The following is a 144,179-nucleotide window of genomic DNA, read 5'->3' on the forward strand; positions in this document are numbered from 1 at the left end:
GAGTGGCCCGCCCTGGCTGGCTGTGGACCCCACATTGGCCTCAGGGGGTCGAACCAACGACCAACCACGGACTGGGATGCTGTCGCCCTATCTGTTGCCGGTAGTGTGACATACCCCGCCGTCCAGGAGAGCTGCTGCACTTGAAAAGAATCTCATTAGAAAACAACACCTATTTATACACGGCTTCATGGCTCTGTTTTGCTAACGCATCACTCTTAGTTACGTACGCCCCACACCCCAGTTGCGCCAGTGGGCCCCTTCTGCCTATAGCTTGCAACATGCCAAACACTGCATTTACTCTTTTCAGTGGTTTGATGGCCCCTGTGGCCTCCATTCCACTTAGCAACCACTAGTCAGTGTTATTTACTGCAATCCTGCCCGTACCTGGCTGTAACTTGTGCTCAGAATATCGCACAATACTAACTTTCCTTATCCTAAATGGTGGTGCCGCTACAATTGTACTGTATGAATTTTTTCATCGTTAATTACTAATTCCACAAACAATAGTAAAAGTAAATTCAATTATATACACTTAAAATACTAACAGATTAATCTTAACAACAGCATCAGTGATATTTATTAGTGATCCTGAATCAGTAAGTGGTGTATATATATAATTTTTATTAATAGAAATAAAATATCTAATAAATTTTCTATTAAACTGAGTCAATGGACCTTATCCACAATATGGTTACATATAATAATAAGCCATTATTAATGATTATTGACGAAAAATATAATCTATGGTCTTATGGAAATCGGGTTGCTGATGACTTTGGATATATTTGACCTAAGCAAGCAATTAAAGATCATGTATAGAATGAAGATAAGAAAAGTTTCAATGAATTTAAAAATATTTTGTATATAGACAAATATATTCAGAAACATACATCATTCATTAATAATGAAGATCTAATATCATTAGTTCTAAACACAATTACTTCAAAAAAAGAAGTAAAAAATTGTAACTGATTAAACACAATTACTTCAAAAAAAGAAGTAAAAAATTGTAACTGATGTTGATTTAAACTTAAATCTAGTTACAAGGACAAAGAAACAAGAACTTGTTGGTATCATAATCAAGTGTTTCGAAAATGAAAAATCTGATGCACAAATTTCTATTGGAAATGATAGGATTGTTTATATTTTACAGAATACAGAATTGAATGTGACGAGAATGGACATAATGATAGAAATTTAATTTAAGGGATTAAGACAGAAATTCATAAAAAAACAAAGTGTAAATGTATTCGATTCAATCCTGATGAGGAAAAATTTAATATTTGTCATAAACAGAATACGTAAAGATATTTTGAAATGAGTGAACATGAGTAAATAAAGTTCATCTATATTCAAGAAGAATTGATTAACAAAATCAGATTGAGATGATATTCTTTAAATAACTTTTCCAGACAATGGATACTAGATTTTTTTTCCTTTAACCATTCATCAGCACAATCTTTATGAAAAATAAGATTACAGTTTGTTTCTACATATTGATGATTTCGATAGAACGATCTTTATCTTCAGATTGTTCCAGTATTTCATAAGGTCTAAATATTTCTTCTAAGAAGGATTCTGATAGTTTTTGATACTAGGGTTATTCAGTAAAGAACGATCATAATTTTTTGATGACATACCTTTACTCATCTTCATAATTTTGATGGTCCTCCACAAAGTAGTCTCCCATGAATGCGATGCTATTGTCCCAGAGTTTCTACCAGTCTCCAAATACATGCTGGAAGCCATTTTTTGAGGAGTCCTTCAAAATCACCTCTGCAGCCTTCACCACTGCTTCTGATGATTGATAATGCCTCCTACGATGGCGTTTCTTCAAGTTAGGGAATAAAAGAGTCACATGGGGTTAAATCCTGATTATAGGGAGAATGAGGGATGCACTGCACGTTGATTTTTGCAAGATATTCAGCAACGCCTTTGGCAATATGGGGCCACATTATTGTGGTGCAGCTCCAACCTGCTTCTTGGAAATGACGTCTTCTGCGCCTGATATGAACTTGCAATATTTTCAGGACACACCTGTACTATTGTCCAGTTACTGATGTGTGTGCAGGTACAATATATTGAGAAACCGTTCCATGAATATCAGAGAATTAGATGATCAGAACTTTCCCAGAAGACACAACCACTTCTGCTTTTTTGGGGCTTGGTGATAGAGATATTCACACTGAGCTTAGATTAGATTAGTTTTTCGTTCCATAGATCCATGTTGAGGAGATTCTCGTGGATGTGGAACATGTCATATATTTTTTTTAAAGCTGAAATAACAATACTAATAGTATGAACATGTACTATACATCATTTGTTTCTATTAAGAAATTCGTCAATGGAATAGAAGGAGTTGGCCACTAGTAAGTCTTTCAGGCTCCTTTTAAACTGATCTTTATTTGTAACTAAATTTTTTATGTTTGCTGGCAAATTATTGAAGATGAGAGTTCCTGAGTAGTGGACCCCTTTTTGAACTAAAGTGCTTTTAAGTCCTTGTGCAGATCAGTTTTGTTCCTGGTATTGTATGTATGAACTGAGCTGTTTGATGGAAAAAGAGATATATTATTTACGACAAATTTCATTAAGGTGTAAATATACTGAGAGGCAGTAGTTAGTATACCCAGTTATTTGAAGAGGTTTCTACAGGACGTCCATGAATTTACTCCACAAATAATACGTATTACACGCTTTTGGAGCCCGAAAACTTTTGTTTGACTTGAAGAGTTACCCCAAAATATTAAACCATATGACATTATGGAATGAAAGTGGGCAAAGTATGCAAGCTTTTTCATTTTTATGTCACCTATGTCTGCTAACACTTGAATTGCAAATATAAATTTGTTAAGGTGTGTCTGCAGTTCTGTGGTGTGCTCCTCCCAACTGAATTTATTATAAAGTTGTAATCCCAGGAATTTCAGACTGTCAACCTCTTCTATCTGCTCTTCTTCATACTTTATGTATATGCTGGGTGGAAACCTCTTACAGGTTCTGAATTGCATATAATGAGTCTTTTCGAAGTTTAATGTCAGTGAGTTGGCTTTAAAGCATTTATTAATATCCATGAAAATATAAATAGCAAATCTTTCTAGAACTACACTCGACATACTATTTATTGCAATACTTGTGTCATCTGCAAACAAAACGAACTCTGCTTCTGGCAGTGTGACTGATGAGAGATCATTAATGTACACAAGAAAAAGCAATGGTCCTAAGATGGATCCTTGTGGGACACCACATGTAATTTCTTCCCATTCTGATGATGACTCATGACTTAATTCACTAGTCCCTTGCACTGACACCCTTTGTTTCCTGTTAGTGAGGTATGACTTGAACCATTTTGCAGCACTGCCCATGACACCATAGAATTCTAATTTATTTAAAAGGATGTTGTGGTTCACACTATCGAATGCCTTTGAAAAACCACAGAAAATACCTGCTGCTTGTAACTTGTTATTCCCCATTAACTTCATCTTAAATTCTATCGTGAAATCTTTGGATAAATTTTGGTCTTTTGATATTCTATCCCAATCTAATTTATTTTGAAGTTCTCTCATAAATCTTAGTGTAAATTCTGAAAGGCTGATAAAGGAAGACAGCTTAATTTGTCTTGAATTTCTCTCACAAATTCTTTAGATACTTTTTGACAATATGCTATTCCTTGCCAATCTACCGCTGATCTTGAAATTCTCACATAAAATCTTCAGGTGGTTTTCGTGCACATGATATTTTATTTCAGTTTAATTTATTTTGAAATTATCTTATGAACTCTTCAGATAATAATTGAAAACTTGTTATATACTGAAATTTTCTCACAAAATCTTTGGATAATTTTTGATGTTTTGGTATATTATTCCAATCGAATTGATCTTGAATTCTCTTATAAAATCTCCTGGTATTTCACGATTTCTTAGTATAATTATTTTGTCATAAAATTCTCTCAAATTTTTCGGATTATTATAATATCTTGCAATTAAATGATGTCATTAATTTTCTCAAAACGAATTTTTTATGGCCGCACGACGGAAATTATGACTTTGAACGCGGAATGGTGGTTGGAGCTGGGCGCGTGGGACATTCCAGTTCGGAAATCGTTAGGGAATTCAATTTTCCGAAATCCACAACGTCGAGAGAGTGCCGACAATACCAGATGTCAGGCATTACCTCTGACCACGAACAACGCAGATGGCCTTCACTTAACGCCCGAGAGTAGTTGTCAGTGCTAACAGCGAAGCAACACTGCGAGAAATAACCGCAGAGATCCATGTGGGACGTGCGACGTCCATTAGGACACTACGGCGAAAGTTGACGTTTAATGGGCTATGGCAGCAAGCGGCCGACGCGAGTGCCTTTGAAAGCAGGACGACATCGTTTGCAGCGTCTCTCGTCGGCTAGTGACCAAATTGGTTGGGTCCTAGACGACTGAAAAACCGTGGCCTGGTCAGATGAGTCACGATTTCAGTTGGTATGAGTTGATGGCAGGGAGCGACTATCGCTTAGGCACCACGAAACCATGAACTCAAGTTGTCAACGATGCACGGTGCAAGCTAGTGGTGGCTCCATAATGGTGTGAGATGTGTTCACATGGAATAGAATGGGTCCTCTGGTTGTGTTCGGCTACTAGGACACCGTTTTCAGCCATTCATGGACTGAATGATACCATGCAACGACGCAATTTTTATGGATGACAATGCTGCGCAATTGGTTTGAAGAAAATTCTGGAACATTCGAGCGATTGATTCCGCCACCCAGTACGCCCGACATGAATGTCATCGAACATTTATGGGATATAGTCTAGATGTCAGTTCGTGCACAAAATCTTGCAACGGCAAGACTTTCGCAGGTATGGACGGCTATAGGGGCAGCATTGCTCAGTATTCTGCAGGCGACTTCCAACGACTCGTTGAGTCCAACCAACGTGGAGTTGCTACATTACTCCGGGCAGAAGGAGATCCTAAACGATATTAGGAGGTGTCCCAAGACTTTTGTCATCTCATTGTAATTCGTAATTATGTTATTATTCCACCGATTTTTAGAAGACAAACACTTTAGTGTGCTGTGTTGAGTCTAGGTAAGTCTGAATGTACCATGAGTAACAAGGGAATGCAAAACACTGCTCTAAGGAATATGAGATGCAGTCACAAAACCCGAACACACTATAATTTATTGTCAAGAGCTGTGAAGGAAGCTGCAAGTCCATCACAGTGTAGTCACGTCGTGTAGACATCTAGTATTGACACTGAATCTGCAAGCCACCGTGCGAAGCTTGGCGTTGGTATACTGTACCAGTGCTAGTCTACATCTACATCTACATTTATACTCCGCAATTCACCCAACGGTGTGTGGCGGAGGGCACTTTACGTGCCACTGTCATTACCTCCCTTTTCTGTTCCAGTCGCGTATGGTTCGCGGGAAGAACGACTGTCTGAATGCCTCCGTGCTCGCTCGAATCTCTCTGATTTTACATTCGTGATCTCCTCGGGAGGTATAAGTAGGGGGAAGCAATATATTCGATACCTCATCCAGAAATCCCCCCTTCGAAACCTGGTGAGCAAGCTACACCGCGATGCAGAGCGCCTCACTTGCAGAGTCTGCCACTTGAGTCTGCTAAACATCTCCGTAACGCTATCACGGTTACCAAATAACCCTGTGACGAAACGCGCCGCTCTTCTTTGGATCTTCTCTCTCTCTTCCATCAACCCGATCTTGTACGGATCCCACACTGATGAGCAGTACTCAAGTATAGGTCGAACGAGTGTTTTGTAAGCCACCTCCTTTATTGATGGACTACATTTTCTAAGGACTCTCCCAATGAATCTCAACCTGGTACCCACCTTAGCAACAATTAATTTTATATGATCATTCCACTTCAAATCGTTCCGCACGCATACTCCCAGATATTTTGCAGAAGTAACTGCTACCAGTGTTTGTTCCGCTATCATATAATCATACAATAAAGGATCCTTCTTTCTATGTATTCGCAATACATTACATTTGTCTATGTTACGGGTCAGTTGCCACTCCCTGCACCAAGTGCCTATCCGCTGCAGATCTTCCTGCATTTCGCTACAATTTCCTAATGCTACAACTTCGCTGTATACTACAGCATCATCCGCGAAAAGCCGCATGGAACTTCCGACACTATCTACTAGGTCATTTATATATATTGTGAAAAGCAATGTACCCATAACACTCCCCTGTGGCACGCCAGAGGTTACTTTAACGTCTGTAGACGTCTCTCCATTGATAATAACATGCTGTGTTCTGTTTGCTAAAAACTCTTATATCCAGCCACACAGCTGGTCTGATATTCCTTTCCTGTTCCACGCGCAAACAGAACGAGAGAAAAAAGATAGGGATTCCCATTTGAGTTCCCGAAGCATTTTCGAAATTCTTGCGTGTTGTTACCTAGCCGTAACAAATCTAGCAACCCTCCTCCGAACTACTTCGATGTGTGCCTTTAATCCGACCTAGTGCGGACACCAACACTCGTGCACTACTGAATAATAGGTTGCACCAGCATCCTGTACCTACGTCGTATCGTCCTATTGTCACTCAGCAACCACACCTTTCCGGACTCCACGGTATCATCAGCAAACGACAGCACATTGCTGCCCTCGCTGTCCGCCAGATCATTTATGTACACGGAAAACAATAGCTGTCCTATCGCACTTAATTCCCTTGGACACTCCTGACGATACCCTCGTCTCTGATGAGACAAGGATAACATACTGTGTTCTTCTGCTGAAATCTTCGAACCACTCACATATCTGGAAACGTTTCCATTTATTTGTACTTTCGTGAACAGTCTGCAGTGGGTCTGCTATTCGGAAATCTATAAATATGGAATCTGCATTTTGCCCTTCATCCATAGTTCGCACTATATCTAGTGCGAAAAGGGCAAGCTGCGTCCTGTACGAGCGATGCTTTTTAAAACCATGCTGATTCATGGACGGAAGCTTCTCGATGCGCAGTCAGTTGTTCCTGTGCTCGTCGCTCGTCGCAGAAATATCAGTTGTGCTGGTATTTGTTAGTCACTACATGGAACCATTTATTTATGTTTATGAGAATTATTTATAGAGTATTTGCCATCTTCACTTTTATGTGTAAAGTACCGTGCCCCATCTCTTTAGGCAGCCATTTCACGCGGAAGAGACGTCTGTCAAGAGTGGTAGTAGGTCAATCGAGACATTCTTGACCACGTTTATGGTGTTACTGTCATAGACTACCGGTTCAGAAGAAATTCTCATTAATACTTTTTCGTTTTGCGTTTTTTGAATATGACAAAAATCCTCACTGGACACTATAAAGCATGGAAACAGTAAACTGTGCAAGGTTTGACTGCAGGGGCAGATCTAATGATGACGCTGGAATTTCGTGGAAAACAGACGTCAGATCTGAAGATGGTTCACAAACACCGAAAGCAGTTGTGTTTACACGAACCGACTTCCAGCAGTGACTTCGATGTGTTACCTTTCCTTGCTCCACAGTGTACAAACAGTGTTATTGTTTCTTACTCGTGTTGGATATTTTTTTAAGGATAACTGGCTTCTTGTATCCATGGAAGCTTGACCTGGTGTCAAGTAAAAACATAAATCTGCAAAAACTCATTACTGAAACATTTTTATTGCATTCTGTTGGTGAAATTGTGATGATAATGATTTCTGGTTTCGTTCAGTTTCAAACATCTTCACATGTATTGTAGTTGCAGAACAACCCGTCAGTTCTATGTGCTGTGGGCAGCTTCCGTAAGTCATTATCCTTCATGCTTTACAAAGGAATTATGTATAAGTGAGACATGGACACTAAGTGATCTCATTCATACAAAACTTACAGTACCCCAAAGACTAATGGAAAGATGAGGGTTGGGCTGCACATGGACAGACAGAAAGGATGGACTGATATCCGACGGACAAGAAAGGGCAGTGACATAATGGAAAGAGCGGCTTCCTCGAAATGGCAGCGGGCTGGTCATGTCGCTCGAAGAAAAGATGGCAGATGGTCCAAATAAGTACTCGACTGAAACCCATTTCACCAAAACAGACCAAGTGGAAGATCGGGCGGATGAGACAGAGGCTTAACAAAGACAGAAGAACTGAAATGTCAACGGGAAGCGCAAGATAGGCGGAAATGGAACAACGTGCAGAGGTTTTAAGTTGCACGCCGATTCAAAGAGGCCACATCGCCAAGTGATCGGACTGACAGATGACGTCGATGATCATGATGAAGCAACTGTGTTAGGAGATGTCGTCCTCTATATGTCGTACGTTCTAGAACGTCTTGATGACCCCCTTTTTGAACGGAATATTTATTATCCGCTAAGATCTGCAAAATCTCTATACATTATCCATCAGGTTCATTACTAGAGATTTTGGCGATCCACACGGATAATAAATATCTTGTTGTAATAAATAAACATTCTCTCTCACTTTTGTTGTGCTCCAGCTCTCCCTCTACAGACCCCCCCCCCCTTCAAACACTTACTTTCATTACCAAAATGATAAATATTTGATGCCTCAGGATATGTCCAGCCAACCGACCCCGTCTTATCTACCCATCTAATCTTCAGCATTCTTCTTTAGCACAGCTTTTCAAAGACTTCTACATTCTTCTTATCTGAATTGTCTTTCGTCCACAATTAAAATTCCATACAAGACTGCTCTTCAGAAATACACATTTAGAAAAGGTTTCCTAACACTTACGATTGTATTACATGTTAACAAACTCCACTTTTTAGAAAATCATTGCATGCTGTTACCAGTCTGCGTCTTATTTCATCCGTGCTGTTACATTGCTTCCCAAATAACAAGACTCGTATACTACTTTTAGTGTTCCAATTCATAATCTTATTCCGTCAGCAGCGCCTGATTACCTTCTTCTACATTCCAGTACCCTCGTGTTTCTTATGTTTATCTCATCATCTCTCTTCAACACAAAAAACAAATCGTTCAACTGCTGTTCCAAGTCTTGGCCACCTCTGAGGGAATTACAATGTCATCAGCAAACCGCGAAGCTCTTGTGTGTCCTTCCTGAACTTTAATCCCCTTTCAGAATTTCTCCTTGGTTTCCTTCACAGCTTTCTCGATGTTCAGATTGAATAACATGGTGGATAGGTTCCACCCCTGTTTCACTCCCTTCTCAACTACTGCCTCCCTTTCATTTCCTTCGAGTCCTCTACTTGGCAGTCTGTTTTCTGTAGAAGTTGTAAATAACCTCTCGGTCCTTGTATTTTATCCCTGCAGCGCGGGACTAGCCGAGCGGTCTGGGGCGCTGCAGTCGTGGACTGTGCGGCTGGTCTCGGCGGAGATTCGAGTCCTCCCTCGGGCATGGGTGTGTGTGTTTGTCCTTAGGATAATTTAGGTTAAGTAGTGTGTAAACTTAGGGACTGATGACCTTAGCAGTTAAGTCCCATAAGATTTCACACACATTTGAACATTTTATCCCTGTTACCTCTAAAATATCAAAGAATGTAGTTTAGTTCAGATTGTCAAAAGCTTTCTCTAAATCTACAAATGTTATAAACATAGATTTGGCTTACATCAGTCTATCTTCCATACATGTAGGATATGTCAAAGGGCCAATATTGCGTCGCGCGTTTCTACATTTCTCCAGAACCCAAACTGTTTTCTCCTAAGGTCAGCCTCTACCAGTTCTTCCATTGTCCTCTTAATAATTCGTTTCAGTATTTTGTAACTATGACTTATGGTAGTATTTACACCTGTCAACACCGGCCGTCTTTGGAATTCCTCCTGAAGTGTATTTAACCTTTGTCATATATCTTACATGCCAGATAGAACGGTTCTGTCTCTCACAAGAATCACTAATTCTGACCGAATGTCGTCAGCTCCAGAGGTCTGGTTTCCGCTTAGGTTTTTCAGCGCTTTTTCAGATTCTTCTCGCATTCTCATAGTTTCCTTTTTCTCTTCACCTACTTCCTCTTCCTGTTCTGGAATGTCTTCAAGTTACGTTTCCAGCGTTCGGTTGATACGTAATCGTGTTTCTTCCGTTTCCGTCTTTGCACCCTCTAGCAGCATACGTCCATACTTCTCGTTGGTCACTTATATCGGGTACACTACACGCTGGCAGCTTCGATAACACTTCGGCTTTCTGGTGGCCTGGCCTTCCTACTTCATGCATGGTCATGTTTCCGCCATGTGGTTTTTGTGACCTGTTGATTTTTTCGTCTTGTGAGTCTTTACATTTTTCCTTGCAAACGCAGGTTCATTCGATATAGTTTTCTTCCGGTGTCTGTTTCGTTTTGTAGTCATGCAATTTAAGCAGTTCTGACAATTCGATCGCCATCCAAACACTAGAAGACCATGTGATGTGAGTATTTGTTCCCCTTTAAGTGTCTTATTTTTTACCATTATTATATTTTATAATTCTCACTATTTTTTTCATGGATGTATATATCTGAGGATGAAATTAAACCATCACGAAGTCGTGTGTGTATGATCCTTTGATAAAGGACCTACACACATCAAAGTAATTTTTGCATCACCCCAGCTCCCAGAACTGCTGAAGATAAACGTTGACTGTGGATATTGCATCGTAGACACAGTCACTTTAACTGTTCAGAGATGTCACTAAACCCGCATAAAGATGTAAACAACCATGCATGAGCAGCGCCTATTAGACGGAGGGAGTCCGACAGCCGATTAGTTCCAGTCATTCCACCAGGACTCAGCTCATGTTGTCTGTAGTTCAACCATGCCTAGACGATCAATACTGCGGTTCGATCGCGTCCCGATTGTTACTTTGCGCCAGGAAGGGCTCTCAACAAGAGCAGTGTCCAGGCGTCTCGGAGTGAACCAAAGCGGAGTTGTTCGTACATAGAGGAGATACAGAGTGACAGGAACTGTCGATGACATGCTTCGCTCAGGCGGCGCAAGGGCTACTACTGCAGTGGATGACCGCTACCTACGGATTGTGGCTCGGAGGAATCCTGACAGCAACGCCACCATGTTGAATAATGCCTTTCTTGCGTCTACAGGACGTCGTGTTACGACTCAAACTGTGCGCAATAGGCTGCATGATGCGCAACATCACTCCCGACGTCCATGGCGAGGTCCATCTTTGCAACCACGACACCATATAGCGCGGTACAGATGGGCCCAACAACATGCTGAATGGACCGCTCAGCATTGGCATCACGTTCTCTTCACCGATGAGTGTCGCATATACCTTCAACCAGACAATCGTCGGAGACGTGTTTGGAGGCAAGCCGGCCTGGCTGAACGCCTTAGACGGACTGTCCACCGAGTGCAGCAAGGTGGAGGTTCCCTGCCGTTTTGGGGTGGCATTATGTGGGGCCGACGTGCGCCGCTGGTAGTCATGAATCGCGCGGTAACAGCTGTACGATACGTGAATGCCATCCTCCAACCGATAGTGCAACCATATCGGCAACATGCTGGTGAGGCACTGGTCTCCATGGACGACAGTTTGCACCCCCATCGTGTACATCTTATGAATGACTTCTTTCATGATAACGACATGGCTCGATTACAGTGGCCAGCATGTTCTCCAGAAATGAACCCAATCTAAGATGTCTGGGTAGACTGAAAAGGGCTGTTTATGGACGACGTGACCCACCAATCACTCTGAGGGATCTGCGCCGAATCGCCGTTGAGGAGTCAGACAATCTGGATGAACGGTGCCTTGATGAACTTGTGGACAGTATGCCACGACGAATACAGGCATGCAGCAATGCAAGAGGACGTGCTACTGGGTATTATAGTAACTGGTGTGTACAGCAACCTGGACCACCACCTCTGAAGGTCTCGCTGTATGATGGTACAACATGCAATGTGTGTTTTTTATGAGCAATAGAAATGGCGGAAATGATGTTTGTGATGATGTCTATTCCAATTTTCTGTACAGGTTCCGGAACTCTCGGAACCGAGGTGATGCAAAACTTTTTTGATTTGTGTATTAACAACTAACGCAGTTACAAGGAGTTTTTTAAAGAAATTAAGTTTTTTAAAATTTTTAAAAGAAATTTCGGTCAGAATCCAAATCCCTGGAAATATGTGGCAGTTTAAAATCTGGTTACGAAATCTCTCTTACCATTACGTAGTCAATCTGAGTCCTTCTAGTGATTCTAGGTCTCTTCCAGGTATGGAGCCTCCTTACATGAGTCTTAAACCAAGTATTGTCTATGATTCAATTACTCTCTGTGCAAAATTATACCAGGCGGCTTGGTCTTTTATTCCTTCCCACCACTCCATGTTCTCTCACTATTTTTCCATCTCTTCTACTGAATGCCGGTTGCCCTCGAGAGTTAAATTTTCATCTGCCTTAATTATCTGGATAATTGCCATTATCTCATTCTCTCGCTACATTTTGTCGGTCTCTTCATCTTTGGAGCTGGTAGGCATGTAAACTTGTACCACTGTTGTGGTTGTTGGCTTTGTGTTCGTCTTGTTTACGATAATTTATTCAGATGCTTTTCATAGTAGTTCACCTGCACTTATTTTCTCTTATTTATTGTTAGACTTCTTTTGCTTTACGCCTATCTGACTTTGTGTTGTTGACCTTGTACTGACTTGACGAAATGTCGCGTTCTTTTTCGTGGTACTGCACTTCACTAATCTCCGCTTTAATTGACTTCAACCCGTCCATTTCCCCTTTTAAATTCTCTAACAAACCTCTGCGATTAAGAGATCGACCACTCGCTTCTCTGAGCCGGAGTATTTCAGTTTTGTTTTCGGTGATAACGACATTCACCTTAGTAGTCCTTACCAAGAGATGCTAATTAGGGACTATTTTACTTCCAGAAAACTTTATCAGAGAGGATATCATGATGATTTACCCACAGAGTACAGCAGTATGACTCCGGAGGAAAACGTCATGGCTTTAGCTTTCAGCTGTTTGCAGTGCCATCACACCTAGGCCATGTTGCCTACTGTTACAAAGCCACATCAGTCAGTCAAACAAATTGTTGTTGCCCTGCAATTGTTGAAGACGCTGCTGCCCGCCTTCAGGAACAACGGCATAGCCTACTCTCTTCATAGGTACTTCTTCATTGTGGCTACGGCTATCTTATCATTTCAACTATGAAGCTCATTTGAATAATATTTTTCAGTGATTCTTGATTTTATTAAGCTTATCTTAAAAATTTCAAAATTTCATTAATACATATAGAAAAAATTGTGGAAAAGTAGTTTTTCGGGAGAGGGAGGGCAGCCGTGGGAGATCTGCAAAGGGACGCAGGACTACCCAGGTACGGCTCTGAGCCGTACTGAAGTTTAAGTAGACTGTGTGATGGTTGATTTAACGTTTCATAGATAGCTGTGTCACGTGGGTGGAACTGACGAGAAATCCATGAGTTCATAACGACAACGTGCTTCTAGGTTAGAGACCTTTAGAGAAAAGTGACGCCACTCTCGCTGAAATCCTCGGTTATTCCTGTTTCGCTTTGTAGTAAATTATTTTTGCGACGTTAAACTGTCCGAACGTGTGAGGCTAAAGGATGCCGAAAATGCTTGCTACGAAGTCAGACGGCTGTGTACCGTGCTGTCCTCTTTAATACGACTCAGAGAATAAGGCGACGAGTGCTGGAATTCCGAGTCGTACTGTTACAAAGGACGGGGAAGGCGGCGCGCGCAATATCAGTCCATTCCACAGGGGCAGACGTCATGACGCGTTGAGCAGGAACTCGGGCAGACGTCTTATTCTTGTAACAGTTTTCATCTCCGCGCTCTACTTTTGACGCAGGGTCCACTACGGACGTTTCTGATGCTCACAGCCTGGTGGAGAGTAAATGGATTTGGAAAGCTGTGGAAAGTAAAGCTGTGAGCGCGGATTGTGGGTCGTGCCTAGATAGCTCGACCGGCAAGAGTATTGTCCATAATAGAAAAGGTGCCGGGCTCGGGTTTCAGGCCGGCAAATAGTTTTAATGTACCAGGAAGTTTCTGTAGGGAATATGTTGTCCGGTACAGGAATGATACATTGGTTTATGAATACATCCTTCCATACTGATGAATGTAAATGGCTCGTTGCTATCAGGGATTGAGGTTAATCTGACTATAAAAGACAACTTACTTGAAGCAAAGACGTACAAGCCCTTGCGAAGTGTGTGCACCACATTTAGTGTGCTTCTGTGACCAACGAAAGTAATAAATTGACTCACAATGCAGTGCTTCAGCAGCGACGAGCATTAGAAGGAAAAGGTTACCTACAACTAGTTCAACCACAATGCAGTCGAAAGAGTCGAAGGACATGAAAGAGAAGCAGTACATGAGAAAAGTGAAGGATAGGATTATAGCTTTTTCCAGATATTATTCAATCTGCACATTAAGCAAGCAGTAAAGGAAACGAAGGAGAAATTTGGAAGAGGAAAAAAAGTAAAACACTTTGATACTCACCAGTGACGTTGTTATTCTTTCGAAGACAGCAAATGACATTGAAAATTAGTCGAACGGAAGGATACCACCTTGAAAAGAGGTTATAAGATGATTATCAATGAATGTAAAATGGTAAAGGAACGTAGTCTAATAGAATCAGGTGATGCTAAGGGAATTAGATTAGTAAGCGACAGACTTAAAGTAGTCGAAAGTCAACTACTATTTTGCTATTTGGGCTGCAAAGTAACAATATACAGCCGTAGTAGGGAGAACATAAAATATGGACTGACAATAGGAGAGAATGCTTTTCACAATAAGAAAATTTTAATGACAGAGTATAAACGTATCAGAAGTGTTTTCTGTATGTTTTTGTCTGAAGTATACCGTTGTACGAATGTAATGTAACACGGACCAATGTTAAAGATTAAATAGATAGCTTAGATAACAAATAAAGAAGTTGTAATGTGGGCATATCGTTTTTAATTTTTGTAGGTTATCGATGTGCACGTCAGAGACAGCGCAAGTTATGTTACTGTTAAACAATCTCTGGTCTTGCTGTGGCACAGTCCTTGCCTCTGCGCAGTCCGATACCTTCTTACTTGAAGTGTGGTAGGTGATGGACGTATTCCGTTGTGCTGTGTGTACTTGTGACTGTATATGTTGGACGAAGAAAGATTTACTGTGAAAGATAGCAAGGATTGATATGATTATATATTGGAGGGCGAAAAGAATACAAATTTTGAATAACTTTAGTATTTTTGAAGAGAAGAAGTTTGAGGTAAGACTGCAGCACTGCGCAGCTAATTTTGTTAGAATAATTATTGTCAGCTAGCTAACGTGATCAGAGCTGAAAAGACACCACACTTCCCTGAATCATGCATTATGGTATCAACTGATTAAGCAGTTTGGTTTTTATAGAAATTCTCTGTTGACACTGCATCCTTTTCAAATCATTGTTCACTTTGTTATGCATACTATTGTTCAGATCACAGTTACGTGCGAAGTTCACGCGAAGCTTCACTCTGTCTTTATGAATACGTAATTCATTCCAAAATCGTTGTCTTGAAGTACCATTTCATAGGAATAGTTGCTCTCCCCATCCCACTGTTTAAAGCCGGCTATCATTACGCATTACCGCATTGTACCATACGGTTTGCAACAGTTTCAATACTATATGGAAATTTTATTTGATAAACAGAAATCTAACTTAGCCGATGCCTGCTTGCTGTTGCTGTTGCGCTTTAGAGAAATCTACAAAAATGTTTTCAAGATGTGAGGTAAGTGGAAATTTTGATTAGGGCCATATAACTGTTTTATTTCAATTGCGCGTTTAATGTAAAGACAAGTTGTATTCAGACAAGTTACAATTCTATTAAAATTAGATTCTGTTTATTTAAAGGTTAGCACACGAGTTTCAGTTGGATAAAGGTTTGTGGGTAAATAGTTCTGATAACATGTAGGCTTTTTATGGAGTGGTAGATAAGGTTGGGGCAAATTCTATACAGAAACATGTAGTGGGGAGTTTACAAAGTATTGAACCTAAATGGTAAGAAAAGAATTTCAGGCGACATTTTAAGTAAGAGTTCACTTGATAGGTCACATTTAACAGTAAATGAAGACCATAACAAAAACAACAAGGGATGAGAATTTAAACATTGCAAAGCTGTCCGCCCAACATGGGTTCAAATGCGATTAGTAGCAAAAAATATAATATGGCCTACGTTTGGCTTATGCGCCTATGGAACTGTGTTGTCGTTGTCTGCATGTGCCCCAGCACGATCCACTTCATGTAAGACAACATTGAAGCAATTACCACGTACATGATGTTGTCAAATAATCAATAATTTTTTATTTTAATAAATTTATTCTTGTATTTAGAAAAGTCTTTCTGCATTGTAAGTGATAAAATCTTTTGTTCTCAATAATAAAGCTTGTCGCCCTGTAACAGTGTTTGTGAAGCTTACTATTGGTTAAAATGTAAATGACGATAGACTGTTACATACAATTGTTATTACGTTTGTTTAATTATCGATGCATAAATTTCTGAAGTGTGTTTATCTTTTTTGTGAACTGTATGTCAGTGGTTTTGCCACAATATTTCAAATATATTGGTCATATCATTTTTGTTGTTTGCATGGGTCAGAATTCTGTTGTAAATACACAGTAAAAAGAACTGGAACAGAACAGAATCAGGCATTTGAGATGTGGTGCTGTAGAAGAATGTTGAAAATTAGGTGGATTGCTAAGACAAGGAATGGAGAGATTCTACGCTGAATCTGCGAAGAAAGCAACATATGGAACACACTGACAAGTATAGGGGACAGGACGATAGGAAGACATCACGGAATAACCTCTGTGTACTAAGGGCAGCTTACAGAGGACAAAAACTGTAGAGAAAGGCAGACATTGGAACAGATCCAGCAAATAATTGAGGACGTAAGAGGGAAGTGGTAGTCTGAGAATGGGGCAGGAGAGGAATTCGTCGCGGGCCGCATCAGACCAGCCACATTGTAATAACTTTTTCATGGCTGTGGTCAGGAAGACCTCCCACGCAATCTCACGGTGAAACAAGTTCTTATTTCCACTGTCATTATTCTCTTATAACCTGCAATTCTCGTTGTGAGGCTCTCAGGGCAACCGAGCTCCATGTAAGAGTTCCTCAAATTTTTTAATTGTATGTACACAGCTGTTTAATTATCTTCTATTACTAGTTTCGGCTTACAGCATTATCTCGATACAAAAGAGTAAATACGAATCGTATGTCATAGCATACCATATTAATACGGCAACCCATTGTATTACTGCCTCATATGAACTTTTAAACATCTACAGTACTAAACAGATATCTTTGCAGAAGAGGTGGTGTGTTGACATTGGACACACCACCTCTTGTCCAAAAATATGTTTGGTTCTGTAGTGTTTAGGAGTTTAAATTGGAAAGTAACTATATTGGTTGCCATATTGACATGATATGTCTGTGACATGTGATTAATATTTGATCATTTATCTGATGATGATGGTGTGAGCTAAAACCGGTAATTATAATAAGACAACTACACCGCTGTCTTAAAAAAAAATGTACACTTTCCCCAAAGCCAGGCAGATTCAATTCAGTTTAATTTAAGAGTCTGCTTCGCTCTGATAGGGTAGTCCCATTGGAAGATTGACTGACACCAGAGCACTGTTAAGCCCCAAACACCTCGCAACAGTTGACCAAAAACAGACATTCCTGTTAGAAATTAATGTGTTTGTTGTTGGGTTCAAAAATGGTTCAAATGGCTTTGAGCACTATGGGACTTAACATCTGGGGTCATCAGTCCCCTAGAACTTATAACTACTTAAACCTAACTAACCTAAGGACATCACACACATCCATGGCCGAGGCAGGATTCGAACCTGCGACCGTAGCGGTAGAGCGGTTCCAGACTGAAGCACCTAGAACCGCTTGGCCACATCGGCCTTTGTTGGGTCATAGCCTTCTTGACAACTTAGGAATTCAAACACTTGACGTAATTCCTGAATATGTCCTCTACTAAATGCCATGTGCAGTCCGCTGGAGTGGTGGGAGGCGGGGTGGGGGGGTCATCAATGCTGAGAAGTACCGCAACAAAGGGCCAGCGAGGGAATAGCACCGAATTTCACAAGCTGCACGCCAGCCACCACCAAGGGACTTCTCGACGCACTTGGCCGAACATTTTATCAAATGGTTCAAATGGCTCTGAGCACTATGGGACTTAACTGCTTAGGTCATCAGTCCCATAGAACTTAGAACTACTTAAACCTAACTAACCTAACCACATCACACACATCCATGCCCGAGGCAGGATTCGAACCTGCGACCGTATGATGTGTCAACCTTTCATTGGGTGAGACTGCAAACTGAGCACACCAATGGCAAAGAAATACAATGGGAAATTCAGCACACGCAAGATAAGTAGGACGTGAAAGACCAGAGAAGGAGAAGATGGAGAAAGATGGGTTAGTGAATATAATGATCCAACGATAAGTGAGTTGGATGGCTAAGAGATGCCTCAGAAGAAATACTTTTCGTGCTGACGCACACGAAGTGTTCTGACGTTGCCTTCCGGGACGTGTCAGCCTATTTTAGATTCATTTTTCAGATTAAGAGTCGGATCTTGTCATTAATTCCGATGTCCGTCCTCTGTGACATTCTCATTGTTCTTTCCATGTCGAATGGATTTGTCCGGCGCTTCTGTCTTTAAGTATCTGACTGTGTATCCCTCGACTGCACGCGGAAAACGCCCATCAGACACCATATTAGCACCGGACAGCGCTCTACCCGGATACTGATTACGCTGTGAATGCGGAGTTAAGCCGCCCAAACTGACACCTCAGAGCCGCAGGGCAGAGGAGATGATAGCTACCAGCTGCCTGTCAAAGCCATACGTCATGAGTTGGGATCAACAAGCTACGCCAGTGAATAAAGCTAACTCCGTCGATTAATGAGATGAAGCGGTTTATTCTCCCATTGCTTGCCCAATTACAGAGACGCGTCTGCGAGTTAAATGAGCCTTTAAATTACTGTTGTGCTGTTGATCTGTGAATGACAGTAATCACGAAGAAAATTGTTTCCATGTGGCTGCCATAACTGGCCGGCCGATGTGGCCGAGCGGTTCTAGACGCTTCAGTCTGGAAGCGCGCGACCGCTACGGTCACAGGTTCGAATCCTGCCTCGGGCATGGTTGTGGGTGATGTCCTTAAGTTAGGTTTAAGTAGTTCTAAGTTCTAGGGAACTGATGACCTCAGATGTTACGTCCCATAGTGCTCAGAGCCATTTGAACCATTTGAGCTACCATAACTGACCTCATTTCATGTCATTTTGTGGCTCTCAACATGGAATCATTTGCATACCAATCACGCAACCAATTTCATTATGTGCATATCAGTCCTATGAAACGAATTCATTTACTACATTTTGGCACCCTGTGTGGGGCCACTTACGTATCGCTCCCTCAATCAGTTTTCGCCTCAACATAAACTTTTCTCTACCTTACCAGTTTCTGATCTTTTTTTTTGTTCTAAAATCGCTCATTTCATATTAGTATAATTCCTGTCTTCACATCATTCAGTTGGCTGGGGGAGTTGCAAGTCGCCGAAGCGGTGCCCAAGAGTTTCACACGTCGTTGAACCTTACGACATTATTATTACTATTATTATTTATAATCTTGTAATCAATTATCTTTCCTGCTTCTTCGTGATAACCTTGACGCTTTTCCGAACGCAGCCTAACTCTTCTCTTGCTTGTCATATTACTCTAATTTTTCCCTATCTTGATACAAATGTAACACGATGGAAAATATGTTTTGTTTCCAGTTTAATGGAATGAAATCACATTTACGAGTGGGACATTTAATTTTTTACCATAGTACGGTACAGAACTGTTTGCTTTATAAAACACTGGTGAATATCTTCGGTGTAGATGTAAAGATCAGGCATCGTACAGTGAATGCACTACAGTAATTCTACAACAACTTCTGGAACAGTGTTACTGAAAAATTTATCAAGATTCGAGTAAGGATATCACTGATCAACCGTAATGGCAGCTACATCCTTAGTAAGGCCTGGAAACCCGCGCTTTGATTAAGAAGAGACATCCCACGACGAAGAGGCGTTGGGGGGCAAGTGGAACAACAGCAGATGTCCCTCCAGCTCAAGTCCCTGGGCGCGAACCAAGGACAGAGAGTGTGTAGGCGGTTTGAGGGGGTGGGGAGGGGGTGCTGGATGCGGACAGTGAATACGTGTGGTGGGAGGGTGGGAGGGAGGAAGAAGAGATAAAGGCGCTGCGCCGATCACTAAGCACTCAGTTCATAGCGCTGTTGATGATGCCAGCGTGGTCGCTTGCCGAAATATTGTGCCCGTTGGATAGTGAAATCCTGTTGTTCACGATTGAACATTTAGATACGAATTTCATCAGCATAAGTTGAAGAAGCAGGGAGAAGATAGTCTAATTTCTTACGAGACGCTGTGAAGAACGTATGGTGTTGAAATTCACCAAGGTAATACATCTCATCGACTCAGTGATAGCCAGAGGAATTAGAAATCTTGCCAGTCTAGCCATGGTATGGGAAAGAAGCACATTTTACTCGTTGGCGCCTGGACTCAGCTAACAGAGGACTATTGAAATTGCATCTATAGTTAGCCAACCAGTTCAGTTCCTGAACGTGGGAATGCACTGAGGGTGCCACATACGCCACAGTGGACTGTGCACAAAGGCAGGCAACCGGACGGAAAATACCAAAATTCGAGCGTGTATCAGAGACACACTTCTGATGCTCCATGCAAGACTATTATCAATCACACAGCCAAGCAAGGGTGAGTCGTCATCAGAGAAGTGAAACAGGCAGCTTCACGATGTCTACAAGAAGGAGCTGAAGAAGCACACCATGGAACCTGTTGGCTGCCACACGAACAAAATTAATAAAAATCGAACACTTCTAGTAGGGAAGGGCAGTCACACAGTAACTAAAAGAAGATCCAGATGCCGGCCGCTGAGGTCGATTGGTTCTAGGCGCTTCAGTCCGGAACCACGCGGCTGCTACTGTCGCAGGTTCGAATCCTGCCTCAGGCATGGATGTGTGTGACGTCCTTAGGTTAGTTAGGTTTAAGTAGTTCTCAGTCTAGGGGACTGCTGACCTCAGATGTTAAGTACCATAGTACTTAGAGCCATTTTTTTTGAAGATCCAGATATTGTGGTCTTACCAGACGACAAAGTCAACGAAACTGTGATTCTATATCACAAGGGCTATACTGAGAAAATGTCGAACCTGCTAAAAGACAGTACATCCCGGAAGCTCGCCACTGATCCAGCCAAGAGTTTGAACTGAAATACTATGGCGCTTCGCAAATAATCTGATTTACGAGGCGCAATTGTTAAATAGCTATGACAGAGAGCACCAGTTACACCGAGACTTCGTGGACTTCCGAAGGTTCACTAAAGATGGGGTGCCATTATGACCCACTATTACTAACATTGATACCATGGCGTACTCAGTCGCAAAATATCTTAAGGTTTAGCCTACCGGTGACGCGGGAGATGTTCATATGATACCTGCAACTGCACTGATTTTCTTGGACGCTTTAATAACTTGAACTGTACAGGCGTTCCTGTGAGCCTCTACTTTCTCTTTTCAGTTGAGTGACTTTATAAGAGTTGTTAGGGCTTACTGGCCAGAGACTTGACGCGGGAACTATCAGCCTTTTGAGGCGTGTTGGTGTCAACGTATTTTCTTTGCGATAGTGTCTACTACGAGAAGACGGAAGGAATGTGCGACGTTACTCATCTTTAATTCGAAGTCTCTCCACGGTGCACCTCCTCGTGGTCACCTTGAAGCTGAAAGTGTGCTTAAGTATGGTCTGGTTGCTTTCAGAAATGTGAACAAATCAATTGTTTAGTCGATGTTAACACACACTTCATTACCTATGGAGTTCACTCATTTACTCTGATGCCAAGATTTTACATTAGAAAAAGAAATTAGCGCAAGTATACAGATCGTCGCATTGACAAGTAATTTTTTCTGTTGTCGCACGAGATTAACAGTTCACATTTTTCCAAAATCAACACAGTGCGAATTTAGCCCATACCTTTAGCAAGTCATCAATTACAGTTACTTTTCTGGGATTGATTTAGATAAGTCGATCACACGAATTACTGAATACAACAATGGTTAGTTTCGATGACAATTTCGTTATACGCCCCTGAAAATCACAACAGTTCACTCACGATGTTCGTTAATTAGAGGTACAGTAATCACTCAAGTTTTTTCACGTTAGTGTTCATGAGTTTCAAGGTGAATGGATTGCTCATTCTCGCAAGCAGACTACACATAATGGAAACAAATCAAAAAACAAGAGCGCGTCCGTCATAACGTTAGCTATTCACTTTCAAACCGCGGACTGACCCTGACACGGCTCCCACTACCACTTTTAATAAGTTTACCAAAATCAAAATTAAACTTGTATGTTGTTCTTGTTCGATGTTTACAAATTATGATTAACTTTTAACTTTCTAGTTGAACAGCGAATGGAGACTCTATAGGGAAGCAGCATATTCACGCCTTATAAAATTCACATCAGTCTTTCCATTGTGTGCCAGCCAGTCTGCTGTAACTAGCTCTGACGTCATAAATATTGCGCAATACTTTAAAATGAAGTAAATAACGTGAAACGTTTCCAGCATGTCAGGAGTAATTCAAAATCAATATGTGTTGGATATCAGTTCAATAACTTTAACCATTTTCGAAATTTGGATGTTTTTCTGTAAAAATCATTAGCGCAACAGAAAAGAGCTAGAAACTTAAAAAATTATATTTAGATTTCTTTTGCATAATAATTTAGTAGAAACAGTATTCTGCATGTCACAAATTAAAATTTTAGTTGAAATTCATGATTTTATGGTTTCTGTCTTAGAAATTAAGGAAGCAAGATAGATTAAGTAGGCGAATAAATAAAGCTAGGATGTTTAAATTTAAGTAGATGGGAGATCCGCTATAATCATAAAAATGTGAGAAGTTTCAACAGAATAACTATAAAACTATAGCTATAGTGTATCTCCAAAGAGCAAGTTCAAAGCTCGTCTACTGCATGTAGTGTAATTAAATTAATTCTCTCGCCCAAAATATTTGACTTAGCCATGTCAGACTTTCATTATGATTACTTACTTGTGTGCTGATTGCACAATTAAATTGAAAGCTTCATCGGCCATCAGCAAAGGAAGCAATGATTTATTCGATAACCTAAAGTGGTGCATTACTAGCCCAGCGACTAGTCGGGAGAGCAGATTTGATCAGGCGTTCCCTTAGCCGTCCGCACCGCGGCTTTATATGTAAGAACGCTGCGCGAAAAAAAGAGGAAGGCCCCAGTTCTCTCCAGACGCTGATTAGCGCACCACCTGTGCCGGGAGTCGCGTCGCGTCGGTATCGTTGATATAAACAGCCTCGGATGCAGTAGTAAGTTACTCGGGATACGCGTAACCATGAAATCGTTTTCGAGTGAAGTGTTAATTTTGGGATGAGATTAATGATCTATCTTCAGTTTGCATATGTCATATTTTCACGTGCTACAGCAGGACAGATATTCTACCATTATTAGTGTGGCGTTTGATGAACATTATCATCAAATTATGGCGAGCATTCACTTAAACATTTAATTTGAACAGTTATAGTTGCATCAGCGCATTAGACTCTGAACTGCTCTGGTAGTTGGATTGTGTGGATTCTTTTTGGTCTATGACTTTCAGAATATAATGAACATTTTAGAGAGAATGGTTTTTGATTATGAATCCCAGACAATCTCCTAATTCCTCAGAGCTATAAGCTGTAGCTATAAATGTATTTCTCAGATGATGTGGGCACTAGGAATTCTAATTACAGGCTTCACGTTTTGCTAATCACTTTCTGGTTGCCAATATTGTAGTTAGAGAGCCAGTGTTGAGAACGGCAAACAACAGCATTAAATAAATAATAGGAACATTTACAATTATTCCACCCGCCGCCCCACGTATGGTGCATCGGCCCGGGAAAGAAACTGAGTAAAAGTGAAAGTGAATAGAACAGTGATAGTGTTACGTGTGCATGTGGACGACGCAATTGGATTTACAACGCATGTGGATTGACGGAGCTGGCACTGAGTCTAGCGGCGCTGCCGGCATCGCGAGAAGCCAGTTTCGCCTCACCGCAGTCGTCTGCCGGAGCAACCGGAGCCGCGCCTGCAGTTGCGGGCCACACAAACACACAGCAGCCGTCGAAGTGCCGACTGCAGTTCAACGCGCCGCGTCGCATCAATAATCCTGGTATGCCAAGCCGGCAACGCCATACGTCGTGCAGAAGGAACTAAATTAAGTCAAAAGCTGCTAAAACTTTTACTAACCTGCACTAAAAGACTGTTGGCGATGGAACCGCAAAAAGAAACAGAAGTTAAATCTAAATCAGGTCCTATGTCTGTTGAAGGAACTGTAACTCCAGACAACGGTTCAAGTGTAAATATGCATGAAAATAGTAATGTTAAAGTGAAATATGAAGTATTGTCTCCTGACAGTAGTGTGAAAAGGGGCAATGATTCAATAATAGAGACCCCTATAGTAAATCAGAAATCAGAATTTGTTAATTTATTGGATGATAGTTTATCTGATGAGTTAAAAACGAAACAGCCATCAGAGGTGGTAGAGTTTAAAAAGGATAAGTTAGATATGACTGATCAATCAGATGTTTCATTTCGTTTTGATGATTCTGATATTGGAGCTAGTTTTTCGTCACCTGAGTGTGATAAAAAACCATCTAGTGAGCAACCCAAAGATACTGGGGCTATTGATTTAAATGTTGTATTACAAGCAATAGCTACCCATAATGCTAAAATGACAGCTGAATTAAAGTCTGAAATAACAGAGGTCAAAAGCAGTAATGCTGAATTAAAGTATGAGATTGTGGCCAGCCAAACTAATTTTAGTAAACGATTGGAGGTAATGGACAATACCTTCAAGGCTGGCTGCAATAAGTTTAAAGAGGATCTGGAGAGCTTGAATTATAAAATTGATTACAATCATGAGGATATTAAGAAAAAGGTTGCTCAACAATTTTCTGAAATGTATAAAACAGTAAAATCCGAAGTTGCTGAGGTTCGCAAAGACTTCCAAATGGAAGATGCGAAGCTGAAGCACAAGTTAACAGAAAGGATCGAGGCGGAATCTGAACTGTGCTCAGATAGGTTTAACGATGTTAATATAAAAGTAAACATATGTCAAGCAGAAGTAGATGCAATCAAAACTGATATTACTCATATTGTGCAAAGAGTAGATAATATTGAAATGAGAGTAGAAAATATTAGTACTAACATTGCTAACATTGAGAGTAAAGTAGCTTCAATAACTTCTGGTAATGGTAGTATACAACAAGTTGGAGCTGCAAACGCCGCATTTATCGGATGTCGGCAGTTCTTGCGGCTCGATCCAGTTAAAAATATCCACCCGCTAGATTTCTGGAACGATTTTGAAGATGTGATTCCACCAACTTGGTCGGAACGAGAGAAAATCTCATTTATTACAAGCCATTTAGCAGGTGACGCCATGCGTTGGTCAGCTGATGTTATATTGAAGTGTAAAACATTAGCGGAATTTAAAACAGCTTTCATTAATGAGTATTGATCTAGTAATAAGCAAAATGAAGTGTTGAGAGAATTTTGGAGTGGAAAACGCTTCAATGCAGGCAAGGAATCTATTAAAGGGTTTGCCAGGTCATGGATCTCACGTTTGTCACATTTGGCATGGTATTGGCAAACTAGAATTATATCTGCCCCTAGAGACAATCTGGATCGTTTCATTGAATATTTGGAACGTGTAGAGCGTGTGGCTGCCAATGAGGAGCAAGCACGTAATAACAGAAATGCTAATAACACTAGTAGTAATTTTAAGAACGAGCAGAATGGCAATGTAAACATCAGAACAGTAGGTGTTCGCCATCCTAAGAGATGTAGGAATTGGAGAAATAATTATCAGAACCAACAATGGCATCCAAATGATAGTAATTTTGTTCCGAACAAAATTATGCAGGTAAACAACAGTGCGGAAAGCAGTGCTGTGCCAGATAACTATAATGGAAATAAAGGAAACAGTAGTAGGCCGAGGCAGGAAAACTAGTTCCCGTCTATGAGGACACTGGCGCTCACCAGGCGGTTACTTTTCCTAAGCCAGTAATGACAGTAATTGGTAAGACAGATCAGAATACTCAGACTGAACATGTGGATGAGGGGTCGGTAGCATCTAAGGATACAGCAGAAATATTAGATCACTCACAGTATTTAATAGATACCATGTTAGAGACGTTTTCTAAGTGGAAAGAGAAAGAGAAGGCGCAGCAGTGTAACGGTAGGGAAGAGCTACAAAATACTGAATTGTCAGGTGAAGAAGCAGAAGAAATTCATGCTTATATTTACGATAAGGATGATGTGCTCTTATCTAAAGTGCCCGTGCAGGATGTTGATACTGTACTAATAGATTTAGGACAGGAGGTAAGTGAGAATGTACAGCCTGTTGGGGGTCGATGAACCCAGTAGCTGTGACCAGTTTTCACTGGAGAAGGAACCCGACGATAATAGTGAAAGTGGTTTAGCTGTAACTGGTGTGCCGGCCGCGGTGGCCGTGCGGTTCTAGGCACTCCAATCCGGAGCCGCGCTGCTACTACGGTCGCAGGTTCGAATCCTGCCTCGGGCATGGGTGTGTGTGATGTCCTTAGGTTAGTTAGGTTTAAGTAGTTCTAAGTTCTAAGGGACTGATGACCACAGCAGTTGAGTCCCATAGTGCTCAGAGCCATTTGAACCATTTTTGTAACTGGTGTTATGCCCGGTCTGGAGGCGAAGAATCGCTCAGATTACAGTAATTTGGGTCATGTTCGGCAAACTAAATGTAATGAAGTCGAGCGGTGTTTCGATTTGAAATTAATAGACCGACTGGAAAAATCAGCTGAAAATGTAATTCAGGAAACCCCTACACACTTTGACCTAAATGTAATGAAGACAGATGTCGATCACTTTAGTTGGAGACAAATCCAAAAGGAACTATTGGATGAGTTTGAGGAACCACCTGTACAACCTAGAACAAGCCACTCTATAATAATAGTGAATATGTTGGGTATCAATGTACGTTGTCTCTTAGACAGTGGAAATGAGGTGAGTGCGATATCTCAGTCCTTCTTTGATGCATTAACTAGTAAAGACAAGCTTACCGTAATAAGGGTATCAGGACTAAGAATAATTGGTTCTACTGGCAAGGTGTCAAAAACGGTAAAACAAGAAACTTTGCTGCCCTTTAACATTAATGGTAATTTAATTAATCATCCATGCTTAATTGTAAATAATCTCAGTATTGACGTTTTAATTGGCATAGATTTCTTGTCAAAATATCAGAGTGTTGTTGATTTTGAAAGAAGCCAGTTAAAATGGTCTTGTGATAACCGGAGTAACTACAGTACCTTTTATTGATAAACACGTAGTAACTAATGATGAAACTTCGGAGCTGCCTATACGATTTCTGAAAAATAGGAGATATTGGGAAGAAGGTGTTATCTTAGTAAAAGTAATATAAACACAGAAAAAGAAGAAGAAGCAATTATTTTGGACAGGATAGAAGCTAAATTGCAGGAAATCGATAAAATTTCAGCTAATCAGAAGGAAGAACTGAGACAGGTTTTAAAACGGCATCATAAGGTATTTTCAAATCGACCTGGCGTGGTCAAAGGTTATGAATGTCAAAGGTGAAACCTGGCCAAGTGTTTTTCAGGAAGCCATACCAAATACATGTAGCTAGGAAGGAGGCGGTTCGAAAGGAGATACAGAGAATGCTAGAGTGGGGTGTGATTGAAAAAGCGGTCAGTGAGTACAATAATCCTCTTGTCGTTGTACCAAAAAGAGACGGGAGTGTCAGATTGGTCTTGGACGCTCGTTGGTTGAATGAAATAGTGGTTATGGAAAGTGATAGACCGCAGAACATGGACGAGTTATTGCAAAAGTTCCGGGGAGTAAAATTCTTAACTTCTATGGACATCACGTGTGGATATTGGAATTTGCCACTGGCGGAAAGTTCAAGAAAGTACACAGCTTTCTTGTACGAAGGAGTTTGTTACCAATACCGTGTGGTACCTTTCGGACTTAATATCTCTGTTTGTGTCTTCGTATGTGTGATGTGCCATGTTTTAGGACCAGCCTTAATTAATAAAATCACAGGCTACGTAGATGATCTGTTAATAGCAACTCCTACCTGGGAAAAACACATAGTTTTATTAGAGGAAGTGTTAGAGGCTATTGAGAGAGGTGGCATGAAACTAAAGATTGAAAAGAGAGAGTGCGTTAAAAGAGGAAATAGGTTTCTTGGGATATATGATAAGTGGAAAAGGTATTCAGCCTGACCCAGGCAAGCTAGCAGTCATTGACAAATTTGAGGCTCCCAGAAACAAGAAGCAGTTGAGATCGATGTTCGGTCTTTTCGGCTTTTTGTTAGTGATCAGGATGCCTGTCTTCACCTCCTGCTGAAAAAGAATACCCCTTGGGTTTGGACAGCAGAATGCCAAAAGGCGTTCGAGGTGCTTAAACAATCTTTAATTAATAGTCCTATTTCACATCATCCTGATTTTGAAAAACCATTCTTTATGTCTGTTGATGCTAGTGGCTTGGTATAGCTGTGGAGATATTCCAAGTAGAAATAGAGAACGAACAAGAAGTGCACAAGTCTATAGCTTTCGCGAGTCGATCTTTACAGGCAGCAGAGAGAAATTATGGCATCTCAGAACTGGAAGCATTGGCAATTGTATTTGGGGTACAGAAATTTGAGCAGTATCTATTAGGTCACAAGATAATTGTTTACAGTGACCATAAGGCGTTGACCTTTTTAAAGACCTGTAAGTTGAGGAATGCTCGTTTGGTAAGATGGTCATTGTATCTCCAGCAGTTTGACCTTGAGGTTAGATATATTCAAGGGAAAGATAATTTGGTAGCTGATGGGTTATCTAGAAGTGCGGAGCTCTGTGATGACGCGGGAATTACAGCAACAGACCTAAGTGAAGTACGAATGTTTGCGTTGCACAAAGTAAAGGAAGAAAGTGCATTAAAGAGGGTGATTAAGAACTTGAGACGTGAGCAGAATGCAGATGACCAGCTGAAATTAGTAAAGAGCTATTTGGGAGATGCGAACTATCATAAAGGTTTCGCAATACTACTGTCTGCATAAAGGTATTCTGTTTAGGAGGAAAATGGTAGGTGTTTCTGAGTGAAAGCTGTGCTCTCCCTCACAACATGTAGACTTACTAATCGACTATGTACACCTGTGGTATGGGCTCTATGGTGCAAAGAAGTGCATTGCAAAATTAAAAGAGGAAGTTGTGTTTGACAACATGTAACGCCGTGTTGCCAAGCGTCTAGCATCTTGTGTAGTGTGCCAGAAAGTCCGTGCTGCTAACACCAGAATACAAGGGGATATGCATTCAGTAAAGCCAACTGAAACCTTAGAATTACTGGCTTGTGATTTGTTTGGCCCTCTTCCTGCTACGAGATGTGGGTGCACCCATGTTTTTGTTGTTGTGGATGGATTTAGTAAATATGTTAAGCCATACCCAATTAAAAGGGCAAATGCAAAAACGTTGGTAGAAAAGTTGGAAAAAGATTTCTTCGTGAACGTTGGCATTCCGAAGAACTTGCTCTCAGACAATTAGCCTCAATTTCCTTGTGATAGATTTAAAGAATGTCTGGATAAGGCCTGAGTGAAACATTTGAAAGTATCTGCGTATTTCCCCCAAGGAAATATGAGTGAAGGTATTATGAGAGAATTGAATAGGCTTTGCAGGACTTATTGTGCTCGGAAACACTCAAGTTGGGCAGAGAACATGAAGTATTTTGAGAATGTAATTAACAACTTAAGGCATGATGCAACTGGTTTTTCGCCTTGCGAATTGATGTTTGGCCAAGAACCACACAATGTGATTGCAGATATGGTAGAATTCCCTATTCTAACGCAAATATCCACAGACGAAAAGAAGTTAAGGGCTAGGGAAAATATAAGGAAAAGAACATTGGAATGAAAGAAGCGTCATGATGCAAAAGCTGTACCCACCAGTTTCGAAATAGGTCAGTTAGTCCTGGTCAAAACCAAGGAAAAATCAAAGAAAATAAATGCAGAAACAAAGAAATTCATGTTCGTATACCAAGGACCTTTCAGGATCATAGAAAAACGACATGCCAATGCATATAGGCAAGAGTACCGTAAGAGTAAAAAGCTATTCGGTCTCAGGAACGTGATCGACCTAAAGAAGTTCATAGGTAGTGAATGAATTCTGTAGGGAGGAGGTTGTTCTGTAACCTCTACACAGTGTGGCAGCTGTGCAGTCCCAGCTGTGTGAGATCTTCTTTCCTTTTCTGGTCTCACTCATTCTTCATCTTTCCTATCTACCAAAGTTTCGACTCCTTCTTTGCAATACTAAAATTTTCTGTCATGGCTATCAAGCCATGAGTTCTGTAACCATTCTATCCACCGATTAGTGAAGAAAATACCTAATGTGACAAACCTAACAGTGACATAAACAATAGAGAAGTATGACGTAATTAAGATACAAATGTATTTGAGTAACAAGTATGTATAGAACCCTGGTAATATTGTAAGTACAAAGTGTTGTTTTATTGGAAATGGTCCCACAATAATATTTAAAAAAGATATACAAGTTCGTTTATAAGCAGGATCTGAAGTGGCAATGAGACCTAGTGTATGCATTAGAGCTAACTAATAAATAGTAAGAGAGAGTGCTTAGTGTTATGAAAAATAGACAAATAAGTTGTAAGAATGAACTCACCTTGGGTAGCAAGAAATGGCAGTGTAATAGAATTGAACAGTGTTTGTGGTTGAGACGTGAAGGACACGTCCTTGAAATATTTATAAGGTTGGAACTGGCCGTTATTTGATGTAGTGTGTGACAGGACACACCTACACGTATTGAGGTTAGGAGTTGGAGGCGTGAATGCGACCATAGGTACCCTTATGTTAGATGAGACAGAGCAGCTCATGGTGTCCTATGGGTTTAAGGAATTTAGCATTACGCTCGGCCATAATTACTTAATGCACTTTAGTGGTAGGTCGAGAGAGACTACCTGTGGTTTCAGCATCCAATCAAGTGGAAATGGATTGCAACGTGAACAAACTGATTTGCTGCAATACACTATAGATATGAAATAAATGTGCTATTCTATGCGTTAAATGTTAATAGAGTGAGTGTTAAATAAGTACATACACTAGCAACCTAATTGAGTAACATAATGGCAGACGTGAAACATTATTTATAGCTCAGCATAAATACACTTCGATGAAGTAAGTACATAATTGCAGATGTGGAACTGACACAGCAGCAGAGGACCAATAACTGGATTTAGTAGTCAACTAAACGTAGTGTGTTTTGAACACTCAGAACTGTACTATTACCACAAGTTACTCACATGTACAAAGAAGCTGAGAAGACAACTACTGATCAAATATACTCATACTATCTCTAAGAATAAGGTAATTGAAGATGAGTCAGCTAAGTAAATAAAATACAGATGTATCAGGAATGTACCGAGCATTGGTTCAGTGTTCCGGCCCAGAAATAATAAATTGAGATTAAATAGGATTCATGATTGTATGCCTTAAGCATAAATTTTCTCTAGTACGTGACTAACGGCGTTTTGAGCCATTTGTTTACCGTTTTTATGACAGTTAAGTAACTGCAAGAGTAAAATTGAAAAAGTTCTGTTAACTTTGTTCCAGGAACATATTGAAAGATAAAATGTATATATATCCCCATTTCATTGTGACCCACCCTTGGATTATAAATGAACAGAGTCTGAGGCACTCTTTTTGTTTGTTCTACAGGACAAACCAGATAATGGCAGCCTGGTAGCTGCGTGAAAGCGTGGAGTGACTTGGTCACAACTCACAGTGACCCCTCAACTTTCCCCATGTAATTTACAGTGAACGTGAAGGACGCACACCATAGCAACTTCCCTCCTCTATCCTTGTGAATGGAAGTGTAGAACGCCAGCCAAAGCGGCTACAACCACATGTGTAAGAATGAAATTGTCATAATTTGTGAAATTTTCTTTCAGGTTTAGAAAAGACTGCTAAGATATAATTATCTGTCTATGTATCATGAATAACTGTGTTATTTCCTTTGAATTTGTGTATGTAAAAATATTTACAGACACTTTAATGGATTTAAGATTTTCATAATTTTACATATTTTTATGTGTTTGTCTGTCTAAGGCAATATGTATGCCAAAGTGTTTAATTGATTTTGCTTAAATTTTGAGTGATAATGTTGCTTAAGAGGCAGTGAACATGCTAGCAATTTAAATAATTGAAGTAGGTAATAAGTTTTCTTTTAATATTTCTATATGTTTACATTTCAATCTTAATTTTTCATAGGGAGTTAAGCTGTACTCTTGCTTCCCTTTTTGTAGTTAATTTTTTCATTTACATTCAAATAATTAAGTAGAGGGTGATGTAGGGAAGCAGCATACTCACGCCTTATAAAATTCACGTCAGTCTTTCCATTGTGTGCCAGCCAGTCTGCTGTAACTAGCTCTGACGTCATAAATATTGCGCAATACTTTAAAATGAAGTAAATAACCTGAAACGTTTCTAGCACGTCAGGAGTAATACAAAATCAATATGTGTTGGATATCAGTTCAATAACTTTAACCATTTTCGAAATTTGGATGTTTTTCTGTAAAAATCATTGGCGCAACAGAAAAGAGCTAGAAACTTAAAAAATTATATTTAGATTTCTTTTGCATAATAATTTAGTAGAAACAGTATTCTAGATGTCACAAATTAAAATTTTAGTTGAAATTCATGATTTTATGGTTTTTGTCTTAGAAATTAAGGAAGCAAGATAGATTAAGTAGGCGAATAAATAAAGCTAGGATGTTTAAATTTAAGTAGATGGGAGATCCGCTATAATCATAAAAATGTGAGAAGTTTCAACAGAATAACTATAAAACTATACCTATAGCGTATCTCCAAAGAGCAAGTTCAAAGCTCGTCTACTGCGTGTAGTGTAATTAAATTAATTCTCTCGCCCAAAATATTTGACTTAGCCACGTCAGATTTTTATTATGATTACTTACTTGTGTGCTGATTGCACAACTAAATTGAAAGCTTCATCGACCATCAGCAAAGGAAGCAATGATTTATTTGATAACTTAAAGTGGTGCATTACTAGCCCAGCGGCTAGTCGGGAGAGCAGATTTCATCAGGCGTTCCCTTAGCCGTCCGCACCGCGGCTTTATATGTAAGAACGCTGCGGGAAAGAAAGAGGAAGGCCCCAGTTCTTTCCAGACGCTGATTAGAGCACCACCTGTGCTGGGAGTCACGTCGCGTCAGTATCGTTGATATAAACAGCCTTGGATGCAGTAATAAGTTACTCGGGATACGCGTAACCATGAAATCGTTTTCGAGTGAAGTGTTAATTTTGGGATGACATCTCCTCCGAGATGTGGAGGAGGCCCTACCGGCGGCGATAGAGAGCACTGGGTGCACCCGACTGCAAATTGTTGCTCATGTCGGCACCAATGACTCCTGCCGTCTGGGTTCAGAGGTCATCCTCAGTTCGTACAGGCGGTTGGCGGAATTGGTGAAGGCGGAAAGCCTCGCTCGCGGGGTGGAATCAGAGCTAACTATTTGTAGTATCGTTCCCAGAACCGATCGCGGTCCTCTGGTTTGGAGCCGAGTGGAAGGCTTAAACCAGAGGCTCAGACGATTCTGCGGAGATCTGGGGTGCAAATTTCTCGACCTCCGCTATCGGGTGGAGAAATGTAGGGTCCCCCTGAATAGGTCAGGCGTGCACTACACGCCGGAAGCGGCTACAAGGGTAGCGGAGTACGTGTGGAGTGCACATGGGTTTTTTTTAGGTTAGAGAATCCCCTCCCTAGGCCCGACAAGACGCCTCCTGAGACGCGGCAAGATAGGAGTAGGCAAAATGCAACAGGGAATAACAATATTAATGTGTTAATAGTAAACTGCAGGAGCGTCTATAGAAAGGTCCCAGAACTGCTCTCATTAATAAACGATCACAACGCCCATATAGTACTAGGGACAGAAAGTTGGCTGAAACCAGACGTAAACAGTAACGAAATCCTAAACTCAGATTGGAATGTATACCGCAGAGACAGGCTGAACAGTGAAGGGGGAGGCGTGTTTATAGCGGTAAGAAGTGCAATAGTATCGAAGGAAATTGACGGAGATCCGAAATGTGAAATGATTTGGGTGAAGGTCGCGGTTAAAACAGGCTCAGACATGGTAATTGGATGTCTCTATAGGCCCCCTGGCTCAGCAGCTGTTGTGGCTGAGGACCTGAAGGATAATTTGGAAAATATTTCGAGTAGATTTCCCCACCATGTTATAGTTCTGGGTGGAGATTTTAATTTGCCGGATATAGACTGGGAGACTCAGACGTTCATAACGGGTGGCAGGGACAAAGAATCCAGTGAAATTTTTTTAAGTGCTTTATCTGAAAACTACCTTGAGCAGTTAAACAGAGAACCGACTCGTGGCGATAACATATTAGACCTTCTGGTGACAAACAGACCCGAACTATTTGGAAAAGTTAACGCAGAACAGGGAATCAGCGATCATAAAGCGGTTACGGCATCGATGAATTCAGCCGTAAATAGGAATATTAAAAAGGGTAGGAAGTTTTTTCTGTTTAGAAAAAGTGACAAAAAGCAGATTTCAGAGTACCTGTTGGCTCAACACAAAAGTTTTGTCTCAAGTACTGATAGTGTTGAGGATCAGTGGACAAAGTTCAAAACCATCGTACAATACGCGTTAGATGAGTATGTGCCAAGCAAGATCGTAAGAGATGGAAAAGAGCCACCGTGGTTCAACAACCGAGTTAGAAAACTGCTGCGGAAGCAAAGGGAACTTCACAGCAAACATAAACATAGCCAAAGCCTTGCAGACAAACAAAAATTACGCGAAGCGAAATGTAGTTTGAAGAGAGCTATGCGAGAGGCGTTCAATGAATTCGAAAGTAAAGTTCTATGTACTGACTTGGCAGAAAATCATAAGAAATTTTGGTCTTATGTCAAAGCGGTAGGTGGATCAAAACAAAATGTCCAGACACTCTGTGACCAAAATGGTACTGAAACAGAGGATGACAGACTAAAGGCCGAAATACTAAATGTCTTTTTCCAAAGTTGTTTCACAGAGGAAGATTGCACTGTAGTTCCTTCTCTAGATTGTCGCACAGATGACAAAATGGTAGATATCGAAATAGACGACAGAGGGATAGAGAAACAATTAAAATCGCTCAAAAGAGGAAAGGCCTCTGGACCTGATGGGATACCAGTTCAATTTTACACAGAGTACGCGAAGGAACTTGCCCCCCTTCTTGCAGCGGTGTACCGTAGGTCTCTAGAAGAGCGTAGCGTTCCAAAGGATTGGAAAAGGGCACAGGTCATCCCCGTTTTCAAGAAGGGACGTCGAACAGATGTGCAGAACTATAGACCTATATCTCTAACGTCGATCAGTTGTAGAATTTTGGAACACGTATTGTGTTCGAGTATAATGACTTTTCTGGAGACTAGAAATCTACTCTGTAGGAATCAGCATGGGTTTCGAAAAAGACGGTCATGTGAAACCCAGCTCGCGCTATTCGTCCACGAGACTCAGAGGGCCATAGACACGGGTTCACAGGTAGATGCCGTGTTTCTTGACTTCCGCAAGGCGTTCGATACAGTTCCCCGCAGTCGTTTATTGAACAAAGTAAGAGCATATGGACTATCAGACCAATTGTGTGATTGGATTGAGGAGTTCCTAGATAACAGGACGCAGCATGTTATTCTCAATGGAGAGAAGTCTTCCGAAGTAAGAGTAATTTCAGGTGTGCCGCAGGGGAGTGTCATAGGACCGTTGCTATTCACAATATACATAAATGACCTGGTGGATGACATCGGAAGTTCACTGAGGCTTTTTGCAGATGATGCTGTGGTGTATCGAGAGGTTGTAACAATGGAAAATTGTACTGAAATGCAGGAGGATCTGCAGCGAATTGACGCATGGTGCAGGGAATGGCAACTGAATCTCAATGTAGACAAGTGTAATGTGCTGCGAATACACAGAAAGATAGATCCTTTATCATTTAGCTACAAAATAGCAGGTCAGCAACTGGAAGCAGTTAATACCATAAATTATCTGGGAGTACGCATTAGGAGTGATTTAAAATGGAATGATCATATAATGTTGATTGTCGGTAAAGCAGATGCCAGACTGAGATTCATTGGAAGAATCCTAAGGAAATGCAATCCGAAAACAAAGGAAGTAGGTTACAGTACGCTTGTTCGCCCACTGCTTGAATACTGCTCAGCAGTGTGGGATCCGTACCAGATGGGGTTGATACAAGACATAGAGAGGATCCAACGGAGAGCAGCGCACTTCGTTACAGGATCATTTAGTAATCGCGAAAGCGTTACGGAGATGATAGATAAACTCCAGTGGAAGACTCTGCAGGAGAGACGCTCAGTAGCTCGGTACGGGCTTTTGTCAAAGTTTCGAGAACATACCTTCACCGAAGAGTCAAGCAGTATATTGCTCCCTCCTACGTATATCTCGCGAAGAGACCATGAGGATAAAATCAGAGAGATTAGAGCCCACACAGAGACATACCGACAATCCTTCTTTCCACGAACAATACGAGACTGGAATAGAAGGGAGAACCGATAGAGGTACTGAAGGTAACCTCCGCCACACACCGTCAGGTGGCTTGCGGAGTATGGATGTAGATGTAGATGTAGATGAATGATCTATCTTTAGTTTGCATATGTCATATTTTCACGTGCCACAGCAGGACAGATATTCTACCATTATTAGTGTGGCGTTTGATGAACATTATCATCAAATTATGGCGAGCATTCACTTAAACATTTAATGTGAACAGTTATACTTGCATCAGCGCATTAGACTCTGAACTGCTCTGGTAGTTGGATTGTGTGGATTCTTTTTGGTCTGTGTCTTTCAGAATATAGTGAACATTTTAGAGAGAATGGTTTTTGATTATGAATCCCAGACAATCTCCTAATTCCTCAGATGATGTGGGCACTAGGAATTCTAATTACAGGCTTCACGTTTTGCTAATCACTTTCTGGTTGCCAATATTGTAGTTAGAGAGCCAGTGTTGAGAACGGCAAACAACAGAATTAAATAAATAATAGGAACATTAACAATTATTCCACCCGCCGCCCCACAACTTAAGTACCCCTAGTAACCAAAAGAGTGTAATGGACGATAAAATTGAGTTAGCCATGGGTCAATATTTGAGATTTCTAAGTAAATGCTGTATGTCACTTGTTTTGGAAACGAGACGAAATTTAGCGAAAAAATTTGGTTATTTTTTGTGTAGAAAACAAAACAGTTGGAAAAAATCCATCTGCTTTTTCACGAGTGGCCGTGGAGAGTTCACTTTCATAATTTTTGGCAACATGTATATGGAACATTTCTAAGAGGAACTCGTGTAATTAGCTGTGTGGAATCCTACCTGTTTTTCCGGAAAAGTACACAACACATTCCTCATGTGGGCACTTGGAAGAGACAAGGTGAGTGACTTTTCCAGTCACCTCAGTTTCAAACACCAGAACACTGATTTTACTATGGAAGTCGAAGCGGAAGGCGTACTCCCCTGTCTAAATGTTCTGGTAAAAGAAGAGTGTGTAACACGCCCGGGTGGTCAGATAGCTAGGGTGGGTACTTTTAAACTGGTTGTCGTTACGTGACGTGCGCCCTGTCCACACCACGTACCTGATAATCCCGCGGCGGTCGTATTGTCCTGCTCCACACTGCTGTTGGCTTGCCTCAAATTATCTGTCGAAATATGCAAGCGGATTTAGGGGAGCCACTCAACGTTAAAACACAACACTGTTCGACGTCTGGTATAAACAACTATATTCTGAGACGATCAAAGTAAATCGCAGGTTGCACTGTTTACATTCTAATTCGTAAGTGTTTATCTCAATTAATGTATGATTAACAGTCCACAATATCATTCGGACGAGCGTACGCGTAACCGACACGACGCGGGTGATTGTTGATAATGCGGAAGCCGAATGATCGCACGAAAGTTCTTAGCTCGTCACGCATACACAGTTATTTGGTACCAGTCCTCCTTGACACTAGTAATGATATAACACTGTTTGTAAAGTTAATTCAGTCTCGGTTATCAGTTGTACGACCGTCGCGTAACCGTCGCGGCGCGGCTGATTGTTGATAATGCGGAACGCGATGACCGAACGCACGTCCTCACGCTCGCAACAAGACACTGGCACTTGACTGCACTCTTTTGTAGTAACTAATTTTTGCTGATTCACATTACTTCAGTCTGAGAGACCGAACACGGCGTGGATGATTGATATTGTACCGTACGACACGCAACGAGAGGATACACAAATACGTTATCTGCGGTGTGCTCATTTTTAAATTACTTCTTGACGCACTTTCCTCTGAATCATTTGCATATTTTATAACTTTACTGTAATAGCACTTGTAGCATAACTTCAACTTCCATACTAACAATGCCTCTCACATGCATAACTGCCCACAACACAACATGACAGTTCCGTGTCCCGCGCTCGACTCTGCAGACGCGGCTGCCCGCAAAGATACTCCACAACACAGCCAGCGATAAGACAGTACGCTTGCAAGTAGACTGAAAGTTTGGCCACAGCACGTATTGGAAGAAGATGTACACCAACTTATATCTACTGCAGACAGCTGCCGCCACCTGGCGCGGAGGAATAGAGTGCTCAAATCTTTGGTACATAGCGCTCGCTCTCTGACAATAAAATTCTCAACCAAGAACTTGAACATATGACGACAGTGTTGGGAAGAACGGGTATACGATCCTACACGCACTGTAGAACTGGTGGAAATCGAAGAGAAATTTCAGGAGGATGCGGCCACAACGTTTATTTCATTTTGTGGCGCTTTATCCAACAAAAAAGGACGAATTCTCTGAGAAGGCAGTCATTCGCCCACCAGCTAAAACGGGGGTCCTGCTTTTTAGTGAAAGGATGACAGAGTACGGAAAGGCTTGTAAGGGAGTTGTAAGGTAGTTCATGCTAAGAAATAAGTGTCAACGAAATAATTCGATAGGTATCGACGATTCCGAATTAAGTGTCGACGAAGTTCACAAATTAGGCATCTGCACGCAGATTCAAGGAGCCCCCCAGACGCAATTAATTTCAGTCGTTCCCATAGCGTAGATGATAGCACATGACACTGCTGTCACTTTGGCTCGGGTTCGATCCTTCCTACCGCCCCATGCCCAAGTTTTGTTTAGCTTTGCTGGTCTTTTCTAGGAAACCCGGCGAAGAACGCGTTTGGCTACACAGTCTCCGGCGGACCGCTTGAATTTGAGTGCGCAACGGCCTGACTGGCTAACTTCAATGCTAATTAACTCGGAAACGGCGTAATGCATCTATTTCTTATCAATTATTTCTCAGCACAATGTGCCCTGCAAGACTCTTACAAGCTCAAACTTTTTCTGACCATCCTGAATATGGGATATCGAATTTCAATGCTGAGAGTACCAACGGCACACCAGACTGCAGCAGCCTTACGAGTCGGCAGTCACGGAAAGTAGCCTATGGGGATCACAGCTAGTGGATGACAGCTATAGATTCTGATGCGGACGTCTAAATTCTCGGAATTTGCCATTAAAGAATGTAGATTAGAATAAGGGGATCATTGCTCAGTCGTGATAGCAGCTACAACCTGAGTAAGGCCTTGAAAGCAGAATAGTAGGGTAATGTGGCACTGTGTCACTTTTGATATCAAATTCATATGCAAATTAGTTACATTGTGACAGTTGATTGATTTATGACGTTAAACTATTGTTCTGCTGCTGAGAAAGTCCAGCAATATTCCCCCTACCTCTCCCCCTTTACCACCTTGACACCTCTGGTAAACCCAGTCACCAATACAAGCATACGTTTAATATCAAATTAATAGACTAATTAATTAAATCAATAAATTAATTACCCCCTCCACCTCCTGCGAAATCCCTCAGCCCTCCCCTCCTATCCCCCACTTCCCTCTCCTCTCCCCCATCTGGAAATTGGCGGGAAAAGAACTCAGTCTGTGCTGGAGAGGAAGGAATTCAAGACAGGAAATTCAAATCAATGTCAGTTACATAGCGAAGGATATACTGTTTGTTTAGCTCATTATTCTCTGCCGTTTGAGATGATGCAGGTCTTGTAAAATACATAGAAAAGAAGTCATTAAATAGATCGCTTTTTTCGATCGTGCAAGGAATCGACATCAGTATAAGTCACTGCACGTAATTATATTGTTAAAAACCTTTTCATGCATCTTCGCACTGACCGCAGGGCAGACGTGCTGGCTGGGACATTGCGCGGCCCACGCGCCGAGTGCTTCGCTAGACAGCACTGGTGTCCAAGAGGCGCTTACAACTGCGCACACTATGAAACTGTTGTCGGCTGCTGCACTGCCAGCTGTCTCATGGTATTGGCACGTCCCAAGTGACCACTGCCTATCATGTACCATTGCCTGGGAAAATTAATCTACATCTACATCTACATTTATACTCTGCAAGCCACCCAACGGTGTGTGGCGGAGGGCACTTTACGTGCCACTGTCATTACCTCCCTTTTCTGTTCCAGTCGCGTATGGTTCGCGGGAAGAACGACTGTCTGAAAGCCTCCGTGCGCGCTCGAATCTCTCTAATTTTACATTCGTGATATCTTCGGGAGGTATAAGTAGGGGGAAGCAATATATTCGATACCTCATCCAGAAACGCACCCTCTCGAAACCTGGCGAGCAAGCTACACCGCGATGCAGAGCGCCTCTCTTGCAGACTCTGCCACTTGAGTTTGCTAAACATCTCCGTAACGCTATCACGGTTACCAAATAACCCTGTGACGAAACGCGCCGCTCTTCTTTGGATCTTCCCTATCTCCTCCGTCATCCCGATCTGGTACGGATCCCACACTGATGAGCAATACTCAAGTATAGGTCGAACGAGTGTTTTGTAAGCCACCTCCTTTGTTGATGGACTACATTTTCTAAGAACTCTCTCAATGAATCTCAACCTGGTACCCGCCTTACCAACAATTAATTTTATATGATCATTCCACTTCAAATCGTTTCGCACGCATACACCCAGATATTTTACAGAAGTAACTGCTACCAGCGGAACACGCTATCATATAATCATACAATAAAGGATCCTTCTTTCTATGTATTCGCAATACATTACATTTGTCTATGTTAAGGGTCAGTTCCCACTCCCTGCACCAATCTTTCCAAACCAGCACACTATAGTGTTTTGTGACACCCGGGCAGCCAGGTCACCTCCAGAACTGCAGCGCTCTTTTTTTGTGGCAGTGTCGTTTGCCACCTCAATTGTCTAATTCTGGTTGTAGGAACTGCACAAACTGCTCCCACACACACACACACACACACACACACACCTCCCATACCAAGTCAGTGGAAATAGCTGCTTTTTGTGCTCGCACTGCTGTGGAGGTACCCAGTTAGTTCACAAAACCGGAAACAGAGGACGCTGGGAGAAGCAACCCCCCACCACTTCTCCCTGCAGTCCCCTCCTCCCCTCAATCTCACCCGCTCACCCATCTAGTTACCTCCAGTCTCACAAAGCATAACGTTTTGGCAACTCTTTTATACAGGTGGCGGCAACTCATTAATATTGATACCTGGGAAATTCCTCTCGAAACATATGCTCTCTCCCTCTCCCTCTTCCTCTCCCTCTCCCTCATTCTCTCTCTCTCTCTCTCTCACTCTCTCTCTCTCTCTCTCTCTCTCAGGTGGTTACTTCCCACCCAGCAATCATGTCACTGTGCCACACTAGCCACTCCTTTGTTCCGTGCAAAGTGATGGATACCTGGTAAATACGCAGTTGCGGATGTCTTGGAAATATTCCCTCATTCTATTAGGTTTATTGTCTAATTAATTAATTAATTAATTAATTAATTAATTAATTAATTAATTCGATCCCCTTTATGTGTGAGCAGTTTTTCCTTGCATCCTACTGGTGGATACTAGGACTGGTACATATGTCGAGATGCGACCCCACCACTGCCCAGTTTCCAAATTCTTCTTGACTTTTTTTCCCTGTGCCTCCTGTTGGTGGATAATAGCACAGTTAGTTCATTTTGCAGGGAGTGTTTTACGTTGGGAGTAGCTGAGAACTACAAATTCCAGCTCAATTACATGCTACTGAAAAGATTGCTCTCAGGAAACAATAAAATTTACTAATCGTGGATTTGATATCTCGACTGGAAGTGGTGCTGTATAAAATGATAGTTGGAATTTCAAATTTATACCCCCACAGTTCTGGAATTCCCGACCACTACATGTCTGCTAGGTGTATTTTTAAAGCACTACAGAGTTCCTACGTTTGTTATCTCACCTACACCAGGACGAAGAAATCTTCTTAATCTTATGTTATATCAGCTCAACACTCTCAAATGTATCAGGCTTTTATCTATTACATATCAATAAGGAGTGCTAAACTCCTCAGTGGGCAAGCATCTAGAGAGATCAAGTGTAATTGGGTAGGTGATGCGAGTTAGGTTGTTACTGAACAATGTTTACAGAAAGGAAGTTACAATAGTTGAACGAGAAAATCGGTCTGCATCACTAGCGCCGGTCAGAACAAGTTTTTAACAGGAGTTGTACCCTTTGTGAAATAAAAATACTGAAGTGTATTGCATACGTGTAACTCAGCTCATTCCGTTCCTTCACGAGAGATTGAATGCAGTAGGTATAGTACCCTACTATCACTGGTCAGGTTAGAATTAAATCGGAGACAGTGTCGCAGGGGGTTGGTTAAAGACAGAGAAAGAGTTGCTAGATGCCTAGAGAGAGGCCATATGGAGTTTTGCTCAGCGTCCTCAGCCTATAGGTTCGACGAAGGGGTGCCGCATTTCAAAATAGAGGGTTGAGTGTTAGAATCTCTGACTTTATCCCACAAATGCGGGAATACTTTCTGACTCCATTCACATAGGGGGTAGGTGGCAAATCGTAATAAAATCTTACTGAATTTGTAAAGTGTTCTGGTTGAGCAATGTAGGTTTTGCACCTACTCTCTGGTGATAGCTATTTCCTACACTAAGAAACAGTATTTGTGTCATGTGATGTAGGTTTTGTATCAGGGTTTTGCAATATGTCCACATGTTTTTGATCCTCGCAAAGTTACGGAGGGAGTGGTTTAGCGATGACACAGAAACTGGGAGCCATGCTGCAATGTCATTGGCTGATAGCATCATGAGATCTTCGACACGAGACATTTTCTTGACATGGCAACTCGTCGAGAGTGGTCGTTTAGTCATCGAGTAATTGAGTGAAATGCGTTGAAGCTATGGAAAACGTGATAAAATTAGAATATTGATGGGAAGTACATACAATGTGTGAAATTATGAGAAAAAATGCGGGGTATGAGGGTATTTACATGCTCTCCTAGGTGTCACTCCTTTCCTCCACTACTGGAATTGACAAGTGTTGTTGCATATTTTCCGTGCTGTATGGGTTTAAGTCAGGCACAATACCACGTTGTTCCACATGTATTTATACTCTGTAAGTCATAAAAATAAATGACACAGTGTGCAAAGATTAGATCAGGATGACTGTCACCAAGGACACCGAAACACCGAACGTATACCTAGGCAGAATATGCACCGTCGGTACGAGGCTCTGTTTGAAAAATGGAACACCGAGACATCATATCATTTCGAGATATGAGAGTGTCACAAATATTCACCATTGGTTGTAACCATCATAAGACATATCCACAGAATTCAACGCAAAAATGTGATTGAATGGAGAGACTTGATTCCAAATCTCAGACAGAGTTTCTACCAGAAAGCGTAAGAGAATAGATCTGAAAAGCTGGTGTATTTCACGTAGGACTTCGTACTCATCTTGTGACTTCAATTAAGTGTTACGTTTTTTAAGTGAATGAATGAATGAATGTGTGTGAAATCTTATGGGACTTAACTGCTAAGGTCATCAGTCTCTAAGCTCACACACTACTTAAAATAAATTATCCTAAGGACAAACACACACACCCATGCCCAAGGGAGGACTCGAACCTCCGTCGGGACCAGCCGCACAGTACATGACTGCAGCGCCTAAGACCGCTCGGCTAATCCCACGCGGCGTTTTTTAAGTGATTCTTCACATAGCACACCATCTAGTGCATGTGATAATTCACAATCAACGATCATCCTCACTGGCCTATAACCCCCTAGATGTATCGCAGAACTTCTGTTACACTGTGTCCGTGGCACAGAGGTAAAAACCGTTATACACTCCTGGAAATGGAAAAAAGAACACACTGACACCGGTGTGTCAGACCCACCATACTTGCTCCGGACACTGCGAGAGGGCTGTACAAGCAATGATCACACGCACGGCACAGCGGACACACCAGGAACCGCGGTATTGGCCGTCGAATGGCGCTAGCTGCGCAGCATTTGTGCACCGCCGCCGTCAGTGTCAGCCAGTTTGCCGTGGCATACGAAGCTCCATCGCAGTCTTTAACACTGGTAGCATGCCGCGACAGCGTGGACGTGAACCGTATGTGCAGTTGACGGACTTTGAGCGAGGGCGTATAGTGGGCATGCGGGAGGCCGGGTGGACGTACCGCCGAATTGCTCAACACGTGGGGCGTGAGGTCTCCACAGTACATCGATGTTGTCGCCAGTGGTCGGCGGAAGGTGCACGTGCCCGTCGACCTGGGACCGGACCGCAGCGACGCACGTATGCACGCTAAGACCGTAGGATCCTACGCAGTGCCGTAGGGGACCGCACCGCCACTTCCCAGCAAATTAGGGACACTGTTGCTCCTGGGGTATCGGCGAGGACCATTCGCAACCGTCTCCATGAAGCTGGGCTACGGTCCCGCACACCGTTAGGCCGTCTTCCGCTCACGCCCCAACATCGTGCAGCCCGCCTCCAGTGGTGTCGCGACAGGCGTGAATGGAGGGACGAATGGAGACGTGTCGTCTTCAGCGATGAGAGTCGCTTCTGCCTTGGTGCCAATGATGGTCGTATGCGTGTTTGGCGCCGTGCAGGTGAGCGCCACAATCAGGACTGCATACGACCGAGGCACACAGGGCCAACACCCGGCATCATGGTGTGGGGAGCGATCTCCTACACTGGCCGTACACCACTGGTGATCGTCGAGGGGACACTGAATAGTGCACGGTACATCCAAACCGTCATCGAACCCATCGTTCTACCATTCCTAGACCGGCAAGGGAACTGGCTGTTCCAACAGGACAATACACGTCCGCATGTATCCCGTGCCACCCAACGTGCTCTAGAAGGTGTAAGTCAACTACCCTGGCCAGCAAGATCTCCTGATCTGGCCCCCATTGTGCATGTTTTTGACTGGATGAAGCGTCGTCTCACGCAGTCTGCACGTCCAGCACGAACGCTGGTCCAACTGAGGCGCCAGGTGGAAATGACATGGCAAGCCGTTCCACAGGGCTACATCCAGTATCTCTACGATCGTCTCCATGGGAGAATAGCAGCCTGCATTGCTGCGAAAGGTGGATATACACTGTACTAGTGCCGACATTGTGCATGCTCTGTTGCCTGTGTCTATGTGCCTGTGGTTCTGTCAGTGTGATCATGTGATGTATCTGACCCCAGGAATGTGTCAATAAAGTTTCCCCTTCCTGGGACAATGAATTCACGGTGTTCTTATTTCAATTTCCAGGAGTGTTAATACTGTTTATTAGTGTGTGAAATACCTGGCAACGGCATGACGCAGTTGCAATTGTCGGCCTAATACCACTTTCTTTAGCCGAATCGCTTTCTAAATTCGGCGAGAATGGCGATTTTATTACGAGCTTACGCCTCTGGCGACGTTGGGTTGGGTTGTTCGGGGGTGGAGACCTGACAGCGAGGTCATCGGTCTCATCGGTTTGGGGAAGGATGGGGAAGGAAGTCGGCCGTGCCCTTTCAAAGGAACCATCCAGGCATTTGCTGGAGCGATTTAGGGAAATCACGGAAAACCTACATCAGGATGGCCGGACGCGGGATTGAACCGTTGTCCTCCCGAATGAGAGTCCAGTGTGCTAACCACTGCGCCACCTCGCTCGGTCTGGCGACGTGCACCGGCACTTACGGTCTGTTAATTCACACCCCCACGGTCACCATCTGTATTCAATGTTGCGATATTTATGTGAATGACCACTTCATGCGGTAGCAATACCATACCTCATTTTATAAAGCATATATAGTTTTTAACTTGGGTATCGTTAGTGATACTTGTGTACGCCTGTAGAACCAAGTCCGGTTTTTATGCAGGGTGATAGTAACAGAGTCGTGACAATCGTGTTTTTAATATCTGGTTGCTTGTAAGACGATTATGTCTCCCTTCCTAACACACTGGTAACACTCACAAGAAAAACAAATGAGGCATGTTGCATGGGGGCTTAATTATTTAAAATGAAAATACTTTTTAGTAGCTGTACGTCCGGTTACGAAGTCTCGTAACCGGTTGGCCCTGAATAATATTAGTACGCAGTCTGACTGCATAGAATAACAACAAAGAATGAAAGTAAATTTCCGTTAACACAATTAATTAATTAAGCCCCCAGCAACTATAAAAGCTACGAAACAACAAAGCACAAGTGTAACTGTTCTGTGTGTGGAAATGTGATTCAACGTACACATCTGGCACGGTTCTTCCTCAATACGACACGATATTTTAAACACCATTAACAATGAAGTAATTAAAAAACCAGAAATACTATACTTGCACATAGAAACCAGAATTACAGTCTAATACATGAACACAAGCCAGATGCTTTGTTGACTGAACCTGTGACCAAGAATGCCTTATTTAGGAAATTTGAAATAAAATTTTTTTTGTTACCTTCATATACACTCCTGGAAATTGAAATAAGAACACCATGAATTCATTGGCCCAGGAAAGGGAAACTTTATTGACACATTCCTGGGGTCAGATACATCACATGATCACACTGACAGAACCACAGGCACATAGACACAGGCAACAGAGCATGCACAATGTCGGCACTACTACAGAGTATATCCACCTTTCGCAGCAATGCAGGCTGCTATTCTCCCATGGAGACGATCGTAGAGATGCTGGATGTAGTCCTGTGGAACGGCTTGCCATGCCATTTCCACCTGGCGCCTCAGTTGGACCAGCGTTCGTGCTGGACGTGCAGACCGCGTGAGACGACGCTTCATCCAGTCCCAAACATGCTCAATGGGGGACAGATCCGGAGATCTTGCTGGCCAGGGTAGTTGACTTACACCTTCTAGAGCACGTTGGGTGGCACGGGATACATGCGGACGTGCATTGTCCTGTTGGAACAGCAAGTTCCCTTGCCGGTCTAGGAATGGTAGAACGATGGGTTCGATGACGGTTTGGATGTACCGTGCACTATTCAGTGTCCCCTCGACGATCATCAGTGGTGTACGGCCAGTGTAGGAGATCGCTCCCCACACCATGATGCCGGGTGTTGGCCCTGTGTGCCTCGGTCGTATGCAGTTCTGATTGTGGCGCTCACCTGCACGGCGCCAAACACGCATACGACCATCATTGGCACCAAGGCAGAAGCGACTCTCATCGCTGAAGACGACACGTCTCCATTCGTCCCTCCATTCACGCCTGTCGCGACACCACTGGAGGCGGGCTGCACGATGTTGGGGCGTGAGCGGAAGACGGCCTAACGGTGTGCGGGACCGTAGCCCAGCTTCATGGAGACGGTTGCGAATGGTCCTCGCCGATACCCCAGGAGCAACAGTGTCCCTAATTTGCTGGGAAGTGGCGGTGCGGTCCCCTACGGCACTGCGTAGGATCCTACGGTCTTGGCGCATCCGTGCGTCGCTGCGGTCCGGTCCCAGGTCGACGGGCACGTGCACCTTCCGCCGACCACTGGCGACAACATCGATGTACTGTGGAGACCTCACGCCCCACGTGTTGAGCAATTCGGCGGTACGTCCACCCGGCCTCCCGCATGCCCACTATACGCCCTCGCTCAAAGTCCGTCAACTGCACATACGGTTCACGTCCACGCTGTCGCGGCATGCTACCAGTGTTAAAGACTGCGATGGAGCTCCGTATGCCACTGCAAACTGGCTGACACTGACGGCGGCGGTGCACAAATGCTGCGCAGCTAGCGCCATTCGACGGCCAACACCGCGGTTCCTGGTGTGTCCGCTGTGCCGTGCGTGTGATCATTGCTTGTACAGCCCTCTCGCAGTGTCCGGAGCAAGTATGGTGGGTCTGACACACCGGTGTCAATGTGTTCTTTTTTCCATTTCCAGGAGTGTATATTGACGAAAAATACACTGTGACCATTATAACATCCCCAATCGAACAGCATCTGCTGTCTCGCTCAACAGAACAACTGCACACAACATGCCCTCAAATAGTACTGCTATCGACATCCTCTCAACAAGCACTGCCCACGGCAACCTCTGAACTACTACTGATCCAGTGGAGTCGGCGGAAAAACACTCTTAGGCGCAATCTCTGGCGCTGTGACTCAGTGTAGCCACCTTTCAATGTCTATTCGTGGTGGATTTTTGCTTAATATTGATTAATGCCACCATAATTTAGTTATTGGAGAAGTATTATACTTAGTCGGGGAAGTGTGATAGATTTGCTGTGATCGGCAGGCTTATAAAGTATGTGTTGAAATGTAAAGTTACTGTGGTCAGTGTTCCGACATGTACAAAGAAAATGAGTATGTACGATCATAAGTGAGATATGGATTTTATGTGGAAAATTGTGATGTCAGGCATCGATAGCCGTAATGGGGATGAAATATTTTATGTGGAAAATCATTTCCAGTCATAAGGAGGATGTAGATATTGATATGTCAATGTGAGATTCGTGCCAGAGCCACAGATGTCAGGAGGAGGTGTTTCTAATACTTCGCTCATTGTCGAATGTTATCAGATTGGGGATGCAATCGTAATATTTAATTGTAATTGCAGTAATAAATACACTCCTGGAAATGGAAAAAAGAACACATTGACACCGGTGTGTCAGACCCACCATACTTGCTCCGGACACTGCGAGAGGGCTGTACAAGCAATGATCACACGCACGGCACAGCGGACACACCAGGAACCGCGGTGTTGGCCGTCGAATGGCGCTAGCTGCGCAGCATTTGTGCACCGCCGCCGTCAGTGTCAGCCAGTTTGCCGTGGCATACGGAGCTCCATCGCAGTCTTTAACACTGGTAGCATACCGCGACAGCGTAGACGTGAACCGTATGTGCAGTTGACGGACTTTGAGCGAGGGCGTATAGTGGGCATGCGGGAGGCCGGGTGGACGTACCGCCGAATTGCTCAACACGTGGGGCGTGAGGTCTCCACAGTACAGCGATGTTGTCGACAGTGGTCGGCGGAAGGTGCACGTGCCCGTCGACCTGGGACCGGACCGCAGCGACGCACGGATGCACGCCAAGACCGTAGGATCCTACGCAGTGCCGTAGGGGACCGCACCGCCACTTCCCAGCAAATTAGGGACACTGTTGCTCCTGGGGTATCGGCGAGGACCATTCGCAACCGTCTCCATGAAGCTGGGCTACGGTCCCGCACACCGTTAGGCCGTCTTCCGCTCACGCCCCAACATCGTGCAGCCCGCCTCCAGTGGTGTCGCGACAGGCGTGAATGGAGGGACGAATGGAGACGTGTCGTCTTCAGCGATGAGAGTCGCTTCTGCCTTGGTGCCAATGATGGTCGTATGCGTGTTTGGCGCCGTGCAGGTGAGCGCCACAATCAGGACTGCATACGACCGAGGCACACAGGGCCAACACCCGGCATCATGGTGTGGGGAGCGATCTCCTACACTTGCCGTACACCACTGGTGATCGTCGAGGGGACACTGAATAGTGCACGGTACATCCAAACCGTCATCGAACCCATCGTTCTACCATTCCTAGACCGGCAAGGGAACTTGCTGTTCCAACAGGACAATGCACGTCCGCATGTATCCCGTGCCACCCAAAGTGCTCTAGAAGGTGTAAGTCAACTACCCTGGCCAGCAAGATCTCCGGATCTGTCCCCCATTGAGCATGTTTGGGACTGGATGAAGCGTCGTCTCACGCGGTCTGCACGTCCAGCACGAACGCTGGTCCAACTGAGGCGCCAGGTGGAAATGGCATGGCAAGCCGTTCCACAGGACTACATCCAGCATCTCTACGGTCGTCTCCATGGGAGAATAGCAGCCTGCATTGCTGCGAAAGGTGGATATACACTGTACTAGTGCCGACATTGTGCATGCTCTGTTGCCTGTGTCTATGTGCCTGTGGTTCTGTCAGTGTGATCATGTGATGTATCTGACCCCAGGAATGTGTCAATAAAGTTTCCCCTTCCTGGGACAATGAATTCACGGTGTTCTTATTTCAATTTCCAGGAGTGTATATGGATGGTTTCTTAGGACGACTCTGCCAGCTGCTCAGGTGTATGCCAGAGGTAGCCAATGACCGGAACATATTGACATTTCTGGCTTAAGGCTGCCGTGAGTGGCAGCTACAAAGAAAAGTTCTGGCCAGGTGGCTAGTCGGTTCTTGCCTGCAGGTGCGGGTATAAGTCCCAGTGGCGGCCATCGTGGCGCTCTCTGGGTAGCTGAATAGTGAACTAATGCGTTGGGCTGTCTCTGTGATTGTGTGTGTTGCACGTATTCTCCATGGAAAATCGAGCGATTCATTATTTATCGTTGTGAAGTGTTGGTGCTGGAAGTATTGATAAATCTGAATTCCTACCACCCCAATCATCCTCTCATGCTCTGCATGGCCATGGTGGCGCAATCTGTCATGCACACACATTCACAATTGTGGCTGCGGTCACAGCGGCAGTTTTATCTGATCTCTGAGCATTTTCACTTATGGTGTATGGGGGGATGAGCGCACTGAGTATGGATACCTGGGTGGGGGGGGGGGGCTGTATGTATACGTGTTTTAGTGATCTTGGGCATCTAGCCTTGACAACTTCTATAATTGCGGTTTAGTGCTTTTCAATACATTGCTGTGCACTCTGTCTCGTATTGGTGTTTGTTGTTGTTACTGTTCTTTCACACGGTAGACACCTATCCTCCTCCTTCTTCTTCATCCTGGTGCAGCTGGGAGAACAAACTTAGGAATTCTGTAGTTCTTTATGGAACACACTCAGTAGACTTGTGGCCGTCAGGAATTTCACAACTGTTATGATAAAAATCCACGCCGAAATGTGAATTTCCAATTTTTTTTCCAGTATTGGTACTGAAAGCCCAAACATCAATCCAACCCCTCCACAGATTCTTTGAAGATATCATGCAGTTGAGCTGAAATATGAAGGTCATAGTTATTTCCAACGGAATGGGCGTCGCGCCAAATGATATAACTGTGCTATTGTTCGCCAAAAGGTATGCAAAGGGAAAGAAAAATCAGGAAGGGTTTTGGAAACAGGGCAGTTGCAGGATCAAATCCCATCACATATAGCAGTCCTAGTATCCACCAATGGAATGCAGGGAAAATTGTCTGCTTGCAGTGGGTACCGATTTACTTAATTAATAAGTCATCAGTCGCATAGAATGAGGGAATATTTCCAAGATATCCATTGCTGAGGGCTCACCAGGTATTCAATGCATTGTTCAGGACAAAGAAGTGATTAGTGTAGTACATGACAGACACTCGCTGGGAAAAAATTAGCCACCTGAGAGAGAGAGAGAGAGAGAGCATATGTTTTGAGACGAATTTACCAGGTATCAGTATTCAAGAGTAGTGCTGCCACCTGATATTTTGTCCTTCTGGAAGTAACTGGAGAGGTGAGAGGGAGGAGAGGAGGGAATTGGAAGGAGGAAGGTTTGAGGAGTTGCTTCTTCCAGCGTCCTATTTTGGTGGTATTGTGAACTAACTCAATCAGTATCAGCAAAGCAAGGTGGGAATATAGAACAGTTGCTTGCACTGACCTGGTAAGGAAGTTGTGTGTTAGGGAGCAGATTGTGTAGGTGCTGCAACTAGAAGTAGCTACTTGAGGTGGTAAAGGACGCTGCTATGAACAAAGGATAGGGCAGTTGTGAGGATGACCTGGCTGCTGGATGGTCACAAGAAAATGAGTACTGTGTTCTGAGACATTATGGTCTGCTGGTTTAGGAAGGCTGCTCTGAATTTTCCCAAACAGTGGCATACAACAGGTAGTAGCCACTTAATGTTTGCTAACAGCGTAAGACTGTGTGGCACCCAAAAGCAGACTCGGAGCTGAGCGGGCGTAGTGCTGCCTCTCAGACACTGGTGCATGGTGTAACCTGGCCAGGCAGTAACCCAATGAAGCAGTTTGCTAATGGGCATGCAATGTTCCAGCTGGCAATTCTGCCCTGCGATAAGTGTGATGATGCAATCAAATAATTTTTAACTATGTATTTACTTGGGGGTGAGTAACGTTGATGTTGATAACGTGAAGATATTCCTTGTGCGATTGGGAAAAAAAGCTATCAAATGACTTATTTTCAGTTCTATTTAAAAGACCTGCATCTTCCCTGACAGCAGAGAATGGTTTTTCCACTAAATAAAAGAGAGATCCAACCCATGACAAGTGAATTTTATAAGTAATTGCTATGTAATTGACGTTGATCTGAATTTCCTGTCGTGAGATCCTTTCTCTCCAGCGCAGTACTAGACTTTTGCCACCAATTTCCAATTGGGGGAGTGGAAGGGGAGTGGGTGGATGGGAGGGGAGGGCTGAGAGATTTCCCAGAAAGAGGAGCAGTGATTAATTTATTGATTTAATTAATTAGTCAATTTATTCGATATCAAAGGTGTGCTTGTATCGGCGAGGGGGCTTCCACAGGTGTCAGTGTGGTGGAGGGAGAGAGGGAGGGCTTGGGGGGGAGGGCCCTTTCTCAGAAGGACAGATTATCCCCAGGGTGTCGTCAATCAATCCAAAGGGTGTCATAAAGTACTTATCAGAACAATAGGTTAAGGTCATAAACCAATCAGCTGTCACAATGTAATTAATTTGCATATCAATTTGATATCAGTGGTACTGCAGTCCCCCATTACCCTACTATTAACTAGCACTTTGTCTGATTAAGAAGAGGAGGGCGATATTCCATAATGAACTCACTTCGTGGGCAGGCGGAGCAGCAGCACAGGTATCAGAGTGCAAACTGGAAAAGGAGAAAACTGTTGGCGTGAGGAAGAGGGAAGGAGATGCTGTTGGCCACCGGCGAACGGAGTGGTAGGTCGGAGGGAGGGTAACAGATTAAAGTGCAGCGCCGACTCCTCAGTAGCGGTGATTAAACTGTCAAGGAGTCTATGTGGTTTAGATAATATTAGCAGTCCAAACAGTCCTAACTGTGGAAATATTGTAGGAGGTCAGACATTGCAAGATTATCCAACTGTAGCTGCTGATACTGAGAACGTAAAAATTAAGACTGAATGTGTAAGATATGAATTAAAAACTACTTTGTGAATGTAAAATCTAGTATGGGTGGTCTTGAAATCTGATTTCAGAAGCATAAAAGCTGAGACTGGGAAAGGTAGATCTCATACTGCGGAAATGATAGAGCAGAAGTTGGGAAATTTAAAATTAGAAATAGGAAAGGTTTCGAAAGAAACGGGGTATGTCAGCGACTGTGTCGATACACTAGAGAAGTTGCTGGGAGATAAAATCTTTGAGGTACAGAACAAACTCAGTAACAGTTCAAGAGGCTATTAGCAAATTATGCTCGAAGAGGAATCGGGAAAGGTAATAGATTTACTGGTAAAAATTAACGGATGCCGGGATGAAACTGTAAAAGTAGAAAGAACTTTGAACCGGAAATCATTGGCGAAGCATTGCAGCGAAAACACCAAATTAAGTCTGTGCGCACTGAATTAAATTCTTTGGAAACTTGTTAGTGTGCTACCGCAGTTGGAATACCGTGTTTTTGTGCATCAAGTGTGAAGAGTTCGCAAACGGCAGGAGATACCATCTAGTTAATTTTCTCGCTGTTTGCAGAACTGTATTTGTGCCAAGCATGTTAGACGAATCGAAAATAAAGTTCGTAAAACGGCATTTAGAAGGAAAAGCTCAGTCCTGGGAAAACCTTATAAAAGATTCGTTTACTGGTTACGAAGTATTGGAAATTTATTTTCTAAGTAATTCTGGGGAGTGGCGAAGCAAACATGGCTTCAAAACGAATTTTTAAACAGAGGCAGCTACAGAAATTATGGTCTGTCAATGAGAGAATTTTGTGTGTGAAAACTGGGGAAATAGATGCACGTAAATTGACCGTTCGGTTAGTTGACTAAGATTATAATGCTGAAACGACTATTACCAGATCATTTACAATTGGGTCTCGTGCATAGTCTAACAAACTTGATGGACAAACTTTTAGATTTTATAGAGAAACTGGAACAGGCACTATGATGTAAGCCACAGAATTTTCATAACATCCTGGAGAATGTCAATCGAAATACGCATCAAAATGATTACCAAAGTCGCAACCATAATAGTAATAATTTTCAGCGCAATTATAATCTATTCATTTTCTATGGCGTCATAGTAATAACCATTTTCAAATAGTGCTCATTATCGAAATAGAAGATTTGTGGGACCAGCAATTCACTGACCGCAAAATCGAAATAGGACGTCACAAAACCAGGACGCACCGCATATGAGGTCTGATGATGGAAGGATCAAACAGCGATAAAACTGAGAGAGAGGATGGAAGAACTGCTAAGGGCACAAGCATTCTATGGAGAAGGCACAAGTATGTGAAATGGATGCTATTTTATCTTATTATGAACTTTGAAGTTGATGGAAGGGGCGCAGCAACAGAGAGAATGCACTGAAGATAACGAAATGCGATTTTAATTTAGATAATGAGACTAAGAGCCTGGACTTTTTATTCATTTTGGGGAAAGGAAATGATGTCAAGGATTTATGTTGATTGGTTGTAAAATTCCGATAGAGATCAAGTGTATAGAGAATTCCAATGGCGTACGATGCAGTAGCAATAACATTAGTAACGCAGTTGAAAGTAGATTGGTGGGGGACGGCGGCGAAAGTAACATTTAATGGAACCATTAGCGGGAGATAAATCTTACGTAGTATCGGCGAAGATAAGTGAATTATTGACTGGCGCAGATGGGGATGGTGATTTAGTTGATGAGGTTATGTGTGAGGATGTTGAACTACCGAGATAGATATTTCGGAGAAGGGAATCGGTGGATTTATTTCTGTAGGGATAGGTGAGTCGGTGGCTCTTGACAAAGACAATATTGACTGGATGCTGAAAGATGCATGTGAATATAGTGTGATAGACTGCAGGTTATGCTCTTTGATGCACACGTTATTTATTCCTTTTGGTGGGAGTATAATAAAGTGGCAAGGGAACTTAAGTGAAGAAATGATGAAACTAGGGTGAAAGAAGATTTTGATGAATTATATAGTGGAGACATTGATGCTGAAGGTTTTCTGCATTTGAAGTGTGTACTATGGAGGGGAAGGGAAAGGAAGGGAAACTGAAAATGATTTAGTAAGTAAAAAATGTTTGGAAATGTAAGTACCTGAAAATGTACAGCCTATGATGAGAAAGCGTAGGCACTCCTTGATACAGGAAGTAAAGTTTCGGTGGTCTCTGAGAATTTTGTACTAAGGAATAAATATCAGAGACAAGTAATTTTTCCAGTCACTCGAACAAAAATGAAAACTGCTACAGGTTGACTAAGCCTATACGGAATTAGATGTTACTAGGATTTAAATGTGGTGGATATTATTTTAGTATGAGTTGTTTCATTGTCTGTGAGTTAGTGAAGGACGTTGTATTAGGTACCGATTCTCTTGGAAAATGTTAGACAGCACTGAATTTTGAGAAAAATGCCTCAAATTCAAGCAAGAAGGAAAGAAACGGAAATTAAAATTTAATGCCAGTTATACAAAGTACTATTACTGCAGTGCTATGGCGGGAGGAACTTTTTTAGTATTCATATTTCACCAATACGTGTTTCAATAAATTGATGTAATCTGGCCGGAAGTATGTAAGATTTCTTGTGATGTAAATGCTTTTACTATCGTAGAATTACATACTAAAGTTGACCAATAACATACTGCATTGTGTAATAACAAACTAATAGCAAAGGAGACGCATTTTGTTGCGTGGAGTTCGAAGATCCAAGACACAAATTCTTTGTGTGGAGGTCGGAAGATGATGGTATGTTTTTATGATAGAGAAGTTTAAATAATTGCAGTGTAAAAAAAATTTTGCGAATTATTTTATAATTATTTCGTTGAGACATTGGGATTAGGTTTTATTATGCGTTTTTTTGAACAGACTTATGTGTGTATGCATATTGTTCGCTAAGAAAATTAGTTAATTTTTAACGTGGTAGTTCTGCAGTGTTTTAATCACAAGGGTCACATTTACTGCATGGGGTAGAAATAGCTGCTATTACTGGAGTACATTTAAGAACATTTTTGTTGTTTGGACACCTCAGCCTTGAGTGGACTTGGTGGGCAGAGTGTTATGTGGAGCTCTCAATTTAAATTTATGACCATAAGCAGCGACAGTGAAATTTATTCGCACTCGATACTTGCTGAGTTTTATGTGGATTCGGTTAGCAGGAAGGTCATTTTTTTCTAGTGGAAGTGGGAGTGAAATGGAAGGAGAAAATCTGATTTCATTTCGAGTGTGTTTCGTCAAATCTTAACGTCATTTGCTTGTTATTTATCTCGCACCTTTTACCGATTTCTCTGGGTACGGTGGTCAGTACTGGAACTATGGGGATCCGCTACTTTGAGCTGGTATGGTAAGCTACACAAAGTCGTGTTTTGACAGCAAAAATCCACCCCTCCTGACGGTGAGTTGGGAATCTGCATATATGTAGGCAAACGGGTCGGCTGGCGGAGCCATAAACTCGACGTGAGTGTCTGGACGACGAGCAGTGCTGCAGCCAACTTCAAAACGCAGCTACAGTGAAGTGAAAGCCTGTGCGTGTGATACACAACGACGTTTAAACTGTTAAGAATTTTTTAACACACCGGTCTCGAGAATTTTAAAGCTACATGTGTACGTTATTGCAGACAAAAGAACTAATAATCGAAACAAAACAGAAGCAAGTATTTAAAAACGTTTAATGGCACGCAACAAAAGCTGAAATAATTTGTAAAATTGAATACTTTGTTTTTATATTTGTATTCGTTGTTTTACTCCCTGATTTGTTTCATTTCATGACTTTTATGTCATGACTGTGTTCTGGCACAAATAGAAGATACCGTATGACATCCTCTTCAGTCCCTAGCACATAATAAAAGTACAAGTTGGCTACTGTTGTGTTAATGGATTTGTGCTAATGCTAGTTAACAAAGAATGACCCTCAAAACAAATTTGCAACAGTAGTGAATTTTTTTGTAGATAATACCATATATAATACTTCAGGACTTAAGCAAGAGATTTATGCACACAACTTTGCGGTTACATGATGCTTTATTACAAGAAAAAAGTCGTATACATTACACATATTCCTCATATTTACTGAGGATTTCAAGATAGTTCAAAATAAACACGTGACATGAAAACTTACAACAATTTTAAATAAACAATTCAAAATACTTCAACAAAATTACCACGGAAAAATTTTTCAAAGCATTTTTGCTTTTCCTGGTATTACCAGACGGATCACTTCTGGGCTAACATTACTTGTCCAAACTTAATTTTATTTTTTGTGGAATGTGTGAAGAACTTCCTGTCAGTAATGAAGCAAAGGCACACTTTCCACTGCTCACACGATACAAAGCTAAGACCTCTGAAGCCTTCTACTAGACATTTTGAGCTGTTCTAACATGGCAGTGAAGCATTCTAATCAAGCTAAAAAAAGAAACAAAAAAAAAAACACTTAATCTGACGTAAACGAAGTTGGTATTGAGTCCTCAGCTGTCATAAACACACATAAAAAAAAAAGTTTTCCATCACCCCAGTTCCCAGAACTCCTGCAGACGGACTTTGAATCTGGTATTGTATCGCAGACACAATCCCTCTGACTGTTCAGGGTTGTCGCAAAACCCGGCCCAAAGATGTAAACAAGCATGCATGATCAGCGCCTATTAGGCGGAGGGGGGTCCGACAGTCGATCTGTTCCAGTCATTCCACCAGGAAGGAGCTACACGGCTCGTGTTGTCTGTAGTTCAATCATGCCTAGACGGTCAATACCGCGTTTCGATCGCGTCCGCATTGTTACTTTGTGTCAGGAAGGGGTCTCAACAAGGGAAGTGTCCAAGCGTCTCGGGGTAAACCATTGCGATGTTGTTCGGACATGGAGAAGATACAGAGAGACAGGAACGGTCGATGACAGGCCTCGCTCAGGCCACCCAAGGGCTGCTACTGCAGTGGAAGACCGCTACCTAAGGATTATGGCCCGGAGGAACCCTGACAGTAACGCCACCATGTTGGATAATGCTTTCTGTGCAGCCACAGGACGTCGTGTTACGACTCAAACTGTGCGCATTAGGCTGCGTGATGCGCAACTTCACTCCCGACGTCCATGGCGAGGTCCACCTTTGTAACCACGACACCGTGTAGCGCGGTACAGATGGGCCCAACAACATGCCGAATGGACCGCTCAGGATCGGCATCACATTCTCTTCACCGATGAGTGTCGCATATGCCTTCAACCAGACAATCGTCGGATACGTGTTTGGAGGCAACCCGGTCAGGCTGAAAGCCTTAGACACACTGTCCAGCGAGTGCAGCAAGGAAGAGGTTCCTGCTATTTTGGGGTGGCATTATGTGGGGCCGACGTACGCCGCTGGTGATCATGGAAGGCGCCGTAACGGCTGTACAGTACCTGAATGTCATCCTTCGACCGATAATGCAACCAAATCGGCAGCTTATTGGAGAGGCATTCGTCTTCATGGACGACAATTCGCGCCCACATCGTGTGCATCTTGTGAATGACTTCCTTCAAGATAACGATATCGCTCGACTAGAGTGGCCGGCATGTTCTCCAGATATGAACCCTATCTAAAATGCCTGGGATAGACTGAAAATGGCTGTTTATGGACGACGTGACCTACCAAAAACGCTGAGGTATCTACGCCGAATCGCCGTTGGGGAGTGGGACAATCTGGACCAACAATACCTTGATAAACTTGTGGATAATATGCCACGACGAATAGAGGTATGCATCAATGCAAGAGGACGTGCTACTTGGTATTAGAGGTACCGCTGTGTGCATCAATCTGGACCACCACCTTTGAAGGTCTCGCTGTATGGTGGTACAACGTACAATGTGTGGTTTCGATGAGCAGTAGGAAGGGCGGAAATGATGTTTATGTTGATCTCTATTCTAATTTTCTGTAGAGGTTCCGGAACTCCTGGAACCGAAGTTATGCAAAACTTTTTTTATGTGTGCATGATTCCCAAATTTTATAGTAATAAAATTAATTTATTGTTAGCTATAACTGAGAAACGTTTATACAGTTTTAGTTATTAAGCATGTGAAAACACTTCTAATAAAAAAACGAGACATGTTGTGTAGTTGCAGAATTCGAAGTTTGCAATCAGTGCCACCACCTCGAGTGCTCGGTAGAAGGACGAGCAAGTGAGCTACGGGAGCGTGATATGTATAGTACAAGACAGCACAGGCAGAAAAGCTTCAAGTGAATAAGTTCCAGAGAAAAAATTAAATCTTGGAGGTATAAGTCTATGATACCTGGGGATTGAACAGAATAAATAATAAAATAATGTAAGATTTTTGTGCTGCTTTAGACACTGAATAGTCAAAGACTCGGGTACACCTGGCTAATATCGTGTAGGTCCCCCGCGAGCACGCAGAAGTGCCGCAACCTGACGTGGCATGGACTCGACTGATAACCGAAGTACTGATGGAGGGAACTGACACCATGAATCCTGCAGGGCTGTCCGTCAATCCGTAAGAGAGCGAAGAGCTGGAGATCTCTTCTGAACAGCGTGTTACAAGGCATTCCAGATATTCTCAATAATGTTCATGTCTGGGGAGTTTGGTGACCAGCGGAAGCGTTTAAACGCAGAAGAGTGTTTCTGGAGTCACTCTGTAGCAATTCTGGACGTGTGGGGTGTTGCACTGTCCTGCTGGAATTGCCCAAGTCCGTCGGGATGCACAATGGATATAATGGATGCGTGAGATCAGACAGGATGCTTACGTACGTATCTGTCAGCGTCGTATAAAGACGTATCAGGGGTCCCGTATCACTCGAACTGCACACGCCCCATATCATTACAGAGCCTCCACCAGCTTGAACAGTCCCCTGCTGACATGCAAGGTCCATGGATTCACGAGGTTGTTTCCATACCCGTAGACGTCCATCTGTTCGATACAATTTGAAACGAGGCTTGTCCGACCAGGCAATGTGTTTCCAGTCATCAACAGTCCAATGTCAGCGTTGATGGGCCCACATGGGGCGTAAGGATTCGTGTCGTGCGGTCATCAAGGGTACACGAGTGGGTGTTCGGCTCCGAAAGCCCATATTGATGATGTTTCATTGAATGATTCGCACGCTGACAATTGTTGATGTCGCAGTGTTGAAATCTACATCAATTTGTGGAAAGCTTGCATTTCTATCACGTTGAACGATTCTCATCAGTCGTTGTTGGTCCCGTTCTTGCAGGATATTTATCCGGCCGAAGCGATGACGGAGATTTTATGTTTTACCAGATTCCTGATATTCACGGTACATTCGTGAAATGATCGTACTGGAAAACCACCGCTTCATCGCTACCTCGGAGGTGCTGTGTCCATCGCTTGTGCACCGACTATAATACCACTCACTCAAATTATTGTTAACATGCCGTTGTAGCAGCAGTAATCGATCTAACAACTGCGCCAGACACTTGCGTTATATAGGCGTTGCCGAGCGCAGAACCATCTTCTGCCTGTTTACATATCTGGGTATTTGAATACGCATGCCTACACGATTTTCTTCGGCGCTTCAGTGTTTGTCAGTTAGCATAGTAAGTGCAATATAAAGTGGAGGTGTGTAACGTAACGTCCCCTTTGGCGAGATGTCAGAATTGCTAGCATATCAACACAAGTGCTGGCCCGGCTGGGGGAGGTCAAAGGCAGCGCGTTGAATGAAAGGAAGGGATCTGTTTGAATGGTTTACCCAGTGTACTGGAAGTAGGGTGAAACAGTCAGTGCTGGCACAAAAGAGTGGAGACTTCAAAGTTGGCAGACAATAGCTACCTCAGAATATCATCTTTTATAGTAAGTAACTGAAAGACCATATCAAAAATCAAGTTTATCATGATCATCACGGCGCAGAGGAGCGTGTATTGCGATTAAATAATAATTATATAGTATAAATTACAGAAGTAACACCAGCAAAACATAAGAACAATGTTACTTAATTAAACATTAACATAGCATAAACGCTTTCAGCTGTACAGGGTGTTTTATAAATGAATATCGGTGTTTTAACACTTTATAATATTTCTTACATTAAACTTACATTTATAAATGATATGTCAAATGAAAGAGCAACTCGAACAGTTGTGTTTGGCTCCAGTGTGCATGCGCAGCGCGCAATGTTTCTGGTGCAGTCCGCTAGACAGCGGTAGTAGCGAAGATGGCGGCTAGTGAACAGAAAGCGTATTGTGTTTTGCAGTTTGCAAAGACTGAATCTGTAGTTATTTGTGCAACGTGCGTTCCAGATGAAGTTCGGTTGTGATCGTCCAAGTGATAACAACATTCGTAGATGGTATCATCAATTTGCAGATACTGGCTGCCTTTGTAAAGGGAAGAGTACAGGACGACCAAGAGTTAGTGAAGAGACTGTCGAGCAAGTGAGAGAGTCGTTCACTCTTAGCCCAAATAAATCAGTCCGGAAATCTAGTCGTGAATTACAAGTTCCCATGTCCACTGTTTGGAAAGTTTTAAGAAAACGCATACAACTTTGTCCTTACCGTTTACAGTTATTACATGCTCTAAAGCCGGCAGACCATGGATTATGTGCCAACTCTGCAAACGAAATGTTGTTTCATGACGATGAAGATTTTCTGGATCATGTTGTCTTCAGTGATGAATCGACCTTTCACCTTAGTGGACATGTTAACACAATATGCGCATCTTAGGCTCAGAAAATCCTCACGAGGTAGTACAAATGCAACGATATTCCCCTAAAGTGATTGTTTTTTGTGCCGTATCCCAGCAGAAAGTTTATGGGCATTCCTTTTTTGGTGCACCTACTGTAAATGGCACTTCTTACCTTCATACACTAGAGCAATGGCTCTTCCCTCAGTTGGAAGAAGATGAGCCAGAGAACTTCATTTTCCAGGAAGATGGTGCGCCACCTCACTGGCATAGCGAAGTACACGATTGGTTGAACTTCATTGTACCCAAGCGCTGGATAGGCTGCAAGGGGTCCAATGACAGGGCTTGCTTTGCATGGCCTCCGCGTTTACCTGACCTAACGCCATACGATTTTTTCCTTTGGGGCTTCATCAAGGATCGTGTGTACGTGCCTCAGCTACCAGCAGACCTCTCTGGATTAAGAAAGCGGATTAAAGCAGCTGTTGCTACAATCACTGAAGACACACTTATCAACGTTTGGGAAGAACTCGGCTATAGACTTGATGTGCACTGAGTGACAAATGTTAAATGGTGCTCACATTGAACATTTATAAGGTTCTTGGTAAAACTGATTGAGTTGCTCTTTCATTTGGCTTATCATTTATAGCTGTAAGTTTAATATAATAAATATTATAAAGCGTTAAAACCCCGATATTCATTCATAAACAGCCCATATTTACAATCAAAATGTTAGACAATAGGTAAAACCAACTATCATCACTGGAGGTCACATTTTGCTATTATACATAATACTTCAATTACTGCTGGTCAGCTCCCCTTAGGCTGTTAACACCTGGAAGAGGAGCTCGTTCGTTCGTTCAGTGTGAAGTTTTAAAATATGTTAGAACTATGGTTCCTGTACACATACACACCGAATGAACGCTAAATGTTGTAAACTGAATCATTCGCTATTTTTCACTGTGGTGTATGTATAATTTTTAGATTTATTTTCTGGTTAGTTAATTAAATTTTCATTTGACCACTAATCAAGACTGAAGCCACACATAAGTGTTGCTACTTATGTAAATGCTGACATCAATATTGAAAAGAGTTCAGAAAGAATCTTGTTAAAAGCAGTATGTTATTGTTAAATGTTTATTTGTGATGTTTTCTTGTTGTAAATATTGAGCATGTATGCTTATAATACGTATTTAAATTATTTATAACTAATATTTTACGCTTAGAATATTAGTGTGGTCTGAGAAGCAGTGGCGGGGAGAGGCGCTCCTCTTAACGTGTATACACTTTAGTGACGAAAGTCATGGGATACGTCCTAATGTGAATCGGACCTCCATTTTGCCGGCGTAGTACAGCAAATCAGCGTGGGGTGGATTCTAGTCGCTGGAAATCCCGTGCAGGAATACTGAGCTACGGTGTCTCCATAGCCGTCCATAACTCCCGAAAGTGTGGCCGGTACAAAATGAAAACGAGTTAACCAAGCCCGCAGCAGTGCCATCACGTGTGGGTCGGTTGGGATGTGACTGTTCCTTCTCCTCCGCTCTGAGATCATTTAACTCTGTCTGTAATTTATCTACCTTGTTCTTAAGTTGCCCAGTAACCTCAGCTGCTGAAAGTTCCTTCGCTATAACTCCAATTCAATCAAGAGAAAAGTACGTCTAAACAATATAAAAATGGTCAAGGCAAAAGGCAGGAAAAGGGACAACATAACAGACTCGGAATCAAAATAACTAAAATCGGCATTTACTTCCTCTTTTGCGTGGCAAACCATCGCTGTATGTGCTCCATGTTGCTGACTTTTCGCTCCACGAGGTCCAGCCTCCACGGTGCCTCAGAAGTCTTATTGACACCTGTGTAAACAGGCAGGGGACTGTACTGCTCGTTATCAGATTCGAACATGGGTTCTCCGCTGGGCCTGAGGATGAAGATGGTGTGAGTGTGTCCAGAGATGGCTCTTAACGATAGAATAACAAGATTAATTGATCAGCTGTAATACATTGGTTGTCGGCCATATGGGAGAGGTTTGCTTCCACTCGTAACAGTCTCAGCGGCGACGAATGTGGCCGGCAGAAGCTCATACGTGCGCCTGCTGCTGCAACCGTAGCTGAGCTGTTGTAACTGTTACCCGCTGCCTCGGCAGCAGCGCTGCGGCCTTGCTGGGTCGTACCGCAGCGACTGGAACGGTGAGCCGCTGGTCTCTGTTGTAATCGCGGTTGGGGGGCGTGGCGGTGGCGGTGGCAGTGGTGGGACAGGTCAGTGGCCTGTCTCAGCGACCATCCCCAGAGGCAGCTGCCTGGCGTCAGCGGGCCAGGGTCCCCGGCTGTGTCCCCTGCCGCAGTGTTTGTGGAGGCAGAGCACCAGGACGTTGGCGATAGTGCGTTACCACAGTGCACCTCAGGTGATGACTCCCATTACAGGCGGCTCCCTGCTGACGGCGTCTGATAATAGTGATGATGATGATTACAGCGGCGGCGTCACTCTGGCGCTCCCTAGGAGACGACGTGCACTACGTCGATGGCTAAGTGACGACTCCAACGACTGAAGACAGTCAATGATGGCAAGCTGGTTGCCGGTCCTTAAATACGGCTTTCTGCCGCTGATGTTTGCGGTTCTTCCTACCCAGTAGGTCGGTGGAATACTTTGGTGTTGCTCGATTAATGTAACTGACCCGATTACCTCCCTCGATGTTGTCACTCTGGCATGTAGCGAGCTGCTACTGGTCGATAACACAGTGTTCTCCTCCGTGTTGTTTAATTCGGTGCTCCGCTAACCCACTTGCGTCACGGTACCATATCACAGAGCTGCACAACAAAAGTAACACACATACGACTTCTGGCTCCCAATATTCCTTCACATTTTAACTAACTCCATTAGTGTCGAACTCCCACCTTCAACTAACTTAATCGCTCTAATCATTCGACACATTACACCATCATCAAGTCGGCTCTTTCACGAGACCGGATTAGCCGTGCTTAATGTGCCGTAGTGTCAGCGGTAGCCTGGCCAGAGGCATACGTGATCTTAGTCTTGCTGCAAACAGACGGTTCTCAGTGGTCCTTGGTAACACAGCACTTGAATATGTGCCCATATGTCTTCTCTAGATGTTGTTCGGTCGGCCATTACTGCTCGCACAATGCGTTGATCTTGACGTGCGTCTGTACTATGCGGGTGTCCAGAATCTGATCTAAAGGTGTGGGAATGTTTCAGAGACGAGTGCCGGAAGCAGGGACATACTAGTGGTACAATGTATGCAACTTGTGTAGCAATCCGTCAATACGTCCATCCAGCTTCCTTCTGGCCCACAGTGCAACCCCATGCAATGGTCAAAGTTTTCTAGAGTCCAAAATCATCAGGGGGCCATGGTTGTACCCTAGAATGAATGATGCATACACTGTTTACCTATAAACTCAGCACAGTTTCTGCATGGGGAATGAAAACAGTGAGTACTCAGACAGGCCTAGCAAGAACCATCTAACAGCTGTGACAAATCAGTCACTAACTGTACAACCTTTCAGCTCCCACATGTTAAAACATGGTGGTGCTGGACATATTCATTCTGGGTGCTGCAATTTTTTTCCGGCTGTGTGTTATCTGTATATTATGTCTACACTGAGGTGACGTAAGACATCGGATACCTCCTAATATCGTGTCGGACCTCGTTTTTCCTGGGCCAGTGCAACAGCTCGACGTGGCGTGAACTCAATAAGTCTCTGGAAGTCTCCTGCAGAGATACTGAAACATGATACCGTTGTAGCCATCCATGACTGCGAAGCTGGCCGGGGTGGCCGTGCGGTTCTAGGCGCTACAATCTGGATCCGAGCGACCGCTACGGTCGCAGGTTCGAATCCTGCCTCGGGCATGGATGTGTGTGATGTCCTTAGGTTAGTTGGATTTAATTAGTTCTAAGTTCTAGGCGACTGATGACCTCAGAAGCTAAGTCGCATAGTGCTCAGAGCCATTTGAACCATTTTGAACCATGATTGCGAAAATGTTGCCGGTGTAGGATTTTGTGCAACAACTGACCTCTCGATTATGTTCCATAAATGTTCGGTGGGATTCACGTCGGATGATCTGCGTGGACAAATTATTCGCTCGAATTGTCCAGAATGTTCTTCAAATCAGTCGCCAGCAGTTGCGGCCCAGTGACATTGCAAATGATTATCCATAACATGAAGTCCCTGAGTGGCTGCTAATGGTCTCCATATAGCCGAACATAACCATTTCCTGTTAGTGATAGGTTCAGCTGGGCCAGAGGACCCCGTCTATTTCATGTAAACACAGTCTACACCACTATGGAGCCAAAAGCCAGCTTTCACGGTACCTAGTTGACAACTTGGATCCATGGCTCCGTGTGGACTGTACCAAACTCGAACCCCTCCATCAGCTCTTAACAACTGAAATAGAGACTCATCGGCCGGCCGCTGTGACCGAGCGGTTCTAGGCGCTTCAGTCTGGAACCGCGCTGCTGCTACGGTCGCAGGTTCGAATCCTGCCTCGGGCATATATATGTGTGATATCCTTATTTTAGCTAGGTTTAAGTAGTTCTAAGTCTAGGGGTCTTATGACCTCAGATGTAAGGTCCCATAGTGCTTAGAGCAATTTGAACCATAGACACTCATCTGACCAAGGTAAATTATGGATCACGAGAAATAAAACTTAATGATTTTATAACGGAGACTTTAGTTCTTCTTCATGTCACCCCAACACACTGTTTTCCAGTAGTCTACAGTCCAATCGATATGATCACGAGCCCAGGAGAAGTTCTGCAGGCGATGTCGTGCTGTTAGCAAAGAGAAGTCGGTCGTCTGCTGCCGTAGCACATTAATGCCAAATTTTATCAAGCTGCACTAATGAATATGTTCGTCGTTCGTCCCACATTATTTTCTGCGATTATTTCACGCAGTGATGCTTGTCTGTTAGCATAATCAACTATATGCAAACGCCGCTGCTTTCGGTTGTTAAGTGTAGGCCATAGGCCGCAGCGTTCTCCACTGTAAGTGGTAATGTCCGAAATTTGATATTCGCGGCACACTCTTGACACTTTGGACCTCGGAATATTGAATTCCCTAACGATTTTCGAAATGGAATGTTCCATGCGTCTAGATCCAACTACCATTCCGCTTTCAAAGTCTTAATTCCCGTCCTGAGGCCATAATCATGTCGAAGTTTTCACGTGAAGCACCTGAGTACAAATTACATAGCTCCGCCAACGTAGTGCCCTTTTATACCCTGTGTACCCGATACTACCACCATCTGTAATTGTTTATATCGCTATCCCATGACTTTTGTCACCTCAGCGTATTTTAAATGTTGGTCCAGTTTGTTCGTTTCATGTATTTTGTCGTGCTAACAAAGTCATGCAACTGGGTGTGGATGGCCGCTTATGGTCCAGTTTGTTCGTTTCATGTATTTTGTCGTGCTAACAAAGTCATGCAACTGGGTGTGGATGGCCGCTTATGGTCATTGTCGTTCAAAGCCACCGAGGAGGTAAGGTCTCTTGGGGTTGGTTTTAAAGCGTAAAGTGACAGATTTTCAACGACAAGTGGTCGCGCAATATTTTAGCGGGCATTTAGCAAAATTCGCTACTGAGCTGAACTAAGAATTTGGCAGCCACTCCCTGCTCTAACTTTTGCAAGTATCTGCCGATGTTCAGCATGATACCTAGAATTATTTCAGCTACTTTTGAGATTTGCTACGGGTTAGCCCTAGAAACTATATGAATAGTTGCGGAAATTTTGTGATGTATATCGCACTACTGACCATTTAGATATGTGAGTTAGCAGTTGATTTACGGACAGTTGAATATGTGTATTTGAGATTATTAGTGTAACTACGGGAATCTATCGGTGTTTATTCCGCAGTTACACAACCTTAACTGCGTTTATTCTTTATTGTTATTTATTTTTTGCTTTATTTGCATTGCCACCATTGTATTTTCTTGTGTATTGATTACATAAATAAACCATCAATTCGTTAAATTCAAACATTTGGTGTAACCTATCATTATTTACCCGAAAAAATTCATCGTGTAATTTATTTATTAGGTAATCAATTTTTGTCTTATGTTTAATTTACAGTATGTGGCTACCTTAGACAGCATTCAGTGCAGGATCAGTTGTAAAACCATTGTACGTCAGCGAGTTTAGCTACAGCGCATAAAACAAACGGTGTGTCACAAGACCCTACAATATTTAGCAGGCTAATTTTTGCGATGGTGCACTGCGAGTATTTAAAATCTTTTTTAAAGTTACTCAGTTTTGCTCTACGAAGAACCGCTTATAACAGCGGTTTGTGCAGCTCTTACTGCCTAGCTCGCGGTCCGGCGAATAAACAGACACAATTGAGACAAGAGAACGTGATGCCGTGTCGCAATTGAACCATGCCAAAAATGTCTCAAATCACTACATTTTTGAATAACTTGCAGTTCATATCGACAGTTAAACTGCTGCAGATGTAATTGTTACACAAGCGGCTGGCAGAGGAAAGAAAATCAAGGCAGTATATGATTTTACGTTGGAGACGACTTCAATCAATAAGAACTTTAATTTCTTGACATGAAATATTTTACAAAAATTCCTGTAGCACAGTCGTATGATAATTTATGAATGTTGTAATTTTACGAAGAATGTAATAGTTCCTTTTTTATTTCCTGTAGTCCCCACAAAAATGCGATGTGTGTACTGGATGACGAAATCATGTATTTTCCTTACACAAGGTACAAATGACAAAAGAAAAATTAATGCTGTCAGGCGTTTCACAGCAATTACTTGTTTTATTCAGACAGAATTGGGATGGAGTAAGAAATGCTCATCGCCGTTGATTTTCAGATTGTGCTGTGAACCAGGCATACTTGATCAAATTTGTAAAACGCGGGGACGTGAACTGATAATGCGCAAATGACTGAAGCTTAACAATACTGTTATCCTCATGAAACAGAAATGACAAAGTGCTATCGGAAATTATACTGTCGACAATTTTTTGAAAATGCTTTATAATGTCGAAAAACTTCTTTATTCAGGGGCTCAATCACACTATCAGTTGCAAGTGGAATCAGAATTATAATAACAGCCCTTTCGTCGTCGTCGTCCTCCTCCTTCTCAAGGCAGAAGTGTCGTTATGTCAAGGCACTGAGTTATTTTCTACAGCTGGTACAGGATTTTGGCAACCAAGTAGTCCTTTTTTAATTTTTAGTCCTAATTTTCTTGGAGGTTCCTGGGGCAGATATTGAGCTGCGGAAACCATAATTCACTGCTACTCATCATTGGTACTGTTGTATACGAATGTTTCATAGCATTCGTAGATTGCAGAAGAGGCTCTATCTTCTTTTCACTTGAAGTGATAAAGTGCGGTTTACACGCAGTTGTTGCAGGAAGAATAACTGCCTGATTTATACACAGTATTTTACGGGATAACAAGAAGATACGAATTTGTCTATAGTATTGCCAATTAGTGACGTCTCTCCTACATATTTATTTGAAGTAAATTTCGTAATTTGGCGACTTCCTTTTCCATATCATTTTCTCAATCTGTTTACCCAGGTCTGAGAAGCCTGGAAATAAGTAATGTTCATCTCATTAGCAATGCAGAGGGCCTAGCCTCGCAGATTTCCCTCGGTAACGGTGCACTGATTGAAAAGAGCAGTTCTAAATGTTTCGAATAGTTTTTCTCTCACACTGTCGCAAGTTTCATTTTTGCGTATATTTCTTACTGCGTCTAAATCTCTCTTACGTTTTTACAACTCACACTGAGATGTTACGATACGAAACCAGCTTTGCAGGCAGCTTAACATTAAAGTTTTCCCCCTTCCTTCGTTTACGAAAACACTTAAAGCCTTTTCATTGTCACTGAATTCTTTTATTCTCCATGTTTTCTTTGGGCTAGGTAAGTGTTGTATTTTTACTCTGGACTTTAACTAACGCAACACTCATAGTTGGAACCAAAGTTCACCCGATCGTCAGAGTTACTTCCTCTTTCTTCTAACTGAGCCATGACGCAGTCAGTCTTGCTCCAGCTTCGATCGAGGTTCAGTATCTCGCATTAAATCGCAGCTCGGATAACAGAGAAACTTTAGCGCAGCTACTCTTAAAAAGAGCGCGCACGACGGCGCCAGAGAGATGAGAGATGTAGGAAGAATATAGGGACAGGCAGTGAGAGAGAGGTAGATAGGAAGATAGAGAGAGAGAGGTAGATAGAGTATGTGTGTGTGTGTGTGTGTGTGTGAGAGAGAGAGAGGGAGAGAGAGAGAGAGAGAGAGAGAGAGAGAGAAGGACCGCGGATTGAGTGCTTCCTCGCGTACGTTAGAGCTGGACCCGTAGTGCTACTAGCCGCACGGAGAGCCTCTGTGTGTGTGGTGTCTTGTGTGGTCGGGCGGTTGTCTGTGCCGGTTGGGTCCTGCCCAGCTGAGTGGAGTATATGGTGTCGCAGTGCCTCCAAGCGGCGCGTGTTGACTTGGCTCAGATACAGGTGGATCGCACTTTCAGAAAAGCGGTTGCTGTTTACTTTCCATTGAAGGCACCGTTCCAGAGATACTTTATCGAAAAAGTTATCGGTCCTAGCACGTGTAACGCACACATCTTTATATGGGCCTTGTAGTGTGGCCAATGTATATGAGAACGGTAGTCCAGCTCTAGCGCAGTGATAGTCTTACATTTACTAACAACTCATTCTTCTCTAAAAATCTGTACTGAAACAAGCCTCTGTGAAGTTCACCAACAGGACGGAAAGACCTTATAACGATATGTTTACGTAATCTGTATACATAAAAATACAGTTATAAATGTCCCCGTTCGTAGTCGCTAATTATAACAATATGTTTACTTTGTGCTGTAACATATAGCTATAATCAGCGGTGGAAACATATTTGCGAACGCCGACCGTGTGCGGCTGTTTCTTGTTTGATCGTCTAATCAGTCGGAAGTTACATTGCAGAGGAGAGAAAATGCCTATTCAAAATATAATTATTTTGGGATAGCTCAACATGAATTTCCTAAGGGACCGTAGTTTATCATGCATTTACCAGTAGAATATGGAGCGGAGAAAATATTTCGCCGCATGCAACTTCCGTCCGAACTCGACGAAAGAATTCGTGACTGTGAACTCTCTATTTGGCAGAAACATAAAGAAAATTAAATAACTTCATGAAGGAGTGAGACATAGATTCTATATTAAATAAATAGTCCATACACCAGTTCCATTTAACTCTGAATTTATGGCAATTAATAGACGAACTTACACTGCAATGAAGGATTTAACATGGATGCCGTTTTGACTGGCACTTCTTGTAATGAAAATAATTCCTTTGACGTTTTCACATACACGTCGCACAATAAATCTACTGCTATGCAGTATTGCACTTTTAGTATTGCACTTCTACTTTACACTAAAATAATATTATTTTTAACGATAATAATACGGCGGCAAGACATGCGCGTCCGACAAAAGTTACAAGAGACAAGAGAAGAATGAGTAACTGTTCATCGAGAATATCTCGTACATTAAAAAAAGAAATGTTTAAAAGTGTTCTTCTTCTGTCCGTTTTTCGCGCCGCGGTTTTCAAAGTCAATAACTCACTGCATCTCTGACGGCGCTTCAACAATAAACAAGTTACGTCACAGGTCGTTCACCTTTTACATTCTCGCAACATTATTTGCTAACTGTAGCTGTTGCCGAGCGACTGCTCGATTAGTGAATGATTTAAAATGATAAGGCAATCACATAATGTTACAACCTCCTTAAATTTAAAGAGTGTAGTGCACCAAGCGAGTGAGATGCTGTCCATTCGCATTTAAATTTGTCTGTTGAGTTTGGCGAGCTTCTTTCCTTGTTGCAGTTTAAATCTCTTCCTGTACATTGCACAAACTTGTTGAGGTGTTGTGTTTGATTTAATAATTAAATTTGCCAGTTGGTTTGGCAGTTACCTTATCTAGGTCTTATTCCAGTTAAGTAACATTTTTTTGTAAATTAAAACCCTTGTCTTTAAATCAACCAACTACGACAAGCTCTGTTGTTACTAAGGGCCAAGATATTTTATTCACATTGCTTGATTATCTTGCAGAAGCTGTCAACACTACATGTGGAAACTGTGTTGACGTAAGGCCAAACTAACGACTAGTAGAGGAGCCCTGTATGGTTGGTACCAGACGACCGCACAATCTAAATTCGCCGTATAAACGGAGTTCTAATGGAAACGGGGCGCTTGATGTTCATTTATTATAAAAGGGTTTAGCTTACTTGCCAGTGCCTTGCTTGTCTTTAAAGTGATTTCATTCCTTGATAATTGTGAATATTTGTTATTCTTAAACGTTATTGTAAAGCTTACCTAAAAAACTTTAAAATTGATAATATCTTTTGGGGGTCTGAATGCTGATGCTTTAATCACTTGTAAAGTAATTTAAATTCTTTGAGATTTAGTTTTATTGCAAGGTCTTTCCTAAATATTAATTGAAACTGTCATGGTTTTGGAAGTAGAAGAAAGCTTTACCTAGACTCTAATAGATATTAGTGATTGTCATTTGAAATTACAAGACACTGCGTATCTAGTAAAATAAATAAGTTCTTTTAAATAGTGTTTAACATTTCTTGTCCCAGCAACTCTTCTACTCCACAGGCTTGGAACTACCCGTTAGGTCCAAAATTAATTAGTATATTTTTGATTAAAACTGTGTGGAATAATTAAAATTAAAATATTTTCTAAAATATGAGACTACTAATGTTCCAACAATTTCCGACCAAATGTAGACATCACTCGAAAGATGGTCCAAGAAATTAACTAGTAAATAAAACATATGTAGATCTTCTGGAGAAGTAGGCTAACAGCAAGCATATACAAAGAAAACACAAATAAAATTAATTTAGTTTTACCTCCATTGTTAACACTTAGTGATACTGCAAAAGCAGCTGCTAATTTATGAACATTAAATGAGCTGCAAATTCGAGCAACAGTAACGGTGGACAACTCTGTCCGTGAAAATAGCAACTGACATTCGCTTTACAAATTATGATGATGTCGTGGGGTGTTATCTGTTTACTGATGTGGGTCAATGAAAGACATCTGGCTGCCGTGTTGGGCATTTGCTGTCTTCCACAGCTATGGTAAGAATTATATTATTCCAGCTATCTGGCGGGTTACGCATTTGGCAATTTTCAACATTAAAAAAAAAAAAAAAAAGGATAGTGACAGTATGTCTTAGGAACTAAATTTTTGCCATCATGTTTCTTTCGATGTATTATTTCTGTATAAAAAATTTCAAGGCAGTTTTCGAAATGTCGAATTGGACTGTTCCCTTGTAAGTATTCCGACACGAAGGAAGCGAGCTCATAATACCATTTCCCTTCTCGGATGCATTGTGTCGTAGCAGCTCCTTTCACGACAAAGTCTATCTAGATTTCATGTACCAGCGTATAATGAGCATGCTGTAAGACAACGTCCGGAGAAGGAGAACTACTAGTATGAGTGATTGGTCACTAGAAGATCGCTAAAGGAATCCCTCTGAAATTTACATTATACATCCAGAAGGTAAGCTTACCTAGGGTGATGATATTCTAGATAAAAGAACAAAAATAATTTACATAGTTTCTACCACTAACAATACAAGTAGCATACAAGTTATGTGACACGCATATCCTGTGCTGTGACATGATTGTTGATATTGGTGTTGATAAATAATTGTATGACACATACTTATTGTCGAGGGAGATTTATGTCTGGCTATAGATAGGTGATGGGGGAGTAATACGCCCTTGTTTTGGTGAAGAATGGCTGAAAGCATGTGTTTCACCGAAAAAAGTATTCTTACACGACGTTCATAACGTAATTATCGGGATTACTGAAGAATGGGTTACAAGCCGTCGGCTTTGACCAAATGATGATGTATTGCATAGATTTACCAGCATATACAACTGTTGAGAATCAAAAGAATGCAGGACGGAGAGAAAGATGGTAGACATATATCACATACATTCATATTTCGAACATAAAATGTTAAGTATATCGCTACTTTGAGTCCTAGTATACCATTCTTCAGTTGACCTATATATGTAGCTCAATTGAAGAATGTGGATACTAGCGCAAAAAAGAAAGGAAAAAGGGACAGAAGTAACGTTAGGATGGTGTTCCTCAGTTGACTACCAGATCTGCGTGATTTTACTGATTTTGTAGTGGCACTGACTTTCAAATATACTAAGGTCCAACATATAAAAACGAAATGAATTAAAAAGTTTGCTTCTACTTTGACATACCATTTTAACTTCGCAAAATCTCGCGAATGCCTCCCCATGCCGTGACGGTCAACATTTTAACTAAGTGGTTCCTTACCAATACCCCAGTATGTCTTCTTTAATAGTGATAAGAAGGCAGTGGAATTTGAGCAAATATTCACTCGGCAGCGGAATGTGCACTAATACGAAACTGTCTAGTAGATTAAAGCTGTGTGTCGTCCAGGAATCAACCTGGGACATTTGCTTTCCACGAGCAAGTGCTCTACCAACTGAGCTACGTCAGGACGACTCACGACCCGTTCTCACAGCTACACATCCGGCAGTACCTCATCTCCTACCTTCCAAGCCTTCTCGCCGCAGTATCCTTTGTTACAGTTTCACAGGAGAACTTCTGTGGAGTTGGAAGGTAGGAAATGAGGTAATGGCGGAAGTAAAGACGTGAGGACGGGTTCTGATGATGGCTCACAACGGTCGAAACCTATGTACTATCATAAATCAAACAAACTTGATCAAGACATTTGTGTTTAAAAATATTTTGAAAATGTAAGATCAAAAGAAATTTCCAAAAATACTACTCATAGCCAACAATACAAAGAAACAACAAAAAATCCTGTTGGAAGAATATCCGCAACTGAGCATTATACCAGCGGTTGAAAATACCGCTACAGTTATTATCACAGTGTGATAATAAAAGAACTTTACAGTTCATAATAATAAAAGAAATTTAAAGTTCTTTTATTACCACAGTGTGATAATAAAAGAACTTTACACCTGTAGCGGTATTTTCAACCTCTGGGATACAGAAACAAATTATGGGAACAACAATATCTTAAATGTTTGGCGTAATTCCCACTCTATCGACAAAGAAGGAGCAGCGTGTTTACTAGCTTTAGTTAGTTGTCAGCTGAGTGTGGGTTGTTGTTTTCTTTCCTTCAGCTTGAGTTATGCGTTGATTGTCAAGCTATTAATTGAGCGCTCTGCACTTTGTCTCTCTTACATCTACATCTACGTCTAACCAATGAGAAGTACATGGCCAATGGTATTTCCATTTGTGTCAGTTATTAGAGATTCTTCCTTTTCCGCTTATGTACGGAGGGCGGAAAAGTGATTGCTTAAACGTCCCTACGTGCTCTGTAATTAGTATACTCTTGTCTTTGCGATTCCTATGGATGTGTTACATAGGGGATTCTAGTATATTCCTAGATTCGTCACTTGAAGGTGGCTTTTGAAACTTTGCAACTAGGCTTTTAAACGATAGTTTGCTTCTGTGTTTAAGAGTCTCCCTGTTCAGTATTTTTCAGCATCGAGGTTTCCCAATGGCTCAAACGAGCCTATGCCATTTGTGCTAGATTTTTCATAGTTCATTATCCTCTGTTAGTCCTGTTTGGTACGAGATCCATACACTGGCGATATATTCTGGAATATTTATTTTATTTATTTACTTAACGTGATCTGATTAGGACCATTAGGTCCTCTCTTACATCGGGCCAGGGTTTTGCACATGTAGTACCTTTTTTACACCATAGTTACGTAGGAAATAATAATTGTGATATGTCAAATAATATTAAACTGATTATCTATAGTGAAATGTGACTAAAATAAACTGACTATGAATTAATAAAGTTAATAGTACTACTGCTGCTGCTGCTGCAACTAATTTTCATAATGATAATGATAATAATAATAATGACAATAATAAGAATAATGATAGTGGCAGATACGTTGAGAATTTATGAGTGTACAAGATGTTTTCGGGTATGGAGAGTTCTGGACAAAAGATATTTAAGGAAAGTGCTCCAGCTTAGTGGAAAATGAAGACTCGGTTGGAAAGAAGGACGTACAGGGGTAACGGATACGTACAGGGACGATAGTAATCCTCATTGTTGCTTAAGCAGGTATGTCATTAACTGTCTTCTCAAGCTAGAGATGTTACTCAGATGTCTAATATGATGCACAAGTTTATTCCAGACTTAGATTCCTGCTACTGATAAGGATTTCGAGAAAATTGCTGATCGATGGAGTATGACAGCAATGATTTTGCTTTGGTGGGAACTGGTGATTCTTCCATATTCAGACAAGAGCGTAGATACGTCATTAACTATCTTCTGAAGCTGGAGATGTTTTTTAGTTCTCTAATATAACGCCCAAGGTTATTCCAGAGTCGGGTTCCTGCTGCTGATACGGACTTAGAGAAAGTGGCATAAAGCTGGAGCGTGACAGACGATTTTGCTCCGATAGGGAACTGGTGTTCCTGCCACTTGTTCAGAAAAGAATGTTAAGGTCGAAGAGAGATATGAGAGACAGTAGAGATGACAGAGGGTGTGGAAATATCTGCACTTGTCTGCATGCCAGAATAGCTGTGCATATTTAAGCTTCCCTTAGGAAGACCTCGCAGAATAACATCAATAACTGAGAGTGTTAGTGTTTCTGCAAGATTTTTTTCAGATCAAGAGGGATGAGTTTTCTATATTTTTTTAGGCCAAGGAGAGATGCTGATGCCTCTTTGTACATTGCATTTATGCGCTCATGTCCCATGTAGGGTTAAAGATGGCAGGATGCACGAGTGTTTTGCAATCAAGCTTGCTTAACTTTCGAACATCGCCATTTCCCTCTTTATCATACTGTCTGAGGCAACATTGTAATGATATACTTGTCATGTTCTTAAATACACATCGTTGGGTGGTGTGCATAATGAGAAACTTTATTTGCTAGGCCATGATCAGATAGTTGTTGTTGGAAAAATGAATGATCATGCTCTTCTCTATTACTTACGAAGTAGAATTTTATTGGTTGGTGTTGGGAAAATGATTGATCATGCTCTTCTCTATTACTTATCAAGTAAAATTTTAGTGGTGGATCTGTAGCCGATAGAGTATCTACTTTGCAGACAAACGTTGCAGGTACACTGTTTGTATTTTATGTGTACGCGGAGGAGAATCAGCGTAGGTGCTACATTCATTCGGTCAGACAAACGGATCTGAAATCTTGCGAGTCTAGGCGGAAGCATCAGGCTAAACCTGTTATGAGTCCATAGTCACTTAGGGTTTTGTGGCAATGAACAAGCTGATATATTGGGCAGGACAGGTGCGACGGCTCCTTTTGTTGGCTCGGAACCTGTACTAGCTGTTACTAATGTGATGGTAAAGTCAAAATCACATGTGGCTGGATCAGGGGGCAGTACGCATGAACGGCCTACAGACGATCTGATTTAGTCTCTTTCCCTACAGTGCAATTTATTTTTCTTCCTTGAGCATATGATTCATCTCGACTTCAGAATAACGGTCGAATCCGCCCTTTTGTCATTTTCTCTTTTTATGTACGACTACGCTGATATTACTTTCAGGATAGGAAGCAACAATATTTTGGTTAATCTCTAAGGATTTCATTATTAATATCATAAAAATTAATGCCCTTATCGCCACAGAATTTGGTCTCATCTCCTTGCATACGCCTGCAATGCAACATAATATTTGCGCTGGCTGACTATCTCGCAGTGTAAATGGATTGGGCGTCCTTCCAGTTAATCTGGAAGTCAAATTGCCTGGCTGGGTGCGCTATTTTTGCTCGTGAACTACTTCGAAGTAAGTTGGTGTCAGGTGGCAGCTCCTGAGCTTGCAACACAAAAACCTATTTTTTCTGCGATTGCAAAGAGAATTCAGTGTATCGATATGAATCTGAAGCAAATTTCTGTCGAAATAAAGTAGATCATTCATTAAACAACGTAACGGATTCCGCAATGAGCAAACAGAGAAATGCGTAGATTGAGCAGGGACAACACTAGTCGATATAAAAAATGAATGTCATAAAAATTGTAGAGCCGTCCCAAGTCGCACTAAAAAGTTGCATGCGACTTGTGGCGGCTTCACAGTTTTAATTTCTAACGGTCGCTGTTCCCCTGCAGGCAAATGCCTGCGCTCACTAAAAGTGGATGTAGTGGTTTTAATCTCTCCGTCGTTGTGGCCTGTAGCATCTCGGAGGCACATAGGCCCAATGCATCTTCTTACGTGAAAGATTACAGACTTTTTCAGGTGGCTCTTAATTGATGTTGATTTTTCATACAAAGTACATAATCAGCTTCTGAATATTGGTTCCATCATTAGATGTATCTCGGAAACCAGTCTGATCTATATCGATTCAATGAAGTACATTCATGGCACATCACTTAATCACGTAGGAAAAACCACGCAAATTTATGCGATTTTTTTGTTAATACAATTCATACGAAACCCAAACTGAACGTGAAGCGTACCAACTACAATTGATCGAAATGAATATGATAATTAAAACATCAGAGTAGTGTGAGCAAAAATGGGGGTATTACTTAACCTAGCTTATAATGATGAAAAAAAATTGACTTCTTGAGCTTATAGTCTGCTTGAAACAACTCAAGCCAATGGGTGAAAACACTAGTTTTTCAGTTTGCTATTTGTTATTCAGTACTGATAGTGTTCTTTAACTAGTAATGCAATTAATGAAAGAAAATTTTAGAAGAATACGAGTGTGGTGAGAACAGATACTAATGTCGAAGTTTGCAGACGACGTAAGCTCTTCCCGCTAAAAGATTTACACGAAATCTGTTCGGTAAGTTCAATGTTATGTTAGTCTAAATGTGAATAAGGAAATTATAGATATCAAATTTAGCTCATGATATAGTAAAACTGAAAGAATAGTCAATGCGGAAAGTTAGTTTGCTTGAGATGCCCAAATCTCTGAGGACTTCTGAAGTAGAAAAACTCTATATTCATCAACAGAAGTATACCTGAGACAAGGACTGATGTTGATACGATCGCACATTTCGAACATATTACTGTACAGTACTGTGTAAGGCTTGTGAAGAAGAAAATGGTGTCCTTGAAATATGTTAAAAGTATGGCGGATTCACAAAATCTAAATGGAGAATTATTAGAATGAACAGTTATGGAACGGGTTTGTGACACACGCAGGAAAAATGGTCTGGAAATCCTAGATAGTTAACTGACAGTGTTGAAGTGAAAATCACCATCGTTACAGAAAGTGGACTGCGTGAAAGTGATATTTAACTGAATGTGAATTAATCGTAAAACAGGTCCGCCCTTGAGATTCCGTGCAGAATTTAAGGTACGCAACGCATTTAATAACGCTATCATTTACTGAGGGAGTATCAGTGAAACTGAAAGTGTGGGAACTAACATAATATTTATCATTGGGACTGAATGTGATAAAATCTCAAAATTTAAGTTTACCATATGTTTTGTTACAAAAGAGTTACTATTAAGCATTAAAATAGTCATGTGAATTTGAACTTTACGCTGATGTACTTTACGACGAGAGCTGCAAACGAAATCTCTGGGTTGTCAAATTTACAAAACGAGATGGAGTTGCTTAATAATTTTGATTCTGACGTAGTGAACTGATTTGCAACCTTACTATAACGATCACAGCGACTGTCTGTCTGCAAAACGAACCCAGGAATTCTAAAGATATGACGAAGCACTGAAGGATATCATACAGTGAAACCTATCTTGAATTTGAACTATAATACTCTCGCTTGGCCTAATATGTCAAAGCTGTGAGCGACGTTTACTGTCATCTTCAATTTAATGTGAGCAGAGTGGAGACATCACAGGTCTCTGGTATGAAGTTCAGCACTGCGACTGGGCAGCTAAGTACTAGAACATTGGACCCCAAACGGCTCCGACACTTCAGAGTGCAGCTGCAACTCTTGCCACTGTCTCCTGTCCACGACTTGTCTGCATCTCATATTTTCTCAGTATCCAAAAATAAGATTTCTCCTTTCTTCCCGCCAGCTAAACACGTCCACCAGTTCTCTCAAAAGTTACTACAGCCTCCCAACTGCGTAATTGTTTCTTTGCCAAAATATGGCGCCAAGAAATGGTGAAACGTCGAGAAGTCAATGAACTGAATTTCTTCTCCCTTTTTTTTTTTTAATCTTTCCGTTAAGTGTTGCGTCCACCTGACGACACTCTTATACATCCAGCGGTGCTCATTATTTAGCCACCAGCTAGTCTCACTTAGAAAAAGTTACAAAACTGTCCATAAGGCTAGTTGCTGACTTCGCTGCAACTTCTGAACATTAAGTAAGTCAGAGCTGTTCATGTTTTTCGGAAAGCTAGGAGAGGCTTATCTGCTCAAGCATTTCTTTTAACAATTTCCTATTCTCTACCATCCACTTTCGGAGTTCTGGAGCAAAGGGTTTTTAACTTGTCCGTCCCACAGACTATGTTATACACCTGACAATTGCCTCTCCGCCAGCTCACTGTTCAGCAAAGTGACTTTCACCCACTCCCCTCCCCCCCCCCCCCAACATGACAATGACGTTATACCTGTACTTCTTCTCCATGTTTCTGTGATGACTGGCATGACTATAGCTCCCCGTGGCTCGTTTCGCTGGGCCTCACTACAAGTCACCTGTCTCATATTTACAGCACTCCTCACTTCCAAAGCTCATCCATAAGGCAAACTGATATACCCGGTAGCGTGTTAGATTACAGAAGATTAAGAAGAGAAGTGAAATCACCTCATACGCTGTGGTACTATGACTCCCATTAAAGTAATTCATCTCCTCTCCAGTTGCTTAATTAAAGATGAAGAAAAGAAAAGAGGCTAGCCAAAGGGATTGTGCACAGACGTTTTCAAATACTCTGCCTGACAAAAAATTTGAAAATCCTTGAAGACGTGGATGAATGTTAATGAAACTTCATATATGTACACACCATTGGAGAGTATGAAAATGATTAGAGAAGAATTTCTGTGACAGAATGGCTAGCTTAATGCATTAGTGTTGTTACCGGACATAGTAAGCTATATAAAGGGCGTGAACAGCATCAGATATCGAGTGACCGCTGTGAAGGTGACAGAGATGTCAAATAATCGTATGAGACAGTGTTGTCAGTAGCTGTCAGACTTTGAAATTGGCCTCATTTGGGTGTCCATTTCGCCAGTTGGTCAAATCGCTCAATATTTAGATTAGTGGGGCATTCGTATGTGAGAGCAACCTGATGCTAGATTGCATGGGGACGAGAGGCCAGACATACTCGTCGTCAAGGTTCCAGTCGACCACATATGGTCATCAAAAGAGAGTATTGCTGTACTGTGCAGCAAGGACATTCGTAACTTTCACTGCTGCATCTGCCAACAGAGAACAGGTAATCGGCTCCCTGAAACATTCTGCAACATCCAGTATGGTGGGAGACCAGCAGCAGCTGGACTAAGACATGCGTAGGCTGCCATTAACACCACAATACAAGTGGCTGTCTTTGGAATGATGCTGTAGCTGGGCAGCATGGAATGCCGACGAACGGCAGTGCACTGAGAATGAATTGTACTTCCTCAATACCCCAGATGACCATCATTAGCGAGAATGGGGAGAGACCATTTTCATTCCATACAGTCTTTTGGAGAGACGTCAGTGTTATTCCTGGTGTCCTGGTGTGGGTAGCCACCGAATATGACGTCAGTGAACGGCTGGTAGTGACTGAGAAATCGTCTCATGGGCCAGTGGTTTGTCATGGACACCCTGCGTCTTCTCATGCGACAGGATTGTGATGCCTTTTCTCAGCCTGACATTTCTCATGTACATATTGCATCTATCTCTAAGAACTGGCTCCATGATGCTGAGGTACTCCAGTGGTCAGTAAGCTCACCAGACCTGTTCCTGATAGTAAAAGTGTGGGATCATCTCCGTGGTCAACTCCACCTCAGTGCCAATATCAGGAACGGATAAAACAGCTTTATAACAACCATCAAAATCGAAATCAGTGCATGAATACAGATCAGAGGAGGTACAACGTTGGTCATGATCGTATGTGGGCTTATACTGTCAAATTATTTGCAAATTTGCCTCGATTTTATAATCACGGAAGTAACATCTCCTACACTCCCAACACCAAAAAAAGTTTTGCATCACCTAGGTTCTGAGATTTCCGGAACCAGTTCAGGAAATTGGAATAGAGATCATCACGAACATCATTTCCGCCCTTTTTATTGCTCATGAAAACGACCCATTGCATGTTGTACCTCCATATAGCGACCCCTTCAGTGGTGGTGGTCCAGATTGCTGTACACACCACTACCTCTAATACCCAGTAGCACGTCCTCGTGCATTGATGACTACCTGTATTTGTCGTCACATACCATTCACAAGTTCATCGAAGCACTGTTGGTCCAGATTGTCTCACTCCTCAATGACGATTCCCCGTAAATCCGTGAGAGTGGTTGGTGGATTACGTCGTCCATCAACAGTCCTTTTCAATCTATCCCAGGCGTGTTCGATAGGGTTCATGTCTGGAGAACACGCTGAGCACTCTAGTCGTGCGACGTCGTTATCCCGAAGGAAATCATTCACAAGATGTGCACGGTGAGGGCGGGTATTGTCGTCCATAAAGTCGAATTCCTCGCCAATATGCTGCCGATATGGTTGCACTAACGGTCGGAGGATGGCATTCACGTATTGTATAGCCGTTGCAGCGCCTTCCATGACCACCAGCGGCGTACGTCGACCCCACATAATGCCACCCCAATACATCAGGGAACCTCCACCTTGCTGCATTCGCTGGACAGTGTGTCTGTTTTCAGCCTGACCGGGTTGCCTCGAAAACGACTCCGACGATTGTCTGGTTGAAGGCATATGCGAAACTCATCGGTGAAGAAAACGTGATACCAATCCTGAGTGGTCCATTCAGTATGTTGTTGGACCCATCTGCGCGGCGCTGTATGATGTCGTGGTTGCAAAGATGGACCTCGCCATGGACGTCGGGAGTGAAGTTGCGCATCATACAGCCTATTGCGCACTGTTTGAGTGGTAACACGACATCCTGTGGCTGCATGAAAAGCACTATTCAACACGGTGGCGTTGCTGTCAGGGTTACTCCGAGCAATAATCCGTAGGTAACGGTCATCCACTGCAGTAGTAGCCTTTGGGCGTCCTGTGCGTAGCATGTCATCGACAGTTCCTGTCTCTCTCTGTATCTCCTCCATGTCCGAACAACGCCGTTTTGGTTCACTACGAGACACCTCGACACTTCCCTTGTTGAGAGCCCTTCCTGGCACAAAGTAGGAATGTGGACGCGATCGAACCGCTGTATTGACCGTCTAGGCATTGTTGAACTACAGTCAATACAAGCCATGTACCTCCTTTCTGGTGGAATGACTGGAACTCTTCGGATGTCGGACCCCCTCCGTCTAATACGGTCTGCTCATGTATTATTGTTTACATCTTTGGGCAGGTTTAGTGACATCTCTGAACAGCCAAAGGGACTGTGTCTGTGACACAATATCCAGAGTTAACGACTGTCTTCAGGAGTTCTGGGAACTGGGGTGATGCAAAACTTGTTTTTATGTATGTATAAAGTTTCTTTTTCTCTTTCCTTCCTGAGTGATTGATTTTTTTTTCAGGCAGTGTATACAGTCAGTACAATCTTCTCAGAACCCTTGGGCAGAGTCAGATATTGCATATTGTCTGAGGGAGAGTGCAATGTGAGTATGCGAAAACTTGGAAATTCATAGGCTTTGTGTAATTATATACTATCTTCCCTTCAAACGAAATTGATGCGTTTCACTATTACAAGCGAATCACAGTTTTAAACAGAAGGTAGCTAAACACACAGGTCCCATAGTATTTACGTTGCATTACTTATTCTATGTTTCACGTTAGACTTTCAATGCACATGGATCATCTCTCAGTCCAAGATGGAGGAGTACTTATTGTTGACTACTGTAAGCTACTTTATGGACTTAGATCCTTGTAGATCCATGTGAAGCGGTAGGGAAAGTATTGAAGCGGAGGAGAGGGAAATCATTCTGGGTATGGTAAAGGTACGGGCCAGAAATTGGGAAATCCGTTGATGTAAGCAACTCTGCTAAAAGGCAGGTTGTTAAGGCCCAGCGCCTGGGAAAATCTTCTCGGAAACGGCGAAACTGGTCAGCTATTCGCCTGTATCTACCCTGTGCATCCATGGAAACTGATTGAAGGACGGTGAAACCAGGAGTAGAAGACAGGGTGCTGGACGTCCGAGTCTCATCACAGGACTGAAGGTTGAAAGCTGGTCCGTTCTGTAAACCAGGTTAGCCGGCGATAAGGTTCACAAGAATTTCAGACTATGTGAACATTATTGCAGACCTCCTGCATCCCTCCATGTTTGATGCGCTCTCCTGCAGTGGGATGACTGTCACATGACTGTCACATGACCAGAATCATGTTACACTGTTTTCACAGAGAACTCACGTTGTGTCGAGGCCACCAAATTTGCCTGATCTGAACAGGATGGAACACATTTGGGATGCTATCTGGCACCAAATCGGCGTCCAGGAACTACTAGTCTGTAATGTACGGGACTTGTGCATAGACATCTTGTGCCACTTACCCTCCAAAACCTGCCAAGGAGTAGTAGAATCCTGGCTGCGCAGAAACGCTACTGTATTGTATATCAAAGATGGACCAACATGCTATTGATTGGGCAGTCACTGTGTTGTGGCTCATCAGTGACTTTACACTTTTCCATCGTTTAGCATGTGCTGATATCTCATGGAGTCAAGTTATCGGCTACAATTGTAGCCAGTTCCACACACTTACCAAAGTGCGCTAGTCCTCAGGAAAGAGCAGAAAAGTATTATGTGCGATTCGTAACATGAAATTTCTAGAATTCCTTGTTGTTTTCGAAGCTCTTAATTATTGCGCTACTTTTTTCTCCAAAAGTTAACTGGAATTTGGAAAATATCGAAAATGACCTATTCCCCATGGCTTTGCCTGTGTATGTGTTCGACACATGTAATGCAGACACCTCCTTGTCTCCCTCTGTGTCTGCCTGCATTATTCTCCCTCCTCTACCTCCTCCTCCCCATTCTGTCACTTAATCTCCTCCTTCCCCTCTCTTTTTGCATTTCCTTCTCCCCCTCCTCTTAGTGAATATATCTTTCTGCCAGTGACCACACACTCCTCCCCCCTCAGTTTCCATCTCCACCTACCCCTCTTCATTTTTAATCTGCCCACTACCCCTCTTGCATCTCCCCCTTCGTCCTCTCTATCTCTCTCTCTCTCTCTCTCTCTCTCTCTGTACATTTCCTCCTCCCCCTTGCTCCATCTCCTCATGTATCCAGCTCAACCTGTCCCAGCCACATTCAATGACACATGTAGCCCCTGCAATACAGTTTAATAAAACAGATTGATGCTAGTCCCACAAGACACATACCGTACAGGGCAGGCTACACATCAGTTGCTTAAAATCATTTATTTGCCTCTGACAAACAGGCTGCCATGAACTGCAGGTCGATAAAGCAGGCCGATACTACTCCAACACAACACATCTTTATGTAGAGCAGCCTATATGTCAGGGGCGAGAAATGGTTTTCCGGGCAAAGCAACCTGCATATCGGGGCATGGAAAACCATTTCTTGCACCTGGCATGTAGTCTGCTATGCATAGTAAGTTCATTTGGCAGGCTAATACTGTTCTCACACAACACATTTGTAATGCAGGGCAGCCTATATGCTAGGAGCTGGAAAAACAAGGTTTCTTTCCTTTATTTCCTCTTCTGCTTGAGTATGGAGGTTATGAACTCCACAGTGCTGACACTCGAATGAGGCCTGCTATCTCTTTCCAAAATCTGGCTGAAATCGATTCAGGATTTTGGGAGGAGATCTCAGACATACACACCGACACTTTGCCTTATTTAAGTAATAGATATAAATGGTTCCACTAAAATGTCTTTTTCTGTGTCAGGGAGAGAAATGAGTCTAAATAACTCTCCCCTCCCCTCTTTTGGATACATGACTGTCTCCAAACCTGTAAAGCAGGAGCAAACTGAAGCCCTTTGATACAGCGTATTTCTGTCAAAATTATTTGGATTAATATTAGCAAATGGCTCTGAGCACTATGTGACTTAACTTCTGAGGTCATCAGTCGCCTAGAACTTAGAACTAATTAAACCTAACTAACCTAAGACATCACACACATTCATGCTCAAGGCATGATTCGAACCTGCGACCATAGCGGTCGCTCAGCTCCAGACTGTAAGAATACAGTATAGTTATTGTTTATATAATAATAACAATTATTATTATGATCACCATTATTACTGGTAGCAGCAGCAGCAAGTTGCAGTACCACTGTATTAACTTTATTAAACAGTACCACTGTATCACTGTATCATTCTATTATTTACTTACATAGCCTCTGTAGACACTTGTATCATTTTAAGACCATTTACCATATTAAAATTGTTATTTCTAGGTAACTGTCTCTGTATATACTTGAATCATTTTAATGCTATTTATCATATTAAAATTGTTATCTGTAGTTAACTATGAATGTAAGAGAAGGTCTGATAGTTCTAATAAGATCAAGTTTAACCAATAAGTAAAATAAAAATATTGTTATATGTGAGCTACTTTTCATCTGTTTTTGTTTTATGAAATTTCCTGACAGCAATGTGTGCTCATACTGCCTGCTGAGAAACTATTGACTTGGAGCATCTATAGTTGTCAAATTATTGGCGTACTGACATAACCTGTTACTGCAAGGCAGCTTCAGTAAATAATGCAATATGGTTTTTTCTCAGTCTAAATCATTTGAAAAAAAAAAAGAGAAATTGGTGTGGTATGTCGTGCAATATTCCGGCTTCATGAAGTTTCATAAAGTTCTAGCAGGTGGCAGCATTATACATAGCCTTCAAACTAGCCCTGACATGGGACGTACTTTAAATCTGAGGCGACGCCGTGTACAGATAGGTCTCGGCAGCGTTTATTTTTAGACAAATGTGTTAAAACTACAAGGAATACAAAAGACGATAAATTCTTCCGAAACGCAACATTATAGAGTAAATAATACCAACATAAGAACGGATGTCAGGATTCTACTACAAATATAGAACCAAATGCCTGTACATGTGAATGTACGTTTCTCTACTGCTATTCGTAAAACGAGCCTCATATAGTACAATCAGTCTGTAGAATTTAAGACTTGTTCTTACTTTGTGTTTGTACTAAAAGGTAGAAGTTTTCTTTGAAGGGCTGCATTGAAACTTAACAGTTTTTGCAACACGAAGAGTATTTAAAAAGTAACGCGAAATTTATAATTTCACCTGTCGTATTAGTCTGATTTGCACTACTTTTTTGTCACTGTCTTTGTAAACATCTCTGAAAAGTATCTGTACAATGTTATTCATGTTTGGTATTAACGCTGTTGTCAGCTGTCGAAGAGGTTACATGTGTTTCTGGTAGTATCAACGATTATTTGTTTTGTATATAAACTGATTAGAGATTCTGTATCAAATTATGTTATAAAAGTTGGAATAAAGTGTATCAAATTTTTAGAAGTGTTAAATATTGCTTTTGGTGAGTCTATTATGAGCAAAACAAGGGCTTACAAGTAGTATAAACATTTCAAAGCAGGCCTTAAATGACAGCGGTTTTACAAGCATGGATGAGATTAAAAATGCACAGTTAAGAGATCTATAAAATATCCCAAAGGTCCTAAAGTGTTTTGGGAATTGGTAAAAGCATTGGCATAAGTATATGGTATGTAATGGGAGATATTTGGAAGATGATAACATTGCTGTAGGTTAACGAATAAGGTTCTTGCAAAAATAAAATTTAATTTGTGAATGGACCTTATATGTCAAGCTTTTATAAAGAATTCCAGAATCGGTGTACATGCTTTGAAGGAAATTTCAGCAACATTTAGAATAGCTACTGCTCACATGTATTAAGCAATGTGTCTTAGAATCAGGTGATTAGTAACAGAGATAGAGATTTAGTGACGGAATACATTCAAATGCTGCTGTTCCATAGGCATCAAACGTTTTACGCAATTGAATCACATTCTATTAGTGAAAAATTAATTAAATAAACATGAAGTTCTTAAATTATTACTGATTTCTTACAACTAATGACAAAGGTATTTATTGCTTTGGACCACATTTGGCTGTATTTATCTTGGAAAACTGTTTAACACTTTTACTACCATGTAGTACATTTCTATCAAAAGAAACTTTGTATGTGTGAACATAGTAAGACTTGAAAGCACACACAACATATTTTGTAAAAAAAATATTCATTGCCTCTTTACATACATCGTATTTTAGAGGTCATTATCAACAGTGTCACTGTCATTATCGATGTCATCGTCGTCTTCACTTTCTAAATTAATAACTGTTGTATATAGTATGTCTTCAAAAATCCCATCCTTTACACAGTACTCTCTTTCAAGTTTCTCCACTTGGAGGGAATATGCACTCCAGTCATCTTGAGTTATCGTTTCAAAACTTGTAACAATTGGGAGAAGTTTTTGTGTACATTGTTTTGGTTACTACAAAATTTAGTTTGAAATAAATTACGGAGACTCAGAAAATTGCTACATACCTTCTTTCTCCAATTGCAGAAACTTCGTCATGCAAATATCTCCAAGAACATTTCTTCCTGTGACGAAATTTTTGCTTTTGCCCAGGCCTTTTCAATTTGATTTAAGTCACAGTTGTATAGTGGAAGTCGCAGCACAATGTGTCCATGAGTTTCAAGTATTTTATTAATTTCTGATATTTCGTCTTCCGGCTTGTGCTGTTTAATTAAATGAAATAATTTTGTTTTTCTCATTGACAAATAAGCTAAGTCTTATATTTTAATAACCATTCAATCATTTCCCTTTTATCTGAGGACTTGGTTGGAGTTCTTTTATGCTCCTTGTTGTGATATGAAGCGTTGTCCACACCAATAATACAGTTCGGTGACAGATTCGGAACTACTTTAGCTGATATCAAATGTGAAAAATATTTGTAGTTCATTTACCCATGGGAGTCTCCTGTTGCACATGCGGCTTTGTAAATCAACTGTGCGTTGGGTAAAAACCCATCTTTTGATCCAGTATTGACTACCATCATCCTATAGCTTCCGCTAACATCGTCCGTAATGCCATCAACGCCAGGGCTCTGCCAACATTTTCTATAAGTAATGTTGACGCCCACACAAGTTTCATCAGTATAAAAGAATTTTCCGTCTAGTTCCCATAATTTTCCTCGTTTGGATCAGGTACTTACATCGCCATTCAATCATATCCGTTCTCTCTAGCAGAATTTTTGATTTACTTACAGATCTTTTCGAGGTAAATCCCACTTCACGCAATGTCTTGTGTAGAACATCTTTCCGCCAAGGAAAATTGATTTTTTGATTCATGGCAGTAAGTAATTTCCGTAAAGTCGGCTACATTGTTTAGTTATGTAAAACTCCTCCATCGTTTGTGGAATGACTGATTTTGCGAAACACTCTATAACGATGGGTTTCCTCCCAGAATTATTAGTGTGGCAATTCCAATAAACCATGCAGTTTATTTTCGCGTTCCTTTCTTATGTGTCTTATTGTGACGAGGTTGACGTTTGCATAAATTGCAGCCTTTTGATTGGGACTAGTAATATTAGCCAATTAGCCAACATTGCTTTTGGTGTCGCCTCTTTAACACACGCTGTAATAACATTAGAGACGATCGAACTCTCGTTACTCCGCAAATACCTCCTCTTCATAGTATTATTCACATTTTCTTGCAATGCAAGGCGATTATCCATCACTTCCAGATACCGAAGTATATCAGTAACTATAAAAAGGTAACTGACTGACACTGGCAACTAAGATCCACAGCCAGAACGACGTTTATCACTCCACGCCGATCTACACCGCTAGGTGAATGACAGGCAACTAATTCTGGGTGCTCCTGTAGGCCAGTGGCAGGGTTCATCCGGAAAAGGCCACTTCCGCCGGCAAAAGCACTGCTTGCTCTTGAGTTTACAAAAAATGGTTCAAATGACTCTGAGCAATATGGAACTTAACATCTGAGGACATCAGTCCACTAGAACTTAGAACCACTCAAACTTAACTAACCTAAGGACATCACACACATCCATGGCCGAGGCAGGATTCGAACCTGTCGCGCGGTTCCAGACTGTAGCGCCGAGAACCGCTCGGCCACCACGGCCGGCTTTCTTGATATTACAGGTAGACTCAATGGAGGTGCGTTCCAAGGAGAGAGCTGTCATTAAGTTTCTTTTGGCAGGAAACCAAAGCGTTGCAGATATTCATAGGCAAACATTTTCAATCTCCCGTTTGCCGGACGGCCCCAAACAGCTGTGACCCCTGCAATGTCGGAAAGTGTTCCTCACTGAAAGACTGAAAACGAACTTCTTCTTCTCGATGATAATGCAAGGCCCCACGTAAGTCTGTGCACCCGAGAGGAACTCACAAAAGTTCATTGGTTTGAATAAGAACCAATCTGCTCCCAGGGAAAAAAAAACCTTTTACATTATTTACTTAACGCTCCTAGTACGATTATTTGGAAACTAGGTACGTGCAGCCCACAAGTTATGCTAGACACGCGTTTGTGCGTAGGCTTCAGCAGTCGAACTACATCTCCCCTGCCACCGGCACCACCACCACTACCGTTCTTCCGTCCGCTACCGCGCCGTCTGCACAGTTACGGGCCGAGTTACTTTGTGCGGCCTGCAGCTCTACTCGCGACGCTCCGGCCCGGCCACGACGCGGCGAGGGCTGTTGCACTTGGCGCCGGTGACACAGCGGCCACCGGGAGTGGTTCGCCGCCTGGCGCACGTGTCCTCGTGTGCAGGCTGGCCGGGCGCCAGCACAGGCGGGCGCCGCGCCAGGCAGCGGGCCGTGAGGCACCGACAGCTACCGCGCTACGGCAGCTAGCCGCCCAGTCAGGTGCTTCCGCACAGTGGCACAACTCGTTTCAAAACCTGAACATAAAAGGAAAAGGAAACGTGCGCGTTCCGACTTCAGTGCCGCGAAATCTTGTGTAGACTGCGCCGGTGCTTACTTGCTCACCGCTGCCGCATCGTTCGTGACTCAAGTCGATACGTAAACAGTGAATCGGGCAGCTACATATTTGTCAGCTGTTGTTCGTGTAAGGCCTGTTTAATATGTGACAGCGAACTTACTTAGTAATCTCGGTAAAATAAGATGGGTAACACTCCAGAAGGTACACTACTGGCCATTAAAATTGCTACACCACGAAGATGACGTGCTACGGACGCTAAACTTAACCGACAGGAAGAAGATGCTGTGATATGCAAATGATTAGTTTTTCAGAGCATTCACACAAGGTTGGAGCCGGTGGCGACACCTACAACGTGCTGACATGAGGAAAGTTTCCAACCGATTTCTCATACACAAACAGCAGTAGACCGGCGTTGCCTGGTGAAACGTTGTTGTGATGCCTCGTGTAAGGAGGAGAAATGCGTACCATCACGTTCCTACTTTGATAAAGGTCGGATTGTAGCCTATCGCGATTGCGGTTTATCGTATCGTGACATTGCTGCTCGCGTTGATCGAGATCCAATGACTGTGAGCAGAATATGGGATCGGTGGGTTCAGGAGGGTAATACGGAACGCCGTGCTGGATCCCAACGGCCTCGTATCACTAGCAGTCGAGACGATAGGAATCTTATCAGCATGGTTGTAACGGATCGTGCAGCCACGTCTCGATCCCTGAGTCTACAGATGGGGACGTTTGCAAGATAACGACCATGTGCACGAACAGTTCAAATGGTTCAAATGACTCTGCGCACTATGGGACTTAACATCTGAGGTCATTAGTCCCCAGGAGCTTATAACTACTTAAACCTAACTAACCTAAGGACATCACACACATCCATGCCCGAAGCAGGATTCGAACCTGCGACCGTAGCGGCCGTGCGGCTCCAGACTGAAGCGCCTAGAACCGCTTGGCCACAACGACACCCCCGGGATAACAAGGCCGCCCAGCAGTATTAGTGACGTCACACTAAGCGGCCCATAGCCGACGCAGCAGTCCACCGACACCTCCGTACAGACGCGCCTGATGCTAACGATCTTCTGTCCGTCATACAGAAAGGAGCGAACTATAATTCGAACCAAAGACCAAATTATATATATTCTTGTAAACAGCATAAAGGTTCATAACGAAATACCGATTAGATATACAGGCAGGAATAAGTTCTAGAACTCCTCTGAAAAGTGTTTATCTTCAGTACCAGAATGAACATAAAATTGTCAGGTTTTCTAAATAGAAAATCACTTTGTTAGTAACAGACAGCAATAATGAGACTTGCAGTTGTTGATTTCTACGTGGAAAAGGAAATAAGCTGTAAAGAGATTGAAAATGTTAAGTAAAGAGAGCCTCAGCCTTTTGTTCACATTCTTACATGTAATGCACTTGGTTGTTTTTCATTTCCTTACCTTTCATAATATTTTTAATATTGTTTCAAGTAGTGTATCTTCAATAGCAGAGTGAACTTCAAATTGTCAGGCTTTTCTTAAAGGAAAGAGCAGTCCCTTAGTATCACAGTGCAAGACAGAATCTTGTGTTCAGTGATGTCTGTGTTAAAAGGAGAATATTTGATATCTATCTTTTGTTTCCATTCTTTATTACTGGGGATACACTTGTAAAAATTCTTGAAAAGAGCTGTCACCATGAACATATGAGTAAATTCACAATAGTCATGTGTTTTATGAGATAAAGCGAACTCTTGTTACCTTATTGTAAACGAAAGTTGTGAGGGTTTTGCTATGTATGACAGTGTTTAAGATAATTTACTTTCAGTGTAATAGCTTGAAAATGTTAAGTCCTGCTGTCAGTTGGCATTTGTCACCACCTGTATGCGAGTTTTAAAGCTAAATAGTGTTCTGACAATTATAAAATAGTGGCAAAGTTCTTCAATCGATTAAACTTATTCCTGCTCGTATATCTAATCGGTATTTCGTTATGAACCTTTATGCTGTTTACAAGAATATATATAATTTGGTCTTTGGTTCGAATTACAGTTCGCTCCTTTCTGTATGACGGACAGAAGATCGTTAGCATCAGGCGCGTCTGTACGTGGACTGCTGCGTCGGCTATGGGCCGCTAAGTGTGACGTCACTAACACTGCGCTGGGCGGCCTTGTTATCCCGGGGGTGTCGGCCACACCGGCCGCCGCACGAACAGTTCGACGACGTTTGCAGCAGCATGGACTATCAGCTCGGAGACCATGGCTGCGGTTACCCTTGACGCTGCATCACAGACAGGAGCGCCTGCGATGGTGTACTCAACGAAGAGCCTGGGTGCACGAATGGCAAAACGTCATTTTTTCGGATGAATTCAGGTTCTGTTTACAGCATCATGATGGTCGCATCCGTGTTTGCCGACATAGCGGTGAACGCACATTGGAAGCGTGTATTCGTCATCGCCATACTGGCGTATCACCTGGCGTGATGGTACGGGGTGCCATTGGTTACATGTCTCGGTCACCTCTTGTTCGCATTGACGGCACTTTGAACAGTGGACGTTACATTTCAGATGTGTCTCGACCCATGGCTCTACCCTTCATTCGATCCCTGCGAAACCCTGGATTTCAGCAGGATGATGCACGACCGCATGTTTCAGGTCCTGTACGGGCCTTACTGGATACAGAAAAGTTCGACTGCTGCCCTGGCCAGCACATCTCCAGATCTCTCACCAATTGAAAACGTCTGGTCAATGGTGGCCGAGCAACTGTCTCGTCACAATACTCCAGTCACTACTCTTGTAGAACTGTGATATCGTGTTGAAGCTGCATGAGAAGCTGTACCCGTACACGCCATCCAAGTTCTGTTTGACTCAATGCCCAGGCGTATCAACGCCGTTATCACGGCCAGAGGTGGTTGTTCTAGGTCTGATTTCTCAGGATCTATGCACCCAAATTGCGTGAAAATGTAATCACATGTCACATCTAGTATAATATATTTGTCCAATGAACACACGTTTATCATCTGCATTTCTTCTTGGTGTAGCAATTTTAGTGGCCAGTAGTGTATGTTTATGACATTTTTAAACGGTGTAATCACGTATAGCGACTTAAAATTAAAATATTAGTGATATTATCCGAAATAGTTCTCTATGAAATTTCCTCTGCGTCGCTCTACTTTTGTAAATAGTTCAACAGAGAGCACCGATTTCTTTCCCGTTACAAACAAAATAATTTTTAAATCTTAGCCGGCCGGAGTGGCCGAGCAGTTCTAGGCGATACAGTCTGGAATCGCGCTACCGCTACGGTCGCAGCTTCGAATCCTGCCTTGGGCATGGATGTGTGTGATGGCCTTAGGTTATTTAGGTTTAAGTAGTTTTAAGTTCTAGGGGACTGATGACCTAAAAAGTTAAGTCCCATAGTGCTCAGAGCCATTTGAACCATTTTTAAATCTTAATTCATAGGGGGCCTGTACAAGGGAGATAAATTTGAAGGCTATGCTGTAGAAAGGGAAGTGGATGTAGATGAAGACGATAAGTCGAAACAAGGCTCGGGAGTAGACAACATTCCGTCAGACTTACTGATAGCCTTGGGAGAGCCAGTCATGACAAAACTCTTACCCCTGGTATGCAGGGTGTATGAGTCAGGCGAAATACTTTCAGAATTCAACAAAAGTGCAAAATTGCAATACCGAAGAAAGCAATTACTGCCAGGTGCGAAAATTACTTCCACATATGGAAGTGAAACAAGGACGATTAAGAGTTTATACAAAAAGAACTAGAAGCTTTCGAAATGTGGTGCTAAAAAAGAATGTCGAAGATTAGATGGGTATATCACGTAACTAATGATAAGGTACTGAACAGAATTGGGGAGAGAAGAAACTTGTGGCACAACTTGACCAAAACAAGGGATTCGTTGATAGGACATACTCCGTGACATCAAGGGATCACCAATTCGGTATTGGAAGGAAGTAAGGAGGGAAAAATCGTAGAGAGAGATCAAGATGAATCCAGTAAGCAGATTCAGATCGATGTAGGTTGCAATAGTTATTTGGAGATGAAAACGCTCGCACAGGATAGAGCTGAAGAGCTGCATCAAACCAGTGTTCGAACTCAAGACAACAACAACAACAACATGTACCCATTCGACAGAGCGATCTCAGGTTAGTCTAATCCAAATTCGTTTCATCGATCTGAATCAACAGAGACAGTAAAACGCGAAGACTAAACAAAAGTCCAGCAGCGACTCAGTAACACTGCATGTGCACCGTTGCCAATAGCAGTCATTGTGGGCCAGGGGAGTAGTGTCGCCTCTGGAGGGCTGGTTATTTTTCCTATTTTACCATCCCTGTTTGCACATATCGATAAAACATATATGACACTACACTAAACAGGGCAAGTTCTATCGAACAGCAACGTAAAATTTCGTTTTAAAAATATTTTTATTTGTAACGGGAAACAGACTGCCGATTTCTGTTAACACTGGGTGTTCCCAGAAAGATGTGATGAACACTGTTTATTTGAGCTGGAAAAAGCTAAATAACTCGAAAATGAAATTGAAAATATCTGCTGTTGCAACCGAGAAAGTACTCCTGATGACTCATAGGACAGACACTCTTTTTTTTCACGTTCATGTTTTCTAAGTGGTTCTGAGACTTATTAAGTTAATTAATTAATTCAAATCGTTTCGAGATGGGTTAACAAAAATGAGAGAAACTTAGAAATGTTTGTTTTAATGCTTTAAGTGTTCCAAAAGGTATCCCCACACTTGAGTGTAATGCAAAGGACAGTTGTACAACCAAGTGAACAACGAGAAAAATCTTTGTTTGGAATGCTGTACAACCCGCACTTCACTTTCGCTTGTATGTGCGTTATGTCATCAAATCGTTGAGCCTGCATGTGAATTTTGAACTTCCCCGTTTTGTGGTTTGTTTGTACTGACAACACCAAGGCCTGTCCCCTGTGATGATTTTTCCTAGAAACGAATTTTTAATCTAGTTGTGGCACACGTCCAAGTATCATTGTTACTATTTGGGTGTCAATGTGTATGGGACAAACTTTTCACAAAATTTTAACAATAAAATCATATTCATTGTAACTGTGCATTTTTTGTTGGCCTCCAGTCATAAATGTGCATTCAATTATTTTTTATCATATACTTTATGATGACTTAAATCGTTTAAGATTGGAGTTAACTATGCTTTTCAGAAATAATCTAAAAAAGCTTTTTCTATTGTAATGTTAGTATCTGTTTCGATAGCTCAAATAAACTTACATTCGATAGTCTAACCATTCAGGCTCATAAAAACCATACAATTTACGTAAAATTTTCTTAGATCGTCGCTGAGCAGCGACCACGTGATATTTCAAAGAATATCTTATGCACCACATTGCAGAATACGAATTGTTCATAAATTGTATTGATAGAGATATTTTGTGTTTCTTATTTTTTGACAGCTGAAGAAGTGCAATCCTCTTCTGTTACCACAGTCGTGATATTTTTTAAAGATGACGGACGTGTATATTGTGTGGTCTACAATCACTAATTAGTTATTATAAAATATTATTATTGTGCAGTGCTATGTAAGAATTTGTGTGTGCAGCTAAGATTAAATGTCGAAAATGTTAAAGGACTTGATTTAAAGATACAGCCAGCAGGATATAAAATTGAAATACACTCCTGGAAATTGAAATAAGAACACCTTGAATTCATTGTCCCAGGAAGGGGAAACTTTATTGACACATTTCTGGGGTCAGATACATCACATGATCACACTGACAGAACCACAGGCACATAGACACAGGCAACAGAGCATGCACAATGTCGGCACTAGTACAGTGTATATCCACCTTTCGCAGCAATGCAGGCTGCTATTCTCCCATGGAGACGATCGTAGAGATGCTGGATGTAGTCCTGTGGAACGGCTTGCCATGCCATTTCCACCTGGCGCCTCAGTTGGACCAGCGTTCGTGCTGGACGTGCAGACCGCGTGAGACGACGCTTCATCCAGTCCCAAACATGCTCAACGGGGGACAGATCCGGAGATCTTGCTGGCCAGGGTAGTTGACTTACACCTTCTAGAGCACGTTGGGTGGCACGGGATACATGCGGACGTGCATTGTCCTGTTGGAATAGCAAGTTCCCTTGCCGGTCTAGGAATGGTAGAACGATGGGTTCGATGACGGTTTGGATGTACCGTGCACTATTCAGTGTCCCCTCGACGATCACCAGTGGTGTACGGCCAGTGTAGGAGATCGCTCCCCACATCATGATGCCGGGTGTTGGCCCTGTGTGCCTCGGTCGTATGCAGTCCTGATTGTGGCGCTCACCTGCACGGCGCCAAACACGCATACGACCATCATTGGCACCAAGGCAGAAGCGACTCTCATCGCTGAAGACGACACGTCTCCATTCGTCCCTCCATTCACGCCTGTCGCGACACCACTGGAGGCGGGCTGCAATGTTGGGGCGTGAGGGGAAGACGGCCTAACGGTGTGCGGGACCGTAGCCCAGCTTCATGGAGACGGTTGCGAATGGTCCTCGCCGATACCCCAGGAGCTACAGTGTCCCTAATTTGCTGGGAAGTGGCGGTGCGGTCCCCTACGGCACTGCGTAGGATCCTACGGTCTCGGCGTGCATCCGTGCGTCGCTGCGGTCCGGTCCCAGGTCGACGGGCACGTGCACCTTCCGCCGACCACTGGCGACAACATCGATGTACTGTGGAGACCTCACGCCCCACGTGTTGAGCAATTCGGCGGTACGTCCACCCGGCCTCCCGCATGCCCACTATACGCCCTCGCTCAAAGTCCGTCAACTGCACATACAGTTCACGTCCACGCTGTCGCGGCATGCTACCAGTGTTAAAGACTGCGATGGAGCTCCGTATGCCACGGCAAACTGGCTGACACTGACGGCGGTGGTGCACAAATGCTGCGCAGCTAGCGCCATTCGACGGCCAACACCGCGGTTCCTGGTGTGTCCGCTGTGCCGTGTGATCATTGCTTGTACAGCCCTCTCACAGTGTCCGGAGCAAGTATGGTGGGTCTGACACACCGGTGTCAATGTGTTCTTTTTTCCATTTCCAGGAGTGTATATGGAGCCTATTGTCAGAAATACTGACTAAGGTAATTAAATTGGTATTTGTGCTCTCAAATGCTGTAGTGTCTGCTTATTACTTTAAGTATTTCTGTGCTATACGTATCCTATTAATAGCAACAGAAATAATGGTGTTTTTATAGTATTCATACAGCTACCAGGGACCGACTGCATGTTGGCAAACATTGTAGTTAAGGCAGAAGGCGCATTGCTATTTTACCTTGTTTGTGATTTAAATCCAACTTCTTTTAATTTTCAGTGTAGTATAGCAAAGAAAATTTCCAGCTCTGTCTGGTCCCTTAGGTTTCTCTGTTCATAGTTGGTATGTCTCATATCTGTTCATGATCGAACTTGATCACAACACAAATAAATTAAATGGCAATGCAAACGTTGTTCTTAATCTTGAGAATGATACACTTTCTGCAAATGATTTCAGCTGAAATGTAAACTATCACTTACAGTACTTACGTTTTTTGAAAAGTCTTTGCTCTTCCTGCGAAGAAGTGGTGCAAAACTCGCAACAGATTTCTGACTCTTCACAAGAGAATAACAATTTGATCAAAATATAAATATTTTTTAAAAAAAAGAAATAAACCACACTATTTCCTCTTTTTGTAAGATAATTTGATAGTTAATTTTATTTAGTTGATTAATCTTTTCATTAAAATACATTTTACTGATTCATGTTTTGTAACATATTCTTTTTGTGAGTATTGTTTAATAACAGCATTATAACCATTTTCTAGATCTTTTGTATCTACTATTCTTCTACCTTTAAAATCAATATATCCTCTACCAACTTTAAAAATGTTACAGTAACAGCATTATAACCATTTTCTAGATATTTTGTATCCACTATTTTTCTACCTTTAAAATCAATATATCCTCTACATACTTTAAAAATGTTACATAATTCCTTATGAAATTGTTTGATTATATTTTCTATTTTTGACTTAATTACTGCTTCTACATTAATTGCTCCAACTGAAGTCAATTCAGTTTTTAATTCTCCATTAATTTGTTTATTTATCTTATTTCCAAAACTGTCCATTTATTAAATTTAAAATATAATATCACTTAAACTTTACATATAATAGTTTTAAAATAACTGACATAGATGACTGCAAATAAATTCGTTAAAATTTTATATCATTTCGATGTCATAATATATATTACTTTTTCGTAGATGATTTTCTTGTTGTTTTGCTGTCTTTCCACCAGTACAATCAGAAACAAATTTTTAATTTTTATTCATATAGCACTAAATCCAGTGAGTAACAACATGATCAGATGTATCTAAATTAGATATTCCACATTCTATTTTTTTGGTTTATCACGATATTCATCTGTGATAAAAAATTATGAAAATATTTTGTTTTTAATTCGTTATCTAATTCTTCTATCAAAAGTAGATAAAGGATTATTATATTTTTTGGTTATTTCTTTGACTTTTTAACCTTTTTCAAACCTTTTCTTTTATTTTCCATTGCCCAATATTGTCTTTTTTTCTTCTAATCCTTTATCAGTTTTTTTCTTGTTTACAACTGCATTTGCAATAGATTAGATGCAGCTGCTGAAATAAAAATAATGAAGTTGACAACAGTAATGGTAAAAATCCACCTTCGTGTTCTGATCCTTTTTTGCTCATTAAGTAATCAATAATATTTTTCACAACAGGAATACCAAATGTAATAAGCATTATATAAACAGGGTTTTATCTTTTTTCTTTTCTGTGCATCAGTTAAGAATGGTTCAATACGATTTTAGTTGTTTATTGTCTAATTTAGTTATAACTGACATTGGTTTTATTTCATGACTTGGAAGTTTAGAATGATCAATACTAATGTTAGTCATTTATATAGATTAAAAATTAATAAAAGAATTTATAATCGTCATCCATTTTCATCAAACTTTAATCCAGGTCCTGATTTTCGTTTTCCATACATTATTCCTCTAACTGCACTTGAAGCTAATTTTTCACCAACTGAAGCATCTGCTGCATACATTCTTTCTTTTGCAGCTAACTGAAGTTTTTTAATCAGCTTCATGTCTTTTTTCTAATTCTTTATTATCTGTATAAAAACATCATGTTCCTTACATGCTACATGCAATGGATCCAATCCTATTATCACCTCTAGTCAATCTTTCCCCCAATTTTTTTCCAGGACGACAGTAATTATAATAAGGGATATGTAATTTATTAATTAATGTATTAACTAATCCTTTCCATATTTTTCACTTTTCCAATGTATGTGTGGTAAATTATTGAAAATCTAATTGTATAAGGAATTCCTTTCAGATCATTAATAATAAAGTAACTAAATTTATTTATGAAATTTTGAGTTATCCCAAGTTGTACATTATAATAACTTTAACTTCCAGCCAATTCTTCATGGTGGATAACTGTTAATCTATCAATTAATTGATGAACATCCAAATATATTTGATGGCATGTTCTGAATATTCTTAAATTAAGTTACACCCATTTTTTCATCTACACATGCATCTATACCTTAATCTAAATGTACTGGTAATTTTTTGGAAGATAAATATAAACAATTTCTTTTATCAGCTATCTATATTTATTGCCTTTACTTGATATTATTTTATTTGGATTAGTATCTGAATATAATTCTCCTAGGTAAATCAACATATCTGCATTATTAGCACTTGTAAATAATGTATTCATATCGTCTATAGTTATTTGTTTTTTGTATTAAAAGATTCATTAATCCATGTGAACTATCACCAACAGTTAATTTATCTCTATCAAATTTATTATTAATATATTCTAACATCCTTTCACTTCTATTAATGTTTTTGACATTTCATGATATTCTTCGTTTTCGAATGTTGTCCATCTGTAATTTCTTCTCCATATTTTGTCAATAAATCTTGTATTTCTTATTCACTTAATGTATAATCTCTTTTACCACTACCATATTGTGCAATTGTTGGAATAATGTTAAATTCTTCAAAATAATGTTAAGATACAAGGAACTATTTCAACATCCCTATTTTCTTCAATTTCTTTTAACACATGTCACCTTGTCCTTCAATTTCTTGCTTAACTCGTTCAATTTCATCAATAAGTGGTTGTTCTTATTTTAAAATTTTTAATTCTGTTCTTGTTTGTTCTTTTATCTTTCCATTTTGTCTAGCGTTTTTAGAACCTCTGGGTTTTATATTGAAAACATTTATTAAGGATAAAAACACAAGAGTAATTTTTATTTTTCATTCAATGTTTATGTTTATCATTTTGGTTCAATGTTATTATGTGAAATTTTTGATGTTAACATTTATGTTTAATGTTTAAAAATGCTTTACCTTTCTTTCTACTTACCATTATTAATTTTTCCTATCATATCTACAGTAATAAATCCAAATTCATCTTTATTCCAACGTTTACAACAGATTTATTTAAAATCATTAAATTTTAAATTTCTGTGTACAGACTGATTATAAATATGGTTTAAATTTGTGTCGTCAACTGAGAATATTTTAAAAATTTAGATTATCTCTAAGTAGTTGTTTTGCTTTTTAGTTTGAATTAAATAAATTCAGTTTATTGCTTTATGTCTACTTGTAGTAAAATATTCTCCAACTCTATCTTCATTTTTCAGGAATGCAATTGTCAAAAACAACAACTAAATTATTTTCACATCTAATTCACATTCTAATGGAATAATTTCATCATTTTTTATTAAAAGTGGTAATGTTTTAATTAACTTTATCTTTAATTTTTTCATCACTTCTTATAAATTCTTAATATTTTATTGAGGTAAATCTTTTGCTTGAATATATAATTTAACCATAAAGATGCGAAAATGTAATTGTCACTCATTGGTGCTGTTTTCCCACAACCACTTGAGCCTATAATTGAACACTGAATAGAATTTGGTACATGTGCACAATATTTATTTTTTAATTTCTTTTCAGCAATTCCTATATTCCAATCTGTCATTTATTTACATAGTTTTTATTAATGTAAATAATTAGATTATTTCAATTTAGTGATAATTCATCTAGTTTTAAAATAAGATTTCAAGTTTGAATAAAAGAACCTTATAAAAATTTTTCACTAGTTGGTTTTTTATACAACCCTCAAATCCAAATATTACAACAAATAACAATAATTTATACACTAATGAGGAAATGATAGAAATTCCTGTTGGTCAATGTAGTTTGAAAAAAATGTAATAGAAGGAAGTATTCAACCAATATGGCATGACTCCATTACTCCTATACGAAAGCGCATTCCAATGAAGATAAAAATAAATATCGTCACATCACCGCCAGCAAGAAAGACCCACCAAATCACACAAAGAAAAATTGATACAGAAAAATTAACAAACGAGCAAGAACAATTAACAGAAATAGAAACTTTCATAGAGGAAGGAGACCTTGAAAAAGCAACAGACCAAATAGAAGACATCCTAAAAAATTCAGTGATACAAACAATCCCCAAAACAAGGACGTCCAAAAGATGGTGCGATGCTGAATGCTACAGTAAAAGGAACACTGTTCTAAGAATCCTCCGCAGACTAAGAAACCAGCATGACGAGGAAACATACAAACTGTACACAGAAGAGAGGAGAATCTACAGAAAACGAATAGAAGAGAAGAAAAAAGAATACATAGAAAGTGAGGCAAAAAGAGAAGTGGATGAAGCAGAGAAAGACCCATACATAGCAGCAAGACCAAGAAAAATGGCTCATACACCAAATATAGACCTGAAGGAATGGGAAGACCACTTCAATAAGATACTGAACAAACGAGGACTCAAAACACCGCCAAAGAAAGAGAAACAACATCAAACTAAGGAAAAAGACAATACATGGGAACCCCTAAATGAAGATTATGTGAAAGAAGTAATAAAAGCACTGAAGAACAAGAAAGCAACAGGTCCTGATAATATATATAATGAACATATAAAAGATGCAAAAGAGGCCCTCCAACACATATGGACCAAACTGTTTAACAAATGCCTGGAACTTGGAAGAATTCCGACACAATGGAGACACTCGACAATAAAAGTTCTCTACAAAGGTAGAGGAGACCCAATGGACCCAAACAAGTACACAGGCATAGCCCTGGAAAATACTCAATTCAAGATGTTTTCAAAGATAATAACACAAAAAATCCAAGCCTCTGTGGACAGTCATCTCCCAGAACGACAAATGGGTTTCAGATCTGGAAGATCAACACTTACGGCAGTCAGGCTTCTTCTAAACAACATCGATGATGCACTACAAAAGAAACAAATGTTCTACACAGTGTTTACAGACTTAACCAAAGCCTTTGACCTATTGGAAAGAGAGCTCATAGTCCGAAAACTGGAAAACACAATGGGAGAAGATAGCGTATGGGCAAGAATAATCAAATCAATCCTCGAATACAACTTAATTACAATATCAGACAACCTCTCTTTTTCGAACCCCATTCTGCAATCGAACAGAGTCTTACAGGGTGACCCAATGAGCCCTTTGTTGTACATTCTTGCCACTGAATAAGTACTCCGAATTGGAGAAAATGAAGAAGATGTGTATGTATATGCATATGCTGACGACATAGCCGTAGGTTCAACAGATATACAGAAGCTGCAGAGAATCATTGAGAAAATAGACAGATGGTGCAGTGAACACAAACTACACATATACATAACAAAGACAGAAATGGTAATTTTCAGAAAACGAGGCAAAACACCCAAGAATGCGGAAATCAGAGGAAAAAAAATAAAAATCTCATCAGACTTTAAATACCTAGGAGTGACATTGCAACCAACAGCCAAATGCTTTACAAAACGTACAACAGAATGTACAGCCCAAGCAATAATAGCAATACAGGACATCAAAAACATCCGCCTACTCAGTCTAGAAACAGCCATGAAATTATTTAACACAAAAATCTTACCAATCCTTGCCTATGGGATGGAGGTTATATGGGACCACCTGACAGAAAAAAATCTAGAAACACTAGAAAAGGTAAAATCGACATATCTAAAAAGAGCACTAGGTCTCTCAAAGAAAACAAGATCTAGACTAGTGTACCTGCTAGCGAGAGAGACATTCCTAACTGAAGACATCAGACTTCGATATATGATGCCACACACCAGGGCTTCCAGAAAGCAACTGAAGATCATGGACGACAAACGAGAAAAAATATGGCTGGAGTTTTATAGCACCAAAGCAATGACGAACCGCTCATGGACAGCACCAAACTTTGAACAGCGACATGTCGTAACTAGACTTTCTATTCATGGCTTTCATCATCTAATCTGCAAGAACAAAACTTATCACAACCCAATCGCAACATGTGTATGTGAACTGTGTAACAAAGCCTGTGAACGATATCACATAGAACTGTGCAGTAAAAGAGTGAAATCGATAAATGAATATGCAAAAATGTGAAATGTAAATGTAAAATGTTAAGCAAAGTAACTGTATATGGCTATTTGACTGCAATTTTATTAAATAAATTAAAAAAAAAATGTAAAAATTTATTCAATTAAAAACACCTAATATACACAATAAAGGAGACAAAATTTAAAATAGAGTTTTTATTGATAGTGATATTGAATTATTTTGGTCAAAGAAAATCATACTGATCAAATTTTAGGATTTAATAATCAAATTCTAGAAGCTAATAAAAAAAATTGCTAATAATGTTCCTTAAATTATTCCAGTTCCATTAATAGATTTAAATTTGAATCTAGCTGACAGAATGTTTGTTAAACATAATGATCGTTTTTATAGAAAAACTAATCATATAAAGATTCCAATTTTGGTAGTATTCTAACTCTAATAACTACTATCACAGATGAAAATGATAATTTGATTGACTTTAATAGTGCTTGTGTAACAGTAACTTTAAAAACGAAGTACTAAACTTTTTCCTTAATAAAGCCTGAACAAAAAAGACAGTTATCAATTTTACCCACTTGCTGTTAATGAAAAAACAAAAATAATTTAAATCTCCCCAGCAAAGAAACATATTAATATTAATATTGTTGATTTATTGATACATGCTAATTACTGACAACTTTATATGACAGTCAGTGTTATTCACAGACATGGAATCGAGGTTTATCATATGATTGTAAGATGGCTGTTAAATCAATTGATAGTTATGAGCTAAAATTGTTGGATGTTGTTACAATTAAAAATGTGAACAATGTTTTATCTAGAATAGAACATCCATTTATTTCTTCATCAAATCTTAATCTCAATCAAATGAACGAACTATGGAAGGACATTTTCTTAAGAATGATAAAAGAAAAAACAAATGAAATGAAGCACCTTAACCATTAGAATTATTTGGTGTTTTTTAAGGATGTTAAACAAATAATTTGGGATGGATATTTAACAGTAATTGTTACATGGAGTTCAAGGAAGGATCAAGAAGATTCTATTCTTCAATGGACTGTTAATAATGGTAACAGCACACTTCCAAAAGAAGGTAATTATGTTGTAAAAAGTATGGAAATTCCTGTTCCTGTTGTTAAATAAGAACCAGAAATTCACATGAACTAGATAAAGAATGACTGAAAAATCCAAATAATCGAATTCCTTTATTTGAGCTAGAAACAATTGTATTTGATGGATTAAAAGAAAAAAAATTGAACTAGATATTATTAATTATTATAATTCTGTTGAATTTGATTTGCCTTTTTTATTTTCATTGTTTAACAATCTAATTGAAGAAACAATTAACTGATTCTTTTTATTTAATCATGTTAAATTAAAATGTATACAAAAAAATGGAAGAAATGAAATTGAAATGAAAATGAAACTGTGGAATATCGATTCACGAAATAATTTTTAGAAACTTATGATGCTTACAGAGATTTTAAAAGAATAATAAATAAATAGCAATGTAAATTCATTCAATTTTATTCAAAATTATCGAATGTACGTAACAAATATATCTAGAGGTATGTTTTAACTACTCAAAAAATAACAATTAAATTATGTGCATTGTTAATGAAAGTATACTCATGAGACAACTGTTTACTAATTATGTATGGGAAATGATTGACTTATGATTCACAACTGAGAGTTTTAACTGAAAATAGAAAATTAGAAAAAGTTGTAGAAATGTTAACTTCATCTTTAAATTTCCTTTTGAAATATTTCCATAAGGACTGAGAAAAGAAAACCTGGAAAAATTTAGATTTTCAAAAATTAAATTATTCGATCAATAATTGTAAATTTCTGAAATTGTTTCAATTTTTTTAATCTAAATTTTCTAAATGTTGTAAGTTCTCAATTTCCAAATTTAGTGTTTTCATATGTTTCAAGTTTTCAATTTCAGATTAAAAAAATTTAAAATGTTTGTCAACCTTTATAATTATAGAAATTCTAACTTTTTTCTATATTATGAATAAATATGAATGGTAGCATTGAAAATCTAGTAAATGAACTTAATTGTTATAGTAAATTATTAGAGTTGAAAAAATAAATAAATATTACAGTATTTCAGAAGCTGAAATTTTGGTTACTAAACATGGTGAAGAAGTTTATTACTGGAATGAGATTTTCACTCGGCAGTGGAGTGTCTGCTGATACGAAACTTCCTGGCAGATTAAAACCAACCGAGACTCGAACTTAGGACCTTTATCTTTTGCGGGCAAGTTTATTACTCTTAGATGATAAATATGAAATTACTTTTCCATATTGTTATACTAAAATTAGAGAAACTTGTTGGATTAAATTTTATTTATTGAGGTAAAAAACAAAATAAAAATGACTTAGTTCATGTTACTTGAATACTTACAGAATTATTTGTATTTTTAAATTTAGTTTTTTGATACTAAATTTTAATTGAATAAATCTATTTTTTTAATGAAATGTAAATTTCGTTCTCATATATATATATATATATATATATATATATATATATATATATATATATATATATATATACAGGGCTATTACAAATTATTGAAGCGATTTCATAAATTCACTGTAGCTCCCTTCATTGACATATGGTCACGACACACTAGAGATATGTAGAAAAACTCATAAAGTTTTGTTCGGCTGAAGCCACACTTCAGGTTTCTGCCACCAGAGCGCAGTGAGACAAAATGGCCACAGGAGCCGAGAAAGCGTATGTCGTGCTTGAAATGCACTCACATCAGTCAGTCATGACAGTGCAACTACACTTCAGGACGAAGTTCATCAAAGATCCACCAACTGCTAACTCCATTCGGTGATGGTATGTGCAGTTTAAAGCTTCAGGATGCCTCTGTAAGGGGAAATCACGGTTTAAAATTTACGGCCCCTTTTTCTTCTGCGAAAAAAACGTTACAGGACACGTGTATCTGGACATGCTGGAAAATTGGCTCATGCCATAACTGGAGACCGACGGCGCCGACTTCATCTTTCAACAGGATGGTGCTCCACCGCACTTCCATCATGATGTTCGGCATTTCTTAAACAGGAGATTGGAAAACCGATGGATTGGTCGTGGTGGAGATCATGATCAGCAATTCATGTCATGGCCTCCATGCTCTCCCGACTTAACCCCATGCGATTTCTTTCTGTGGGGTTATGTGAAAGATTCAGTGTTTAAACCCCGTCTACCAAGAAACGTGCCAGAACTGCGAGCTCGCATCAACGATGCTTTCGAACTCATTGATGGGGACATGCTGCGCCGAGTGTGGGAGGAACTTGATTATCGGCTTGATGTCTGCCGAATCACTAAAGGGGCACATATCGAACATTTGTGAATGCCTAAAAAACTTTTTGAGTTTTTGTATGTGTGTGCAAAGCATTGTGAAAATATCTCAAATAATAAAGTTATTGTAGAGCTGTGAAATCGCTTCAATCATTTGGAATAACCATGTATATATATATTAAATGGGCGAAACAATAAAACTAAAATCTTGGTTTTAAAACTGAGAATTTTTTTAAAAAAGTATGCTGTTCAGTTTCGAATCAACAAACATGTACTACCGCTGTCACACCACAATGTCAGTATTGGTTCTTTAGAAAAAAGGTATCATGACCACTGGTATAGGCTCTATCTTGGTGACAGATACGATTTTTTTTTTGAGTAACGTTTGAAATTATATTAACACTCGTCACCTCCTAGATATTAATAGGGGAACAATTCTTTCGTAATACAGCTGGTGCCTTAAGAAATCTTATGTTAGAACTAACTTCTTTATCTTCTGGTTTGGGCTGTTAAAAGTATTATACATTGCTCATTACATTGCACTACAGTGTAAAACTGTTATATGTCGTAATAAGATGATAAATTACAAGGATGGTACCCCATTTAAAATGTGTCTTTTTTTTAAACAAATCAGGTATACACTGATCAGCAAGAAAATGACGACCACCTACCCAACAGCAAGTATGTCCACCTTTGGTATGGATAACAGTGGCGATGTGTCGTCGTTTGGAAGCAATGTATGCGAGTAGAGGGAGTTGGCACCAGATCTGCACACACAAGTCAGGTAATTCCCATAAATTCCGCGTAGGGGGCGACGAGTCATGACGCCACGTTCAATTACATCCCAAATGTTTTCCATCAGTTCCAGATGTGGCGAATTGGGTGGGCCAGCACATCAAACAGGAACTCGCCACTGTGTTCCTCGCACCACTCCATCACACTCATGGCCTTGTGACATGCCGCATTATCTTGTTGAAAAATGTCAGTGCTGTCAGAAGAGGTGTATGTGATCTGTAACACCATTGTACGATGGTGCCTTGCTCGAGCTCCACTGGACATATGAATGCTGACATGATTGTTCTCCAGAGCATAATGGAACCGCCTCCAGCTTGCCTCTGTCTTGCAGCACAGGTGTCAAGGAGCTGTTCCCCGGCAGGACGAAGGATTGGCGCCCTCTCATCGGCATGATGAAAAAGATATCGGGATTTATCAGACTATGCAATGCTCTGCCACTGCGCCAACGCCCAGAGCCGATGGTCACAAAATGGTTCAAACGGCTCTGAGCACTATGGGACTTAACTGCTGAGGTCATCAGTCCCATATAACTTAGAACTACTTAAACCTAACTAACCTAAGGGCATCACACACATCCGTGCCCGAGGCAGGATTCGAACCTGCGACCGTTTCAGTCGCGTGGTTCCATACTGTAGCGCCTAGAACCACTCGGCCACACCGTCCGGCGATGGTCACATGCCTATTTCAGCAAGGTTTCCGACATCGTGGTGTTAACATTGGCACATGCGTGTATTGTCGGCTGCTGAGGCCGATCATTAGGAGTGTTTGATGCACTATGTGTTCAGATGAACTTCTACCTTGCCCACCATTAAAGTCTGATGTCAGTTCCACCACAGTTCACCGCCTGTCCTGTTTTAGCAGTCTGCCCAGCCTATGACAGTCGACACCTGTACTGAGGGCAGCAGCCCAACCCCATTACGTCTGGACGTGCTTTCACTTTGGTTTCGCCACATCCTGGAGACAATCACCATAGCACTCCTCGAATACACGGCAAGTCGTGCAGTTTCCGAAAGCTTGTGCCGAGCTTCTGAGTCGTCACTGTCTGCCCTTGGTTCACCTCAGACAGATTGCGCGCCTTCCCTATTCAACACACGGACAGCGCGCTCACTGATGTATGTGTCTGACTAGTATTCATTTCTCGACAGGTGATGATGCTATAGCCTGGATGGATTTATATCGATAGTAGGTGAGTGGTCATAAGGTTCTCACAGATCAGGGTATTTTGCGTGTTTAGGAAGTTGTTTGTAATATATCTTGTCGTGAGAGTCTTAAATAAGAGGAATAAAAAGGAAGTGGCGACATGTACTACAGGATGTCAGGCAGCGAAATTCAGTACCAACTCTAGCCGTCATGGTAGGAACAGCCAGGACGATTACCGACCTCGTACTTCGGTTGTTGATTGTGAGAGCTCTGCGCAGTGCAAATACGCGCAGACGATGATAATCCAGGGCAGAATGTTGCTGTTTCTGTAACGTCAGGAAGACGAGGGGAACAATTTCATACAGCACACTTGTGGTCTACCAAGCCGCGTGACGACCTCAAACTGGTTCACAATGTGCCCGTAGGCAAGAGCGCGGCATCACGCTTTGTCTTCCGCGCCGCTTACTCCCAGGCAAAGAGTGGGCCAGACAGAGCGTTCCGAAAGAAGCTCTCGTGGGAGCTGCACAAACGGCCAGTTAGCGTCTGCCTTGGTGAGTGACCTACCACGGAAGCCGTGACGCTCCCGTTGCGTTGTTTAGTCTGAGTTCGCCGCTGTTCGGTTAGTAGTGACAGCGACTGTGAGTCAAAAGAGTGCAGCATGAAAATGAACAGATTCGCAGTGAATTGGTGGCCGTGTACTTGTGATTTGATCTTGTAAACGCAATGCACGCACGTTTAGAGGTGTTATGCAAAACAGGTTCCTCAGAGAGTTTTATGCAGCCATATTCCCTCTTCTATCGTTGATCGTAGATTTTGTGAAAGGATGCAAACACGTGAGACGTTATCTCGAAGTACAGCTTTTGACACTGGAAAAAAGCGTTGGGACTCAATGACCAATGTTCTCGATATACCACATCGTTTCGACGGGAAATCAATATTTCGTGCCACCATCAGCGGCCCATACATGCACCCAACACGAACACCGACAAGTGGTGAGATAAAGTGTTCCTTCCCTCCCTGCCCCCATCCTACATGCCCAGTTACTATCGTGAATATTCTCACTCAAACTGGCCATCACTCTAAATTTGTATTGATGATTTGTGAGTGATAACAATAAATGTGATTCTTTGCTTTATCATTTATTCGAATTTTATTTCATTTTGGCACCCTACGTCGACCTCATCGGCATTTCAGTACTTCAGGTCATAACAAGTACTATTTACGAAATCTGGGTTCGCAGGAGAGAGCGGATCAGGTTATAGTTCTGGAAAGGGGCCAAAATCAGTAACTGTCAGTTGCACAAAACATACAAATTTTATTTTCCTAAAACACTTAATCACACATCTCCTTAAATGCATTCAACAACAATACTGCTGAAGGTCCGAACACAAGTTATTAAAATTGCCTTAAGGAAAACCCACGGCTAAAGGCCTTAGTTACAAAATTTAACACAAAAATTCGACTGAAGGCCACACAGTGGCCACAGAAGAACTGAGGCTTAAGGCCTGGATAACAAGAATTTCCAATTGAGAATAAAATTTAAAAAGGTTTTAAACAAGTGAATTTTCAAATTTGAATTTAATTTAAGACGGCTGAAGGCCTTATTTCAAAATTAAAACAAACTAAAGTAATAGGCGGCTGAAGGCCTCGCACGGCACTTGAGACAAAAATCACAATCTAAAAACAACAGAACAATGGTGCTCAGTAGTGTTCCAAGGGTCGGCATGAGGAGGTAACTCTAACGTAAGGTTAGGTGAGATAGGAAGCCAAGAATAAGATTAAGTTATCAGATGGCAACCCGAGCCAGAGACGGCTGAAGGACCGACCAACAACCTAACCAATTCCGCTGCGCCGACCAACGGCACGACAATGGAAAATATCAGCCGAGGACGAAGATATCAGCAGCACTACGTCTTCAAAATTGGCGTCTAAAAACAGCCAATGCGCAATAACCACTCAAAACACCAAAGGCTGTCAAACTACACGCGGTACGGACAGCATCAACACGCCGAGGAAAAACACAATGCGGAACATTACGCTAACGCTCTCGCCGCGGAGACATTCTCGCTGCACTGTCCCAACCGACCGACTGCCTACTCCAGTATGCAGACAGCATTAACATAACTGCTCAGTCGAAATTACACAAGCTAGACACAGTGCCACGAAAACACTTCCACAAGAACTCGAAAAATCGTAAAAGCAATCACTGAGGAACAACCAGGACAAATGACAAGTCGACACACACAGAGAACCCTAAGCGGTCGGCGACCAAATATACGTCGTCCGATGAGACGACCGACCAAACGACCAACCAAGGTCGTTCCCACTCAAGTCATGTGTGTCAGCAACAGCCGAGCGAGTCTTGGCTGTCCGGACCTCACTGCAGCTCCATCCAGACTCAACTTCATGTCCGTTAGGAACTCGGAGATAGGGCGACCCGGGCAAACTGGCTCGGACCCAACCATGCAGAGGTAACACTCGCCCATTGGCCACCCGACACCTCTGCACAAGGAAGGAACCGACCCATGTCTGGCAAGATGACCAACCGACGAGGCCTAGAAACGGTAAAAAGACCAAATACACGTCGCCCGATGAGACGACCGAACGAACGACCAACCAACGGTCGTCGCCGCTCAAGTCTCCTTCCGTCGGACAGTGCATGTGTGTCTCCCCAGCAGTCGGGCGAGTACTGGCTCTCCAGACCTCACTGGCGCTGCATGGCGACTGAACTCCGAGACCACGACCCGGAAATACTAGCGGTCGCTCCAGAGTTAGTACGACAGTCCACTTATCGATAAGCGCTGCTGCTGCCACTCCTTGGCAAGCAAACCAGCAACTCAGAGACGCCAGTAAATGGAATAAAAACAAGCAATAAAAGGCACGAACGCGAGCCGCGCACGGCTCAGTTTACTTTATTGCTTTATTGCAGATTATTCCCATGGATTTGTTTCCTTATTGAGTACTGTACTTTCACATTCATCACTTTCACAGATGTGTGCTTTTCATGCAGTGAGAGGTGCAGTTTGCCGTCACATCTTAGCACCGACAGTGAGCTTTAATGTGCAGCTACTGTGTGTGTTTGTATCTTCTAAAATACAGGGTGATTCAAAAAGCATACCACAACTTTAGGAATTTAAAACTCTGCAACGGCAAAAGGCAGAGCTAAGCACTATCTGTCGGCGAATTAAGGGAGCTATAAAGTTTCATTTAGTTGTACATTTGTTCGCTTGAGGCGCTGTTGACTAGGCGTCAGCGTCAGTTGATGCTAAGATGGCGACCGCTCAACAGAAAGCTTTTTGTGTTATTGAGTACGGCAGAAGTGAATCGACGACAGTTGTTCAGCGTGCATTTCGAACGAAGTATGGTGTTAAACCTCCTGATAGGTGGTGTATTAAACGTTGGTATAAACAGTTTACAGAGAATGGGTGTTTGTGCAAAGGGAAAAGTTCTGGACGGCCGAGAACGAGTGATAAAAATGTAGCACGCATCCAGCAAGCATTTGTTCGCAGCCCAGGAAAATCGACTCGCAGAGCTAGCAGAGAGCTGCAAATTCCACAATCAACTGTATGGAGAGTCCTACGAGAAAGGTTAGTTATGAAACCTGAACGTCAACTACCCGAGGCGATGGATCGGCTGCCAGGCAGCCCGTGACAGAGCACTTCATCACTGGCCTCCAAGAAGCCCTGATCTTACCCCCTGCGATTTTTTCTTATGGGGGTATGTTAAGGATATGGTGTTTCGGCCACCTCTCCCAGCCACCATTGATGATTTGAAACGAGAAATAACAGCAGATATCCAAACCGTTACGCCTGATATGCTACAGAGAGTGTGGAACGAGTTGGAGTATCGGGTTGATATTGCTCGAGTGTCTGGAGGGGGCCATATTGAACATCTCTGAACTTGTTTTTGAGTGAAAAAAAAACCTTTTTGAATACTCTTTGTAATGATGTATAACAGAAGGTTATATTATGTTTCTTTCATTAAATACACATTTTTAAAGTTGTGGTATTCTTTTTGAATCACCCTGTACATTAGCACGTAGTTCAAATTGTTCAAATGGCTCTAAGCACTAAGGGACTTAACATCTGAGGTCATCAGTCCCCTAGACTTGGAACAACTTAAATCTAACTAAGCTAAGGATAACACACACATCCATGCCCGAGGCAGGTTTCGAGCCTGCGACCGTAGCAGCAGCGCGGTTCCGGACTGAAGCGCCTAGAACCGCTCGACCACAGCGGCCGGCAGCACGTAGCTCATAGAATACTCTGAATTCGAAGATAATCTTTAACAATTTGACACGCAGTTTAACTCTGAGAGTCAGGTAAAATAAAGGTACTTTTTGACATCCACACAGAATTCATAGTTCTTTATATTTTCTGGTTCTTCATTCAACGGAGAGCTCATCCATAAAGGTTCTAACAGTTACATATTTCCTATTTAAAATGAAAATGGTTTTTCTGGTATTTTCGTCATATACTACATTATACTGTCAACCGACTGTTCCCTCACCATAAGGCTAAGGTACCATAATAGTTACGATCGTGTTCGTGGGGCACGTGTTCAGAACACATCTCTCCTGGGATAACAATGTTCGAGGGCCACCTGTTCCGACTGTTAATTTCGCATCGAAATCAGGAACGCTTCTTCGCTTTCCAGTGCATCAGCGGTAATCGAATAAGAAGTTGAATGGGTAACACTTCATTCCTTTCAAGCTCTTTATCGCTACCGGTGACGGATCTTGGACCTTTCTTGTGGCTTTCAAACAAACTGATGGCTAGGTAATGGCGGCAGACATATAGTCACGAACGATCGTATTTGTTGTTTTTTGTTGTTTTATATCTCAGAGGATAACGCTAGTATTTGTTAGACACTTCTGAAACTCGTAAGTTCGACATAGTTCATGCCATGAACATAACGTTCAAGATCAGAGAGAAGAATAGAACGAAATGATGGATTTTACTGCTGTAATATTGTCCACGGATAAATGTGTGTCAATTAAATGACGAGGAAAAGGGAAGTAGTGCAGTAGCACTAAGTCCTATTTGTCATTCAGAGTACCGGTTTGATTCAGCCCGCCACGAATTCCTCTCCTGTGCTAACCTTCTCATCTCAGAGTATCACTTGCAACCTGCGTCATCCATTATTTGTTGGATGTATTCCGACCTTTGTTCTCCCCTACAGTTTTTACCCTTTACAGCTTCTTCTGCTACCATGGAAATTATTCCGTGTTGTGTTAACAGGAGTGTTATCATTCTGTCCCTTCTTCTAGTCAGTGTTTTCGAAATATTACTTGCCGGAGAATCTCCTCATTACTTACCTTATCAGTCCACCTAATTTGCAACATTCTCTTTTGGGATCACATTTCAAAGGCTTTGACTCTCTTCTGTTACGGCTTTCCCAAGTCCCATGCCTCACTGCTATAAAATGCTGTACTCCAAACGTACATTCTCAGAAATTTCTTTCTCAAATTAAAACGTATGTTTGATATTAGTAAAATTCTATTGGCCAGAGATTCCCGTTTTGCCTGTGCTACTCTGATTTTTATGTCCTCCCTCCTCTGTCCGACATGGGTTATTTTGCTGCCTAGTTAGCAGAATTTCTTAACTTGATCTACTTCGTGATTACCAATTATGATAAGTTTCTCGCTGCTTTTATTTCTGCTATTTCTCAATACTTTCGTCTTTCTTCGATATACTGTTAATCCATATTCTCTACTCATTAGACTGTTCACAACAGACTGCGCAATTCTTCTTCACGTTCACTGAGGATAGCAATGTCACCAGCGAATCTTAACCATGAATTTTAGTCCCAGTCTTGAATCTTTTTTTTATTTCCGTCGTTGCTTCTTCGGAGCGTAGACTGAGCAGCAGAGGAGAAAGGCCTGTCTTACACCATTTTAATCCGAGCACTTCCCTCTTATTCTTCCCTCTTGGTTCTTGTACATATTACATATTATCCGTCTTTCCCTATAGCTTACTCCTATTTTACTAGGGATTTACAACATCTTGTACCGGAGCGACAGATTCTATAAACGTTTTCGTCAGTCTTGCTTCTATTATCAACTCGCGTCGTCAGAGCACTGGTGCTTTTACTTTTGATACAGCCAGACTGACTGTCATCTAACAGATCCTCAATATTCTTTTGCATTCCTCAGTATATGGTTCTTGTCAGCAACTTGGATGCATGAGCTGTCAAGTTGACTGCGCAATAATTCTCGCTCTTGTCGGCTTTTGAAATCATGGGAATTTCGAAAGTCTGATGGTATATCACCCGTCTCGTGAGTTCTACACACCAACGTGAATAATGACGAAATATCTCTCCCACATCGAGTCTTGTTTCTTCTTGTATCACGTCATCAGGTAAATGTTCCCCCTGATAGAGGCCCTCGATGTACTCTACCACCTATCCTCTCTCTCCTCTGAATTTAACAGTGGAAACCCCTCATAACAGGCTGTTCACCCGAGATTTATTTCGTCATAAAATACGCCTGGAGAAATTGAAGAATCACATCGTGAATAATCATTTTGTTGCCACTTCCTTCAACGATTTTAGAAATTCAGAATGAATGTTATCTTTCTCGTCTGCCTTGTTTGATTTTAAGTCTTCCAAAGTTCTTTTAAATTCTGATTCTAATGAAGGATCCTCTATCTCTCCCACATCGAGTCTTGTTTCTTCTTGTATCACGTCATCAGGTAAATGTTCCCCCTGATAGAGGCCCTCGATGTACTCTACCACCTATCCTCTCTCTCCTCTGAATTTAACAGTGGAAACCCCTTTGCACTCTTAATGTTAACGCACATAATTTTAATTTCAGTGACGGTTGTTTTGACTTTTCTATATGCTGACTCAATCCTTCCGCAGATCATTTATTTCTCCATTTCTTTACATTTTTCATGTAGCCATTTCAACTTAGCTCCTCTGCATTTCCTGTTTATTTCATTCGCAATTGACTTGTATTCCTGTAGTCCTGAACTTCCCTAAACACTTTTGTACTTCGTTATTTCGTCGATCAGTTGAAGTACCTCTTCTGTTACCCATTGTTTCTTCGCAGTTACCTTCCTTGTACTTACGTCTTCCTCTCCGACTTCTGTAATTGCCGTTTTGGAAATGTCCATTCCTCTTCAACTGATCTGTCTACTGAACTTAAAGCGGATCTCTTCTTTCCTTAGTACTTCCGTATCCCACTTCTTTGCACTCTGAATCTTCCTGCTGGCCTCTTAAAGTTCAACCCATTCTTCGTCAGAAGTAAATTGTGACCTTCGTTTATATGTGTCCCTGGGTACGACTTACAATCCAATACCTGATTTCGGAATCTCTACCTGACCATGGTAGTATAACTGAGATCTTTCCGTATCTCCCGGGATTTTCCAAACATACCTGAACCTTTTGTGATTCTCGAACAGAGTATTCGCTATTAACATTTAAAATTTATTGTACAACTCAATTAGTTTTCTCCTGTCTCATTTCTACGACCAAGCCCGTATTCTCCCGTAACCGTTTCTCCTGCTCCTTCCCCTACAGCGCGCATACCAATTCCCAATGACTGTTAGATTTTTGTTTCTCTTTACGTACTGAATTACTAGTTCAGTATCCTCTTATACTTTCTCTATTTCTTCATCTTCTGCTTGTGACTTCGGCCCGTATAACTCAACTATTGTTGTAGATTTTTGCTTGTTGTCGATTCTGATTAAAACAACCTTGTCACTGGACTTTTCACAATAATTCACTCTCTGTCCTGCCTTTCTATTCATAACGAATCCTACTCCCGTTATACTATTTTCTGCTGCTGTTGATATTACCCTGTACTCATATGACCAGAAATTCTTGTCTTCTCTCTATTTCACTTCACTGATGCCCTAGCCTTGCATTTTCCTTTTCGAATATTCTAGCTTCCCTACCAAGTTCAAACTTCTGACATTCCATACCTCGACTCGTAGAACGTTATCCTTTCGTTGGTTATTCGAGAAATAATCCTGACATCTTTTCAGTTACAGGCTACATGTCATGTAAAAACACATTAATTGTCTTTAATTCAGTTGTTTCCATTGCCTTCAGCGTCCTCGTGCCGTTGCTCATTGCTGATTCTTTTTGGGGTACTTTCCCATCCTGTTGAGAAGGTCTTTGGCAGAATGAGGATAATCTTCTTACGCTGGAAGTCTTCAGTCGCCATTGCTGTTTATTTTTATTCAAAATCTAAGAAATGGCTGGGTTCGACCTGAGATAGAGGACGTTTTTATTAGTAGTAAAAAACGCTACCCCTAGACCCATATCAGTAAGACGCGCATTAAAAGAAATCTTTCGCAGAATGAGAAAAATTTCTGGTTCTACGTAAAACTGCCAAGGGCCTCTAAGGTTTCTATCCAGTCACTCGTTGACCAGTCTGATATGGCAGCAGACGATAGCTGAAGGAAATCTTAAATTTCATTTTAATAAATCATCCTTGCAGGGGAATCGTACCCGTAGTTTGACCATCGCACAGTCTACCGGATGGATGACATGTAAGTAGTCATCCCTGGCGTAGAGAAGCAACAGAAAAAGTTGAAAACAAATAAGTCGCCGGTTTTCCAGCCAGTATTTTGGTGCACTGGCCCCTTACATTCATCGCGAATCTCTAGCCCAACGCTACGACCCAAGCAACTGGAAGAAAGTGTAGGTGACTTCTGTGTATAAGCAGAGTAAAAAAAAAAAAGTATCCTCAGCATCGGTCTGCTGCATAATTGCTTACCACACTCGAATAGAATAAATTTACTTGAGAGGGAAAGCTTCGGTTTTAGAATGCATCGCTCTTGCGAAACTGAGCATGTCCTTTTCTCACATGGTGTCTTGCGAACCACGAATGAAGGACAACATGCAAATTCCATATTCATTGATGTGCGAAAAGCATTTGAGACGGTTCACCACCGCAGAGTGATACGAGCGTACGGAATAGGTTCTCAGATATGCGAGTGGCTGGAAGATCTCTTAAGCAACGTAACCCGTACGTTGCAGTCGACGGCAAGTGTTCATCAGAGACAAGGGTATTGTTAGGAGTGCCCCAATGAAATGTGATAGGATCGCTGTTATTTTCTATACACATAAATGATCTGGCGGATAGGGTGAGCAGCAATCAGAGGCTGTTTGCTGTTGGTGCTGCGTGTGAGGGAAGGTGTCGTCAAGTGAGTGTTCAAATGGCTCTGAGCACTATGGGACTTAACATCTTAGTCATCAGTCCCCTAGAACTTAGAACTACTTAAACCTAACTAAGGACATCACACACGCCCATGCCCGAGGCAGGATTCGAACCTGCGACCGTAGCAGTCCCGCGGTTCCGGACTGCAGCGCCAGAACCGCACGGCCACCGCGGCCGGCCGTCAAGTGAGTGTAAGAGGGTAAAAGACGACCTATAGAAAATTTGTAGCTGGTGGTCTAAATGTAGAAAGTGGAAGTTAATGTGGATGAATAGGAAAAACAAACTCGTAAAGTTTGAACGCAGCATTATAAGTATGCTGCTTGACACAGTTACAGCGATTATTTAGGGGTAACGTTACAAACCAACATGAAATGGAATGAGGCATGTGAGGACTGTAGTAGGGAAGACTTAGCTTTTATGATTGCATTGTGTCTGTTCCTTCGGACATGCTCGAAAGTACAGACGCTACGCAGAATCCGCCGCTGTGAAACGTTATGTGTAAATCAGAGAGGATCACTGCTGTCAGCTGCAGCGGGACCTTACGCGGAATGAGAGGCGATGAGTGAAACTGTGTACGGTACCGGTATTCGAACCCGAGATTTCCTGCTTACTAGGCAGGTGCGTCAACCACTGCGCCACCCGGAACAAAGCGTTGTCGCAACAGCGCCGACTACCTCGGCACGCCTCACGGCTGATCCACATTCCCACCGAGCGCCCCCTATCCGCAGTCGCTGTGCCTTGACTCCATGTTCGCCACTCTGAGATTCCGACAGGAGATCGGACGTATTTGTTCATCCGCACTGAAGAAGGTGGATCCAGTGCCCAGCTAGGCGTTTCATTTATATAACTGCGTGGTGTCTGTTCTCTCGGACATGTCGAAAGACACGTGTCTAGTAAGCAGAAGATCCCGGGTTCGAGTCCTGGTCTGGTACACTTTTTCGGTCGTCGCTGCCGATTCCGCGTAATGTCCCGCTTACAGCAGTGACCCCCTTTAATTTACACTCTGAGCCATGCGTGGCTTGTGTTCGTGCCATATCTCATTTAACATCCTGTTTTTACTGTACTATCACCTCGTTATGTTAATTTCAATTACTGGTGTCACAGAGTTGCCGCCTAGCCTGCCCGCGAAAGGCAGCAGTGGTGCTTATCGATATAACCCCTGGCGTATTATCTTTGCTGACTGCTATTACTTCCCGGTTGTCGTGTGTTCGGGGTTAGTTCGGATCTGGCAGTGAGTTGGGAGGCGCTAGCAGTGCAGTTCGGACCTGGCAGTGTTTGACTTAGGACGCGGCAGAAGTTCAGTCGGGGTGCGGCTGCAGTGAGGTCCGGACAGCCATGACTCGCCCGACTCTTGCCGATGCGTATCACATGAGTGTGGACCACCTTGGTAGGACGTCGGTTGGTCGTATTGTCGGACGACGTGTATGTTGGCCGGCAATCGCTTATGGGTTGCCTGCGTGTGCCAACTCGTGATTCGTCCTTGTTATTGCACAGTCGCTGCCGTTAGTATTGTCTAGTCCTTCGTGCAAGTGTTGGTGAAACTGTGTGTAGTTTGTGATGTCGACTGCTCAGTTATTTTAGTGCTATCAACTTGCTGATGTGTGGAGTCGGTGGGTTGGCGTGGAGCAGCGAGGAAATCTCCACAGGGCTTGGTTTAGTCGGGCCCGCTGGTGGTCTCTGCACAGTGTCGGAGTGTGTGGGGCTGTTCCCATTGCTACGACGTCCGTGGCTCACCGACCCTGGACACGAAAGTTGAGTTTGGATTTAATTTACCAGCAAGTCAAGACTCTTGACACTGTGCTGTTTTGTACTCGTTGTTGGCTGTTGGGACATTTTCCGCGAGCAACAACGTGTGTGTTCGAGTTGGTGAAGCTTTAGCCACCGTCCGGTGGAGTCTAGCTGTATTTAGTTACTTGCAATTGAAGTGCACCAGCGAAATTTTCTGTCTTCTCGCTGTTAACGTTCCGGTTACCTGCCCTGGCTGTTGACGTAAATTTAGGCAGTGTCCTTTCCTCAACGTGTTGTCACTGTCCAGCACGGTGTGTTGTTCGACAGCTTAATGTATGCTTGATTGTGGACGTACACGCCTTTTACGTTTGCATTGAACTCCCGGTTGTGTGCTGGTAGAGTGGATCGCAAGTTACCTTGTCGGTGGGTCCATTGACTGCCTGTTGGTTGGGTTGTCGTTGGATCGAGAATGGTTGGGCCGATTGCCTATCTCACCTAAGTGAACGTTAGTATTTCAAGTGCTGGCCGACCCTCGAAACTTCTCAGCGCCGTTAGCTGCACTACCTTTCTTATTTTCTGTTGTGTGTTTCTGTATGGCTCATAGCCGAAGGTTTTGAATTAAAGTTGAATTGTTTTTAGTGGTGTTTTAAGTCACGGGGCCTTCAGCCGCTTTAAAATTAAAGCTCCTTACTTTTCAAGTGTTAGATTGTTTGGGTCTTCAGCCAAACAATAGAACTTACTTAACGTGAGGCCATCTGCCTGCTAAATATTGTTTTTGGCGTCTGAATTTTTAGTTAATTGCTTTTAGCCGTTTTTTTTAAATTAAATTGGTTGCGCCATTAATGCATAAGATAGAGTGGCGTATTCAGTTCAAGAATTTGTACTGAAATGTTTGGTCAAATAAATAAGGTTATATGTGTTAGAGTGTAACTGACAGCCGCTCATTTTGGCCCCTTTCCACAGTTCCTGTCCTGCGGGTTTAGCAGGGCGTATCACACTCTCAGTTTATCGGAAGAATTTTAGGAAAGTGTGGTTCACCTGTAAAGGAGACCACATCTAGACATCAGGTCAGATTAAAGGCAAAAATGGAAACAATTCACAGGCGAGTTGCTACATTTGTTGCCAGTAGGTTCGAACAACACGTAAGCGTTACGGATATGCTTCGTGAACTTAAATGGGAATCCCTGGAGGGAAGGCGATGTTCTCTTCGACGGACACTGCTGAGAAAATTTAGAGAACCGCTATCTGTAGCTGACTGGAAAACGAGTCTACTGCCGCCAACGTACATTTCGCGTAAGGACAACGAAGATGAACTAAGAGAAATTAGGGCTCATACGGGGGCATTCAAACAGCTGTATTTCCCTCGCTCTGTTTGCAAGTGGGACAGGAAAGGAAAAGACTGATAGTAGTAAGGGTACCCACCACCACGCACCTTATAGTGGTTTGCTGTGTGTGTGTAGATCATAACAACAGACCGCACATATATTGGCTGTAATTTGCTGACTGCTGCGAGGTGGTGATCAGATAGACTCGGGACAACAATGTAGCAAAAAGAGTAGGTAAGGATTCTTTGCGAATGACTACTTCACGGGAAGATCGTAGGTTTGTTCGTTTGTCTCTGAAAGATGGAGGAATGACAACAGCTGAAATTCATGCAGAGGATACGGACAGTCTCGAATTGCGACGGGTCGTCTGCCACTGATAACATGCCACAGACAACAGAGACATGCAGATGTAGAGTAAGAGGCAACTAAGGCTCTGAGTGGCGTTCTGTGGTGTTCAGCGATGAGTCTCACTTCTATTTGTGGCGGGAGATCGATGCCAATGGGTCCGCAGAGGACCTGGTGTAGTGCCATGGTAGCAGCGATTTTCGAGATCCATACCTTTTTAAAGGCTGGAATAATGATGTGGGATATGACAACACCGAGTTGGTAATAGTTAAAAGGAGGTTTTATTTTCACGAGTATGTGGTTAAAGCGGTAAACCTGGTTGTATTTGCTGGTGAATCTTTCGCATAGTATAATACACTCCTGGAAATTGAAATAAGAACACCGTGAATTCATTGTCCCAGGAAGGGGAAACTTTATTAACACATTCCTGGGGTCAGATACATCACATGATCACACTGACAGAACCACAGGCACATAGACACAGGCAACAGAGCATGCACAATGTCGGCACTAGTACAGTGTATATCCACCTTTCGCAGCAATGCAGGCTGCTATTCTCCCATGGAGACGATCGTAGAGATGCTGGATGTAGTCCTGTGGAACGGCTTGCCATGCCATTTCCACCTGGCGCCTCAGTTGGACCAGCGTTCGTGCTGGACGTGCAGACCGCGTGAGACGACGCTTCATCCAGTCCCAAACATGCTCAATGGGGGACAGATCCGGAGATCTTGCTGGCCAGGGTAGTTGACTTACACCTTCTAGAGCACGTTGGGTGGCACGGGATACATGCGGACGTGCATTGTCCTGTTGGAACAGCAAGTTCCCTTGCCGGTCTAGGAATGGTAGAACGATGGGTTCGATGACGGTTTGGATGTACCGTGCACTATTCAGTGTCCCCTCGACGATCACCAGTGGTGTACGGCCAGTGTAGGAGATCGCTCCCCACACCATGATGCCGGGTGTTGGCCCTGTGTGCCTCGGTCGTATGCAGTCCTGATTGTGGCGCTCACATGCACGGCGCCAAACACGCATACGACCATCATTGGCACCAAGGCAGAAGCGACTCTCATCGCTGAAGACGACACGTCTCCATTCGTCCCTCCATTCACGCCTGTCGCGACACCACTGGAGGCGGGCTGCACGATGTTGGGGCGTGAGCGGAAGACGGCCTAACGGTGTGCGGGACCGTAGCCCAGCTTCATGGAGACGGTTGCGAATGGTCCTCGCCGATACCCCAGGAGCAACAGTGTCCCTAATTTGCTGGGAAGTGGCGGTGCGGTCCCCTACGGCACTGCGTAGGATCCTACGGTCTTGGCGTGCATCCGTGCGTCGCTGCGGTCCGGTCCCAGGTCGACGGGCACGTGCACCTTCCGCCGACCACTGGCGACAACATCGATGTACTGTGGAGACCTCACGCCCCACGTGTTGAGCAATTCGGCGGTACGTCCACCCGGCCTCCCGCATGCCCACTATACGCCCTCGCTCAAAGTCCGTCAACTGCACATACGGTTCACGTCCACGCTGTCGCGGCATGCTACCAGTGTTAAAGACTGCGATGGAGCTCCGTATGCCACGGCAAACTGGCTGACACTGACGGCGGCGGTGCACAAATGCTGCGCAGCTAGCGCCATTCGACGGCCAACACCGCGGTTCCTGGTGTGTCCGCTGTGCCGTGCGTGTGATCATTGCTTGTACAGCCCTCTCGCAGTGTCCGGAGCAAGTATGGTGGGTCTGACACACCGGTGTCAATGTGTTCTTTTTTCCATTTCCAGGAGTGTAGTCATACATGAAAATTTTTATCAGGTTACCTTCCATTCGGAAAGTGGGAGCACTCAGCGACTGTTATGTGGCTTATAAATTATAGAGTGCAGCAATCAGTCGTCCTTTTTCAGATTTTATTACACAAATCCAAATGTTGGCCAGTGGCTAGCCATTCTCAATGCACTATTTTCTATTCTCGATGCATGCAAGTCCCTGTTGTTCGGCATCAGTCACATTTCTTTGAATACTTTGTGTTACATGCGTCGAGAATAGAAAATAGTGCACTGAGAATGGCTAGCCACTAGCCGAAATCTGGATTGGTGTAATAAAATATAAACAAGGACGACTTACTGTTGCACTTTGTAATTTATATAAAATTTTTTTCCTAAAGTTTCGTCCAGAGCTGAGTTGGACGCCTGCATATGCTCTCGTGGTACCGCTGAGTCTTGCCGACAGACGATCGGACATGAAGAGCGGTATAAATATCGTGAAAAAGGGGTATGATCCGAGGAAAGAAATTAACCTAAAAAATACGTAGAACTTATCAGTCGATTCTGTAGGGCTACTGTCCGTACACAATTAAGTTTCTTGTCTTCTTCATTTCTGTTATAAACGTCCATATGTTTATATATTTTGATGGCTTGTCTATAAAGCCATGAATAATAGTTCGTGTCGTACATTTTATAATAATGCATGTATGTATATTTGTATGTATATAAGTATGTTACACATCGCCTCCTAAACAAACGGATCTATTTCAACCAAACTTAGTACCCATATCACTTACAATTTGGAAAGAGTGACTGTTAGGTGGGGGGTGGGGGGTGGGGTAAGAACTACCAACCTAACAACGGAATGGGGGTGGGAGTGACAAAGAAATATTGTCCAGCCGGCCGTTGTGGCCAAGTGGTTCTAGGCGCTTCAGTCTGGAACTGCGCGACCGCTACGGTCGCAGGTTCGAATCCTGCCTCGGGCATGGATGTGTGTGATGTCCTTAGGTTAATTATGTTTAAGTAGTTCTAAGTTCTAGGGGACTGATGACCTCAGATGTTAAGTCCCATAGTGCTCAGAGCCATTTGAACCATTTTTTGAATATAGCCCACATCGCTCGAATACCCGGATTGTATTCATCCGGTTTTCGAGAATAAGAGCACTTAGTGCCTCACAACAAACTTTACACATTATTTCAGATGTTTAAGAAGCTTCTTTCCGTGAAATCCTCTCTAAATGATGAAAGAATAAAAGTTTAACGCCTACTATATTTTCACTGTTCATGCAGTAAAACTGTCGCATCAAGCTTGGCGTTTTAATTTATTACATCTTTACTACCAGTTGTATTCGTGAAACATTTTGCATCAGCATTTATGTATAGCATTGAACGTACCTGCAAAATTATATCATTGTATGAAACATAGTTCAGGAGATATGAAATCATAAACACCGAGATGCGTATAAAACTCCTGCATAATTCCTGACGTTTAAATTTATTATCTGTTTCCTACTAACAGTGGAAAATTCACAGTAGATTTCGCAGACAGTACCCACATACACCGCTGAATATACTTTCAAAATTATACCATTGCACAAGTAACAGTTCAGAAGATACGACGTCGTAAACATTCAGTTGTGTGAAAACGAAACTTCCGGGCGAAATTCGCTAGAAATACGGCTGAACTATGTGTACAAATGTGTGTGAGATATGTTAAATATATGTCACACGTACATACACAGAGAAAGCTCTTCCTGGATCGATTTAAACCAAATTTGTTATACGTACTACTTACTATTTGTAAAGTAGTACTGTGAATGTGAGAACCAGCAACCTTCTGTTGGGATGGTGATGACGTTTAGAGAAGGGGGTAGGAGCAAATGGACATAGAGAGGGGGAGGGCAAAATGAATAGAGAGAGAGAGAGAGGAGAGAAGGACAGAGAGAGGGAGGAGAAGGTGATGGACAGAGGGAAGGGAGCCGGGGGATATGGGCAGAGGGAGGGGGAGGAGGAGACAGATAGGGGGGAGGAGGTGATGTTCAGAATCAGGGGAGAGGGAAGCACTGGTGAGATGAGGTGGAGGGAGAAGATAGAGGGGGAGGAGGAGGTGGCGAAGGAGCAGATGGACAAAGAGAGGGGTAGGAGGAGAGGGATGGAGAGTGGGAGGAGACGGACAGAGTGAAGGGGAGGAGGACACAGGCTAGTTGTAGATAAAATCTTGGTTTCTGAAACTTCACTTCATGGTTTCCTGCTGAAGACCATGCTTTGGTACAGCTGATTTTTCAGTTTCCTTAGTCGACAAAGACTTTAAAACTTCCGTGTTCCTCCAGAAGAGTCTTTATGCTTCCATTTGTAGTTCGATTATAGATCTTAGAACAAGTAAATTAGGTCTTATATAGCCCACAAGCCGACATGGCATTTATCCTTCACAGGTCTGAGGGATTGACATATTTTCATTGTTGGTCCAAAAACCTCTCTGGTGTCCTGCTGCCGTAAAATTCACCGATCTGATCAGTAGCGATGTTATTGAAAGGGAGGCAATCCGTGTTCTACCGTCTTGATCTTTCATCCTTGTCATTTGGCCTACTTTTCTTGAATAGTAATTTTTTTGGGAAACCTGTTTTGGGTGCTTTAATTTGACGTGGAGATGCTCCGCTGTTCAAATTCTTCTGGCTCTGTCAACATGGCTTGTAGCGGCGTCGCTTTTTCGGTGTGTTTGATAGTTGTTCTTATGTAAATATTTGTCTATACGCGTGACTTCCCTGTCATAAGTGTGCCTCATAACCAAAACTTCCAAGAACGATATATCGTTGCCATTTTCCACTTCGATGGTAAACAAGATTTCTGAATTTACGTATATTATTTAGGTATAAAAAATTTCTTCTAAGCCTCTCCACAAACCGATACCATCGACATGGTTTCGCATTTGCTTTTTCTAGAGCTGATTATTCGACTTCTTCTGTACAAAAATTAGAGCTCGGATGATCCGTTGCAATACCATTGACTTACTCACGGAATTTCTTTCCCCACTGGAACTGACTGGAAGTGCTGAAATTTCTAAAAAGGGCAGCCAAATCCCATGGGAAAATACCTGCAGTAGATCATGATTTCATTTGCCGGAATGATTGAAAATCGACACAATATTTCAGAGCTTACAAGTACATATCAGGTTTCAAAGTTAGCCCTTCAAATTTCTCTCTGAAATGACGTGAGTTTTTTTTATGTATGACTCAGTTTTCCCAAATATATGTTGTAAATGAGTTGCCAGATATCTTGTTATTATTTTGATACATAATTCATATTCCAAAGGCTAATGCCTTGTCGGTCCAACCACTCTCTTCCACCGTTTCATTTCCATGTAATTGTCACACCCGATCCCATTCTCTATGCTTTCCATATACTTCATCCTAGGCCGTCCTCTTCCTTTCTTTGCCAGCACTTTCCCATCGAGAATCTATATCTAATCTACATCTACCCTCAACACTTCACAATTAAGTGCCTGGCAAAACGTTCATCGAATCACCTTAAAGCTGCCATTCCATGATGTCCTGTTTTCTCACCATCAATATAAATTACTCTATACTGATCAGTGTAGATATTTCCATTTCCCTTCCATCTTGTTTCAAAAATTATTCTTATACGTGGATGTTTTCGTGTTACTAAAAATGGGTCTCAGGGAAAGCTCAGTTTTGTAAGTTTTTGGTAGGCCGGAACAGATTCAATGAGGCTCTTTTATCTTCTTCTTGAACTGAAGTAAAAAAATTAATCGGACTATTAGTCTTCTGTAGAACACCGGCTGTAGGATCTTTTGTTAGCATTGGTACTCTCCTGACTTTAAAAGACTCACACTTTTACTTCGATAATCCTCTTTACTCATAACAACATTAGTGTTCCCATCATCTACTGACAGAACAATATCTGCATTTAAATGAGGATAACTATCGGTTGAGGCTTAAGTATTTCTTTGCTTCATATCGACGAGGAAACAAATGTGAAACTGCCAGTGGTCCATTTTCTGCCAGATTTGAGCGCAAAACCAATTTACAGAGTAGCTCCGTATCCTCATCGATGCCTGTTCGTCCCCCATGGTCTGTTGCGGTGAAAACTGCACTTTCAGGAGTGGCTGAGCAACGAACAATCCGCACGGTGGGTGCAAATCGTGTGTTCCTTCGATGAGACTACAACTGGCTGAGAGCAGAGTTTACCCTGATGTCAAAGCTTATTTCCGTAAAGTGCTGCCATTCTAGGACACAAGAAGGTGCTGCTGCACAGTTAGCATTCACGCAAGATGAAGAAGAAAATATATTATAAACCTGTTCTGTAGTCCTACAGCGATACACCGAAATTGTTCAGAGAGACTTGAATTTTAGTAACGATTGTAACGGAAAGTTGTTTTTAAGACACTGTAATTCGTAAACCATCCAAAGTTCCAGTTTCGGTCAAATGCCATTGTAAATCACTCAGAGTTCATGAATGTTTGATATTGTTCAACATAGTAGGACGTGTGATATAATTAAATAGTGTAACATCCACGTGATAAATTTTTGGCTACAGTGCGACGAGAGGAAATTATGCCTCTAACAGTTATAAACATTATCTATTCGACGTATGAAAAAACAGTGAAAACTTATAAATATTAATTATTTATATAATATTCTACGGTATAATTGGACATATCGATGTGTATCATACAAAGACAATGATGATTGTAAATTGCTTTTATGATCTGTCTTTGTCTTCCTTTGTTTTTACCTTTTGTTGGTTGGCTTTTATCAGTTGCGGGCGCATATCAAACTGAGGTCTGTTAAGAAATTGTAATTATTTGTTAATTATTACTTGAAAATAGAGTTCATTTTTATTATAAATATGAGTGAATAATTATTTGTGACTTTAATTCCTCTCTCAGTAAGCATTGTCTGTGTTAATTATTTCTTTCCGCTGCAAGGAGCGCAGCCATTGATGACAGCGATTTGTATCGCGTTTTTGTCTGTGTTTTCCTTAGAAACAAATCAAATGTTTGCTTGATGAGATCTAAATAGTGCACAATATGAAAGTATAGTTTATAGAATTTAATAATCATTTCAAATACTTACTTATTTGGTCTAACAATAGAAAGTCTCTATCAATTGTCTGCCGCCATCTTAACAATTATCTCAGCGGCAAATTCAAATTTAAATTACGCAATTCTGCAGAAGAAATGTCGAAGGTGATACAAATGTGTAAAAATAAATGTGCACCGGGGGTCCCGAACTCATTTTAATGAAAATAATTCGAATCAGATTGTTTCTAAAAAAACAATGCTCGTAGCACGAACGTTATAACAAACTTTTCTAGCTGATGTATAGAGCCAAAATTAATTACGCACGAGTTGCGAAGAATATTGTTTCAGGTAACATACGTCAGTGTTGTGCGCGGCTGATATTCGGTGGTTTTAATGATCATTTTGCTGAAGATAACGCCTTCCATCTTAATCAATAGTTGTATAGAATCTGTTGTATGAACTGTGATTTACTGACACTTACACAACTTACAGACAACACTTTAACACGACGTTAACTTGGAGTTCTTTAGCAACTTGATCAAATCTTTAGCCGGGAGAAAAAATGTTTAGTAATTACTCAATGTAATAAAATAAGATTACCATTTCCATTTACAAATTAGTTAAATACCAAACCACTGAATAGCACAGCGAACGCCACACTGGCGGCCACCAGTGCACATTTATTCATTTCAATAATTGAAATTGTGATCTATTACAGGTAAGGAGTACGAAAACTAACTATTAATCATTGTTTGTTTATTTGTTTCACAAGCACTGACATCTTCCTACCGAAATTTGCAGTCCACCCCTCTCAATTAATACAAGTAAGAACAGACGTGCATATTCTGTAATTGCAGAGCAGCACACCAATAACAGTCGCGGCATGTTTTTTTTTTTTTTTTTTTTTTTTTTTTTTTAATGGACTTGTAGTCCGGGGTGATATGTTACAATACAGCATCACCGGTCTATTGCGGTCTAACTGTGTTGGTGAGCCAGTAAATTTCCACTGTGCAGTGACTGCGTCACTGCAATTCACTTTGGAGGTGTGGTGGTGGGACTTGTAGTCCCGTACCACCCTCTGACGGTGATAGTACTACATGAGTCAGGCAGAATTTATTGCCTAACATGGGCAGGTGAAGGTGTGGCGGTGGGACTTGTAGTCCCGTACCATCGCGGCATGTCAATACCTCCAGCCATAAGTAGTAATAATTGAGTATTCTGGCTGCGAGAATAATATTTTAAGTGTTATTTGTGTATATGTGTTAGCTATAAGATTTTTTGTGTCAGTTGGTGCTTGTTAGTGATTTATATATTTGTTGTGCTATATTGGTGATAGAATGATTAAACAAAAGAAAAGTAAACCGAATGAGAATACTGATGCAGAGATGACATCAGAGTCTCAGGTAGAACAATCCACCCATATTTCTGTCGAATTATTAGAAAATTTAATTATGAATGATAATTTAGAATCTGATTCCCGAGTGATAGTAAATCTGAGGAGTTGCCAAAACAAACTGACACTCCTGGATTCAACCAGTTAGGAATTAATGACAATATTTCTTCTGGTCAAGGGGCAGAAGTTAGCAATGCTCAAGCTATGTCCATACAGGATATGCTAACAGCATTATTTGAGAAGTTTACTATTAAAGAGCAGGAGCGTGAAAAACAACGTCAGCAGGAAAAGGAAAAACGTAGACAGGAAAAGCTTATAGAAAAACAGCAACAGGAGCTCAGGGAGCAAGAAAAGGAAAAGAAATTTATGGAAAATATAAACAATATTTTTCTGGAAAGAGATAAAGAAACTGTCCGTAGGATAAATCAAGTGCTGGTCGATCGTGATAATGCTATTACTACCCATTTTAATGAGGAGATCGATGCAGTAAAAACCACTATTGAACCGTTAACAAACAATCCAGTTCAGGTCAATAGTCTTCAAACTGAAGTAGATAGACTAGAGAACCAATTCAAAGCCTTGGCTACCGCTGTGGAAACAATGCAGGAGGACATTCTCTCGGAAATCCGAAAGCAAGTCCGAACAGAAGTAGCCAGGGTGCTGAGCTCTGAAAATCAATACTTTGAAAATCTGACAGTATGCAGTAATAACAGCACTGGTACTGACAGGCAAAAGATCGCAGACAATCTGGCGGCGAATATTAGTGCACCACAAGGAAGACCAAATTTTGGTAATCAACCGATATTACCAGAGCAATATGTGACACCAAGGAACAATAGTAGTGGAGTAGAATGTACTTGTAATAAAGTAACCACACCACCTGCGAATGATAGCAATACCATGCACTTAACTACTTTGATGCATGAAGAAAGCCTGATTAAGCATAGACAGTTTCAAATACACTCCTGGAAATGGAAAAAAGAACACATTGACACCGGTGTGTCAGACCCACCATACTTGCTCCGGACACTGCGAGAGGGCTGTACAAGCAATGATCACACGCACGGCACAGCGGACACACCAGGAACCGCGATGTTGGCCGTCGAATGGCGCTAGCTGTGCAGCATTTGTGCACCGCCGCCGTCAGTGTCAGCCAGTTTGCCGTGGCATACGGAGCTCCATCGCAGTCTTTAACACTGGTAGCATGCCGCGACAGCGTGGACGTGAACCGTATGTGCAGTTGACGGACTTTGAGCGAGGGCGTATAGTGGGCATGCGGGAGGCCGGGTGGACGTACCGCCGAATTGCTCAACACGTGGGGCGTGAGGTCTCCACAGTACATCGATGTTGTCGCCAGTGGTCGGCGGAAGGTGCACGTGCCCGTCGACCTGGGACCGGACCGCAGCGACGCACGGATGCACGCCAAGACCGTAGGATCCTACGCAGTGCCGTAGGGGACCGCACCGCCACTTCCCAGCAAATTAGGGACACTGTTGCTCCTGGGGTATCGGCGAGGACCATTCGCAACCGTCTCCATGAAGCTGGGCTACGGTCCCGCACACCGTTAGGCCGTCTTCCGCTCACGCCCCAACATCGTGCAGCCCGCCTCCAGTGGTGTCGCGACAGGCGTGAATGGAGGGACGAATGGAGACGTGTCGTCTTCAGCGATGAGAGTCGCTTCTGCCTTGGTGCCAATGATGGTCGTATGCGTGTTTGGCGCCGTGCAGGTGAGCGCCACAATCAGGACTGCATACGACCGAGGCACACAGGGCCAACACCCGGCATCATGGTGTGGGGAGCGATCTCCTACACTGGCCGTACACCACTGATGATCGTCGAGGGGACACTGAATAGTGCACGGTACATCCAAACCGTCATCGAACCCATCGTTCTACCATTCCTAGACCGGCAAGGGAACTTGCTGTTCCAACAGGACAATGCACGTCCGCATGTATCCCGTGCCACCCAACGTGCTCTAGAAGGTGTAAGTCAACTACCCTGGCCAGCAAGATCTCCGGATCTGTCCCCCATTGAGCATGTTTGGGACTGGATGAAGCGTCGTCTCACGCGGTCTGCACGTCCAGCACGAACGCTGGTCCAACTGAGGCGCCAGGTGGAAATGGCATGGCAAGCCGTTCCACAGGACTACATCCAGCATCTCTACGATCGTCTCCATGGGAGAATAGCAGCCTGCATTGCTGCGAAAGGTGGATATACACTGTACTAGGGCCGACATTGTGCATGCTCTGTTGCCTGTGTCTATGTGCCTGTGGTTCTGTCAGTGTGATCATTTGATGTATCTGACCCCAGGAATGTGTCAATAAAGTTTCCCCTTCCTGGGACAATGAATTCACGGTGTTGTTATTTCAATTTCCAGGAGTGTATTTAACGAATAAAGCAAGAAAAACATACATCCAGTAGTTTTCATTCGAAACTTCAAAAGTGTTCTTCCAAAATCATGGTCGGAAGAACAGAAAATACAGTTTGTGGTTTCACATATTTCTGATGATGCGTCGCTCTGGGCATTAAATGCAGCAGAAACTTGCAAGACTTTCCACGACTTTGAGAAGGCGTTCCTTGATCAATTCTGGTCAGCGTCTACTCAAGAGCGGCTCTGTAAAATTGTTTACAATGCAGAAATGTACAATCCGAAGCCAGGTTCCTTAAGAAAGTACTTTGAAAAATATATTAACGTGACCCGGTACTGAGATGAGCCAGTAACCACCAGAGACTTATTGCGAGTGTTAAAAGCTAGATTACCCATACATATTAGAGAAAAATTATTGAATGTTACAGACACCGATCTGAAAGAATTTCTGTCTGTAATTGATTCTCTGGATCTATTGAAAGAAGACGCCAGAAAAAAAATCCGACGTGATCAGCAATAATAATAGTCCTAATAGAAAAAATTCATGGAACGGAAATATGGAAATAGGGGTGAAGGTAGTCCAAAGAAAAATAAAAGTAAAGCTTATAGTATCGGAAAATACAATAATAATAATAGTAGTAGGAATCCCTACAACCAAAATTTTGGTTATCCTAATAATAATAACAGTAATTATCAAAAGGCCGAAGAACACCAACAACCGAATGGTAATCAGAGGCTGTACCACAATGAAAACCCAAACAATAACAATAGCAACCGAAAGAGACGAAATGACAACAGGTCAGACAGTCCATATAAAGACAAGCCTAAAAATATGCGGGGTGACAGTGAATATTGGCGACAGCCAGGGCCAAGTCATTGGGAGCCGCAGCAAAATTCTATCAATTCAGGTCAGCCAATAAATTATGTACAGGCTATACCTATACCAAGCAATCAATATCCACCGTGGTGGGATCCAAGCAGACCTCCTCCGACTGAAAACTCACAACATGTTAGAATAGTGGAGGTACGTTCGGAAACAAAACAAAACACTCAGAAGCCAACAAACTAATTTCGGTCCGTGTAGGCCTTCGCCAGGTGACCGAGGCCAACAATGAAGGCAATAGGTCGACGGAACAAAAAATAAACATGATACGGTATCAGGATGGCAACAGGATCGAAGATGAGCTATATCAGGAACCCGCTGTCTCTGATAAGCCACAAAGGGAAAATATCCAAGCAAGTGTCACCGGAGCTGTAAATGGGTGGCAACTACTATTCTGCTTGACACAGGTGCGGATGTATCAGTTATGAACACGCAGTTTTTCAAGAAGGTATCGGAGATAAGGAGATTGCCGAATATGCCGGTTGCAAATTGTAAGGTTATAGGGGCATTGGGAAAAAAGGCACAGAGTATAAAATACCAGACACAGGTGGAAGTTTCGTTGGGAAATGATCGTTTATTATGCACGTTCCTGCTAATGGATAACTTGTCAGTACCGGTGCTTCTGGGTCTTGAGTTCCTTCGGGAATGGGAAGCTGTAATTGATCTCGCCCGTGGGACATGTGCACTTAAGTACCAACAGCGACCCATAACATTAATGCTGAATCGGGAGTTTGGTGCGAACCTTCCGCTGATGAGAAAAATGAAACTTTCTTTCAGCAAACAGAAGTTGTTAGTGTTGGATCATAAGCACCCACAGATGTGTCACAAAAATCGAAATAACGATGCACCCGGCAACGTTGAGTGACATCGTCACAACAAGAGAAGAGAAAGTACAGGAGGCAACTTGCATTGATGCTTCAGAGGCCAGACAATTAACAGAATTATTATCTCGAAGTATTCACTGAACGCTCTGGAATCATAAAAGATTACCAGTATAATATGAAAGTATATCCGCACAAGACCTATTGCAGAGCATCTTACTCGGTCCCCTGGACTAAGAAAAACGAAGTGATACAAAGGACCAATCAGAAGTGCAAGTGCACTAACCCCATAACTGTAAATATAATGTTTATGGTAAAATAATTAGCAGTAATAACTTGGTAATATTATGTATGTATTAGTTTATAAGCTTTTATGTCAAGTATTACACTGTAATGTTGTTGAATTATTTGAACAAGGAGTAGAATCCCTATAATAAATGTATTTTTACTCTAAAAGGGATAAATAACTTAGTAAACACTTGAGTGTTGTTGCATTAAATGCGAGGAATTTTACCTTCCTTTACATAGGATAGAAATGATTAAAATGCTTAAGTAATATATTTGTTCGTGTGTAACAATGGATATAACAAAAATATTTTCATAAGATCGAGTCATGTAGTCCCACACACGTAGTGAGTGTTGGTGGTGTGTGAGCTATGTGACTGAGAAAAAAAAAAAATAAAATAAACTGCTTTCCCCACTAGTGAAGCGAAATCTGAATGTGTACTGATTTACGTACACGGTTTCATTACAAAGTCATTTCAAATGCTCTTATGAGCAACATTCCAGTTAGATAAACCAAACATGGACATCTGTCCCAAAAACATGGTAAATAACAATCCCAATAAAAAAGGTAAAAAATAGAAATATGTAAAAATATGTATCTGTAATAAAAATGGAAAAGTACTGTTATCTGGACAGTTCAGTAATGATCTCATGGTCAAGATAATGTAGCAGATTCTGAAAGTTTTATATTGTCTCATGTTTATGTGACAGTGTAAAATTTTAAATTTTGTTATTCAGTCATGGTAATAGGAATTTGCGTGCTAGTGTACCAGACCTCATTATTTGAAAAGTGTCACTTGCATATAGATTGCCTATTAAGTACTCTGGAAAACTACTGACAGCAATCAGAACAGTGAAACGTGTTTCGCAGGAACTAGTGGACGCGTGAAGAACTGTGATTTATATTGTGAGTAATGATGAACAGTGATAAAAACTGTGATCATGTAACCTTATGAACGCTCTTGGAGTGTCAAAGTTAGCAACAACGCTATGAACGTTGAGTACTGTTGACTGTATTAATAATTAATTTGAACTGATGACCTTTAGTAGTTTGATATGAAGCGTCTCCGCGTGCCAAATTTAATGTGACAACTGTACAGCCAGCCGCGCGGCAAAACAATAATGCAACGTTGGCTACGCAGCGCGTCGCGAAAATATTTACATTCCGCTTAAGTAAACGAGGCACACTACGGACACTTGTATGATTAACGGTGCAGTATTCAAAATATGCATATTGTGATAAACTTACATGTGAATCACTACATTGTGTTGAACAGTGTCAAAATACAGGACATACTCCAAAAACAGTCTAATTCCATCCGTGTGAATGCGAGTGGAATGGACACTAATAAACTTTTCCACTGGATGAGAATAGTAATTATCTTGTCACTGATGCTTATATTTTGACATTTCATGTACCCATCTTAAACTGAGGGACGTGAGAAAGGAGAAACAAGACCTGCTGCAGCGCGACTTCTAGCCAGCAGCAGATCCAAACCACGATGCAGCCGACGGCAGCCGACGCCCCACCGACTCGGCCGGGGGCGGTCCAGCAGCAGCCACTACCTGTCTGCGTCCCAACGGCTCGACACGGGGGCGGTCTTACGACGTCAGCGGCAAATTGTTATGACATTCGATAAATGAGTGACTTTGGAAATTTTATGATATACCACCATGAGAAAACATTCATTATCTCATATGCTTACAACAGTCATAAATTTGCATTTTCCAGCATATTTTGTGACAATCATGTCAAGCCTGACTGTTAAAAGTAGGTCTCTGTATTTTCTTGAAGCCCCTTGGACGGTTTAATTCCCGGTTTTCCGAGTCCAGTGAACCCAAATGTTGGGGAGGGGGGGGGGGGGATAAGTTAATCCGGGAAGTACCCGCAGCAATTTCCGAGATAATACAGTCACTGAAGTCATTTAAAGTCCTCGATTCAACTATAATTTTATCATGTGTAAAACAACATTGAAACTAAACATTTGCATCTTGAGAGTAGCAAATCTACGTGGATTACATGGACTGATAAAAAAAATATACAATAGATATACTAATTTTTTTTCTCAGCCCAAGGGGCATTGTAACATCCACGTGAAAAATTTTTGGCTACAGTGCGACGAGAGGAAATTATGCCTCTAACAGTTATAAACATTATCTATTCGACGTATGAAAAAACAGTGAAACTTATAAATATTAATTATTTTTATAATATTCTATGATATAATTGGACATATCGATGTGTATCATACAAAGACAATGATGATTGTAAATTGCTTTTATGATCTGTCTTTGTCTTCCTTTGTTTTTACCTTTTGTTGGTTGGCTTTTGTAAGTTGCGGACGCATATCAAACTGAGGTCTGTTAAGAAATTGTAATTATTTGTTAATTATTACTTGAAAATAGAGTTCATTATTATTGTAAATATGAGTGAATAATTATTTGTGACTTTAATTCCTCTCTCAGTAAGCATTATCTGTGTTAATTATTTCTTTCCGCTGCAAGGAGCGCAGCCATTGATGATAGCGATTTGAATCGCGTTTTTGTCTGTGTTTTCCTTAGAAACAAATCAAATGTTTGCTTGATGAGATCTAAATAGTGCACAATATGAAAGTATAGTTTATAGAATTTAATAATCATTTCAAATACTTACTTATTTGGTCTAACAATAGAAAGTCTCTATCAATTGTCTGCCGCCATCTTAACAATTATCTCAGCGGCAAATTCAAATTTAAATTACGCAATTCTGCAGAAGAAATGTCGAAGGTGATACAAATGTGTAAAAATAAATGTGCACCGGGGGTCCCGAACTCATTTTAATGAAAATAATTCGAATCAGATTGGTTCTTAAAAAACAGTGCTCATAGCACGAACGTTATAACAAACTTTTCTAGCTGGTGTATGGAGCCAAAATTAATTACGCACGAGTTGCGAAGAATATTGTTTCAGGTAACATACGTCAGTGTTGTGCGCGGCTGATATTCGGTGGTTTTAATGATCATTTTGCTGAAGATAACTCCTTCCATCTTAATCAATAGTTGTATAGAATCTGTTGTATGAACTGTGATTTACTGACACTTACACAACTTACAGACAACACTTTAACACGACGTTAACTTGGAGTTCTTTAGCAACTTGATCAAATCTTTAGCTGGGAGAAAAATTATTTAGTAATTACTCAATGTAATAAAATAAGATTATCATTTCCATTTACAAATTAGTTAAATACCAAACCACTGAATAACACAGCAAACGGCAAAATAGGTGTCTCACTTTCATACGGCTGATTAAGCGTTGTGGTATCTTAAATGTACTAGTCTTAGGTACGGCGAATATAAATAATGTTACGGTTGTATCCAAGCTTTCTACAACAGACGGGTATTTTAAAAACAGCTAATCGTTTTACCTAATAATGATGTCAGTGAGAATAGAGTACAACACCTCAGCGTTAGAGACGCAGCAAAACCAATGTTTGGGCGAACATGCAGGCGATGTCAGGGAACTACCTAGGAAATTCAGCTAAAGCGATTTAGGCTGGATATGCCTGGAAGGTGATTAGATCGCTAAATATCTTGAAAACTACTCGAGCTTGTTAACTAGTCACTTAGTACCAGAGGACTATACTGGGAAAAATTAAGTGAAAATAAACGTTGAGTGACTTCTACGTTTATATGTTTTCATCAAATTCACATGGACATTTGCTCGGATTCAACCTGGGAATGGTCAATTTCAGATCGTCAATAGAAAGAGGGCACAAAGGATTATTGTATAACCTATGAAATCTGCTAAGTATGTAACTATAAAAAAGTTTAAGATCAAATATAATGGCATATGGTAGCAGCGTACGTTTCGTTAGCGAAACTATTGAAGGCAATAGTACGTAGAGATGGAAGTTTTGTAGGCAGAGTGAAACTGTCTACAGTCTCTGAAGGAATATCTGCTTCCGCAGATTTATAGCTACATTCCTCAAAGCTTTGTGGTATGATTTTCAAAAGATTTTTCAAACGCTTGTTTAAATTTCAGGAAAATAATGTAGAAAAGAAGAAAAAAATTAGTTTTATTTGTATACGTTAGTAAGAATGAGATTGAGGTGCTCAATGACGTTTGGTTCTGTCATGGTAGGGAAAGTATGACAATCCTTTTCTCCACTGATTGCTGTCGCCTGCAGTACGTAATTTGTCGAAATCGAGTCACAGTTAAGTTTGAAGCTTGTGCTCTGCCTTAGCAAAGCGTGAAGGTAACTGTGTTCGCTTCTTTATCTAAATAGGTCTGAAAACGATCTAGCAGCCAAACTATAAGCGACACCGCGAAAGACCCAATATGGCGCCACCGCTGGCAATTCGGCCATACTGTCTCCACAGTCATAGCACGTAGCTGTTAAGAATTTGTCCTTTAGCAGAGCGCTTCTGAGGCAATGGTATTATTATTATTTTATACGCAGAATTACTTCTTTCATTGGTGAATAGTCAGTCTCTATTTTTCCGTTATAGAGATTGGAGTTTGTCCTTTACTTCAGAATGTGACAGATCTGTTTTTAATATAGTCTATCGTACTCTTCAGTCCGATCAAGTCTGATCTTGTCTGTTCAAGCTATCGCAGGTTTCCGCGGTTTCTTTTATTTTCTTGGCTGACTTATTACTGATAGGTCAGTGAAGGTGGGCGTAGAGCTTTAGTCTCTTGTTTCATTTCGTTTCTGTGTAAATCTTCGTTTTGCCTCTTATATTAATTGCTGTCTTTGTTCTCATGTGATCATATAATTTGACGTCACTACTTTCTTCATTGCTAGTAATTTGTTTTTCCCTTTTTTGTCCAACGCTGCGTATTTTGACATACGTAGAAACTTACTTGGCTTATTTATTGTTAAATAATATTTGACTTTTATTTCGAATGATGGAAATTTTTTGTTAATGCACCAATTTAGTGAATGTTTATAAGCCAAATGTTACATCCGTATCTCTCCAAATTAGCTGTCTTTCACCATTTCTATTCTTTCAAGAATTGCACCATATAAAGTCTTCCAATGATCCCAAGTCGTGTTAGCGTGCACGTTTCGCCATTTTTACAGTGTTCAATGCGTCGTGTTTTCTGTGGGCCAGAACTAAAATAATATTTCATAAAGAGCATTTATCATTGCTTTAGCAACTATTTTTTTTCTTGGGAATTATTCCAGTGTGATATTTCACACTCAAGCCGGCCGCAATGGCCGAGCGGTTCTAGGCGCTTCAGTCTGGAACCGAGCAACCGCTACGGTCGCAGGTTCGAATCCTGCCTCGGGCATGGCTGTGTGTGATGTCCTTAGGTTAGTTAGGTTTAAGTAGTTCTCAAGTTCTAGGGGACCGATGACCTCAGATGTTAAGTCCCATAGTGCTCAAAGCCATTTCATTTCACACTGAATCTTCTTATCACGAATTTTTCTTGTCCGTTCTCCAGTCTCTTATGATCTAAACCAACACTACATTTTAAAGGACTAATGAAAGAGTGTCGCCTTCTTGAAGGAATGTTTTACTTGCAATGGATTCATGAATTTAATTCCAAAACGTAAATCTTCAGATGCAATAACCGGATGTCTGTTTAATTTTGCAGTGATGTGAGGCCTAATCTGCTTCTGGGTGAAACTTCCTGGCAGGTTAAAACTGTGTGCCGGACCGAGACTCGAACTCGGGACCTTTGCCTTTCGCGGGCAAGTGCTCTATCAACTGAGCTACCCAAGCACGACTCACGCCCCGTCCTCACAGCTTTACTTCTGCCAGTATCTCGTCTCCTACCTTTGAGGACGGGGCGTGAGTCGTGGTTGGGTACCTCAGTTGGTAGAGCACTTGCCCGCAAAAGGCAAAGGTCCCGAGTTCGAGTCTCAGTCCGGCACACGGTTTTAATCTGCCAGGAAGTTTCATATCAGCGCAACTCCGCTGCAGAGTGAAAATCTCTTTCTGTTTCTGGGTGTTTTGCCATTTGCAGTCTCATCTGTCTAGTTAAACCATGGTTTGTGACGCTGTAAAAGCGTCTGAAAGAATAAGCTGCCTAGATAAAGTATTTAAACATTACTATTATTAAAAGAAACTGTAATTTGTATTGGCAGTGCAGTTAAGTGAAGAATAATGTGAGCAACAATTCTAAAGTATAACTCAACAGTCTCATGCCAGCTAACGACTAGGTTTAAGCCCCTAAATTAGCTCTACCCTTTCTTCAGTACTCCTTGACGTTTTTCTTCCCTGTCTTCCGCTGTCTTCTCTGTCCTTTTGGAATAGTGAAACTTTCCCACTTATCAGTTTTTCTCTATTATGATCTACCTTCTATTTATTGATTATTAATGCTGCTTTTCTACGACATCGTGCAGTTTCATAAGCCAGTTGGGTTTGCTTTTTAATTTTTCAACATGCTATTCACTTTTTTTTGTCGGTCTGCTAGGACCATTCTTTGAATGTGCGCACAGAGTATTGTTCTTCTTTTCGCAACATCGTCTGTAATTTATTCTTCATGGACTTATACTTCAGTGCTACTTCTTAACCTAAAAGTTGCCAATGTGTTCTGTTTCTTAATATCTTATTCACAAAGTTTCTTTCCTTTCTCCTAAGTATTATGGTTTTGTTGCGAAATCCTCAGGTATCAGCTCCTGATTGGGGCTCTTGTAATGATAGGTACCTTGACCTTCTAATGGTAGAGGAGATGCATCTGAAATTGTTAGATTTTGTTTTGTGTACTGAGCAAATGTTTCCAGTTTTCTGGTGTTCTTTTCTGTTTACCGGATGTCTATAGAGTGAATATATAAGGCTCTAGTTGCAACTTTCCTTCCACATTTCGGATACATCACGGCTTTTCCTGCAGCATTGAGTCTCTTGTTAATGCAGTAATGCTGCACAAAAACAAGACATTCAAAACAGCGATTCTGTAATCAACTGTACAGAGTAGACTAACACATTTTTTGGAGTAATGTAGGATATAACGTCACCTGTCGCCTCTACATGACGTGAGACCGATGCGTTATCTGTGTAACTGAATAACTCAACTGATTGTAAAAGATGTTTGGCCGTCGTGTTACAAGGTGGGCCACAATAAACAGTGTCTTATGTCGTACTGGCATCGGTTAAAGTACAGAGATTCTGAGTAAGCAGATACCCTAGAAATTAACCATTCGTCGACGTGCAAGTCATAGTAATGGTTCAAATGGCTCTGAGCACTATGGGACTTAACATCTGAGGTCATCAGTCCCCTAGACTTAGAACTACTTAAACCTAACTAACCTAGGACATCACACACATCCATGCCCGAGGCAGGATTCGAACCTGCGACCGTAGCAGCAGCGCGGTTCCGGACTGAAGCGCCTAGAACCGCTCGGCCACAACGGCCAGCACAAGTCATCAGAGATGGGTCACTCGCTGATACGGCGAAAGGTGAGAAGAAAGAATCGCTTCTGGCCTTACCGAAGGCCCCAGATTCGCCTGAGGAGAATGAGAAAAAACACGGATGTCCTAAATCATGTTAGCTGGAACTCCTTTTCCATTGAACACGGATGTAGTAGCTTAGCCGTTCCATCACTTTACTCGGAAGGGATTCAGTGTTTGAATTAGGACGCCGTAGTCACATCAAGTAATCATAACTTCGACAACATCTCTCGTCAAACCTATTGACTTGGAGTATTTCTTCAGAAACATTGACATCTCTCAGATAAATAATCATGTAAATGTGGTATGCATTGTATATGAAAGAAGAAATGTAATAATTCCCCTTCCAAAAACGACCGACCCAGAGATATGGTGATACTGACAGACTACCAATTCAATAATTCACTGTTGCAAAACCTTGCCGCAAATTATACAGCAAAATGAAAATATTGGTAGAAATTGATGTCGAAGAAGGTGATAGTATTAGGAAGATGGTGGCATCACCACCAATTTTGATATCAAATTGATATGCAAATTAATTAAATTGATCAATTAAGAACCTCCCGCCTCCAACGACCCCCGCCCCCGGCTACCTCCGCCCCCAGTCACGCCCACCCTCCTCGATGACGTCATGTGTTTTTCTCAGCCTGCATGTGGGCCCCAGCCCCCTCAAAACGACCCCTCCCTCCCCATCCCGCTCCCTTCCCCCACGTACCTCTTGGTAAGAATTTGTCCGCCGCTCGTGGTCTCGCGGTAGCGTTCTCGCTTCCCGAGCACGGGGTCCCGGGTTCGATTCCCGGCGGGGTCAGGGATTTTCACCTGCCTCGAGATGACTGGGTGTTTGTGTTGTCCTCATCATTTCATCATCATCCAGGAAAGTGGCGAAATTGGACTGAGCAAAGATTGGGTAATTGTACGGGCGCTGATAACCACGTAGTTGAGCGCCCCACAAACCAAACATCATCATCATCATCATCTTGGTAAGAATTTCGAATTTTGGTGGAAATTTCGAATTTTGGCGGGATTTCCGTATTTTCGTGGGAGTTTCTTTGTCTCAGGGCTGTGCTGACGTTCCACCTCACCCCTCCACCGTGGAACTGGATGAAATTAAAATTGGTGGTACATTTTACGGGACTCGAACACTGGTCCTTCTGGATGGAAAGGCCAAGAGCACCCTCCTACACAATTATACCACTAGAGGCGCTTGGAATTGGCGGGAACCTAGAAAGGGCGGTGCCCGTTCTGGGACTCAAGCCATGGTTCTACGGGATGGAAAGCCCAAATGCTCGCACCAAACACATGGAATCGGTCTAGATACAGGAGAGAAAGGTTAGGTTAGTGTACTTTATTTATTTTGGTCAGGGAAATGAAGGTAAGGTAGGTACTAATTACGTAATTAATTGTAAAGATCTGGCCTAATAAAACGATTGTATGCTTAACGCTGCACAAGGACGGCCCAAAATTTGCAATACAGCTCAAAAACTGACGACGCCATACAACTGGTGCTATCCTGCTGGGAAAAATTTCGCAATACCACTCGAAACTAGTGGCAGACACACTCAAACTCTACCCTTCACCTACAAGATGGCGCGAAAAAAGACAAGGGTGTAAGGTACTACCTTTAAACTGAAGCCAGTACACGCTATCATAACTGCTGGAAAGAAATGCATCACTGTTCTAACTACACTCCAGAATTGTCGTGAAAAACCGGCACTCGTAATGAATGGGTCATAATGCGACATTTGTACGGGGGAAAACCGTCGTCGCAAAAGACTGCAGAGAGGGCCGTAATTGAATGAACGTTCTCCTTGAGAAGTGTCCACAAACTGTCGAAAATCGAGACCCTCTCACATCCCTCCCTTCATCCACCTAAATGAAGGACACAGACTTCTTCAAACGACCAGCTGCTACGCTGTGCCCCTCCGCCTCCGCTGCGCCACAATAGCGTGTATAGTCAACTAAACAACAGGAGATAAAAGGACGGTTGCGTCAAGTGCAAGTGGTTTGTTTAAAATGTAGCGACAGAGTCCCCACACTGACCCCCATGGTCAGAGCTCGGCTGTGCCTGGCGGGGTTGGGACACTTGTGAGTTGTGAGGAGCGACAGTTGT

Source organism: Schistocerca cancellata, chromosome 3, assembly GCF_023864275.1.
Source record: "Schistocerca cancellata isolate TAMUIC-IGC-003103 chromosome 3, iqSchCanc2.1, whole genome shotgun sequence".
In the NCBI taxonomy this organism is placed as follows: domain Eukaryota; kingdom Metazoa; phylum Arthropoda; class Insecta; order Orthoptera; family Acrididae; genus Schistocerca; species Schistocerca cancellata.